Source organism: Salvelinus fontinalis, chromosome 5 (genome assembly GCF_029448725.1).
Source record: "Salvelinus fontinalis isolate EN_2023a chromosome 5, ASM2944872v1, whole genome shotgun sequence".
Classification (NCBI taxonomy): Eukaryota; Metazoa; Chordata; class Actinopteri; order Salmoniformes; family Salmonidae; genus Salvelinus; species Salvelinus fontinalis.
This window is the reverse complement of record NC_074669.1, coordinates 61,678,583-61,808,246: the sequence shown is the minus strand read 5'-3', so window position 1 is coordinate 61,808,246 and position 129,664 is coordinate 61,678,583. Positions and strand designations below refer to the sequence as shown.

The 129,664-nt window shown below is 45.8% G+C and overlaps 2 protein-coding genes and 1 long non-coding RNA gene across 3 annotated transcripts; all 3 read left to right on the top strand.

The window, feature by feature from the left end:
* The first annotated feature begins 18,647 nt into the window (after positions 1–18,647).
* Positions 18,648–34,961, top strand: LOC129855988 (C-type lectin domain family 4 member E-like). Its single transcript, XM_055924122.1, has 6 exons — positions 18,648–19,173; positions 27,403–27,504; positions 27,785–28,006; positions 28,192–28,328; positions 33,962–34,071; positions 34,829–34,961. The coding sequence occupies exons 1-6, from the start codon at positions 19,092–19,094 to the stop codon at positions 34,959–34,961; spliced, it is 786 nt and encodes a 261-aa protein (XP_055780097.1). The 5' UTR covers positions 18,648–19,091.
* Positions 34,962–48,670: 13,709 nt separating this feature from the next.
* LOC129855999 (uncharacterized) lies at positions 48,671–52,812 on the top strand. The gene is made up of 3 exons (XR_008759588.1): positions 48,671–48,795; positions 49,087–49,196; positions 52,204–52,812. It is a non-coding gene; the product is annotated as an uncharacterized LOC129855999 (long non-coding RNA).
* A 34,053-nt stretch (positions 52,813–86,865) lies between these two features.
* On the top strand, positions 86,866–91,190 carry LOC129856165 (CD209 antigen-like protein E). Its single transcript, XM_055924267.1, has 3 exons — positions 86,866–86,905; positions 90,182–90,271; positions 90,520–91,190. Exons 1-3 carry the CDS (start codon positions 86,866–86,868, stop codon positions 91,188–91,190), a joined length of 801 nt encoding a protein of 266 aa, XP_055780242.1.
* Positions 91,191–129,664: the final 38,474 nt, after the last annotated feature.

Below are 129,664 nucleotides of genomic sequence, written 5' to 3'. Positions count from 1 at the left end.
TTCTATGTGTTGTTTCTCCTACAGGTATTGGAACAGTGGACAGTCTGATTCTATGTGTTGTTTCTTCTACAGGTATTGGAACAGTGGACAGCCTGATTCTGTGTTGTTTCTTCTACAGGTATTGGAACAGTGGACAGTCTGATTCTATGTGTTGTTTCTCCTACAGGTATTAGAACAGTGGACAGCCTGATTCTATGTGTTGTTTCTTCTACAGGTATTGGAACAGTGGACAGTCTGATTCTATGTGTTGTTTCTCCTACAGGTATTGGAACAGTGGACAGTCTGATTCTATGTGTTGTTTCTTCTACAGGTATTGGAACAGTGGACAGCCTGATTATATGTGTTGTTTCTTCTACAGGTATTGGAACAGTGGACAGTCTGATTCTATGTGTTGTTTCTCCTACAGGTATTGGAACAGTGGACAGCCTGATTCTATGTGTTGTTTCTCCTACAGGTATTGGAACAGTGGACAGCCTGATTCTATGTGTTTCTCCTACAGGTATTGGAACAGTGGACAGCCTGATTCTATGTGTTGTTTCTTCTACAGGTATTGAAACAGTGGACAGTCTGATTCTATGTGTTGTTTCTTCTACAGGTATTGGAACAGTGGACAGCCTGATTCTATGTGTTGTTTCTCCTACAGGTATTGGAACAGTGGACAGTCTGATTCTATGTATTGTTTCTCCTACAGGTATTGGAACAGTGGACAGTCTGATTCTATGTGTTGTTTCTCCTACAGGTATTGGAACAGTGGACAGCCTGATTCTAGTGTTGTTTCTCCTACAGGTATTGGAACAGTGGACAGCCTGATTCTATGTGTTTTTCTTCTACAGGTATTGGAACAGTGGACAGTCTGATTCTGTGTTGTTTCTCCTACAGGTATTGGAACAGTGGACAGCCTGATTCTATGTGTTGTTTCTCCTACAGGTATTGGAACAGTGGACAGCCTGATTCTATGTGTTGTTTCTCCTACAGGTATTGGAACAGTGGACAGTCTGATTCTGTGTTGTTTCTTCTACAGGTATTGGAACAGTGGACAGCCTGATTCTATGTGTTGTTTCTTCTACAGGTATTGGAACAGTGGACAGTCTGATTCTGTGTTGTTTCTCCTACAGGTATTGGATCAGTGGACAGCCTGATTCTATGTGTTGTTTCTCCTACAGGTATTGGAACAGTGGACAGTCTGATTCTGTGTGTTGTTTCTCCTACAGGTATTGGAACAGTGGACAGTCTGATTCTGTGTTGTTTCTACTACAGGTATTGGAACAGTGGACAGCCTGATTCTATGTGTTGTTCATCCTACAGGTATTGGAACAGTGGACAGTCTGTGATTCTATGTGTTTCTCCTACAGGTATTGGAACAGTGGACAGCCTGATTCTATGTGTTGTTTCTCCTACAGGTATTGGAACAGTGGACAGCCTGATTCTGTGTTGTTTCTTCTACAGGTATTGGAACAGTGGACAGCCTGATTCTATGTGTTGTTTCTCCTACAGGTATTGGAACAGTGGACAGCCTGATTCTGTGTTGTTTCTCCTACAGGTATTGGAACAGTGGACAGCCTGATTCTATGTGTTGTTTCTTCTACAGGTATTGGAACAGTGGACAGCCTGATTCTGTGTTGTTTCTCCTACAGGTATTGGAACAGTGGACAGTCTGATTCTGTGTTGTTTCTCCTACAGGTATTGGAACAGTGGACAGCCTGATTCTGTGTTGTTTCTCCTACAGGTATTGGAACAGTGGACAGTCTGATTCTGTGTCTTGTTTCTCCTACAGGTATTATAACAGTGGACAGTCTGATTCTGTGTTGTTTCTTCTACAGGTATTGGAACAGTGGACAGCCTGATTCTATGTGTTGTTTCTCCTACAGGTATTGGTACAGTGGAGAGCCTAATGGTGGAAGAGCTGAGAACTGTGCGTATTTCTACTCCTGGTCATCAGACACAGGAGAATGGTGGGACTATGACTGTTCCTATAAATACAGATGGATCTGTGAGAAATAGGATTCATCCTCTGTACTCTCTGAACTACTAAATAAGATTATGCTAAGTACTATCAATGAGAAACTATTTTCTGCTTATTCAATATACCTTGTCAAGTACATACAATATATAACAATACAAATGTATAATACATTATAATAAAAATAACAGACCATATGCAATAGCAATACAATTAATTGATAACTCAGAAAGACTGTTCTCTCTGTTATCGTGGAAATTCAAATTCAAAGGAAATGAATCAATCTTTATTATCACAGTCGTAGAGGTTTATTGACTCAATACAAGCCTGATGTTAATTTTTATTATTATTACTTTTTAGTTTAGTCTACTTCCTAAATGTTTTTCTTAACTCTACTTGAACTGCACTGTTGGTTAAGGGCTTGTAATTAAGCATTTCACGGTAAAGTCTACACTTTTTGTATTCGGAGCATGTGACAAATAAAGTTTGATTTGATTTGAGACCCTTTATACTGCGACACAAACAAGTCATATCAGCACGGTTGGTTCCTGCATGAGACTGACTGATACCACACCAGGCTTTTTACCTTGAAACTGAGATACTCCTTTTAGTTCCCAGAACAATGTTCTGTGTGTACGGTGACAATGCCTATACAGTGAGAGTGTTGATTCCTCCCATGTACAGTCAATCAGTTACTCTCAAGAATTCAATCAAGTTGGATATTAGAAAAGCACCATTATTCTAAACATACAAGTGGATAAACAGAGAGAAAATGTCACACTATTATATAATAGTTGATCTAAAATGGAGTCTAGAAGGACTGTTCTCTACTGTATAATAGTTGATCTAAAATGGAGTCTAGAAGGACTGTTCTCTACTGTATAATAGTTGATCTAACATGGAGTCTAGAAGGACTGTTCTCTATTGTATAATATTTGATCTAACATGGAGTCTAGAAGGACTGTTCTCTACTGTTTAATAGTTGATCTAACATGGAGTCTAGAAGGACTGTTATCTCTGCTGTATCATATAATCTCTGACACTTTAACCTGTCTAGGATCAGCGTGGCGCTAGCGGCACACCCCCCCCCCCCCCACTGAAAAACCAGTGCCGCGAAATTCAAAAAAAATATTTTTTTAAAATATTTAACTTTCACACATTAAAGTCCAATACAGCTAATGAAAGACACAGATCTTGTGAATCCAGTCAACATTTCCGATTTTTAAAATGTTTTACAGGGAAGACACAATATGTAAAGATGTACATCTATTACCTAAAAACACATTAGCATAATCCACCATCTTTTATTTGTCCACCAACACCAGTAGCCATCACCAATTCGGCTAAACTAAGATATTTATAGCCCCTAACCAACAAAAAAACTCATTAGATGACAGTCTGATAACATATTTATGGTATGGGATAGGTTTTGTTAGAAAAAAGTGCATATTTCAGGTAGATGGCATAGTTTACAATTGCACCCACCGTCACAAATGGACTAGAATAATTACAATGAGCAACGTGTTTACCTAACTACTAATCATCAAACATTTCGTAAAAATACACAGCATACACGAATCGAAAGACACAGATCCTGTGAATACAGACAATATTTCAGATTTTCTAAGTGTCTTACAGCGAAAACACAATAAATCGTTATATTAGCTTAGCACATAGCAATTAGCAGCCCAGCATTGATTCTAGCCAAAGTGAGCGATAAAAGTCAACATCGCCAAAAGATATGAATTTTTTCACTAACCTTCTCAGAATTCTTCCGATGACACTCCTGTAACATCCCATTACAACATGCATATACAGTTTGATCGAAAATGTTTATATTTAGCCACCAAAATCATGGTTAGACAATGTGAAATGTAGACAAGCTGGTAAAGAAAAAGCCCTTGCGCCACTTAGACAGTGATCTACTCTTATACATAAATACTCATAAACGTGACTAAAAAATATAGGGTGGACAGGGATTGATAGACAATTTAATTCTTAATTCTTAATACAATTGCGTTATTACATTTTTTAATTTATCCTTACTTTTCAATACAGTTTGCGCCAAGCGAAGCTACGTCAAAAAACATGGCGTCCTAAGCCACTAAAATGTTTCGACAGAAACACGATTTATCATAATAAAAATGTCCTACCTTGAGCTGTTCTTCCATCAGTATCTTGGGCAAAGGATCCTTTCTTGGGAGAAATCGTCTTTTGGTGGAAAGCTGTCCTCTTGCCATGTGGAAATGTCAACTGCGTTCGGGATGAACTGAAAAGCGTGCCCAACTTTTCACATCGTTGCAAAAATAAATGTCCCAAAATCGCACTAAACGGATATAAATTGCTATAAAACGCTTTAAATTAACTACCTTATGATGTTTTTAACTCCTATAACGAGTGAAAAGATGACCGGAGAAATATAACAGGCTAAACTAACGCTTGGAACAGGAGCGGGTCGGTGTCCAGCACGCGCGTTACGCAGCAAGGAAAGACTTGCTAGCTACAGGGTTTTTTGATTTATAGGGCCTGTGAACGCGCAATCGACCCCATTGGAATCGTCATCACGTAAAGGCATCCAGGGGAAGACATAAGAAGTGTCTGTATAGTCATAGCAATGACAGTGCCCTTTTAACTGACTTTAGAAGAGTGTCCAACATTTCTCAAATCTGACTCCATGTCAGGGAAATTGCTGTAGAATGGGCTCTGTTCCACTTAGAGACAAAATTTCAACTCCTATAGAAACTATAGACTGTTTTCTATCCAATAATAATAATAATATGCATATTGTACGATCAAGGATTTGTGGGAAGCCGTTTCAAAAATTAGCCAAATTAGCATAAATAGTCTAAACAGCGCCCCCATCCCCAACAGGTTAAGACTTAAAATGTGAATGTACTATATATCAGGATATATCAGACCCTTGTGCAGACTGTGTAGAGGTAACAATGTTTATTGTAACAACAGGGGCAGGCAAACGACTGGTCAAGGCGGGAAGGGGTCGATAATCCAGAGTAGTGGGGCCAAGGTACAGCACTGTAGGCAGGCCCAGGGTCAGGTCAGGCAGAGGTCGGTAATCCAGAGTGGGGCCAAGGTACAGGACGGCAGGCAGGCCCAGGGTCAGGTCAGGCAGAGGTCGGTAATCCAGAGTGGGGGCAAAGGTACAGGACGGCAGGCAGGCCCAGGGTCAGGTCAGGCAGAGGTCGGTAATCCAGAGTGGGGGCAAAGGTACAGGACGGCAGGCAGGCCCAGGGTCAGGTCAGGCAGAGGTCTGTAATCCAGAGAAAGGCAAAGGTACAGGACGGCAGGCAGGCCCAGGGTCAGGTCAGGCAGAGGTCGGTAATCCAGAGTGGGGCCAAGGTACAGGACGGCAGGCAGGCCCAGGGTCAGGTCAGGCAGAGGTCGGTAATCCAGAGTGGGGCCAAGGTACAGGACGGCAGGCAGGCCCAGGGTCAGGTCAGGCAGAGGTCGGTAATCCAGAGTGGGGCCAAGGTACAGGACGGCAGGCAGGCCTAGGCTGACTGGTCAGGCAGGCGGGCACGGAGTCAGGACAAGCAGGGGTCAAAACCAGGAGGGCGAGAAAAGAGAGCCTGGAAGAAGCAGGCGCTGAGACACTAAACGCTGGTAGTCTTGAACGAACAAGATGAACTGGCACAGACAGAAAACAGGTATAAATACCCAGGGGATAATTGGGGAAGATGGGTGGCATCTGGAGGGGGGTGGAGACAAGCACAAGGACAAGGTGAAACAGATCAGGGCGTGACACTATATGTGTTTTACAAACACACACACACACACACACACACACACACACACACGGAGAAGTAACAACACGTGTAACCCTTCCACCTGAGAATCTGTGTTTTTCAGACATTTATTTCCTGTGTTTCAGGAAGCAAAATCTATGTCACTTGAATCTCTCTGGATTAATGGTGATTTAGCATGTACATCTTGGTGGGGCAAACTCAACAACTGCTACAATATCAACTGAACATTTTGTTGAAAACAAATATTTGAAGGGTAAGGGAAGAGCCTTACCAAAAATATATTGCCATTGGGCGAATCATATACACAATCGCAAATACCACTCAAATGGACGGCAGTTCATCCAAACCTCATGGCAAGTGGAACATGGCAAATGCGAAGTGTCATACACCAAAAATCCCAAAGATGGCGAGCATGCTCTACCGTAGATTTTCATTTGGCATATGACCATTTATCATCAAAAAAATGTCAATTATTCATATGTTATAACTGTATGAACATACATTTGTCTTATTTTATTTAGTTTATCCATAAGGCCTGTGTTTTGTCCATTTGCAATATATGATCATAGGAAGTCGGCTTCCGAACCCAAAAGTCAGTGAACCATGGCCAAATGGCATAAGAAATGTCCAAATGCCATACATACGTATTGAAAGTACCAAATCAGGATGTTATGTCCACTTGCAATATATGATCATAGGAAGTCGGCGCACGGCTGTCCATTTGCAATGTCTTACAATGGGCATTTACCATCACAAATTTGACATGCAGTAATATACTGCAGAAATGCCCAAATGATTGGCCCGTTGAACTCGGGATGGCCAGACATTGATAGTGGTTCCTCTCCATCGCTCGTTGGTGTTGATTTCAGCATGTCCATTTGGTGATTGTAAATCCCTCATTGAAAACATGGGAAATGTACTGTCCATTTGCAATGTCTTACAATGGGGATTTACCATCACGAATTTGACATGCTCTAATATACTGCAGAAATTCCCAAATGACTGGCCCGTTGAACTCGGGATGGCCGGGCAGTGATAGTAGTTCCTCTCCATCTTTCGTTGGTGTTGATTTCAGCATGTCAATTTGGTGATGGTTCGTCACTGTTTAAACTTATTGCAAATGGACAAAGTCAGCCCTCAAGTCAGCGTCCGTCAGTCAGTAAGATATCATGCTGACACCAAACTGATACAAACTGACACCACAACCACTTTGTCCAACTCGTTTAGAAGCCAACTATCACATATTTCAGAGCAGGCTCAAAATTCACAGCGCCTTCTGTTTAACCTGTTTGGGCTGCAAGCCCGACGTCGGTACAATTATGACAACATCCAGCTCAGCTGCAGGGCGCGAAATTCAAAATCTATTTTTTTTAAATATTTAACTTTCACACATTAACAAGTCCAATACAGCATTTGAAAGATAAACATCTTGTCAATCCAGCCAACATGTCCGATTTTTTTAATGTTTTACAGAGAAAACACCACATATATTTATGTTAGCTCACCACCAAATAAAAAAGAGGACAGACAAGTAGGACCAGCCCAAGTAGGATTCAAGTAGCATGCACAAGCAAACCTAACTAACCTAGAACCAACCTAAATAACCTAGAAAAAACTACCTCAGATGACAGTCCTATAACATGTTACACAATAAATCTATGTTTTGTTCAAAAAATGTGCATATTTTAGCTATAAATCAGTTTTACATTACTGCTCCCATCATAGCTACATCATAGCTACAGTCTGAAATCGACCGGGAGTAGCCAGAGAAAATACAGACACCAACGTCAACTACTAATTACACCTCATAAAACATTTCAGAAAAACATATGGTGGATAGCTAATGAAAGACAAAGATCGTGTGAATAGAGCCAATATTTCCGATTTTTGAAGTGTTTTACAGCGAAAACACAATATATCGTTATATTAGCTTACAACATTAGCTAGCATACGGCAGCATTGATTCTAGTCAAGCGCTAGCATAGCACAGTTCGACAGATATATGAAAAAGCATCCCAAATTGGGTCCTTATCTTTGTTGATATTCCATCAGAATGTTGTAACGGGGTCCATTGTCCAGTACAGTCTTTAGTTGGGTTCCAGAACGAACTATTTCCCTCTTTGGTTAGCAAGCACAATGGCCGTGCGGCGCTAATCTCTCTTTCTTCAAAAAATTCTTGCGTCGCATCACATCTAAAGTCCAGCATAAATTGCAATAATATAAGTAAAGTATATTGAAAAAACATACTTTAGGATGATTTTGTGACATGTATCAAATAATATCGTAGCCAGAGGTCATATTCACCTTTACCGAGCGTCTTCCATGAGCCGAGTCCATTTAATAAATTAATATATTCCAGGAGCCGAGTCCAGGTTCTTCCTCGCGCCCAGAAAAAAAAATTAAACTGCGCAGGTCTCACAAGAAGATGTTGTGTTCAGTCCCTAGAAGAGATATTCGACTGCTTTTTGCTCTCACTTCCGCATTTCACCCAGATGAAGGCGTGTGACGTGTTTCTACGGTCCTAAGTGACATGACCTTTTATAGACAAGGTCTTAACCTGTCTAGGATCAGCGTGGCGCTAGCGGCACCCCCCCCCCCCCCCACTGAAAAACCAGTGCCGCGAAATTCAAAAAAAATATTTTTTTAAAATATTTAACTTTCACACATTAAAGTCCAATACAGCTAATGAAAGACACAGATCTTGTGAATCCAGTCAACATTTCCGATTTTTAAAATGTTTTACAGGGAAGACACAATATGTAAAGATGTACATCTATTACCTAAAAACACATTAGCATAATCCACCATCTTTTATTTGTCCACCAACACCAGTAGCCATCACCAATTCGGCTAAACTAAGATATTTATAGCCCCTAACCAACAAAAAAACTCATTAGATGACAGTCTGATAACATATTTATGGTATGGGATAGGTTTTGTTAGAAAAAAGTGCATATTTCAGGTAGATGGCATAGTTTACAATTGCACCCACCATCACAAATGGACTAGAATAATTACAATGAGCAACGTGTTTACCTAACTACTAATCATCAAACATTTCGTAAAAATACACAGCATACACGAATCGAAAGACACAGATCCTGTGAATACAGACAATATTTCAGATTTTCTAAGTGTCTTACAGCGAAAACACAATAAATCGTTATATTAGCTTAGCACATAGCAATTAGCAGCCCAGCATTGATTCTAGCCAAAGTGAGCGATAAAAGTCAACATCGCCAAAAGATATTAATTTTTTCACTAACCTTCTCAGAATTCTTCCGATGACACTCCTGTAACATCACATTACAACATGCATATACAGTTTGATCGAAAATGTTTATATTTAGCCCCCAAAATCATGGTTAGACAATGTGAAATGTAGCTCAGTTGGTCAGAAAATGTCCTTGCGCCACTTAGACAGTGATCTACTCTTATACATAAATACTCATAAACGTGACTAAAAAATACAGGGTGGACAGGGATTGATAGACAATTTAATTCTTAATACAATTGCGTTATTACATTTTTTAATTTATCCTTACTTTTCAATACAGTTTGCGCCAAGCGAAGCTACGTCAAAAAACATGGCGTCCTAAGCCACTAAAATGTTTCGACAGAAACACGATTTATCATAATAAAAATGTCCTACCTTGAGCTGTTCTTCCATCAGTATCTTGGGCAAAGGATCCTTTCTTGGGAGAAATCGTCTTTTGGTGGAAAGCTGTCCTCTTGCCATGTGGAAATGTCAACTGCGTTCGGGATGAACTGAAAAGCGTGCCCAACTTTTCACATCGTTGCAAAAATAAATGTCCCAAAATCGCACTAAACGGATATAAATTGCTATAAAACGCTTTAAATTAACTACCTTATGATGTTTTTAACTCCTATAACGAGTGAAAAGATGACCGGAGAAATATAACAGGCTAAACTAACGCTTGGAACAGGTGCGCGCCGGTGTCTTCTTGGCTCATGACGCAGCTCCCAAAGAATGACTAGCTTCAGGGTTTTTTCATTTGTAGGGCCTGTGAACGCGCAATCGACCCCGTTGGAATCGTCATCACGTAAAGGCATCCAGGGGAAGACGTAAGAAGTGTCCGTATAGTCATAGCAACGACAGTGCCCTTTTAAATGACTTCAGAACAGTGGCCAACATTTCTCAAATCTGACTCCATGTCAGGGAAATTGCTGTAGAATGGGCTCTGTTCCACTTAGAGACAAAATTTCAACTCCTATAGAAACTATAGACTGTTTTCTATCCAATAATAATAATAATATGCATATTGTACGATCAAGGATTTTGTGGGAAGCCGTTTAAAAAATTAGCCAAATTAGCATAAGTAGTCTAAACAGCGCCCCCATCCCCAACAGGTTAAAGAGAGACATCGCATTTTGGAAATCTCAATTCTGGATAGGAAATGGGCTGTAAAAATAGTTCTGTTCAACTTAGAGAAATAATTCAAACGTTTTTAGAAACTATAGACTGTTTTCTATCCAATAGTAGTAAATATATGCATATTGGAAGATCAAAAATTTCTTAAGAGGCCGTTTGAAAATGTGCGCATATTTTCCAGTTTTTTCAATATTCACCCTGCAGCCATAAGATTAAACCATAATAAAAACTTAAAACACGTAGTTACATTCTAGCTGTGGGTCTAGTTCTGACATTATGTGTATGACCTTAATTAGTGCTGAAAATCCACTTTTTCCGGGCGTTGCTACGGGGTCCCTGAATGAGCTATTAGACAGAAACTTTAGGATCCGTCTCTATGGGTCGAAGTGGTTTCAATGCACCTAGTCTTGTGACTCTGGGACTTTTCTAAATGTTGCAATTTTCGCGATGGTCAAGATGAATTGAAGTTTTTGCAAATGTACGAGGCTGTTTCTCGGTCTGAGAACCTTCTAGAGCCACATAACTCACCACGCACTATAGACTTGAGCTCTAAAACAGGTTTCTAAAGTTTCAGAGCTCTAGGTCTGACGGTTCTTTGATATTTTGAACGAAGGTACCTATTGCAGGCTCTGTGTGTCTATAAGCCTCACACTGTGTCACTCCCCATTGACTGTGTATGTGTTTGAGTTCAGAAAATCACAGAAATTACGTAGAGCTCCGAAACCCGCCTTAACCTGATGAGGACAGAGGGCGCTGTTTTCACTTTGGGGGAAAAACGTGCCCAATTTAAACGGTCTCGTACTCAATTCTTGCTCGTACAATATGCATATTATTATCACTATTGGATAGAAAACACTCTCAAGTTTCTAAAACCGTTTGAATTTTGTCTGTGAGTAAAACAGAACTTATTTGGCAGCACACTTTCTGACCAGGAAGTGGAAAGTCTGAAAATTATGCTCTGTTCAAGGGCCTGCCTATAAATGGGCATGATACGTATGAGTATACATGCACGTCATACACCTTCCCCTAGATGTCAAGAGGAAGTGAGAGAAGAAATGAAGTGTTTATCTTGGTCTGAGGTGGAATATATCCTCTTGGCACGACGAGTCATCCATTTCCTGTTTTCTGGAGAGCGCGCAGATGGACCTGGAATTGCCTACTGAAAAGCCGTCGTTATAGGCGACTACTATCTCCGGCTTTGATTTTATTTGATACATGTCACAATATCATCGTAAAGTATGTTTTTTCAATATAGTTTTATTAGATTTTTTAAATTTATTCGGGACGTTAGGCGTGTTGCGTTGTGTGCCTTTGTTCAGAAAGGAGAGCTTCGCGCCACTTGGCCAGTGTGCTTGCTAATTCAAGAGGGAAAAACGATGTTCTAAATCCAAACAACGACTGTTCTGGACAAAGGACCCCTTGTCCAACATTCTGATGGAAGATCACCAAAAGTAAGAAAAATTTTATGATGCTATTTCATATATCTGTCGAACTGTATACTAGTAGTTTTGCGCCCAGGTTTTGGCCACTCTCTCGCTATAACATAAGCCTTATGTTGTAATGAAGATATTTTTTGAATTCTAACACTGCGATTGCATTAAGAACTGATGGATCTATCATTTCCTATACAACATGTATTTTTTTGTAATGTTTATGAATAGCTATTTGGTCAGAATAGGTGAGAGTCTAATAGAAATATCTGCACATTCTGGGAAAAGGAAGCTACGTTAGCATAATGGATAACCACTGATTTCAGCTCTAAATATGCACATTTTCGAACAAAACATAAGTGTATGTATAACCTGATGTTATAGGACTGTCATCTGAGGAAGGTTTGTGAAGGTTAGTGAAAATTAATATCTTTTGCTGGTTTATTCGCTAATGCTAATGTGCCTATTGCTATCGCTAACGTGCCTTGATGAATGAATGCGGTTGTGTGGTAGGCTATTGTAGTAAGCTAATATAATGCTATATTGTGTTTTCGCTGTAAAACACTTAAAAAATCTGAAATATTGGCTGGATTCACAAGATGCTTCTCTTTCATTTGCTGTACACGATGCATTTTTCAGAAATGTTTTATGATGAGTATTTAGGTATTCCACGTTGGTCTCTATAATTACTCTGGCTGCTTCGGTGTTATTTTTGACGGTAGCTGTGATGGTAGCTGCAATGTAAAACTGATTTATACATCACGTTTCACGTCACTTCCTGTTGAATCTGCAGACGTGTTGCTGTGCATTTTGTTGCTGTGCGTTTTGCTGCCAACTTTACTTTACTTTGCTAGCTGACAACTTTACGTTTTTTGTTTTGTTTTTGTTTTTAATTACCGTTTATATTTTTAGTTTTTCCATCGCAACTTTTTTCCCTCATTCAACTTTTTCACTCCGGACGCATTATCTGGACATGGTTCGTCAACACCTTCAACAGCCGAAGCTAAGTAGTAACATTAACATGATGTCTTCTAATTGCAGTCGCTGTACTCATAATATACAGGAGAACGATCGCCTTACGGCGAGAATAGCTGTGCTACAAGCCCAGCTTCAGACGCAATCGTTAGGCAAGGGTAATTTCAGTGTAGGAAAGGAAGAAACAGCGTCTGTGCCACCAGTAAGTACAGATAGTAACGTTAGTATAAATCCCCCCCGCACAGTCCCCGCAGCCGGACAACTTTCTCATGGCTTCTGGAGGGAAATGCTGTTGGAATGCTCAACCGGTGTCGCTCATTCAGCCGACAGAAACTTTCAACCGGTTTTCCCCATTATGTAGCGAGTCGGAGTCTGAGTCTGAGTCTTCTCTTGTCTCTACTCCTCCCGTTACGGGGTCTGAGACGCCGAAGGCTCCCACCATTAGCTCTGACAAATTGAAAACCCTAGTCATTGGCGACTCCATTACCCGCAGTATTAGACTTAAAACGAATCACCCAGCGATCATACACTGTTTACCAGGGGGCAGGGCTACCGACGTTAAGGCTAATCTAAAGATGGTGCTGGCTAAAGCTAAATCTGGCGAGTGTAGAGAGTATAGAGATATTGTTATCCACGTCGGCACCAACGATGTTAGGATGAAACAGTCAGAGGTCACCAAGTGCAACATAGCTTCAGCGTGTAAATCAGCTAGAAAGATGTGTCGGCATCGAGTAATTGTCTCAGACTCGGTCTCAACCTTTAAGTCTTTACTGAAGACTTATCTCTTCAGTAGGTCATATGATTGAGTGTAGTCTGGCCCAGGAGTGTGAAGGTGAACGGAAAGGCTCTGGAGCAACAAACCGCCCTTGCTGTCTCTGCCAGGCCGGTTCCCCTCTCTCCACTGGGATTCTCTGCCTCTAACCCTGTTACAGGGGCTGAGTCACTGGCTTGCTGGTGCTCTTTCATGCCGTCCCTAGGAGGGGTGCGTCACTTGAGTGGGTTGAGTTACTGATGTGACCAGCCAACATGTCCGATTTTTAAAATGTTATACAGCGAAAACAGCACGTATATTTATGTTAGCTCACCACCAAATACAAAAAAAGGACAGACATTTTTCACAGCACAGGTAGCATGCACAAAGCCAGCCTAACTAACCAAGAACCAACCAAACTAACCAACAAACAACTTCATCAGATGACAGTCTTATAACATGTTATACAATAAATCTATGTTTTGACGAAAAATGTGCATATTTCAGGTATAAATCATAGTTTACATTGCAGCTACAATCAGAAATTGCACCGAAAGCAGCCATAATAATTACAGACAACAACGTCAAATACCTAATTACTCATCATAAAACATTTCTGAAAAATACATAGTGTACAGCAAATGAAAGACAGGCATCTTGTGATTCCAGCCAATATTTCCGATTTATTAAGTGTTTTACAGCGAAAACACAATATAGCGTTATATTAGCTTACCACAATAGCCAGAAAGACAAGCCATTTCCCAGCAGTAAAAGTTAGCGATCGTAACAAACCAGTAAAAGATATATAATTTTTGACTAACCTTGATATTCTTCATCAGATGACAGTCCTATAACATCAGGTTATACATACACTTATGTTTTGTTCGAAAATGTGCATATTTAGAGCTGAAATCAGTGGTTATACATGTTGCTATCGTAGCTACTTTTTCCACAACGTCTAAACAGCAACGATATTTTTCTGACACTTTTTCTGACACACATATTCTGACCAAATAGCTATTCATAAACATAACTAAAAAATACATGTTGTATAGGAAATGATAGATCCATTAGTTCTTAATGAAATCGCAGTGTTAGAATTCTAAAAAATAACTTCATTACGACATCCAGCTTCGGTATAGCTAGAGTACCCCAAAGTTGGGCGTCGGCGACTAGTTCACATGTACGACAGATATATGAAATAGCATCATAAAATATTTCTTACTTTTGCTGATCTTCCATCAGAATGTTGGACAAGGTGTCCTTTGTCAAGAACAATCTTTGTTTGGATTTAGAACGTCCATTTTCCCTCTTGAATTAGCAAGCACACTAGCCAAGTGGCGCGAATCTCTCCATGTCAACAAACGGAAGAGAACGGAACACGGCAAAACTCCCGAAAAAATTTCAATAATCTGATGAAACTATATTGAAAAAACATACTTTACGATGATATGGTCACATGTATCAAATAAAATCAAAGCCGGAGATATTAGTCGCCTATAACGGCAGCTAAACAGAAGGCAAATCCAAGTCCCTCTTCGCGCTCTCCAGAAAACAAGAAATGGGGGACACGTCATACAAAGAGCTTGTATTCCACTTCAGACCAAGATAAACACTAAATTTCTTCTCTCATCGCCTCTTGACATCCAGGGGAAGGTCTATGAAGTGCACGTATACTAAAACGTATCATGCCCATTTATAGGCAGGAAGTAGAACAGAGCCTCGATTTCAGACTTTCCACTTCCTGGTCAGGAAGTTTGTGCCAAATGAGTTCTGTTTTACTCACAGATATAATTCAAACGGTTTTAGAAACTAGAGAGTGTTTTCTATCCAATAGTAATAATAATATGCATATTGTACGAGCAAGAATTGAGTACGAGGCCGTTTGAAATGGGCACCTTTTATCTGGCTACTCAATACTGCCCCTGCAGCCCAAACAGGTTAAGCTCTGGCCCAAACACTAGGCCCTGGAGCTGTTGTCAGAGGACAAACACTAGGCCCTGGAGCTGTTGTCAGAGGACAGACTAGGATCCCCCAGCCACATCATAATTCACACGGACACAAATGAACCTGAGGGCCAAGCAGGAAAGGGTGGCAACAGCATTCAAGTGCGTGATTAAAAAAGCTTCTTTCACTTTCCCCAACAAACAAGTGGTTATCTCCACCCTGCTACTACAACAATACTTTCACCCTGCCATCATACAGTGGGTGAATGCAAGCATTTCACGGGACGCTGCCTCAAAACCTAATGTCTACCTGGCCCACCACTCCACCCTGGACTAGAACAGCCTTTACAACCTGGTCCACCTCTACAAGGCAGAAACACCCACTTTTGCCAGGACCCTGAAGGACGTCAACCTCAACCATAGCCACATCATGTCACACAGGGGCAACAGAGCAACGGACACCCCGCCCAGACCTGCAAGACCCCCTCCTGAATGACATGTACCTAGAAAACTCAGGCAAAGAGGACCTAAACCCAGATCACAGCATCCCCATTCACACCCCAACAAGCTAAGACCACCCCAAGTAAACCCTGGCCACACTCTATATAGCCCCCCCCCCCCCCATATTAGACCTGTGCCCTTCCTGTCCACCCCATGCCCCCCCCCCCCCATGCCCCCCGCCTCTGCGACAAGGACCTCAACAGGCCTTTGGCCTAAAGAGCAGGAACCCAGACTTCATAAAATAAATTGGAAATACAGACATTGTATTCCTACAAGAAACATGGTATAAAGCAGATGGACCCACTGGTTACAGAGAGCTGGTAGTCCCATCCACCAAACTACCAGGTGTGAAACCTGCTATAGAGGAGGTGGAGCCACTGGTTGCCCTCTAGGTTACAGAGAGCTGGTAGTCCCATCCACCAATCCATAAATAAGCCAATCCATAAAATGAGTCAAAACAGGAACATTTTGCATCTGGCAAGAAATTAATAAGGAAATTATGTCAACCGAGACAAATGTCCTCCTGTGTGATACCTACATCCCCCCCCAATTGAATCTCCATACTTTAATGATGGCAGATTCTCCATCCTAAAGGGGGAGATCAACCATTTTCTAACCCAGGGACATGTTCTTAGAGGGAGCATACTTACATTCACACAGGTCACCGGATAGGACAGGAGAAGTACTCCAGATACAACAGACTGACCCTAGCCCCCCGACACATAAACTACTGCAGCATAAATACTGGAGGCTGAGACAGGAGGGGTCGGGATACACTGTGGCCCTGTCCGACAATACCCCCGGATACGGCCAACCAGGCAGGATATAACCCCACCCACTTTGCCAAAGCACAGCCCCCACACCACTAGAGGGATATCTTCAAAGCACCACCTTACTACACTGAGACAAGGCCGAGTATAGCACACGAAGATCTCAGCAACGGTACGAATCAGAGGGGGGCGCCAACCTGGAAAGGAAGATCACGCCAGTGACTCAACCCACTCAAGTGACACACCCCTCCTAGGGACGGCATGGAAGAACACCAGTAAGCCAGTGACTCAGCCCCTGTAATAGGGTTAGAGGCAGAGAATCCCAGTGGACAGAGGGGAACCGGCCAGGCAGAGACAGCAAGGGCGGTTCGTTGCTCCAGAGCCTTTACGCTCACCTTCACACCCCTGGGCCAGACTACACTCAATCATAGGACCTACTGAGGAGATGAGTCTTCAATAAAGACTTAAAGGTCGAGTCCGAGTCTCTCACATGGGTAGGCAGACCATTCCATTAAAAAATTGGAGCTCTTTAGGAGAAAGCCCTGCCTCCAGCTGTTTGTTTAGAAATTCTAGGGACAGTAAGGAGGCCTGCGTCTTGTGACCGTAGTGTACGTGTAAGTATGTATGGCAGGACCAAATCGGAAAGATAGGAAGGAGCAAGCCCATGTAATGCTTTGTAGGTTAACAGTAAAAGCATGAAATCAGCCCTTGCCTTAACAGGAAGCCGGTGTAGAGAGGCTAGAACTGGAGTAATATGATCAAATTACACACAGGACTCCCCAGACACACCCCTTAATACTGGTGAAGGAAGGGAGGAATTACAAACAGGACTCCCCAGACACACCCCTTAATACTGGTGAAGGAAGGGAGGAATTACACACAGGACTCCCCAGACACACCCCTTAATACTGATGAAGGAAGGGAAGAATTACAAACAGGACTCCCCAGACACACCCCTTAATACTGGTGAAGGAAGGGAAGAATTACAAACAGGACTCCTCAGACACACCCCTTGAGAAGAGTAATGCTCTAATCCGAGCCAGGTCTTATGCAAATGATCAACATGCAAGTTACAGTAAGTCATTTGCCTTTTTTCCAGTAAGAAGCATGTGACACGCAGACTCTCACACAGAGCTGTTGTCACACACTTTCACACTTCTGTACTTCGTGACACCATACAGTCTCTGATAAACAGGGAGATGTTAGAGTAGTGATGCAGTTAGTTTCTGTCCACTTGTTTTGATGTAGATAGAGAATGAGAAAGAGGAAAGGAGAAGAAGTGAGAGTAAATGTGAACCGTAGGCCCTCTCTGAAAAAAGATAGAGACATCTCTGAATAACTATTATCTCTGGTGTCCATGTCAAACAGGAGACAGCAGTTATTCTTTGTGACTGCACCGTCTTGCATTGAGTTCTCTACTGTTCATCCTGCTGCTGGTGTCAACATCACATCAGAGTCTCAGTTTAAACCACTGCTTAAAGTTTAACAGGAAGTGGACCCCCTGAGTTTCAAATGGTGTGAATGCCATCACCACTGAAAACCCTCTGAGACAGATGCAGACATACATTTTAACACATGTCTCTGAATAACTCTTCTCACAGAACAGCAGAGATGAAAATAACTATACATGGCCATCGATGGCGTGCAAGACGAAATGTGTTAAACTACTAAGAGTATGAAGCACAAAAACTAAACTAATATAAACGAATTATACAAACTAATCTACACTGGTAAAATAAACTAATATAAACTAAATATACAAACTAATATAGAGTGTCGTAAACTAAACTAATATAAACTAATCTACACTGTGGTAAACTAAACTAATATAAACTAAATATACAAACTAATCTACACTGTAGTAAACTAAACTAATATAAACTAAATATACAAACTAATCTACACTGTAGTAAACTAAACTAATATAAACTAAATATACAAACTAATCTACACTGTTTTAAACAAACATGGTTCTCAGAAAATAAGTCTGGAGTCACATGGTGGTGGTTAGTGTCGTCCTATTGGTTAGACAGTTTCCCCTTTATGACAGTTAAAACTGTCTCTGACATTAGACTGAGTCACACAGAGGCTCCAGCGGTGCAGCGAACAGACACAAACCTACAACTGAGATAACAGCAGACATTACAACAGTAGAAGTTACAACAGTAGAAGATACAACAGTAGAAGTTACAGCATTAGAAGATACAACAGTAGAAGTTACAACAGTAGAAGTTACAACAGTAGAAGATACAACAGTAGAAGATACAACAGTAGAAGTTACAACAGTAGAAGATACAACAGTAGAAGTTACAACAGTAGAAGTTACAACAGTAGAAGATACAACAGTAGAAGTTACAGCATTAGAAGATACAACAGTAGAAGTTACAACAGTAGAAGTTACAACAGTAGAAGATACAAGAGTAGAAGATACAACAGTAGAAGATACAACAGTAGAAGTTACAACAGTAGAAGATACAACAGTAGAAGATACAACAGTAGAAGTTACAACAGTAGAAGATACAACAGTAGAAGATACAACAGTAGAAGTTACAACAGTAGAAGTTACGATTTGAAGACGAAGAACCTAATTAAATAAATACCATGGATATTGATGATAGTATATATGCCAATCAAAGACCCGTCGTGCCCCGCAAGAAGGATGGAGCGGGTGATCAACATTCAGGTAACAGTTTATCCTGTTATAATGCTTGACGCTGACACACACTCACATCCTGACACACACACACACACACACACACACACACACACACACACACACACACACACACACACACACACACACACACACACACACACACACACACACTTACACCCCAACACACACACACACACACACACCCCAACAAGCAAAACTTTTATGCACTACTGTAACTTTCCTACACTAACTCTACAAACACGCTCAACAAATACAGACACTGACACCACACACACACACACACGACATGTGCCCACACACACATAAATACAGACATTTTTCATTTACATAAATATTCACACCCCTCAGTCAATACATGTTAGAATCACCTTTGGCAGCGATTACAGCTGTGAGTCTCTGGGTAAGTCTCTAAGAGTCATTACAGCGGTGAGTCTCTGGGTAAGTCTCTAAGAGTCATTACAGCTGTGAGTCTCTGGGTAAGTCTCTAAGAGTCATTACAGCTGTGAGTCTCTGGGTAAGTCTCTAAGAGTCATTACAGCTGTGAGTCTCTGGGTAAGTCTCTAAGAGTCATTACAGCTGTGAGTCTCTGGGTAAGTATCTAAGAGTCATTACAGCTGTGAGTCTCTGGGTAAGTCTCTAAGAGTCATTACAGCTGTGAGTCTCTGGGTAAGTCTCTAAGAGTCATTACAGCTGTGAGTCTCTGGGTAAGTCTCTAAGAGTCATTACAGCGGTGAGTCTCTGGGTAAGTCTCTAAGAGTCATTACAGCTGTGAGTCTCTGGGTAAGTCTCTAAGAGCGTTGTACACCTGGATTGTACAATATTTGCCCATTATTCTTTTCAAAATTCTTCAAGCTCTGTCAAGTTGGTTGTTGATCATTGCTTGGCAACCATTTTGAAGTCTTACCATAGACGTTCAAGCAGATTTAAATCACAACTGTAACTCTGCAAACCAGTGTAGATTTGGCCTTGTGTTGTAGGTTGTCTGGTGGAAAGCAGACTGAACCAGGTTTTCTTCTAGTATTTGTCCTGTGCTTATCTCCATTCTATGATTTTTTTTTATCCTGAAAAACTACCCAGTCCTTAACAATTACAAGCATAACGATAACATGATGCAGCCACCACTAGGATCTAACATATTGAGAAAAGTACTCAGTAATGTGTTGTGTTGGATTTGCCCCCATGTATTCAGTACATAAAGTGAATTGCATTGCCACATTTTTTTGCAGTATTACTTTAGCGCCTTGTTGCAAACCAGATTTATGTTTTGGAATATATTTTATTCTGCACAAGCTTCCTTTCTTTCACTCTGTCAAGTAGTTTAGTGCAGTAAATACAATGTTAAAAAAATACATGTTCCCTGATCTTTCTAATATCTCTCAGATAGAGGACAGACACTTCAGAACTTCCTTTTTGATATTTCTGGGGACTTTCTGTTATTCAATGTAGTGAATCTGTTATTCAATGTGTTTCTATTGGCTAATAGCAGTAATGACTATCTGTTGATCCATGTGTTTCTATTGGCTAATAGCAGTAATGACTATCTGTTGTTCCATGTCGTGAATCTGTTATTCAATGTGTTTCTATTGGCTAATATCAGTGATGACTATCTGTTGTTCAATGTGTTTCTATTGGTTAATAGCAGTAATGACTATCTGTTATTCAATGTGTTTCTATTGGCTAATAGCAGTAATGCCAAATTCAATGCTTCATGCAATCATTTTTTTCACATATTTTTTTATACTTTAATGGGTTTTAAAGTTCTAAATGAAATAGCTAAATAATCCTTGGTATCTTAAAACAATTCCATATGTTGTATGTTGACTCAGACCCTCCCCCAGTTTAGACAGGGCTTAGACTCTAGAGGGTTAAACACTATAATTGACTCAGACCCTCCCCCAGTTTAGACAGGGCTTAGACTCTAGAGGGTTAAACACTATAATTTACACAGAGTGATTCATTGCAACTTATTATGTGACTTGTTAAGCAAATAACTCCTGAGCTTATTTGGGGTGAAGTGGTTGAATACTTATTGAATCAAAACATTTCAGTTTTTCATTTTATATATTAATATATGATGATATATATATATATATATATATATATATATTTATATATATATATATATATATATATATATATATATATATATATATATATATATATGACATAATTCCTCTTTGACATTGTGGGGTATTGTGTGCAGGTCAGTGACAAAACATGATTTAAATTTCAGTCAGTAACAATAAAATGTAGAAAAATGCAGTTTTCTGAAGGCCCTGTACATAGCTACCTCTATTACCTCGTACCCCTACACGTCAGCTTGGTCCTGGTACTCCCTGTACATAGCTACCTCTATTACCTCGTACCCCTACACATCAGCTTGGTCCTGGTACTCCCTGTACATAGCTACCTCTATTACCCCGTACCCCTACACATCAGCTTGGTCCTGGTACTCCCTGTACATAGCTACCTCTATTACCTCGTACCCCTTCACATCAGCTTGGTCCTGGTACTCCCTGTACATAGCTACCTCTATTACCTCGTACCCCTACACATCAGCTTGGTCCTGGTACTCCCTGTACATAGCTACCTCTATTACCTCGTACCCCTACACATCAGCTTGGTCCTGGTACTCCCTGTACATAGCTACCTCTATTACCTCGTACCCCTACACATCAGCTTGGTCCTGGTACTCCCTGTACATAGCTACCTCTATTACCTCGTACCCCTTCACATCAGCTTGGTCCTGGTACTCCCTGTACATAGCTACCTCTATTACCTCGTACCCCTACACATCAGCTTGGTCCTGGTACTCCCTGTACATAGCTACCTCTATTACCTCGTACCCCTTCACATCAGCTTGGTCCTGGTACTCCCTGTACATAGCTACCTCTATTACCTCATACCCCTACACATCAGCTTGGTCCTGGTACTCCCTGTACATAGCTACCTCTATTACCTCGTACCCCTACACATCAGCTTGGTCCTCGTACTCCCTGTACATAGCTACCTCAATTACCTCGTACCCCTACACGTCAGCTTGGTCCTGGTACTCCCTGTACATAGCTACCTCTATTACCTCGTACCCCTACACATCAGCTTGGTCCTGGTACTCCCTGTACATAGCTACCTCTATTATCTCGTACCCCTACACATCAGCTTGGTCCTGGTACTCCCTGTACATAGCTACCTCTATTACCTCATACCCCTACACATCAGCTTGGTCCTGGTACTCCCTGTACATAGCTACCTCTATTACCTCGTACCCCTACACATCAGCTTGGTCCTGGTACTCCCTGTACATAGCTACCTCTATTACCTCGTACCCCTACACATCAGCTTGGTCCTGGTACTCCCTGTACATAGCTACCTAAATTACCTCGTACCCCTACACATCAGCTTGGTCCTGGTACTCCCTGTACATAGCTACCTCTATTACCTCGTACCCCTACACATCAGCTTGGTCCTGGTACTCCCTGTACATAGCTACCTCTATTACCTCGTACCCCTACACGTCAGCTTGGTCCTGGTACTCCCTGTACATAGCTACCTCTATTACCTCGTACCCCTACACGTCAGCTTGGTCCTGGTACTCCCTGTACATAGCTACCTCTATTACCTCGTACCCCTACACATCAGCTTGGTCCTGGTACTCCCTGTACATAGCTACCTCAATTACCTCGTACCCCTACACATCAGCTTGGTCCTGGTACTCCCTGTATATAGCTACCTCTATTACCTCGTACCCCTACACGTCAGCTTGGTCCTGGTACTCCCTGTACATAGCTACCTCTATTACCTCGTACCCCTACACGTCAGCTTGGTCCTGGTACTCCCTGTACATAGCTACCTCAATTACCTTGTACCCCTTCACATCAGCTTGGTCCTGGTACTCCCTGTACATAGCTACCTCTATTACCTCGTACCCCTACACGTCAGCTTGGTCCTGGTACTCCCTGTACATAGCTACCTCTATTACCTCGCACCCCTTCACATCAGCTTGGTCCTGGTACTACCTCAATTACATCGTACCCCTACACATCGGCTTGGTCCTGGTACTCCCTGTACGTACAGTGCATTCAGAAAGTATTCACACCCCTCGACTTTTTCCACATTTTGTTACGTTACAGCCTTATTCTAAAATGTATTTAATACACATTTTTCCTTATCAATCCACACACAAAACCCCATAATGACAAAGCAAAAACAGGTTTATAGACCTTTTTAGTCTACCTGTGGTAAAGTCAATTGATTCAACATAATTTAGAAAGGATCACACCTGTCTACATAAGGTCCCACAGTTGACAGTGCATATCAGAGCAAAAACCAAACCATGATGTCGAAGGAATTGTCCTTAGTGCCCCGAGACAGGACTGTGTTGAGGCACAGATCTGGGGAAGGGTACCAAAACATTTCTGCAGCATTGAAGGTCCTGAAGAACAAAGAGGCATCCATCATTCTGAAATGGAAGAAGTATGGAACCACCAATACTCTTCCTAGAGCTGGCCACTTGGCCAAACTGAGCAATCGGGGGAGAAGGGCCTTGGTCAGGGAGGTGCCCAAGAACCCAATGGTCACTCTGACAGAGCTCTAGATTTCCTCCATGGAGATGGGAGAACCTTCCAGAAGGACAACCATCTCTGCAGCATTCCACCAATCAGGCCTTTATGGTAGAGTGGCCAGACGGAAGCCACTCCTCAGTAAAAGGCACATGACAGCCCGCTTGGAGTTTGCAAAAAAGGCACCTAAAGACTCTCAGACCATGAGAAACAAGATTCTCTGGTCTGATGAAACCAAGATTGAGCTCAGTGACAAAGTCCAGAGCTATGTGTGACCAGGGGCGACTGGGTATGTGAAGAGGGTGAAGCAGACCGGGAGTGGGATTAGTGGAGGTTGTGTTCTGGGCACAGACCGAGCAGGCTGAGACAAACTCCCACACATCTCTCTCTATAGTGGGCCACCAACAGCACTGACGCAGAAAGGTGAGGGTCCGGTTCATACCAGGGTGACAGGTATTGCGGGTAGAATGGGCCCACTGAAGAACATCAGAGAGAACAGAATCGGGAACAAATAGAGCCGGGTCAAGATGGTTCTGCTGAGCCTGGCGGATACAGGACTCGATCTCCCAGCGGACGGCGGCAACAATGCAGGTGGATGGCACAATGGAATCTGCTTCGGAACCAGTGTTGGTGGCGGTGAACTGGCAGGAGGGCGTCAGGTATTCCTAGAACCGGGGCGCTAAAGTGTGAAATTGAATCTACCGAAGAACAAGGCCCATCTGGCTAGCTGGGAGCTCAGGCGTTTGGCGGTCTGGATGTAGGACAGGTTTTTGTGGTCTGTCCACATGATTAAGGGGAGTGCAGATCCCTCTAGCCAGTGACACCAAGCCTCAAGAGGCAGCTTAACTGCCAGGAGTTCCTGATTACCGATGTCAAAATTATTCTCTGCAGTTGGGAGCTGGAAAAGAATGCACATTTTTGGAGCTCTTCTGATCAGAGGGGGAACAGCACCTCCCCCAGTGTCGGAGGCGTCCACCTCCATGATGAACTATAGTTCTGGGTCTGGCTGAGTAAGGAGTGGAGGTGAAGCTTGTTTGAGTTCCAGGAACGCTGCCTCTGTCTCAGGGGTCCAGTGGAACGGAGTGGAGGGGGAGGGGAGGGTGATGAGAGGTGCTGCCAGACGGCTGTAGTTGCGGATGAAACGTCTGTAAAAATTGGCAAACCCCAGGAAATACTGTAGCTGCTTCAGGTTAGAGGGCGCAGGCAACTCTGTGACTGCCATGACTTGGTGGGGTCCAATAATAACCCAGGAAAGACACAGAGGAAGCATGGAACTCACATTTCTCAGCTTTGACAAAAAGCATATTCTCCCACAGCCGTTGGAAAACTTGGAGAAAGTGTTGCTGGTGAGCCTCAGGGTCCTTGGAAAAAATCAGAATGTCATCGAAATAGACAATAACGAAGTGACCAATCACATCCTCAGCACGTCATTGACCAGGTTCTGGAAAACAGCAGGGGCGTTAGTAAGAACAAAAGGCATGACCAAATACTCAAAGTGGCCAAGTGGTGTGTTAAACGTAGTTTTCCACTCGTCCCCCTCTCTGATGCGGACAAGGTGGTAGACATTCTGGAGGTCGATTTTGGTGAACACCGTGACACCATGGAGGGGGGCAAAAGCAGAACTGATGAGTGGCGAAGGAAACTCTTTCTTCACTGTGATGTTATTTAGCGCACGGAAGTCTATGCACGGCCTCAGAAAACACCAGCACCCACCTGAGAGGAAGAAGGCCTGATAAGTCCTGAAACCAGGGAATACTGGATGTACCTCTCCATGGCCTGCTGCTCGGGGCGAGAGAGGTTATACAACCGGCTACAGGGGAGAGGAGCGCTAGAATGGAGGTCGATGGTGCAGTCGTACGGCCGATGAGGCGGCAGCTACAGGGCGTGGTGCTCGCTGAACACAGGAGCTAGATCGTGACACTCTGGAGGAACTGATGACAGGTCCGGAGGTTCTGGAATGGACTGGGGCAAAGACAAGGCAGGGGCAGAATGTAGACAATTCTAGTGACAAAATTAACTCCAAGTGGTTACCCTTCCAGCGGTCCAGTCAATCTGAGGGTTGTGCAACTTTAACCATGGATGGCCAAGAACCAGGGGAGAGTGAGGACAGTTGATTATGTGGAAACTGATCCTTTCCTGGTGTTCTCCAGAGAGATGCAGGATGACAGGGACGGTCCTCTCCCAGACACGGGCGAGGAGCTGTCCGTTGAGACCGTTGGCATCGAGGGGTGAATCGAGTGGAACAGAGTCCAACTGGGTAACGACACCAGGGTCCAGGAAACTCTCGCCTGAGTCGATAAGAGCAGGCAGAGGAAAAGCCTGACTCTGCCACATGAGGGCGCCGTCAAGCAGAAGTCTGGGGGGGAGATGGGCAGGCAATTTGGCTCAACAGTATATCCCCCACTACTGCCGAGCCACCACTTTTACTGGACGCAGGGAACAAGTAGAGACAGTGACCAACCGGGCCACAGTATAGGTAGCTCCTAGTGCTGATTCACCGTTGCCTCTCCTCTGGAGAGAGACGGGCTCGGCCGAGCTGCACGGAGGCAGCCAGTCAGGAAGGAAATGTTGACCCGTTCGCTAGCATAAGAGTTGGGCTGTTGCTCGAATAGTGAACATTGTACTAAAAAGGTGTCACGTTCCTGACCTATTTCTGTTAGTTTGTTGTATGTGTTAGTTGGTCAGGACGTGAGTTTGGGTGGGCATTCTATGTTTTCTGTTTCTATGTTGGTTTAAGGGTTGCCTGGTATGGCTCTCAATTAGAGGCAGGTGTTTGGCATTTCCTCTGATTGAGAGTCATATTAAGGTAGGTTGTTCTCACTGTTTGTTTGTGGGTGATTGTCTCCTGTGTTTTCCATGTCTGTGCAACACACGGGACTGTTTTGGTTGTTCGGTTCGTTTATTGTAGTCGGTGCCTGTTCGTGAGTTCTGCGTGTTTTATGTAAGTTCCATGATCAGGTCTGTCTACGTTGTTTGTTTGTTATTTTGTATAAGTCAAGTATAGTTCGTGTCAGTCTTCGTCTTTTCAATAAATTCATTATGTCAACATACCTCGCTGCGTATTGGTCCACCGATCCTTCTCTCCTCTCCTCGTCCGAGGAAGAGGAAGACGACAGCCGTAACAAAAGGCTCTGTGTGTAGATTGATGAAGACAATTTTTATGGATGAGGGAAAAAAAAACTATTGAATCCATTTTAGAATATGGCGTAACAAAATGTAGAAAAAGTCAAGAGGTCTGAAAACTTCCCAAATGCACTGTGGCCATTTTATTTAGACTTGTTATTCTTCTTTGTTTTTTCACTGTGTATTTATTTCTTGTGTCACTATTTTAAACGTTGTATCTTTAACTCTGCATTGTTGGAAAAGGACCCGTAAATCAGCATTTCACTATTAGCATACATCTGTTGTTTACGAAGCAAATGACAAATGAAATTTTATTGTGATTGAAATAGGTGTCATTTTGGCTGCCTGAACTCTGCAATATGTTTAAGCCAATATTCTGGAAGAGGTTCTGGAAGTCAAGCAGTAGACAATGTGAGGTGCTGGAACTCAGTTCTGGTGTTCTGTCCCTTGTCAAGCTTGTCTATTTCCCTCAGTGATTCAAACAGCAAACATGTAGACACCAAATTAAATGCTGATAAAGAGTAAATTCTTATGGTAATAGTTTGTGCTTCAGTGTCTTGTCAGTGTTGGAAGAGATACTCTGGAGCTGCTACAGTGTGTCTGGGGCTGCTGTGTGTTCTCCTACTGGCTGGGATCACAGGCCTGTTACTCTACCGTGAGTTTGATTTGTTCTCACTCAAACATTCTTCATCATCAGTGGTGTTACGACCAGGGCTCAATTACATTTACATTCCAGTCAATTCAATTCAGAATGTACACCAAATTCCAATTCTACATTTTCCTCATTGAAAAGCATTGAAGAGATTTGGAATTAAATTAGAATTGCAGTTTATTTCCTGAATTGACTGGAATTGAAATGCAACTGACACCAACCCTGGTCATGTCTGATTAACTTTTCCACTGTTACCTTGTTCATTGATCGTATTATTTCACAGAGAGAAACCAGTTGACCTGTTCCAACACCCTGACCAAAGAGAGGGACCCGCTACAGATCAGCTGCAACAACCTGACTGCAGAGAGAGACCAGCTACAGACTAGCAACAACACCCTGACCAAAGATGAAGACCAGCTACAGACCAGATACAACACCCTGACCAAAGAGAGAGACCAGCTACAGAAAGAGATAAAACGTCTGAAACAATCTACAGTTGAGAAAGGTGAGTCAAATTGTCTAATGACTGTTCTGTTTGACAGTCTCTCTGTATCAGTTCACATGTCACTTACAAACAAGCAATTCAACTTACAGTAAAGGAACAATGTGATAACCATTCTCCAACTTCCAAACAGTCCATTAGTTAGTGCCCTGTCTTCCTTGAGTGTCTGATTAATGTTCAACTTACAGTGTGTCCTCAAGGATGGAAGAAGCTTGGTAGCAGTTGTTACTACGTCTCTACTGAGTTAAAATCCTGGAAGGAGAGCAGACAGGACTGCAGAGACAGAGGAGCAGACCTGGTGGTTATCAACAGCCAAGAGAAACAGGTGTTTCAGAGAGAGAGAGAGAGAGAGAGAGAGTGACAGAGAAAGAGAGAGAGAGAGTGACAGAGAAAGAGAGAGAGAGACAGAGTGAGACAGGGATGCAGCTTAAGCCCCACCCTCTTCGACATATATATAATTGAATTGGCGAGGGCATTAGCGCAGTCTGCAGCCCCTGTCCTCATCCTACTAGAATCTGAAGTCAAATGTCTACTGTTTGCTGATGATCTGGTGCTTCTGTCCCCAACCAAGGAGAGCCTACAGCGGCACCTAGATCTTCTGCACAGATACTGTCAGACCTGGGCCATGACAATAAATCTCAGTAAGACCATGAATACAAATTCCATCTAGACACCGTTGCCATAGAGCACACAAAAAACTATACATACCTTGGCCTAAACATCAGCGCCACAGGTAACTTCCACAAAGCTGTGAACGATCTGAGAGACAAGGCAAGAAGGGCCTACTATGCCATCAAAAGAAACATCACCTTGGCATTACAATTAGGATCTGGCCCAAAACAATGTAATCAGTTACAGAACCCATTGCCCATTATGGTTGTGAGGTCTGGTGTCCGCTCATCAACCAATCAATCAATTAAATGTATTTATAAAGCCCTTCTTACATCGGCTGATGTCACAAAGTGCTGTACAGAAACCCAGCCTAAAACCCCAAACATCAAGCAATGCAGGTGTAGAAGCACGGTGGCTAGGAAAAACTCCCTAGAAAGGCCAGAACCTAGGAAGAAACCTTGAGAGGAACCAGGCTATGAGGGGTGGCCAGTATTCTTCTGGCTGTGCCGGGTGGAGATTATGACAGAACATGGCCAAGATGTTCAAATGTTCATAAATGACCAGCATGGTCAAATAATAATTATCACAGTGGTTGTAGAGGGTGCAACAGGTCAGCACCTCAGGAGTAAATGTCAGTTGGCTTTTCATATCCGATCATTCAGAGTATCTCTACCACTCCTGCTGTCTCTAGAGAGTTGAAAAGGTTTAGAGGCCATGATTATTTTCATCAATGTGTCAAGAGATATACTACTAAAAAACTTGAGTCTCTCCCTTGATCTTAGGTCCTGGCAGAGTTGTGCAGACTCAGGACAACTGAGCTTTGGAGGAATATGCAGATTTATTAAAGAGTCCGTAATTTGCTTTCTAATGATCATGATCTTTTCCTCAAAGACGTTCATGAATTTATCACTGCTGAAGGGAAAGCCATCCTCACTTGGGGAATGCTGCTTTTTAGTTAGCTTTGCGACAGTATAAAAAATACATTTAGGATTGTTCTTATTTTCCTCAATTAAGTTGGAAAAATAGGATGATCGAGCAGCAGTGAGGGCTCTTCGATACTGCACGGTACTGTCTTTCCAAGCTAGTCGGAAGACTTCCAGTTTGGTGTGGCGCCATTTCCCTTCCAGTTTTCTGGAAGCTTGCTTCAGAGCTCTGGTATTTTCTGTATACCAGGGGGCTAGTTTCTTATGACAAATGTTTTTAGCTTTTAGGGGTGCGACTGCATCTAGGGTATTGCGCAAGGTTTAATTGAGTTCCTCAGTTAGGTGGTTAACTGATGTACTCTGACGTCCTTGGGTAGGCAGAAGGAGTCTGGAAGGCCATCAAGGAATCTTTGGGTTGTCCGAGAATTTATAGCACAGCTTTTGATGATCCTTGGTTGGGGTCTGAGGAGAATATTTGTTGCGATTGCAAACGTTTTAAAATGGTGGTCCGATAGTCCAGGATTATGAGGAAAAACATTAAGATACACAACATTTATTCCACGGGACAAAACTAGGTCCAGAGTATGACTGTGGCAGTGAGTTGGTCCGGAGACATGTTGGACAAAACCCACTGAGTCGATGATGGCTCCGAAAGCCTTTTTGGAGTGTGTCTGTGGACTTTTCCATGTGAATATTAAAGTCACCAAAAATCTTAAAATTATCTGCCATTAATACAAGGTCCGATAGGAATTCATGGAACTCAGTGAGGAACACTGTATATGGCCCAGGAGGCCTGTAAACAGTAGCTATAAAAAGTGATTGAGTAGGCTGCATCATTTCAAGCTCAAAAGACGAAAACGTCATTTTTTTTGGTAAATTTTAATTTGTTATCATAAATGTTAGCAACACCTCCGCCTTTGCGGGATGCGCGGGGGATATGGTCACTAGTGTAACCAGGAGGTGAGGCCTCATTTAACACAGTAAATTCATCGGGCTTAACTTCTACTTCCTTCCAATCCCGGGTCCGGGAGCACCCCCACCAGTAAAAAAGCTGACTAGCATAGCCTAGCATAGTGTCACACGTAAATAGTAGCATCTAAATATCATTAAATCACAAGTCCAAGACACCAGATGAAAGATACACATCTTGTGAATCCAGCCATCATTTCTGATTTTTAAAATGTTTTACAGGGAAGACACAATATGTAAATCTATTAGCTAACCACGATAGCAAAAGACACAACTTTTTTTGTCCACCATTTTTTTCCTGCATAGTTAGCTATCACAATTTCGACCAAATAAAGATATAAATAGCCACTAACCAAGAAACAACTTCCTCAAATGACAGTCTGATAACATATTTATTGTATAGCATATGTTTTGTTAGAAAAATTTGCATATTTCAGGTATAAATCATAGTTTACCATTGCAGCCACCATCACAACTCTCACCAAAGCAACTAGAATAACTACAGAGACCATCGTGTATTATCTAATTACTCATCATAAAACATTTCTTAAAAATACACAGCGTACAGCAAATGAAAGACACAGATCTTGTGAATCCAGCCAATATTTCAGATTTTCTAAGTGTTTTACAGCGAAAACACAATATAGCGTTATATTAGCTTACCACAATAGCAAACATCACAACAGCATTGATTCAAGACAAAAATAGCGATAACGTATAAACCACCAAAATATATTAATTCTTTCACTAACCTTCTCAGAATTCTTCAGATGACAGTCCTATAACATCATATTACACAATGCATATAGAGTTTGTTCGAAAATGTGCATATTTAGCGGCACAATTCGTGGTTATACAATGTGATTAGTGGCCAAAACTTCAAGCAATCTGTCCGGCGCCATCTTGGAGAGGCACCTATTCTAATCGAAAACTATTCATAAACTTGACTAAAAAATACAAGTTGGACAGCAAAAGAAAGACAAATTAGTTCTTAATGCAATCGCTGTGTTACATTTTTAAAATTAACGTTACTTCAGCATACAGCGTGCGCTAAAGCGAGACCGCACCGAAATTCATGGCGGATGTGATGTCCCCTTGCGCCAGATGCCAAGTTGAAAAGAATGGTACTTCCATTCCATGATCATTTATAGTGGCCAAGATTGCGCAATCCACTCCATTCAAATTCTCCCCACTTACTGACATCTAGAAGAAGACGTATGCAGTGCATGTAGCCCGATGGCTTACATGGGGACTTATAAACTGGCCTCAGAACAGGGACCTCGGTTTCTGAAATCTCACTCCCTGACAGGAAATGTACTGCAGAATGAGTTCTGTTTCACTCAGAGAAATAATTCAAACGGTTTTAGAAACTAGAGAGTGTTTTCTATCCAATAGTAATAATAATATGCATATTGTACGAGCAAGATTTGAGTACGAGGCAGTTTAAATTGGGAACGTAAATATTACAAAGTCCCAACAGCACCCCCTATTGAGAAAAGGTTTTAAGTTGGGTGGTCAATCGCATCAAGATTATGATCCGTGATTAGTTCATTGACTATAACTATGACTGCCTTTGAAGTGAGGGATCTAACATTAAGTAGCCCTATTTTGAGATGTTAGGTATCACAATCTCTTTCAATGATGGCAGGAATGGAGGAGGTCTTTATTCCAGTGAGATTGTTAAGGCGAACACCGCCATGTTAAGTTTTTTCCAACCTAGATCGAGGCACAGACACTGTCTCAATGGGGATAGCTGAGCTGACTACACTGACTATGCTAGTGGCAGACTCCACTAAGCTGGCAGGCTGGCTAACAGCCTGATGCCTGGCCTGCACCCTTTTTCATTGTGGAGCTAGAGGAGTTAGAGCCCTGTCTATGTTCGTAGATAAGATGAGAGCACCCCTCCAGCTAGGATGGAGTCCGTCACTCCTCAGCAGGCCAGGCTTGGTCCTGTTTGTGGGTGAGTCCCAGAAAGAGGGCCAATTATCTACAAATTCTATCTTTTGGGAGGGGCAGAAAACAGTTTTCAACCAGCGATTGAGTTGTGAGCTGTAGTGACTGGGAGGGGCTAGAGATAATTACTCAATGCCAACACATCTTTCTAGCTGATTTACACGCTGAAGCTATGTTGCGCTTGGTGACCTCTGACTGTTTCATCCTAACATCTTTGGTGCCGACGTGGATAACAATATCCCTATACTCTCTACACTCGCCAGTTTTAGCTTTAGCCAGCACCATCTTTAGATTAGCCTTAACGTCGGTAGCCCTGCCCCCTGGTAAACAGTGTATGATCGCTGGATGATTCGTTTTAAGTCTAATACTGCGGGTAATGGAGTTGCCAATGACTAGGGTTTTCAATTTGTCAGAGCTAATGGTGGGAGGCTTCAGCGTGTCAGACCCCGTAACGGGAGGAGTAGAGACAAGAAGACTTGGCCTCTGACTCCGACTCGCTGCTTAATGGGGAGAACCGGTTGAAAGTTTCTGTCGGCTGAATAAGCGACACCAGTTGAGCATTCCTACAGCATTTTCCTCCAGAAGCCATGAGAAAGTTGTCCGGCTGCGGGGACTGTGCGGGGGGATTTATACTACTATCTGTATTTACTGGTGGCACAGACGCTGTTTCATCCTTTCCTACACTTACATTACCCTTGCCTAACGATTGCTTCTGAAGCTGGTCTTGCAGCACAGCTATCCTCGCCGTAAGGCGATCGTTCTCCTGTATATGTTGAGTAGAGTGACTGCAATTAGAAGGCATCATGTTAATGTTACTACTTAGCTTCGGCTGGTGGAGGTCCTGACGAACCACGTCCAGATAAAACGTCCGGAGCGAAAACGTTGAATGAAAAATATTGAGCGAGGAACAACTAAAAATATAAACCGTAATTGTTCTGTTCACAAACACAAACACACCCCACAGAGCCCCAGGACAGCAACACAATAACACCTAACCAAATCATGAGAAAACAAAAGAGAAAACAAAATGATAACCACTTGACACATTGGAAAGTATGAGCAAAAAAACAGAGCAAACTAGAATGCTATTTGGCCCTAAACAGAGAGTACACAGCGGCAGAATACCTGACCACTGTGACTGACCAAAAATGAAGGAAAGCTTTGACTATGTACAGACTCAGTGAGCATAGCCTTGCTATTGAGAAAGGCCGCCGTAGGCAGACCTGGCTCTCAAGATAAGACAGGCTATGTGCAACACTGCCCATAAAATGAGGTGGAAATTGAGCTGCACTTCCTAACCTCCTGCCCAATGTGTGACCATATTAGAGACATATATTTCTCTTAGATTACACAGACCCACAAGATTTCGAAAACAAACCCAATTTTGATAAACTCCTGTATATATTGAGTGAAACACCACAGTGTGACATCACAGCAGCAAGATTTGTGACCTGTTTCCACGTCCATATTTAACAATGTTGTCTCTCTCCCACAACTACAGACATTAGTCAATTGGTTATGTGGACGAAGGAACTATGTCTGGATTGGTCTGACTGACTCTGTTACTGAGGGGACTTGGAAATGGGTGTACGACACACCGCTGACCACAAAGTAAGACATTAATGCATTATGTGTCACTATGACATCACTGTCTGGCGTAGTAGGTTCAGAGTGGACAGCCTGATTCTGTGTTGTTTCTTCTACAGGTATTGGAACAGTGGACAGCCTGATTCTGTGTTGTTTCATCTACAGGTATTGGAACAGTGGACAGCCTGATTCTATGTGTTGTTTCTCCTACAGGTATTGGAACAGTGGACAGCCTGATTCTATGTGTTGTTTCTCCTACAGGTATTGACTCAGTGGACAGTCTCATTCTATGTGTTGTTTCTCCTACAGGTATTGGAACAGTGGACAGCCTGATTCTATGTGTTGTTTCTCCTACAGGTATTGGAACAGTGGACAGCCTGATTCTATGTGTTGTTTCTCCTACAGGTATTGGAACAGTGGACAGTCTGATTCTGTGTTGTTTCTCCTACAGGTATTGGAACAGTGGACAGCCTGATTCTGTGTGTTGTTTCTTCTACAGGTATTGGAACAGTGGACAGCCTGATTCTGTGTTGTTTCTCCTACAGGTATTGGAACAGTGGACAGTCTGATTCTATGTGTTGTTTCTTCTACAGGAATTGGAACAGTGGACAGCCTGATTCTGTGTTGTTTCTCCTACAGGTATTGGAACAGTGGACAGTCTGATTATATGTGTTGTTTCTCTTACAGGTATTGGAACAGTGGACAGCCTGATTCTGTGTTGTTTCTCCTACAGGTATTGGTACAGTGGACAGCCTGATTCTATGTGTTGTTTCTCCTACAGGTATTGGAACAGTGGACAGCCTAATGGTGGAAGAGCTGAGAACTGTGTGTATTTCTACTCCTGGTCATCAGACACAGGAGAATGGTGGGACTATTACTGTTACTATAAATACAGATGGATCTGTGAGAAATAGGATTCTTCTGGGTCGTCTCTCTGTACTGCTAACTATGATTCTTCTAGACACGGATGCACGCGTGCACACATGTACACACACACACACACACACACACACACACACACACACACACACACACACACACACACACACACACACACACACACACACACACACACACACACACACACACACACACACACACACACACACTCACAGAAAAACACACAGGCCACACACATTTAATCACATGTAAAAACACACATATTTCTATCAGTGTACATCTTTTAATAGCAGCTTTCAAGCAGTCCCTGTCAGGCTAAGATTTTCTGTTATACATTAAATAGATATGATCCTGTAAGGTATATGGTATATACAGTATGTTACAGGGTAGATACAGTATGTTACATGGTAGATACAGTATGTTACAGGGTAGATACAGTATGTTACATGGTAGATACAGTATGTTACATGGTAGATACAGTATGTTACAGGGTAGTTACAGGATGTTACATGTTAGATACAGTATGTTACAGGGTAGATACAGTATGGTACATGGTAGATACAGTATGTTACATGGTAGATAAAGTATGTTACATGGTAGATACAGTATGTTACAGGGTAGATACCGTATGTTACATGATAGATACAGTTTGTTACAATATAGATACAGTTTGGTATATGGTAGATACAGTATGGTACATGGTAGGTACAGTATGTTATCTGGTAGATACAGTATGTTACAATACAGTATGTTACATGGTAGATACAGTATGTTACATGGTAGATACAGTATGTTACATGGTAGATACAGCATGTTACATGGTAGATACAGTATATTACATGGTAGATACAGTATGTTACATGGTAGATACAGTATGTTACATGGTAGATACAGTATGTTACATGGTAGATACAGTATGTTACATGGTAGTATCTTACATGGTAGATACAGTATGTTACAATACAGTATGTTACATGGTAGATACAGTATGCTACATGGTAGATACAGTGTGTTACATGGTAGATACAGTATGTTACATGGTAGATACAGCATGTTATATGGTAGATACAGTATGTTACATGGTGGATACAGTGTGTTACATGGTAGATACAGTGTGTTACATGGTAGATACAGTATGTTACATGGTAGATACAGTATGTTACATGGTAGATACAGTATGTTACATGGTAGATACAGTATGTTACATGGTAGATACAGTATGTTACATGGTAGATACAGTATGTTACAGGGTAGATACAGTATGTCACATTGTAGTGTGTTACATGGTAGATACAGTATGTTACAATACAGTATGTTACATGTTAGATACAGTATGTTACAGGGTAGATACAGTATGTTACAGGGTAGATACAGTATGTTACAATGCAGTATGTTGCATGGTAGATACAGTATGTTACATGGTAGATACAGTATGTTACAGGGTAGATACAGTATGTTACAATGCAGTATGTTGCATGGTAGATACAGTATGTTACATGGTAGATACAGTATGTTACGTGGTAGATACAGTATGTTACAATGCAGTATTGCAGTATGTTACATGGTAGATACAGTATGTTACATGGTAGATACAGTTTGTTACATGGTAGATACAGTATGTTACATGGCAGATACATTTTGTTACATGGTAGATACAGTATGTTACATGGTAGATACAGTATTTTACAGGGCAGATACAGTATGTTACATGGTAGCTTTCAATCCTGCTGCTGCTGCTGCTGCTGCTGCTGCTGCTGCTGCCGCTTACCACGCTGCTTGGTCCGAGTTTGGTGGGTGATTCTGTAACAGTTTTCTTCCTGGGATGAAGGAGAGGACCAAAACGCAGCGCGGCTAGTGTTCAACATGTTTAATAAAGAATAAGAACGAGAATGTGAACACTATACAAAATACAAAATAACAAACGTGAAAACCGAGACAGTCCTATCTGGTGCAGAACACAAAGACAGGAAACAATCACCCACAAACAAACAGTGAAAACAGGCTACCTTAATATGCTTCCCAATCAGAGACAATGACAAACACCTGCCTCTGATTGAGAACCATATTAGGCCAAACAACAAACCCAACATAGAAACACAAAACATAGAATGCCCACCCAGCTCACGTCCTGACCAACTAAACAAAGACTAAAGACTACCGTGAGACTAAACAAAGGAAATAAGGACTGGAACGTGACAAGTCCGGGATTTAAGAAACTAGTGTATCTATCATTTCCTATACAACGTGTATTTTTTTTGTTATGTATATGAATAGTTATTTGGTCAGAATAGGTGAGTGTCAGAAAAATATCCGGACGTTGTGGGAAAAAGAAGGGAGGAGCGCTGTTTCTCAAAACAAACAGTAATCTGCGCCCCTCGGTCATGTTGCAACGTAGTGCATCGTCAAGAAACATACATCTCTTTTCCATGAAATAAATGTTTAATTTTCAAACTAGATTTCATTGGGAAGGCAGTTAAAGTGTTCTTATCATAAGCATTTACTTAATTTGCATGTGAAAACACAGTGCTGAATCCTACTCAGTGCTAGCGCTTATTGACGTCACTTTTGTTTTGAGCCGATTCGCCGTCGGCCAGAGCGGAGCACCTGGTTCACGCCCAGGAGGCAGCCCGGCTCCAAAAACCAATGCACTTTTCAAAATCCTCCCACCCGGGTACCGGGGTACCCCCGCTGGATAAACGAACCCCTCACTGACACACTTGTTGAATTATGCAAGCGAACAAAGTAATTAATGAAAACAAAACAGGTGACTGTAATTAGGGTAGACAGAGCAAGTATTTGTAGTTGCAGCCAGGTTCCAACCTTTATGTTAATGTTTTCATACACCAGGTGTATTTAGAAGCACATATCATTGTCTTTCTAAAAAACTAAACTAAATACCAGATACAATAATAAAATGTATATATATATATATGAGTGCATTCTTACAATATGTATATTTTTTAATTGTACAGTAAATGTAAAACCTGAATTCACACCAAAATCTCTGAACTCCATTCATTATTTCTCCATGCCAGAAAACTATTTTATGTATTTATAGTTCAGTAAATATCTGATGGATTATAAAAAATGAGTAAAGTTTGGAGTATCTTCAGCCACTGTAAGGAGGCCTGCGTCTTGTGACCGTAGAATTACACACAGGTCTCAGACACACCCCTTCAGAAGGGACATTCTCTAATCCGAGCCAGTCAGACAGACAGACAGACAGACACACCCCTTCAGAAGGGACATTCTCTAATCCGAGCCAGTCAGACAGACAGACAGACAGACACACCCCTTCAGAAGGGACATTCTCTAATCCGAGCCAGTCAGACAGACAGACAGACAGACACACCCCTTCAGAAGGGACATTCTCTAATCCGAGCCAGTCAGACAGACAGACAGACAGACACACCCCTTCAGAAGGGACATTCTCTAATCCGAGCCAGTCAGACAGACAGACAGACAGACACACCCCTTCAGAAGGGACATTCTCTAATCCGAGCCAGTCAGACAGACAGACAGACAGACACACCCCTTCAGAAGGGACATTCTCTAATCCGAGCCAGTCAGACAGACAGACAGACAGACACACCCCTTCAGAAGGGACATTCTCTAATCCGAGCCAGTCAGACAGACAGACAGACAGACACACCCCTTCAGAAGGGACATTCTCTAATCCGAGCCAGTCAGACAGACAGACAGACAGACAGACACACCCCTTCAGAAGGGACATTCTCTAATCCGAGCCAGTCAGACAAACAGACAGACAGACAGAGAGACAGACAGAGGGGGAGAGAGAGGGACAGACAGACAGACAGACAGACAGACAGAGGGGGAGAGAGAGGGACAGACAGACAGACAGAGAGACAGACAGACAGAGAGACAGACAGACAGACAGACAGACAGACAGACAGACAGACAGACAGACAGACAGACAGACAGACAGACAGACAGACAGACAGACAGACAGACAGACAGACAGAGTGGGGGGAGAGAGAGAAAATATTTGTGAGAACCGTAGACATTTAGACATCCCTCCCTCCCCGAAAGAGGAAAGGAGAACTGTGAGTAAACATGTCTCAACAACTATTCTCTCTGAGAAGTGTAGTGCTCTAATCTGAGCCAGGTCTTATGCAAATGATCCACTTGCAATTTACAGTAAGTCATTTGCCTTTTTTCCAGTAAGAAACATGTGACAGAGAGCTGCTCTTATATCCATTAATACTTCTGTACTTCCTGACACCATACCGTCTCTGATAAACAGGGAGATGTTAGTGTGCAGTGCAGTTATTGTCCGACAGCTTCTTTTGATGTAGATAGAGAATGGAGGAGACAATACATGTGGACCTTAGGCCCTCTCTGAGAAAGATAGAGACATCTCTGAATGACTATTATCTCTGGTGTCAATGTTTCACAGGACAGATAGACAGAGTGTAGGGGAGAGAGAGGGAGATACAGTGAGACACAGTGAGACAGATATGGAAGGAGAGAGAGGGAGATACACAGTGAGGCAGATATGGGAAACAGTAATATAGACCACAGGCCTTCTCTGAGAAAGATAGAGACATCTCTGAATAACTATTATCTCTGGTGTTCATGTCACACAGGACTCAGTTTATAAAACTCTACATGGCCATTGATGGCCGACCACAGAGTGCAAGACGTAATGCAGCATTTTGGCATTTCAATGATTTTATCTACCCTGTGGTAAACTAAACTAATACAAACTATATACACAAACTAATCTACACTGTGGTAAACTAAACTAATATAAACTATATACACAAACTAATCTACACTGTGGTAAACTAAGACAGAGACATCTCTGAATAACTATTATCTCTGGTGTCAATGTCACACAGGAGACAGTAAATGTAGACCTCAGGCCCTCTCTGAGAAAGACAGAGACATCTCTGAATAACTATTATCTCTGGTGTCCATGTCACACAGGAGACAGTAAATGTAGACCTTAGGCCCTCTCTGAGAAAGACAGAGACATCTCTGAATAACTATTATCTCTGGTGTCCATGTCACACAGGAGACAGTAAATGTAGACCTCAGGCCCTCTCTGAGAAAGACAGAGACATCTCTGAATAACTATTATCTCTGGTGTCCATGTCACACAGGAGACAGTAAATGTAGACCTTAGGCCCTCTCTGAGAAAGACAGAGACATCTCTGAATAACTATTATCTCTGGTGTCCATGTCACACAGGAGACAGTAAATGTAGACCTCAGGCCCTCTCTGAGAAAGACAGAGACATCTCTGAATAACTATTATCTCTGGTGTCCATGTCACACAGCAGACAGTAAATGTAGACCTTAGGCCCTCTCTGAGAAAGACAGAGGCATCTCTGAATAACTATTATCTCTGGTGTCCATGTCACACAGCAGACAACAGTTATTCTTTGTGAGTGCACCATCTTGCATTGAGCTCTCTACTGTTCATCCTGCTGCTGGTGTCAACATCACATCAGAGTCTCAGTTTAAACCACTGCTTAAAGCTTAACAGGAAGTGGACCGCCTGAGTTTCAAATGGTGTGAATGACATCACCACTGAAAACCCTCTGAGATGCAGACATACATTCTAACACATGTCTCTGAATAGCTCTCCTCACTGAGAACAGCAGAGATGAAAATAACTATACATGGCCATCGATGGCGTGCAAGACGAAATGTGTTAAACTACTAAGAGTATGAAGCACAAAAAACTAAACTAATATAAACTAAATATACAAACTAATATACACTGTAGTAAACTAAACTAATGTAAACTAAATATACAAACTAATCTACACTGGTAAACTAAACCAATATAAACTAAATATACAAACTAATATAGAGTGTTGTAAACTAAACTAATATAAACTAAATATACAAACTAATCTACACTGTGGTAAACTAATATACACTAAATATACAAACTAATCTACACTGTGGTAAACTAAACTAATATAAACTAAATATACAAACTAATCTACACTGTGGTAAACTAAACTAATATAAACTAAATATACAAACTAATCTACACTGTGGTAAACTAAACTAATATAAACTAAATATACAAACTAATCTACACTGGTAAACTAAACCAATATAAACTAAATATACAAACTAATAGAGTGTTGTAAACTAAACTAATATAAACTAAATATACAAACTAATCTACACTGTGGTAAACTAATATACACTAAATATACAAACTAATCTACACTGTGGTAAACTAAACTAATATAAACTAAATATACAAACTAATCTACACTGTGGTAAACTAAACTAATATAAACTAAATATACAAACTAATCTACACTGTGGTAAACTAAACTAATATCAACTAAATATACAAACTAATCTACACTGTGGTAAACTAAACTAATATAAACTAAATATACAAACTAATCTACACTGTGGTAAACTAAACTAATATAAATTAAATATACAAACTAATCTACACTGTGGTAAACTAAACTAATATAAACTAAATATACAAACTAATCTACACTGTGGTAAACTAAACTAATATAAACTAAATATACAAACTAATCTACACTGTGGTAAACTAAACTAATATAAATTAAATATACAAACTAATCTACACTGTGGTAAACTAAACTAATATAAACTAAATATACAAACTAATCTACACTGTTTTAAACAAACATGGTTCTCAGAAAATAAGTCTGGAGTCACGTGGTGGTGGTTAGTGTCGTACTATTGGTTAGACAGTTTCCCCTTTAATGAGGTTGACAGTTAAAACTGTCTCTGACATTAGACTGAGTCACACAGAGGCTCCAGATGTGCAGCGAACAGACACAAACCTACAACTGAGATAACAGCAGACATTACAACAGTAGAAGATACAACAGTAGAAGATACAACAGTAGAAGATACAGCAGTAGAAGTTACAACAGTAGAAGTTACAACAGTAGAAGTTACAACAGTAGAAGATACAACAGTAGAAGATACAGCAGTGGAAGATACAACAGCAGACATTACAACAGTAGAAGTTACAACAGTAGAAGTTACAACAGTAGAAGTTACAACAGTAGAAGTTACAACAGTAGAAGTTACAACAGCAGACATTACAACAGTAGAAGTTACAACAGTAGAAGTTACAACAGTAGAAGATACAACAGTAGAAGTTACAACAGTAGAAGTTACAACAGTAGAAGATACAACAGTAGAAGTTACAACAGTAGAAGTTACAACAGTAGAAGTTACAACAGTAGAAGATACAACAGTAGAAGTTACAACAGTAGAAGTTACAACAGTAGAAGATACAACAGTAGAAGTTACAACAGCAGAAGTTACAAAAGTAGAAGTTACAACAGTAGAAGTTACAACAGTAGAAGTTACAACAGTAGAAGTTACAACAGTAGAAGTTACAACAGTAGAAGTTACAACAGTAGAAGATACAACAGTAGAAGTTACAGCATTAGAAGATACAACAGTAGAAGTTACAACAGTAGAAGTTACAACAGTAGAAGTTACAACAGTAGAAGTTACAACAGCAGAAGTTACAACAGTAGAAGTTACAACAGTAGAAGATACAACAGTAGAAGTTACAACAGTAGAAGTTACAACAGTAGAAGTTACAACAGTAGAAGTTACAACAGTAGAAGCTACAACAGTAGAAGTTACAACAGTAGAAGATACAAGAGTAGAAGTTACAGCATTAGAAGTTACTGCATTTCAACACACGTGTGTAAAGATGTCAGACGAAATCTATGAAAACAGCGATGGATTTAGAGGCAAAAAAATCTATAAAATAAATACAATAGAGAACATGGATATTAATGATGAAATATACAACAACGAAAGACCCAGCATGCCCCGCAAGAAGGATGATGTTGGTGATCAACATTCAGGTAACAGTTTAACCTGGTGTAGTGCTAGACACTGACACACACTTACACCCTGACACACACACATCCTGACACACACACACACACACACACACACACACACACACACACACACACACACACACACACACACACACACACACACACACACACACACACACACACACACACACACACACACAGACACACACAAACTGGATTCTACAACAGACACACACACACACACACACACACACACACACACACACACACACACACACACACACACACACACACACACACACACACACACACACACACACACACACACACACACACACACACACACACACACACACACACATAAACACAGACATTTCTTATTTACATAAATATTCACCCTCCTGAGTCAATACATGTTAGAATCACCTTTGGCAGCGATTACAGCTGTGAGTCTCTGGGTAAGTCTCTAAGAGTCATCACAGCTGTGAGTCTCTGGGTAAGTCTCTAAGAGTCATCACAGCTGTGAGTCTCTGGGTAAGTCTCTAAGAGCGTTGTACACCTGGATTGTACAATATTTGTCTATTATTATTTTCAAAATTCTTCAAGCTCTGTCAAATTGGTTGTTGATCATTGCTTGGCAACCATTTTGAAGTCTTACCATAGACGTTCAAGCAGATTAACATCAGAACTGTAACTCTGCAAACCAGTGTAGATTTGGCCTTGTGTTGTAGGTGGTCTGGTGGAAAGCAGACTGAACCAGGTTTTCTGCTAGGATTTTTCCTGTGCTGATCTCCATTCTATGATTTTTTTTATCCTGAAAAACTACCCAGTCCTTAACAATTACAAGCATAACGATAACATGATGCAGCCACCACTATGATCTAACATATTGAGAGAAGTACTCAGTAATGTGTTGTGTTGGATTTGCCCCCATGTATTCAGTACAAAAAGTGAATTGCATTGCCACATTTTTTTGCAGTATTACTTTAGTACCTTACACATTTAGGCCTCCCCCTCCTCCCATCCACAGAAGAGGAAAGGAGAAGTGTGAATAAACGTCTCTGTACTATTCTCTCTGGTGTCAATGTCACACAGGAGACAGTAAATATAGACCTTAGGCCCTCTCTGAGAAAGACAGAGACATCTCTTTAGAACTATTCTCTCTGGTGTCAATGTCACACAGGAGACAGTAAATATAGACCTTAGGCCCTCCCCGAGGAAGATAGAGACATCTCTGAATAACTATTCTCTCTGGTGTCCATGTCACACAGGAGACAGCACAAAATGATAAAACTCTACAAGGCCATTGATGGTCGACAACAGAGTGATGTAATGCAGAATTTCCTAAACTCGGTCCTGGGAACCCCAAGAGGTGCACCTTTTCGTTCTTGCCACAACAATACACTGATGATACAAATAATTATGAATCAGCTGTGTAGAGATACGTAACCTCTCAAAACTACAATCATGCTCTGTGATGTGATACGTAACCTCTTAAAACTACAGTCATCCACTGTGATGTGATACGTAACCTCTCAAAACTACAGTCATGCTCTGTGATGTGATACGTAACCTCTCAAAACTACAGTCATCCTCTGTGATGTGATACGTAACCTCTCAAAACTACAGTCATGCTCTGTGATGTGATACGTAACCTCTCAAAACTACAGTCATGCTCTGTGATGTGATACGTAACCTCTCAAAACTACAGTCATCCTCTGTGATGTGATACGTAACCTCTCAAAACTACAGTCATCCACTGTGATGTGATATGTAACCTTTCAAAACTACAGTCATCCTCTGTGATGTGATACGTAACCTCTCAAAACTACAGCCATCCTCTGTGATGTGATACGTAACCTCTCAAAACTACAGTCATCCTCTGTGATGTGATACGTAACCTCTCAAAACTACAGTCATCCTCTGTGATGTGATACGTAACCTCTCAAAACTACAGTCATCCACTGTGATGTGATACGTAACCTCTCAAAACTACAGTCATGCTCTGTGATGTGATACGTAACCTCTCAAAACTACAGTCATCCTCTGTGATGTGATACGTAACCTCTCAAAACTACAGTCATCCTCTGTGATGTGATACGTAACCTCTCAAAACTACAGTCATCCACTGTGATGTGATACGTAACCTCTCAAAACTACAGTCATGCTCTATGATGTGATACGTAACCTCTCAAAACTACAGTCATGCTCTGTGATGTGATACGTAACCTCTCAAAACTACAGTCATCCTCTGTGATGTGATACGTAACCTCTCAAAACTACAGTCATCCTCTGTGATGTGATACGTAACCTCTCAAAACTACAGTCATCCACTGTGATGTGATACGTAACCTCTCAAAACTACAGTCATCCTCTGTGATGTGATACGTAACCTCTCAAAACTACAGTCATCCACTGTGATGTGATACGTAACCTCTCAAAACTACAGTCATCCTCTGTGATGTGATACGTAACCTCTCAAAACTACAGTCATCCTCTGTGATGTGATACGTAACCTCTCAAAACTACAGTCATCCTCTGTGATGTGATACGTAACCTCTCAAAACTACAGTCATCCTCTGTGATGTGATACGTAACCTCTCAAAACTACAGTCATCCACTGTGATGTGATACGTAACCTCTCAAAACTACAGTCATCCTCTGTGATGTGATACGTAACCTCTCAAAACTACAGTCATCCTCTGTGATGTGATACGTAACCTCTCAAAACTACAGTCATCCTCTGTGATGTGATACGTAACCTCTCAAAACTACAGTCATCCTCTGTGATGTGATACGTAACCTCTCAAAACTACAGTCATGCTCTGTGATGTGATACATAACCTCTCAAAACTACAGTCATCCTCTGTGATGTGAAACGTAACCTCTCAAAACTACAGTCAGCTCTGTGATGTGATACGTAACCTCTCAAAACTACAGTCATGCTCTGTGATGTGATACGTAACCTCTCAAAACTACAGTCATCCTCTGTGATGTGATACGTAACCTCTCAAAACTACAGTCATCCTCTGTGATGTGATACGTAACCTCTCAAAACTACAGTCATCCACTGTGATGTGATACGTAACCTCTCAAAACTACAGTCATCCTCTGTGATGTGATACGTAACCTCTCAAAACTACAGTCATCCTCTGTGATGTGATACGTAACCTCTCAAAACTACAGTCATCCTCTGTGATGTGATACGTAACCTCTCAAAACTACAGTCATCCTCTGTGATGTGATACGTAACCTCTCAAAACTACAGTCATGCTCTGTGATGTGATACGTAACCTCTCAAAACTACAGTCATCCTCTGTGATGTGAAACGTAACCTCTCAAAACTACAGTCAGCTCTGTGATGTGATACGTAACCTCTCAAAACTACAGTCATGCTCTGTGATGTGATACGTAACCTCTCAAAACTACAGTCAGCTCTGTGATGTGATACGTAACCTCTCAAAACTACAGTCAGCTCTGTGATGTGATACGTAACCTCTCAAAACTACAGTCAGCTCTGTGATGTGATACGTAACCTCTCAAAACTACAGTCAGCTCTGTGATGTGATACGTAACCTCTCAAAACTACAGTCAGCTCTGTGATGTGATACGTAACCTCTCAAAACTACAGTCAGCTCTGTGATGTGATACGTAACCTCTCAAAACTACAGTCAGCTCTGTGATGTGATACGTAACCTCTCAAAACTACAGTCAGCTCTGTGATGTGATACGTAACCTCTCAAAACTACAGTCAGCTCTGTGATGTGATACGTAACCTCTCAAAACTACAGTCAGCTCTGTGATGTGATACGTAACCTCTCAAAACTACAGTCATGCTCTGTGATGTGTGTGAATTCACAGGGTCCCATTTTACTCCATGTGAATATATTGTCACTTCAATGCTTTAATCACATGTTAAAATGTATATACACTGTGGTAAACTAATATAAACTAAATATACAAACTAATCTACACTGTGGTAAACTAAACTAATATAAACTAAATATACAAACTAATCTACACTGTGGTAAACTAAACTAATATAAACTAAATATACAAACTAATCTACACTGTTTTAAACAAACATGGTTTTCAGAAAATAAGTCTGGAGTCACGTGGTGGTGGTTAGTGTCGTACTATTGGTTAGACAGTTTCCCCTTTAATGAGGTTGACAGTTAAAACTGTCTCTGACATTAGACTGAGTCACACAGAGACTCCAGCTGTGCAGCGAACAGACACAAACCTACAACTGAGATAACAGCAGACGTTACAACAGTAGAAGATACAGCTTTAGAAGATACAACAGTAGAAGTTACAACAGTAGAAGATACAACAGTAGAAGTTACAACAGTATAAGATACAACAGTAGAAGTTACAACAGTATAAGATACAACAGTAGAAGTTACAACAGTAGAAGTTACAGCATTTGAAGATACAATAGTAGAAGTTACAACAGTAGAAGATACAAGAGTAGAAGATACAAGAGGTCTGAAAACTTTCCAAATGCACTGTAGCCATTTTATTTAGACTTGTTTTTCTTCCTCGTTATTCACTGTGTATTTATTTCTTGTGTCACTATTTTAAACGTTGTATCTTTAACTCTGCATTGTTGGAAAAGGACCCGTAAATCAGCATTTCACTATTAGCATACACCTGTTGTTTACAAAGCAATTTGGATTGAAATAGGTGTCATTTTGGCTGCCTGAACTCTGCAATATGTTTAAGCCAATATTCTGTAAGTTCTGGAAGTCAAGCAGTAGAAAATGTGAGGTGCTGGAACTCAGTTCTGGTGTTCTGTCCCTTGTCAAGCTTGTCTATTTCCCTCAGTGATTCAAACAGCAAATGGACACACATGTAGACACCAAATTAAATGCTGATAAAGAGTAAATTCTTCTGGTAATAATTTGTGCTTCAGTGTCTTGTCAGTGGTGGAAGAGATACTCTGGAGCTGCTGCAGTGTGTCTGGGGCTGCTGTGTGTTCTCCTACTGGCTGGGATCACATGCCTGTTACTCTACCGTGAGTTTGATTTGTTCTCACTCAAACATTCTTCATCATCAGTGGTGTAACGTTCAATTACATTTACATTCCAGTCAATTCCATTCAGAAAGCAAGCCAAATTTCAATTCCAAAAATTGGAAATCAATTGGAATTCCAGTGTATTTCCTGATTTGACTGGAATTGAAATGCAACTGACCCCAACAATTGTAAAGACTGATTAACTTTTACACTGTTACTTTGTTCAATGATCTCATTATTTCAGAGAGAAACCAATTGACCAGTTATAACAGCCTGACCAAAGAGGGAGACCAGTTACAGACAAGCGACAACAACCTGACTGCAGAGAGAGACCAGCTACAGACTAGCAACAACACCCTGACCAAAGAGAGAGACCAGCTACAGACCAGATACAACACCCTGACCAAAGAGAGAGACCAGCTACAGACCAGATACAACACCCTGACCAAAGAGAGAGACCAACATACCAGCGACAACACCCTGACCAAACAGAGAGACCAGCTACAGACCAGATACAACACCCTGACCAAAGAGAGAGACCAGCTACAGACCAGATACAACAGCCTGACCAAAGAGAGAGACCAGCTACAGAAAGAGACAGAACGTCTGAAACAATCTTTAGTTGAGAAAGGTGAGTCAAATTGTCTAATGACTGTTCTGTTTGACAGTCTGTATCAGTTCACATGTCACTTACAAACAGGAAATGTAACTTATATTAAATGAACAATGTGATAAACATTCTCCAACTTCCAAACCATCCATTAGTTAGTTTCTTCCTTGAGTGTCTGATTGATACTTAATTCAATGTTGTATTAAAGTGACTAAAGCAAGAAATGTTCAACTTACAGTGTGTCCTCAAGGATGGAAGAAGCTTAGTAGCAGTTGTTACTACGTCTCTACTGAGTTAAAATCCTGGGAGGAGAGCAGACAGGACTGCAGAGACAGAGGAGCAGACCTGGTGGTCATCAAGAGCCAAGAACAACAGGTGTGTGAGAAAGAGAGAGGGTGACAGAGAGAGAGAAAGAGTGAGAGAGAGAGAGAGAGAGAGAGAGAGAGAGAGAGAGAGAGAGAGAGAGAGAGAGAGAGAGAGAGAGAGAGAGAGAGAGAGAGAGAGAGAGAGAGAGAGAGAGAGAGAGAGAGAGAGAGAGAGAGAGAGAGAGAGAGAGAGAGAGAGAGAGAGAGAGAGAGAGAGAGAGAGAGAGAGAGAGAGAGAGAGAGAGAGAGAGAGGTGTAATGGCTATGTTTTAACAATTTTGTCTCTCTCCCACAACTGCAGACTTTTGTCAATTGGTTATGTGGAGTAAAGAAATATGTCTGGATTGGTCTGACTGACTCTGTTACTGAGGGGACCTGGAAATGGGTGGACGTCACACGACTGACCACAAAGTAAGACATTCATGAATTCTGTGTCACTATGTCATCACTGTCTGGAGTAGAAGGTTCAGATTGGGCAGCCTGATTCTGTGTTGTTTCTTCTACAGGTATTGGATCAGTGGACAGCCTGATTCTATGTGTTGTTTCTCCTACAGGTATTGGAACAGTGGACAGCCTGATTCTGTGTTGTTTCTCCTACAGGTATTGGAACAGTGGACAGCCTGAATCTATGTGTTTCTCCTACAGGTATTGGATCAGTGGACAGCCTGATTCTATGTGTTGTTTCTCCTACATGTATTGGAACAGTGGACAGCCTGATTATATGTGTTGTTTCTCCTACAGGTATTGGAACAGTTGACAGCCTGATTCTGTGTTGTTTCTCCTACAGGTATTGGAACAGTGGACAGCCTGATTCTATGTGTTGTTTCTCCTACAGGTATTGGAAGAGTGGACAGTCTGATTCTATGTGTTGTTTCTTCTACAGGTATTGGAACAGTGGACAGCCTGATTCTGTGTTGTTTCTTCTACAGGTATTGGAACAGTGGACAGCCTGATTATAAGTGTTGTTTCTCCTACAGGTATTATAACAGTGGACAGCCTGATTCTATTTGTTTCTCCTACAGGTATTGGAACAGTGGACAGTCTGATTCTATGTGTTGTTTCTCCTACAGGTATTGGAACAGTGGACAGTCTGATTCTATGTGTTGTTTCTCCTACAGGTATTGGAACAGTGGACAGCCTGATTCTATGTGTTGTTTCTCCTACAGGTATTGGAACAGTGGACAGCCTGATTCTATGTGTTGTTTCTCCTACAGGTATTGGAACAGTGGACAGCCTGATTCTATGTGTTGTTTCTCCTACAGGTATTGGAACAGTGGACAGTCTGATTCTATGTGTTGTTTCTCCTACAGGTATTGGAACAGTGGACAGCCTGATTCTATGTGTTGTTTCTCCTACAGGTATTGGAACAGTGGACAGCCTGATTCTATGTGTTGTTTCTTCTACAGGTATTGGAACAGTGGACAGCCTGATTCTATGTGTTGTTTCTCCTACATGTATTGGAACAGTGGACAGCCTGATTATATGTGTTGTTTCTCCTACAGGTATTGGAACAGTTGACAGCCTGATTCTGTGTTGTTTCTCCTACAGGTATTGGAACAGTGGACAGCCTGATTCTATGTGTTGTTTCTCCTACAGGTATTGGAACAGTGGACAGTCTGATTCTATGTGTTGTTTCTTCTACAGGTATTGGAACAGTGGACAGCCTGATTCTGTGTTGTTTCTTCTACAGGTATTGGAACAGTGGACAGCCTGATTATAAGTGTTGTTTCTCCTACAGGTATTATAACAGTGGACAGCCTGATTCTATTTGTTTCTCCTACAGGTATTGGAACAGTGGACAGTCTGATTCTATGTGTTGTTTCTCCTACAGGTATTGGAACAGTGGACAGTCTGATTCTATGTGTTGTTTCTCCTACAGGTATTGGAACAGTGGACAGCCTGATTCTATGTGTTGTTTCTCCTACAGGTATTGGAACAGTGGACAGCCTGATTCTATGTGTTGTTTCTCCTACAGGTATTGGAACAGTGGACAGCCTGATTCTATGTGTTGTTTCTCCTACAGGTATTGGAACAGTGGACAGCCTGATTCTATGTGTTTCTCCTACAGGTATTGGAACAGTGGACAGCCTGATTCTATGTGTTTCTCCTACAGGTATTGGAACAGTGGACAGTCTGATTCTGTGTTGTTTCTTCTACAGGTATTGGAACAGTGGACAGCCTGATTCTATGTGTTTTTTCTCCTACAGGTATTGGAACAGTGGACAGCCTGATTCTATGTGTTTCTCCTACAGGTATTGGAACAGTGGATAGCCTGATTCTATGTGTTTCTCCTACAGGTATTGGAACAGTGGACAGCCTGATTCTATGTGTTTCTCCTACAGGTATTGGAACAGTGGACAGCCTGATTCGATGTGTTTCTCCTACAGGTATTGGAACAGTGGACAGTCTGATTCTGTGTTGTTTCTTCTACAGGTATTGGAACAGTGGACAGCCTGATTCTATGTGTTGTTTCTCCTACAGGTATTGGAACAGTGGACAGCCTGATTCTATTTGTTTCTCCTACAGGTATTGGAACAGTGGACAGTCTGATTATATGTGTTGATTCTTCTACAGGTATTGGAACAGTGGACAGCCTGATTATATGTGTTGTTTCTCCTACAGGTATTGGAGCAGTGGACAGTCTGATTCTGTGTTGTTTCTCCTTCAGGTATTGGAACAGTGGACAGTCTGATTCTATAGGTTGTTTCTCCTACAGGTATTGGAATAGTGGACAGTCTGATTCTGTGTGTTGTTTCTCCTACAGGTATTATAACAGTGGACAGTCTGATTCTGTGTTGTTTCAACTACAGGTATTGGAACAGTGGACAGCCTGATTCTATTTGTTCATCCTACAGGTATTGGAACAGTGGACAGTCTGTGATTCTATGTGTTTCTCCTACAGGTATTGGAACAGTGGACAGCCTGATTCTATGTGTTTCTCCTACAGGTATTGGAACAGTGGACAGCCTGATTCTGTGTTGTTTCTTCTACAGGTATTGGAACAGTGGACAGCCTGATTCTATGTGTTGTTTCTCCTACAGGTATTGGAACAGTGGACAGCCTGATTCTATTTGTTTCTCCTACAGGTATTGGAACAGTGGACAGTCTGATTATATGTGTTGATTCTTCTACAGGTATTGGAACAGTGGACAGCCTGATTCTATGTGTTGTTTCTCCTACAGGTATTGGAGCAGTGGACAGTCTGATTCTGTGTTGTTTCTCCTTCAGGTATTGGAACAGTGGACAGTCTGATTCTATGTGTTGTTTCTCCTACAGGCATTGGAATAGTGGACAGTCTGATTCTGTGTCTTGTTTCTCCTACAGGTATTATAACAGTGGACAGTCTGATTCTGTGTTGTTTCTTCTACAGGTATTGGAACAGTGGACAGCCTGATTCTATGTGTTGTTTCTCCTACAGGTATTGGAACAGTGGTGAGCCTAATGGTGGAAGAGCTGAGAACTGTGTGTATTTCTACTCCTGGTCATCAGACACAGGAGAATGGTGGGACTATGAATGTTCCTATAAATACAGATGGATCTGTGAGAAATAGGATTCATCCTCGGTACTCTCTCTGAACTACTAAATAAGATTATGCTAAGTACTATCAATGAGAAACTATTTTCTGCTTATTCAATATACCTTGTCAAGTACATACAATATATAACAATACAAATGTATAATACATTATAATAAAATAACAAAACATATGCAATAACAATACAATTAATTGATAACTCAGAAAGACTGTTCTCTCTGTTGTCGTGGAAATTCACCACTAAGGATTTAAATTCAAAGGAAATTAATCAATCTTTATTATCACAGTCGTAGAGGTTTATTGACTCAATACAAGCCTGATGTTAATTTTTATTATTATTACTTTTTAGTTTAGTCTACTTCCTAAATGTTTTTCTTAACTCTACTTGGACTGCACTGTTGGTTAAGCGCTTGTAATTAAGCATTTCACGGTAAAGTCTACACTTGTTGTATTCGGAGCATGTGACAAATAAAGTTTGATTTGATTTGAGACCCTTTATACTGCGACACAAACAAGTCATATCAGCACGGTTGGTTCCTGCATGAGACTGACTGATACCACACCAGGCTTTTTACCTTGAAACTGAGATACTCCTTTTAGTTCCCAGAGCAATGTTCTGGGTGTACGGTGACAATGCCTATACAGTGAGAGTGTTGATTCCTCCCATGTACAGTCAATCAGTTACTCTCATGAATTCAATCAAGTTGGATATTAGAAAAGCACCATTATTCTAAACATACAAGTGGATAAACAGAGAGAAAATGTCACACTATTATATAATAGTTGATCTAAAATGGAGTCTAGAAGGACTGTTCTCTACTGTATAATAGTTGATCTAAAATGGAGTCTAGAAGGACTGTTCTCTACTGTATAATAGTTGATCTAACATGGAGTCTAGAAGGACTGTTCTCTATTGTATAATATTTGATCTAACATGGAGTCTAGAAGGACTGTTCTCTACTGTATAATAGTTGATCTAACATGGAGTCTAGAAGGACTGTTATCTCTGCTGTATCATATAATCTCTGACACTTTAAGACTGAAAATGTGAATGTACTATATATCAGGATATATCAGACCCTTGTGCAGACTGTGTAGAGGTAACAATGTTTATTGTAACAACAGGGGCAGGCAAACGACTGGTCAAGGCGGGAAGGGGTCGATAATCCAGAGTAGTGGGGCCAAGGTACAGCACTGTAGGCAGGCCCAGGGTCAGGTCAGGCAGAGGTCGGTAATCCAGAGTGGGGCCAAGGTACAGGACGGCAGGCAGGCCCAGGGTCAGGTCAGGCAGAGGTCGGTAATCCAGAGTGGGGCCAAGGTACAGGACGGCAGGCAGGCCCAGGGTCAGGTCAGGCAGAGGTCGGTAATCCAGAGTGGGGCCAAGGTACAGGACGGCAGGCAGGCCCAGGGTCAGGTCAGGCAGAGGTCGGTAATCCAGAGTGGGGGCAAAGGTACAGGACGGCAGGCAGGCCCAGGGTCAGGTCAGGCAGAGGTCTGTAATCCAGAGTGGGGGCAAGGTACAGGACGGCAGGCAGGCCCAGGGTCAGGTCAGGCAGGCGGAATCGGAGTCAGGACAGGCAGGGGTCAAAACCAGGAGGGCGAGAAAAGAGAGACTGGAAGAAGCAGGCGCTGAGACACTAAACGCTGGTAGTCTTGAACAAACAAGATGACCTGGCACAGACAGAAAACAGGTATAAATACCCAGGGGATAATTGGGGAAGATGGGCGACACCTGGAGGGGGTGGAGACAAGCACAAGGACAAGGTGAAACAGATCAGGGCGTGACACTATATGTGTTTTACAAACACACACACACACACACACACACACACACACACACACACACACACACACACACACACACACACACACACACACACACACACACACACACACACACACACACACACACACACACACACACACACACACACACATGGAGAAGTAACAACACGTGTAACCCTCCCACCTGAGAATCTGTGTTTTTCAGCCATTTATTTCCTGTGTTTCAGGAAGCAAAATCTATGTCACTTGAATCTCTCTGGATTAATGGTGATTTAGCATGTACATCTTGGTGGGGCAAACTCAACAACTGCTACAATATCAACTGAACATTTTGTTGAAAACAAATATTTGAAGGGTAAGGGAAGAGCCTTACCAAAAATATATTGCCATTGGGCGAATCATATACACAATCGCAAATACCACTCAAATGGACGGCAGTTCATCCAAACCTCATGGCAAGTGGAACATGGCAAATGCGAAGTGTCATACACCAAAAATCCCAAAGATAGCGAGCGTGCTCTACCGTAGATTTTCATTTGGCATATGACCATTTATCATCAAAAAAATGTCAATTATTCATATGTTATAACTGTATGAACATACATTTGTCTTATTTTATTTAGTTTATCCATAAGGCCTGTGTTTTGTCCATTTGCAATATATGATCATAGGAAGTCGGCTTCCGAACCCAAAAGTCAGTGAACCATGGCCAAATGGCATAAGAAATGTCCAAATGCCATACATACGTATTGAAAGTACCAAATCAGGATGTTATGTCCACTTGCAATATATGATCATAGGAAGTCGGCGCACGGCTGTCCATTTGCAATGTCTTACAATGGGCATTTACCATCACAAATTTGACATGCAGTAATATACTGCAGAAATGCCCAAATGATTGGCCCGTTGAACTCGGGATGGCCAGACATTGATAGTGGTTCCTCTCCATCGCTCGTTGGTGTTGATTTCAGCATGTCCATTTGGTGATTGTAAATCCCTCATTGAAAACATGGGAAATGTACTGTCCATTTGCAATGTCTTACAATGGGGATTTACCATCACGAATTTGACATGCTCTAATATACTGCAGAAATTCCCAAATGACTGGCCCGTTGAACTCGGGATGGCCGGGCAGTGATAGTAGTTCCTCTCCATCTTTCGTTGGTGTTGATTTCAGCATGTCAATTTGGTGATGGTTCGTCACTGTTTAAACTTATTGCAAATGGACAAAGTCAGCCCTCAAGTCAGCGTCCGTCAGTCAGTAAGATATCATGCTGACACCAAACTGATACAAACTGACACCACAACCACTTTGTCCAACTCGTTTAGAAGCCAACTATCACATATTTCAGAGCAGGCTCAAAATTCACAGCGCCTTCTGTTTAACCTGTTTGGGCTGCAAGCCCGACGTCGGTACAATTATGACAACATCCAGCTCAGCTGCAGGGCGCGAAATTCAAAATCTATTTTTTTTAAATATTTAACTTTCACACATTAACAAGTCCAATACAGCATTTGAAAGATAAACATCTTGTCAATCCAGCCAACATGTCCGATTTTTTTAATGTTTTACAGAGAAAACACCACATATATTTATGTTAGCTCACCACCAAATAAAAAAGAGGACAGACAAGTAGGACCAGCCCAAGTAGGATTCAAGTAGCATGCACAAGCAAACCTAACTAACCTAGAACCAACCTAAATAACCTAGAAAAAACTACCTCAGATGACAGTCCTATAACATGTTACACAATAAATCTATGTTTTGTTCAAAAAATGTGCATATTTTAGCTATAAATCAGTTTTACATTACTGCTCCCATCATAGCTACATCATAGCTACAGTCTGAAATCGACCGGGAGTAGCCAGAGAAAATACAGACACCAACGTCAACTACTAATTACACCTCATAAAACATTTCAGAAAAACATATGGTGGATAGCTAATGAAAGACAAAGATCGTGTGAATAGAGCCAATATTTCCGATTTTTGAAGTGTTTTACAGCGAAAACACAATATATCGTTATATTAGCTTACAACATTAGCTAGCATACGGCAGCATTGATTCTAGTCAAGCGCTAGCATAGCACAGTTCGACAGATATATGAAAAAGCATCCCAAATTGGGTCCTTATCTTTGTTGATATTCCATCAGAATGTTGTAACGGGGTCCATTGTCCAGTACAGTCTTTAGTTGGGTTCCAGAACGAACTATTTCCCTCTTTGGTTAGCAAGCACAATGGCCGTGCGGCGCTAATCTCTCTTTCTTCAAAAAATTCTTGCGTCGCATCACATCTAAAGTCCAGCATAAATTGCAATAATATAAGTAAAGTATATTGAAAAAACATACTTTAGGATGATTTTGTGACATGTATCAAATAATATCGTAGCCAGAGGTCATATTCACCTTTACCGAGCGTCTTCCATGAGCCGAGTCCATTTAATAAATTAATATATTCCAGGAGCCGAGTCCAGGTTCTTCCTCGCGCCCAGAAAAAAAAATTAAACTGCGCAGGTCTCACAAGAAGATGTTGTGTTCAGTCCCTAGAAGAGATATTCGACTGCTTTTTGCTCTCACTTCCGCATTTCACCCAGATGAAGGCGTGTGACGTGTTTCTACGGTCCTAAGTGACATGACCTTTTATAGACAAGGTCTTAAAGAGAGACATCGCATTTTGGAAATCTCAATTCTGGATAGGAAATGGGCTGTAAAAATAGTTCTGTTCAACTTAGAGAAATAATTCAAACGTTTTTAGAAACTATAGACTGTTTTCTATCCAATAGTAGTAAATATATGCATATTGGAAGATCAAAAATTTCTTAAGAGGCCGTTTGAAAATGTGCGCATATTTTCCAGTTTTTTCAATATTCACCCTGCAGCCATAAGATTAAACCATAATAAAAACTTAAAACACGTAGTTACATTCTAGCTGTGGGTCTAGTTCTGACATTATGTGTATGACCTTAATTAGTGCTGAAAATCCACTTTTTCCGGGCGTTGCTACGGGGTCCCTGAATGAGCTATTAGACAGAAACTTTAGGATCCGTCTCTATGGGTCGAAGTGGTTTCAATGCACCTAGTCTTGTGACTCTGGGACTTTTCTAAATGTTGCAATTTTCGCGATGGTCAAGATGAATTGAAGTTTTTGCAAATGTACGAGGCTGTTTCTCGGTCTGAGAACCTTCTAGAGCCACATAACTCACCACGCACTATAGACTTGAGCTCTAAAACAGGTTTCTAAAGTTTCAGAGCTCTAGGTCTGACGGTTCTTTGATATTTTGAACGAAGGTACCTATTGCAGGCTCTGTGTGTCTATAAGCCTCACACTGTGTCACTCCCCATTGACTGTGTATGTGTTTGAGTTCAGAAAATCACAGAAATTACGTAGAGCTCCGAAACCCGCCTTAACCTGATGAGGACAGAGGGCGCTGTTTTCACTTTGGGGGAAAAACGTGCCCAATTTAAACGGTCTCGTACTCAATTCTTGCTCGTACAATATGCATATTATTATCACTATTGGATAGAAAACACTCTCAAGTTTCTAAAACCGTTTGAATTTTGTCTGTGAGTAAAACAGAACTTATTTGGCAGCACACTTTCTGACCAGGAAGTGGAAAGTCTGAAAATTATGCTCTGTTCAAGGGCCTGCCTATAAATGGGCATGATACGTATGAGTATACATGCACGTCATACACCTTCCCCTAGATGTCAAGAGGAAGTGAGAGAAGAAATGAAGTGTTTATCTTGGTCTGAGGTGGAATATATCCTCTTGGCACGACGAGTCATCCATTTCCTGTTTTCTGGAGAGCGCGCAGATGGACCTGGAATTGCCTACTGAAAAGCCGTCGTTATAGGCGACTACTATCTCCGGCTTTGATTTTATTTGATACATGTCACAATATCATCGTAAAGTATGTTTTTTCAATATAGTTTTATTAGATTTTTTAAATTTATTCGGGACGTTAGGCGTGTTGCGTTGTGTGCCTTTGTTCAGAAAGGAGAGCTTCGCGCCACTTGGCCAGTGTGCTTGCTAATTCAAGAGGGAAAAACGATGTTCTAAATCCAAACAACGACTGTTCTGGACAAAGGACCCCTTGTCCAACATTCTGATGGAAGATCACCAAAAGTAAGAAAAATTTTATGATGCTATTTCATATATCTGTCGAACTGTATACTAGTAGTTTTGCGCCCAGGTTTTGGCCACTCTCTCGCTATAACATAAGCCTTATGTTGTAATGAAGATATTTTTTGAATTCTAACACTGCGATTGCATTAAGAACTAATGGATCTATCATTTCCTATACAACATGTATTTTTTTGTAATGTTTATGAATAGCTATTTGGTCAGAATAGGTGAGAGTCTAATAGAAATATCTGCACATTCTGGGAAAAGGAAGCTACGTTAGCATAATGGATAACCACTGATTTCAGCTCTAAATATGCACATTTTCGAACAAAACATAAGTGTATGTATAACCTGATGTTATAGGACTGTCATCTGAGGAAGGTTTGTGAAGGTTAGTGAAAATTCATATCTTTTGCTGGTTTATTCGCTAATGCTAATGTGCCTATTGCTATCGCTAACGTGCCTTGATGAATGAATGCGGTTGTGTGGTAGGCTATTGTAGTAAGCTAATATAATGCTATATTGTGTTTTCGCTGTAAAACACTTAAAAAATCTGAAATATTGGCTGGATTCACAAGATGCTTCTCTTTCATTTGCTGTACACGATGCATTTTTCAGAAATGTTTTATGATGAGTATTTAGGTATTCCACGTTGGTCTCTATAATTACTCTGGCTGCTTCGGTGTTATTTTTGACGGTAGCTGTGATGGTAGCTGCAATGTAAAACTGATTTATACATCACGTTTCACGTCACTTCCTGTTGAATCTGCAGACGTGTTGCTGTGCATTTTGTTGCTGTGCGTTTTGCTGCCAACTTTACTTTACTTTGCTAGCTGACAACTTTACGTTTTTTGTTTTGTTTTTGTTTTTAACCTGTCTAGGATCAGCGTGGCGCTAGCGGCACACCCCCCCCCCCCCCACTGAAAAACCAGTGCCGCGAAATTCAAAAAAAATATTTTTTTTAAATATTTAACTTTCACACATTAAAGTCCAATACAGCTAATGAAAGACACAGATCTTATGAATCCAGTCAACATTTCCGATTTTTAAAATGTTTTACAGGGAAGACACAATATGTAAAGATGTACATCTATTACCTAAAAACACATTAGCATATTCCACCATCTTTTATTTGTCCACCAACACCAGTAGCCATCACCAATTCGGCTAAACTAAGATATTTATAGCCCCTAACCAACAAAAAAACTCATTAGATGACAGTCTGATAACATATTTATGGTATGGGATAGGTTTTGTTAGAAAAAAGTGCATATTTCAGGTATATGGCATAGTTTACAATTGCACCCACCATCACAAATGGACTAGAATAATTACAATGAGCAACGTGTTTACCTAACTACTAATCATCAAACATTTCGTAAAAATACACAGCATACACGAATCGAAAGACACAGATCCTGTGAATACAGACAATATTTCAGATTTTCTAAGTGTCTTACAGCGAAAACACAATAAATCGTTATATTAGCTTAGCACATAGCAATTAGCAGCCCAGCATTGATTCTAGCCAAAGTGAGCGATAAAAGTCAACATCGCCAAAAGATATTAATTTTTTCACTAACCTTCTCAGAATTCTTCCGATGACACTCCTGTAACATCACATTACAACATGCATATACAGTTTGATCGAAAATGTTTATATTTAGCCACCAAAATCATGGTTAGACAATGTGAAATGTAACTCGGCTGGTCAGAATTTGTCCTTGCGCCACTTAGACAGTGATCTACTCTTATACATAAATACTCATAAACGTGACTAAAAAATATAGGGTGGACAGGGATTGATAGACAATTTAATTCTTAATACAATTGCGTTATTACATTTTTTAATTTATCCTTACTTTTCAATACAGTTTGCGCCAAGCGAAGCTACGTCAAAAAACATGGCGTCCTAAGCCACTAAAATGTTTCGACAGAAACACGATTTATCATAATAAAAATGTCCTACCTTGAGCTGTTCTTCCATCAGTATCTTGGGCAAAGGATCCTTTCTTGGGAGAAATCGTCTTTTGGTGGAAAGCTGTCCTCTTGCCATGTGGAAATGTCAACTACGTTCGGGATGAACTGAAAAGCGTGTCCAACTTTTCACATCGTTGCAAAAATAAATGTCACAAAATCGCACTAAACGGATATAAATTGCTATAAAACGCTTTAAATTAACTACTTTGTGATGTTTGTAACTCCTATAACGAGTGAAAAGATGACCGGAGAAATATAACAGGCTAAACTAATGCTTGGAACAGGAGAGGGTCGGTGTCTTCCACGCGCGTTACGCAGCAAGAAAAGACTTGCTAGCTAAAGGTTTTTTTCATTTGTAGGGCCTGTGAACGAGCAATCGAGCCCGTTGGAATCGTCATCACGTAAAGGCATCCAGGGGAAGACGTAAGAAGTGTCCGTATAGTCATAGCAACGACAGTGCCCGTTTAAATGACTTCAGAAAAGTGGCCAACGTTTCTCAAATCTGACTCCATGTCAGGGAAATTGCTGTAGAATGGGCTCTGTTCCACTTAGAGACAAAATTTCAACTCCTATAGAAACTATAGACTGTTTTCTATCCAATAATAATAATAATATGCATATTGTACGATCAAGGATTTTGTGGGAAGCCGTTTAAAAAATTAGCCACATTAGCATAAATAGTCTAAACAGCGCCCCCATCCCCAACAGGTTAATTACCGTTTATATTTTTAGTTTTTCCATCGCAACTTTTTTCCCTCATTCAACTTTTTCACTCCGGACGCATTATCTGGACATGGTTCGTCAACACCTTCAACAGCCGAAGCTAAGTAGTAACATTAACATGATGTCTTCTAATTGCAGTCGCTGTACTCATAATATACAGGAGAACGATCGCCTTACGGCGAGAATAGCTGTGCTACAAGCCCAGCTTCAGACGCAATCGTTAGGCAAGGGTAATTTCAGTGTAGGAAAGGAAGAAACAGCGTCTGTGCCACCAGTAAGTACAGATAGTAACGTTAGTATAAATCCCCCCCGCACAGTCCCCGCAGCCGGACAACTTTCTCATGGCTTCTGGAGGGAAATGCTGTTGGAATGCTCAACCGGTGTCGCTCATTCAGCCGACAGAAACTTTCAACCGGTTTTCCCCATTATGTAGCGAGTCGGAGTCTGAGTCTGAGTCTTCTCTTGTCTCTACTCCTCCCGTTACGGGGTCTGAGACGCCGAAGGCTCCCACCATTAGCTCTGACAAATTGAAAACCCTAGTCATTGGCGACTCCATTACCCGCAGTATTAGACTTAAAACGAATCACCCAGCGATCATACACTGTTTACCAGGGGGCAGGGCTACCGACGTTAAGGCTAATCTAAAGATGGTGCTGGCTAAAGCTAAATCTGGCGAGTGTAGAGAGTATAGAGATATTGTTATCCACGTCGGCACCAACGATGTTAGGATGAAACAGTCAGAGGTCACCAAGTGCAACATAGCTTCAGCGTGTAAATCAGCTAGAAAGATGTGTCGGCATCGAGTAATTGTCTCAGACTCGGTCTCAACCTTTAAGTCTTTACTGAAGACTTATCTCTTCAGTAGGTCATATGATTGAGTGTAGTCTGGCCCAGGAGTGTGAAGGTGAACGGAAAGGCTCTGGAGCAACAAACCGCCCTTGCTGTCTCTGCCAGGCCGGTTCCCCTCTCTCCACTGGGATTCTCTGCCTCTAACCCTGTTACAGGGGCTGAGTCACTGGCTTGCTGGTGCTCTTTCATGCCGTCCCTAGGAGGGGTGCGTCACTTGAGTGGGTTGAGTTACTGATGTGACCAGCCAACATGTCCGATTTTTAAAATGTTATACAGCGAAAACAGCACGTATATTTATGTTAGCTCACCACCAAATACAAAAAAAGGACAGACATTTTTCACAGCACAGGTAGCATGCACAAAGCCAGCCTAACTAACCAAGAACCAACCAAACTAACCAACAAACAACTTCATCAGATGACAGTCTTATAACATGTTATACAATAAATCTATGTTTTGACGAAAAATGTGCATATTTCAGGTATAAATCATAGTTTACATTGCAGCTACAATCAGAAATTGCACCGAAAGCAGCCATAATAATTACAGACAACAACGTCAAATACCTAATTACTCATCATAAAACATTTCTGAAAAATACATAGTGTACAGCAAATGAAAGACAGGCATCTTGTGATTCCAGCCAATATTTCCGATTTATTAAGTGTTTTACAGCGAAAACACAATATAGCGTTATATTAGCTTACCACAATAGCCAGAAAGACAAGCCATTTCCCAGCAGTAAAAGTTAGCGATCGTAACAAACCAGTAAAAGATATATAATTTTTGACTAACCTTGATATTCTTCATCAGATGACAGTCCTATAACATCAGGTTATACATACACTTATGTTTTGTTCGAAAATGTGCATATTTAGAGCTGAAATCAGTGGTTATACATGTTGCTATCGTAGCTACTTTTTCCACAACGTCTAAACAGCAACGATATTTTTCTGACACTTTTTCTGACACACATATTCTGACCAAATAGCTATTCATAAACATAACTAAAAAATACATGTTGTATAGGAAATGATAGATCCATTAGTTCTTAATGAAATCGCAGTGTTAGAATTCTAAAAAATAACTTCATTACGACATCCAGCTTCGGTATAGCTAGAGTACCCCAAAGTTGGGCGTCGGCGACTAGTTCACATGTACGACAGATATATGAAATAGCATCATAAAATGTTTCTTACTTTTGCTGATCTTCCATCAGAATGTTGGACAAGGTGTCCTTTGTCAAGAACAATCTTCGTTTGGATTTAGAACGTCCATTTTCCCTCTTGAATTAGCAAGCACACTAGCCAAGTGGCGCGAATCTCTCCATGTCAACAAACGGAAGAGAACGGAACACGGCAAAACTCCCGAAAAAATTTCAATAATCTGATGAAACTATATTGAAAAAACATACTTTACGATGATATGGTCACATGTATCAAATAAAATCAAAGCCGGAGATATTAGTCGCCTATAACGGCAGCTAAACAGAAGGCAAATCCAAGTCCCTCTTCGCGCTCTCCAGAAAACAAGAAATGGGGGACACGTCATACAAAGAGCTTGTATTCCACTTCAGACCAAGATAAACACTAAATTTCTTCTCTCATCGCCTCTTGACATCCAGGGGAAGGTCTATGAAGTGCACGTATACTAAAACGTATCATGCCCATTTATAGGCAGGAAGTAGAACAGAGCCTCGATTTCAGACTTTCCACTTCCTGGTCAGGAAGTTTGTGCCAAATGAGTTCTGTTTTACTCACAGATATAATTCAAACGGTTTTAGAAACTAGAGAGTGTTTTCTATCCAATAGTAATAATAATATGCATATTGTACGAGCAAGAATTGAGTACGAGGCCGTTTGAAATGGGCACCTTTTATCTGGCTACTCAATACTGCCCCTGCAGCCCAAACAGGTTAAGCTCTGGCCCAAACACTAGGCCCTGGAGCTGTTGTCAGAGGACAAACACTAGGCCCTGGAGCTGTTGTCAGAGGACAGACTAGGATCCCCCAGCCACATCATAATTCACACGGACACAAATGAACCTGAGGGCCAAGCAGGAAAGGGTGGCAACAGCATTCAAGTGCGTGATTAAAAAAGCTTCTTTCACTTTCCCCAACAAACAAGTGGTTATCTCCACCCTGCTACTACAACAATACTTTCACCCTGCCATCATACAGTGGGTGAATGCAAGCATTTCACGGGACGCTGCCTCAAAACCTAATGTCTACCTGGCCCACCACTCCACCCTGGACTAGAACAGCCTTTACAACCTGGTCCACCTCTACAAGGCAGAAACACCCACTTTTGCCAGGACCCTGAAGGACGTCAACCTCAACCATAGCCACATCATGTCACACAGGGGCAACAGAGCAACGGACACCCCGCCCAGACCTGCAAGACCCCCTCCTGAATGACATGTACCTAGAAAACTCAGGCAAAGAGGACCTAAACCCAGATCACAGCATCCCCATTCACACCCCAACAAGCTAAGACCACCCCAAGTAAACCCTGGCCACACTCTATATAGCCTCCCCCCCCCCCATATTAGACCTGTGCCCTTCCTGTCCACCCCATGCCCCCCCCCCCCCCATGCCCCCCGCCTCTGCGACAAGGACCTCAACAGGCCTTTGGCCTAAAGAGCAGGAACCCAGACTTCATAAAATAAATTGGAAATACAGACATTGTATTCCTACAAGAAACATGGTATAAAGCAGATGGACCCACTGGTTACAGAGAGCTCGTAGTCCCATCCACCAAACTACCAGGTGTGAAACCTGCTATAGAGGAGGTGGAGCCACTGGTTGCCCTCTAGGTTACAGAGAGCTGGTAGTCCCATCCACCAATCCATAAATAAGCCAATCCATAAAATGAGTCAAAACAGGAACATTTTGCATCTGGCAAGAAATTAATAAGGAAATTATGTCAACCGAGACAAATGTCCTCCTGTGTGATACCTACATCCCCCCCCAATTGAATCTCCATACTTTAATGATGGCAGATTCTCCATCCTAAAGGGGGAGATCAACCATTTTCTAACCCAGGGACATGTTCTTAGAGGGAGCATACTTACATTCACACAGGTCACCGGATAGGACAGGAGAAGTACTCCAGATACAACAGACTGACCCTAGCCCCCCGACACATAAACTACTGCAGCATAAATACTGGAGGCTGAGACAGGAGGGGTCGGGATACACTGTGGCCCTGTCCGACAATACCCCCGGATACGGCCAACCAGGCAGGATATAACCCCACCCACTTTGCCAAAGCACAGCCCCCACACCACTAGAGGGATATCTTCAAAGCACCACCTTACTACACTGAGACAAGGCCGAGTATAGCACACGAAGATCTCAGCAACGGTACGAATCAGAGGGGGGCGCCAACCTGGACAGGAAGATCACGCCAGTGACTCAACCCACTCAAGTGACACACCCCTCCTAGGGACGGCATGGAAGAACACCAGTAAGCCAGTGACTCAGCCCCTGTAATAGGGTTAGAGGCAGAGAATCCCAGTGGACAGAGGGGAACCGGCCAGGCAGAGACAGCAAGGGCGGTTCGTTGCTCCAGAGCCTTTACGCTCACCTTCACACCCCTGGGCCAGACTACACTCAATCATAGGACCTACTGAGGAGATGAGTCTTCAATAAAGACTTAAAGGTCGAGTCCGAGTCTCTCACATGGGTAGGCAGACCATTCCATAAAAAAATTGGAGCTCTTTAGGAGAAAGCCCTGCCTCCAGCTGTTTGTTTAGAAATTCTAGGAACAGTAAGGAGGCCTGCGTCTTGTGACCGTAGTGTACGTGTAAGTATGTACGGCAGGACCAAATCGGAAAGATAGGAAGGAGCAAGCCCATGTAATGCTTTGTAGGTTAGCAGTAAAACCTTGAAATCAACCCTTGCCTTAACAGGAAGCCGGTGTAGAGAGGCTAGAACTGGAGTAATATGATCAAATTACACACAGGACTCCCCAGACACACCCCTTATTACTGGTGAAGGAAGGGAGGAATTACACACAGGAATCCTCAGACACACCCCTTAATACTGGTGAAGGAAGGGAGGAATTACACACAGGACTCCCCAGACACACCCCTTAATACTGATGAAGGAAGGGAAGAATTACAAACAGGACTCCCCAGACACACCCCTTAATACTGGTGAAGGAAGGGAAGAATTACAAACAGGACTCCTCAGACACACCCCTTGAGAAGAGTAATGCTCTAATCCGAGCCAGGTCTTATGCAAATGATCAACATGCAAGTTACAGTAAGTCATTTGCCTTTTTTCCAGTAAGAAGCATGTGACACGCAGACTCTCACACAGAGCTGTTGTCACACACTTTCACACTTCTGTACTTCGTGACACCATACAGTCTCTGATAAACAGGGAGATGTTAGAGTAGTGATGCAGTTAGTTTCTGTCCACTTGTTTTGATGTAGATAGAGAATGAGAAAGAGGAAAGGAGAAGAAGTGAGAGTAAATGTGAACCGTAGGCCCTCTCTGAAAAAAGATAGAGACATCTCTGAATAACTATTATCTCTGGTGTCCATGTCAAACAGGAGACAGCAGTTATTCTTTGTGACTGCACCGTCTTGCATTGAGTTCTCTACTGTTCATCCTGCTGCTGGTGTCAACATCACATCAGAGTCTCAGTTTAAACCACTGCTTAAAGTTTAACAGGAAGTGGACCCCCTGAGTTTCAAATGGTGTGAATGCCATCACCACTGAAAACCCTCTGAGACAGATGCAGACATACATTTTAACACATGTCTCTGAATAACTCTTCTCACAGAACAGCAGAGATGAAAATAACTATACATGGCCATCGATGGCGTGCAAGACGAAATGTGTTAAACTACTAAGAGTATGAAGCACAAAAACTAAACTAATATAAACGAATTATACAAACTAATCTACACTGGTAAAATAAACTAATATAAACTAAATATACAAACTAATATAGAGTGTCGTAAACTAAACTAATATAAACTAATCTACACTGTGGTAAACTAAACTAATATAAACTAAATATACAAACTAATCTACACTGTAGTAAACTAAACTAATATAAACTAAATATACAAACTAATCTACACTGTAGTAAACTAAACTAATATAAACTAAATATACAAACTAATCTACACTGTTTTAAACAAACATGGTTCTCAGAAAATAAGTCTGGAGTCACATGGTGGTGGTTAGTGTCGTCCTATTGGTTAGACAGTTTCCCCTTTATGACAGTTAAAACTGTCTCTGACATTAGACTGAGTCACACAGAGGCTCCAGCGGTGCAGCGAACAGACACAAACCTACAACTGAGATAACAGCAGACATTACAACAGTAGAAGTTACAACAGTAGAAGATACAACAGTAGAAGTTACAGCATTAGAAGATACAACAGTAGAAGTTACAACAGTAGAAGTTACAACAGTAGAAGATACAAGAGTAGAAGATACAACAGTAGAAGATACAACAGTAGAAGTTACAACAGTAGAAGATACAACAGTAGAAGTTACAACAGTAGAAGTTACAACAGTAGAAGATACAACAGTAGAAGTTACAGCATTAGAAGATACAACAGTAGAAGTTACAACAGTAGAAGTTACAACAGTAGAAGATACAAGAGTAGAAGATACAACAGTAGAAGATACAACAGTAGAAGTTACAACAGTAGAAGATACAACAGTAGAAGTTACAACAGTAGAAGTTACAACAGTAGAAGTTACAACAGTAGAAGATACAAGAGTAGAAGATACAACAGTAGAAGATACAACAGTAGAAGTTACAACAGTAGAAGATACAACAGTAGAAGATACAACAGTAGAAGTTACAACAGTAGAAGTTACGATTTGAAGACGAAGAACCTAATTAAATAAATACCATGGATATTGATGATAGTATATATGCCAATCAAAGACCCGTCGTGCCCCGCAGGAAGGATGGAGCGGGTGATCAACATTCAGGTAACAGTTTATCCTGTTATAATGCTTGACGCTGACACACACTCACATCCTGACACACACACACACACACACACACACACACACACACACACACACACACACACACACACACACACACACACACACACACACACACACACACACACACACACACACACACTTACACCCCAACACACACACACACACACACACACACACACACACACACACCCCAACAAGCAAAACTTTTATGCACTACTGTAACTTTCCTACACTAACTCTACAAACACGCTCTACAAATACAGACACTGACACCACACACACACACACACGACATGTGCCCACACACACATAAATACAGACATTTTTCATTTACATAAATATTCACACCCCTCAGTCAATACATGTTAGAATCACCTTTGGCAGCGATTACAGCTGTGAGTCTCTGGGTAAGTCTCTAAGAGTCATTACAGCGGTGAGTCTCTGGGTAAGTCTCTAAGAGTCATTACAGCTGTGAGTCTCTGGGTAAGTCTCTAAGAGTCATTACAGCGGTGAGTCTCTGGGTAAGTCTCTAAGAGTCATTACAGCTGTGAGTCTCTGGGTAAGTCTCTAAGAGTCATTACAGCTGTGAGTCTCTGGGTAAGTCTCTAAGAGTCATTACAGCTGTGAGTCTCTGGGTAAGTCTCTAAGAGTCATTACAGCTGTGAGTCTCTGGGTAAGTATCTAAGAGTCATTACAGCTGTGAGTCTCTGGGTAAGTCTCTAAGAGTCATTACAGCTGTGAGTCTCTGGGTAAGTCTCTAAGAGTCATTACAGCTGTGAGTCTCTGGGTAAGTCTCTAAGAGTCATTACAGCGGTGAGTCTCTGGGTAAGTCTCTAAGAGTCATTACAGCTGTGAGTCTCTGGGTAAGTCTCTAAGAGCGTTGTACACCTGGATTGTACAATATTTGCCCATTATTCTTTTCAAAATTCTTCAAGCTCTGTCAAGTTGGTTGTTGATCATTGCTTGGCAACCATTTTGAAGTCTTACCATAGACGTTCAAGCAGATTTAAATCACAACTGTAACTCTGCAAACTCCAGTGTAGATTTGGCCTTGTGTTGTAGGTTGTCTGGTGGAAAGCAGACTGAACCAGGTTTTCTTCTAGGATTTTTCTTGTGCTTATCTCCATTCTATGATTTTTTTTATCCTGAAAAACTCCCCAGTCCTTAACAATTACAAGCATAACGATAACATGATGCAGCCACCACTATGATCTAACATATTGAGAGAAGTACTCAGTAATGTGTTGTGTTGGATTTGCCCCCATGTATTCAGTACAAAAAGTGAATTGCATTGCCACATTTTTTTGCAGTATTACTTTAGCGCCTTGTTGCAAACCAGATTTATGTTTTGGAATATATTTTATTCTGCACAAGCTTCCTTTCTTTCACTCTGTCAAGTAGTTTAGTGCAGTAAATACAATGTTAAAAAAATACATGTTCCCTGATCTTTCTAATATCTCTCAGATAGAGGACAGACACTTCAGAACTTCCTTTTTGATATTTCTGGGGACTTTCTGTTATTCAATGTAGTGAATCTGTTATTCAATGTGTTTCTATTGGCTAATAGCAGTAATGACTATCTGTTGATCCATGTGTTTCTATTGGCTAATAGCAGTAATGACTATCTGTTGTTCCATGTCGTGAATCTGTTATTCAATGTGTTTCTATTGGCTAATATCAGTGATGACTATCTGTTGATCCATGTGTTTCTATTGGCTAATAGCAGTAATGACTATCTGTTGATCCATGTAGTGAATCTGTTATTCAATGTGTTTCTATTGGCTAATAGCACTAATGACTATCTGTTGTTCAATGTGTTTCTATTGGTTAATAGCAGTAATGACTATCTGTTATTCAATGTGTTTCTATTGGCTAATAGCAGTAATGCCAAATTCAATGCTTCATGCAATCATTTTTTTCACATATTTTTTTATACTTTAATGGGTTTTAAAGTTCTAAATGAAATAGCTAAATAATCCTTGGTATCTTAAAACAATTCCATATGTTGTATGTTGACTCAGACCCTCCCCCAGTTTAGACAGGGCTTAGACTCTAGAGGGTTAAACACTATAATTGACTCAGACCCTCCCCCAGTTTAGACAGGGCTTAGACTCTAGAGGGTTAAACACTATAATTTACACAGAGTGATTCATTGCAACTTATTATGTGACTTGTTAAGCAAATAACTCCTGAGCTTATTTGGGGTGAAGTGGTTGAATACTTATTGAATCAAAACATTTCAGTTTTTCATTTTATATATTAACATATGATGATATATATATATATATATATATATATATATATATATATATATATATATATATATATATATATATATATATATATGACATAATTCCTCTTTGACATTGTGGGGTATTGTGTGCAGGTCAGTGACAAAACATGATTTAAATTTCAGTCAGTAACAATAAAATGTAGAAAAATGCAGTTTTCTGAAGGCCCTGTACATAGCTACCTCTATTACCTCGTACCCCTACACGTCAGCTTGGTCCTGGTACTCCCTGTACATAGCTACCTCTATTACCTCGTACCCCTACACATCAGCTTGGTCCTGGTACTCCCTGTACATAGCTACCTCTATTACCCCGTACCCCTACACATCAGCTTGGTCCTGGTACTCCCTGTACATAGCTACCTCTATTACCTCGTACCCCTTCACATCAGCTTGGTCCTGGTACTCCCTGTACATAGCTACCTCTATTACCTCGTACCCCTACACATCAGCTTGGTCCTGGTACTCCCTGTACATAGCTACCTCTATTACCTCGTACCCCTACACGTCAGCTTGGTCCTGGTACTCCCTGTACATAGCTACCTCTATTACCTCGTACCCCTACACATCAGCTTGGTCCTGGTACTCCCTGTACATAGCTACCTCTATTACCTCGTACCCCTTCACATCAGCTTGGTCCTGGTACTCCCTGTACATAGCTACCTCTATTACCTCGTACCCCTACACATCAGCTTGGTCCTGGTACTCCCTGTACATAGCTACCTCTATTACCTCGTACCCCTTCACATCAGCTTGGTCCTGGTACTCCCTGTACATAGCTACCTCTATTACCTCATACCCCTACACATCAGCTTGGTCCTGGTACTCCCTGTACATAGCTACCTCTATTACCTCGTACCCCTACACATCAGCTTGGTCCTCGTACTCCCTGTACATAGCTACCTCAATTACCTCGTACCCCTACACGTCAGCTTGGTCCTGGTACTCCCTGTACATAGCTACCTCTATTACCTCGTACCCCTACACATCAGCTTGGTCCTGGTACTCCCTGTACATAGCTACCTCTATTACCTCGTACCCCTACACATCAGCTTGGTCCTGGTACTCCCTGTACATAGCTACCTCTATTACCTCATACCCCTACACATCAGCTTGGTCCTGGTACTCCCTGTACATAGCTACCTCTATTACCTCGTACCCCTACACATCAGCTTGGTCCTGGTACTCCCTGTACATAGCTACCTCTATTACCTCGTACCCCTACACATCAGCTTGGTCCTGGTACTCCCTGTACATAGCTACCTCAATTACCTCATACCCCTACACATCAGCTTGGTCCTGGTACTCCCTGTACATAGCTACCTCTATTACCTCGTACCCCTACACATCAGCTTGGTCCTGGTACTCCCTGTACATAGCTACCTCTATTACCTCGTACCCCTACACGTCAGCTTGGTCCTGGTACTCCCTGTACATAGCTACCTCTATTACCTCGTACCCCTACACGTCAGCTTGGTCCTGGTACTCCCTGTACATAGCTACCTCTATTACCTCGTACCCCTACACATCAGCTTGGTCCTGGTACTCCCTGTACATAGCTACCTCAATTACCTCGTACCCCTACACATCAGCTTGGTCCTGGTACTCCCTGTACATAGCTACCTCTATTACCTCGTACCCCTACACGTCAGCTTGGTCCTGGTACTCCCTGTACATAGCTACCTCTATTACCTCGTACCCCTACACGTCAGCTTGGTCCTGGTACTCCCTGTACATAGCTACCTCAATTACCTTGTACCCCTTCACATCAGCTTGGTCCTGGTACTCCCTGTACATAGCTACCTCTATTACCTCGTACCCCTACACGTCAGCTTGGTCCTGGTACTCCCTGTACATAGCTACCTCTATTACCTCGCACCCCTTCACATCAGCTTGGTCCTGGTACTACCTCAATTACATCGTACCCCTACACATCGGCTTGGTCCTGGTACTCCCTGTACGTACAGTGCATTCAGAAAGTATTCACACCCCTCGACTTTTTCCACATTTTGTTACGTTACAGCCTTATTCTAAAATGTATTTAATACACATTTTTCCTTATCAATCCACACACAAAACCCCATAATGACAAAGCAAAAACAGGTTTATAGACCTTTTTAGTCTACCTGTGGTAAAGTCAATTGATTCAACATAATTTAGAAAGGATCACACCTGTCTACATAAGGTCCCACAGTTGACAGTGCATATCAGAGCAAAAACCAAACCATGATGTCGAAGGAATTGTCCTTAGTGCCCCGAGACAGGACTGTGTTGAGGCACAGATCTGGGGAAGGGTACCAAACATTTCTGCAGCATTGAAGGTCCTGAAGAACAAAGAGGCATCCATCATTCTGAAATGGAAGAAGTATGGAACCACCAATACTCTTCCTAGAGCTGGCCACTTGGCCAAACTGAGCAATCGGGGGAGAAGGGCCTTGGTCAGGGAGGTGCCCAAGAACCCAATGGTCACTCTGACAGAGCTCTAGATTTCCTCCATGGAGATGGGAGAACCTTCCAGAAGGACAACCATCTCTGCAGCATTCCACCAATCAGGCCTTTATGGTAGAGTGGCCAGACGGAAGCCACTCCTCAGTAAAAGGCACATGTCAGCCCGCTTGGAGTTTGCAAAAAAGGCACCTAAAGACTCTCAGACCATGAGAAACAAGATTCTCTGGTCTGATGAAACCAAGATTGAGCTCAGTGACAAAGTCCAGAGCTATGTGTGACCAGGGGCGACTGGGTATGTGAAGAGGGTGAAGCAGACCGGGAGTGGGATTAGTGGAGGTTGTGTTCTGGGCACAGACCGAGCAGGCTGAGACAAACTCCCACACATCTCTCTCTATAGTGGGCCACCAACAGCACTGACGCAGAAAGGTGAGGGTCCGGTTCATACCAGGGTGACAGGTATTGCGGGTAGAATGGGCCCACTGAAGAACATCAGAGAGAACAGAATCGGGAACAAATAGAGCCGGGTCAAGATGGTTCTGCTGAGCCTGGCGGATACAGGACTCGATCTCCCAGCGGACGGCGGCAACAATGCAGGTGGATGGCACAATGGAATCTGCTTCGGAACCAGTGTTGGTGGCGGTGAACTGGCAGGAGGGCGTCAGGTATTCCTAGAACCGGGGCGCTAAAGTGTGAAATTGAATCTACCGAAGAACAAGGCCCATCTGGCTAGCTGGGAGCTCAGGCGTTTGGCGGTCTGGATGTAGGACAGGTTTTTGTGGTCTGTCCACATGATTAAGGGGAGTGCAGATCCCTCTAGCCAGTGACACCAATCCTCAAGAGGCAGCTTAACTGCCAGGAGTTCCTGATTACCGATGTCAAAATTATTCTCTGCAGTTGGGAGCTGGAAAAGAATGCACATTTTTGGAGATTCTGATCAGACGGGGAACAGCACCTCCCCCAGTGTCGGAGGCGTCCACCTCCATGATGAACTATAGTTCTGGGTCTGGCTGAGTAAGGAGTGGAGGTGAAGCTTGTTTGAGTTCCAGGAACGCTGCCTCTGTCTCAGGGGTCCAGTGGAACGGAGTGGAGGGGGAGGTGAGGGTGATGAGAGGTGCTGCCAGACGGCTGTAGTTGCGGATGAAACGTCTGTAAAAATTGGCAAACCCCAGGAAATACTGTAGCTGCTTCAGGTTAGAGGGCGCAGGCAACTCTGTGACTGCCATGACTTGGTGGGGTCCAATAATAACCCAGGAAAGACACAGAGGAAGCATGGAACTCACATTTCTCAGCTTTGACAAAAAGCATATTCTCCCACAGCCGTTGGAAAACTTGGAGAAAGTGTTGCTGGTGAGCCTCAGGGTCCTTGGAAAAAATCTGAATGTCATCGAAATAGACAATAACGAAGCGACCAATCACATCCCTCAGCACGTCATTGACCAGGTTCTGGAAAACAGCAGGGGCGTTAGTAAGAACAAAAGGCATGAACAAATACTCAAAGTGGCCAAGTGGTGTGTTAAACGCAGTTTTCCACTTGTCCCCCTCTCTGATACGGGCAAGGTGGTAGGCATTCTGGAGGTCGAGTTTGGTGAACACCGTGACACCATGGAGGGGGGCAAAAGCAGAACTGATGAGTGGCAAAGGAAACTCTTTCTTCACTGTGATGTTATTTAGCCCACGGAAGTCTATGCACGGCCTCAGAAAACACCAGCACCCACCTGAGAGGAAGAAGGCCTGATAAGTCCTGAAACCAGGGAATACTGGATGTACCTCTCCATGGCCTGCTGCTCGGGGCGAGAGAGGTTATACAACCGGCTACAGGGAAGAGGAGCGCTAGAATGGAGGTCGATGGTGCAGTCGTACGGCCGATGAGGCGGCAGCTACAGGGCGTGGTTCTTGCTGAACACAGGAGCTAGATCGTGACACTCTGGAGGAACTGATGACAGGTCCGGAGGTTCTGGAATGGACTGGGGCAAAGACAAGGCAGGGGCAGAATGTAGACAATTCTAGTGACAAAATTAACTCCAAGTGGTTACCCTTCCAGCGGTCCAGTCGATCTGAGGGTTGTGCAACTTTAACCATGGATGGCCAAGAACCGGGGGAGAGTGAGGACAGTTGATTATGTGGAAACTGATCCTTTCCTGGTGTTCTCCAGAGAGATGCAGGTCCTCTCCCAGACACGGGCAAGGAGCTGTCCTTTCCTGGTGTTCTCCAGAGAGATGCAGGATGACAGGGACGGTCCTCTCCCAGACACGGGCGAGGAGCTGTCCGTTGAGAGCGTTGGCATCGAGGGGTGAATCGAGTGGAACAGAGTCCAACTGGGTAACGACACCAGGGTCCAGGAAACTCTCGCCTGAGTCGATAAGAGCAGGCAGAGGAAAAGCCTGATTCTGCCACACGAGGGCGCCGTCAAGCAGGGGTCTGGGGGGGAGATGGGCAGGCGATTTGGCTCAACAGTATATCCCCCACTACTGCCGATCCACCACTTTTACTGGACGCAGGGAACAAGTGGAGACAAAGTGACCAACCGGGCCACAGTATAGGTAGCTCCTAGTGCTGATTCACCGTTGCCTCTCCTCTGGAGAGAGACGGGCTCGGCCGAGCTGCACGGAGGCAGCCAGTCAGGAAGGAAATCTTGACCCGTTCGCTAGCATAAGAGTTGGGCTGTTGCTCAAATAGTGAACATTGTACTAAAAAGGCTCTGTGTGTAGATTGATGAAGACAATTTTTATGGATGAGGGAAAAAAAACTATTGAATCCATTTTAGAATATGGCGTAACAAAATGGAGAAAAAGTCAAGAGGTCTGAAAACTTCCCAAATGCACTGTGGCCATTTTATTTAGACTTGTTAATCTTCTTTGTTTTTTCACTGTGCATTTATTTCTTGTGTCACTATTTTAAACGTTGTATCTTTAACTCTGCATTGTTGGAAAAGGACCCGTAAATCAGCATTTCACTATTAGCATACATCTGTTGTTTACGAAGCAAATGACAAATGAAATTTGATTTGGATTGAAATAGGTGTCATTTTGGCTGCCTGAACTCTGCAATATGTTTAAGCCAATATTCTGTAAGTTCTGGAAGTCAAGCAGTAGAATATGTGAGGTGCTGGAACTCAGTTCTGGTGTTCTGTACCTTGTCAAGATTGTCTATTTCCCTCAGTGATTCAAACAGCAAACATGTAGACACCAAATTAAATGCTGATAAAGAGTAAATTCTTATGGTAATAGTTTGTGCTTCAGTGTCTTGTCAGTGGTGGAAGAGATTCTCTGGAGCTGCTGCAGTGTGTCTGGGGCTGCTGTGTGTTCTCCTACTGGCTGGGATCATAGGCCTGTTACTATACCGTGAGTTAGATTTGTTCTCACTCAAACATTCCTCATCATCAGTGGTGTTACGACCAGGGTTCAATTACATTTACATTCCAGTCAATTCCATTCAGAAAGCAAGCCAAATTTCAATTCTAAAAATTGGAAATCAATTGGAATTCCAGTGTATTTCCTGATTTGACTGGAATTGAAATGCAACTGACCCCAACAATGATAAAGACTGATTAACTTTTACACTGTTACCTTGTTCAATGATCTCATTATTTCAGAGAGAAACCAATTGACCAGTTATAACAGCCTGACCAAAGAGGGAGACCAGTTACAGACAAGCGACAACAACCTGACTGCAGAGAGAGACCAGCTACAGACTAGCAACAACACCCTGACCAAAGAGAGCTACCAGCTACAGACCAGAATCAACACCCTGACCAAAGAGAGAGACCAGCTACAGAAAGAGATAGAACGTCTGAAACAATCTTTAGTTGAGAAAGGTGAGTCAAATTGTCTAATGATTGTTCTGTTTGACAGTCTCTGTATCAGTTCACATGTCACTTACAAACAGGAAATGTAACTTACATTAAAGGAAATATGTGATAAACATTCTCCAACTTCCAAACCATCCACTAGTTAGTTTCTTCCTTGAGTGTCTGATTGATACTTAATTCAATGTTGTATTAAAGTGACTAAAGCAAGAAATGTTCAACTTACAGTGTGTCCTCAAGGATGGAAGAAGCTTGGTAGCAGTTGTTACTACGTCTCTACTGAGTACAAATCCTGGAAGGAGAGCAGACAGGACTGCAGAGACAGAGGAGCAGACCTGGTGGTCATCAAGAGCCAAGAGAAACAGGTATGTCAGAGAGAGAGAGGGTGACAGAGAGAGAGAGTGAGAGAGTGAGAGAGTGAGAGAGTGAGAGAGTGAGAGAGTGAGAGAGTGAGAGAGTGAGTGAGAGAGAGACAGAGAGGACTATGTTTTAACAATGTTGTCTCTCTCCCACAACTGCAGATATTTGTCAATTGGTTATGCGGAGTAAAGAAATATGTCTGGATTGGTCTGACTGACTCTGTTACTGAGAGGACCTGGAAATGGGTGGACGACACACGACTGACCACAACGTAAGACATTCATGAATTATATGTCACTATGATGTCACTGTCTGGAGTAGAAGGTTCAGAGTGGACAGCCTGATTCTGTGTTGTTTCATCTACAGGTATTGGAACAGTGGACAGCCTGATTCTGTGTTGTTTCATCTACAGGTATTGGAACAGTGGACAGCCTGATTCTGTGTTGTTTCTCCTACAGGTATTGGAACAGTGGACAGCCTGATTCTATGTGCTGTTTCTACTACAGGTATTGGAACAGTAGACAGCCTGATTCTGTGTTGTTTCTTCTACTGGTATTGGAACAGTGGACAGCCTGATTCTATGTGTTGTTTCTTCTACAGGTATTGGAACAGTGGACAGCCTAATTATATGTGTTGTTTCTCCTACAGGTATTATAACAGTGGACAGCCTGATTCTATGTGTTGTTTCTACTACAGGTATTGGAACAGTAGACAGCCTGATTCTATGTGCTGTTTCTACTACAGGTATTGGAACAGTAGACAGCCTGATTCTGTGTTGTTTCTTCTACTGGTATTGGAACAGTGGACAGTCTGATTCTATGTGTTGTTTCTTCTACTGGTATTGGAACAGTGGACAGCCTGATTCTATGTGTTGTTTCATCTACAGGTATTGGAACAGTGGACAGCCTGATTCTATGTGTTGTTTCTCCTACAGGTATTATAACAGTGGACAGCCTGATTCTATGTGTTGTTTCTTCTACAGGTATTGGAACAGTGGACAGCCTGATTCTATGTGTTGTTTCTTCTACAGGTATTGGAACAGTGGACAGCCTGATTCTATGTGTTGTTTTTCCTACAGGTATTGGAACAGTGGACAGCCTGATTCTGTGTTGTTTCTCCTACAGGTATTGGAACAGTGGAGAGCCTAATGGTGGAAGAGCTGAGAACTGTGTGTATTTCTACTCCTGGTCATCAGACACAGGAGAATGGTGGGACTATTACTGTTACTATAAATACAGATGGATCTGTGAGAAATAGGATTCTTCTGGGTCGTCTCTCTGTACTGCTTACTATGATTCTTCTAGACACGGATGCACGCACGCACGCACACATGTACACACACACACACGCACAGAAAAATACACAGGCCACACACATTTAATCACATGTAAAAACACACGTATTTTTATCAGTGTACATATTTTAATAGCAGCTTTCAAGCATTCCCTGTCAGGCTAAGATTTTCTGTTATACATTCAATCGATATGATCCTGTAAGGTATATGCTATATACAGTATGTTACATTTTAGATACAGTATGTTACATGGTAGGTACAGTATGTTACATGGTAGATACAGTATGTTACATGGTAGGTACAGTATGTTACATGGTAGATACAGTATGTTACATGGTAGATACAGTATGTTACATGGTAGATACAGTATGTTACATTGTAGATACATTATGTTACATGGTAGATACAGTATGTTACATGGTAGATACAGTATGTTACATGGTAGGTACAGTATGTTACATGGTAGATACAGTATGATACATGGTAGGTACAGTATGTTACATGGTAGATACAGTATGTTACATTTTAGATACAGTATGTTACATGGTAGATACAGTATGTTACATGGCAGATACAGTATGTTACAATACAGTATGTTACATGGTAGATACAGTATGTTACATGGTAGATACAGTATGTTACATGGTAGGTACAGTATGCTACATGGTAGATACAGTATGTTACATGGTAGATACAGTATGTTACATTTTAGATACAGTATGTTACATGGTAGATACAGTATGTTACATGGCAGATACAGTATGTTACAATACAGTATGTTACATGGTAGATACAGTATGTTACATGGTAGATACAGTATGTTACATGGCAGATACAGTATGTTACAATACAGTATGTTACATGGTAGATACAGTGTGTTACATGGTAGATACAGTATGTTACATGGTAGATACAGTATGTTACATGGTAGATACAGTATGTTACATGGTAGATACAGTATGTTACAATATAGATACAGTTTGGTATATGGTAGATACAGTATGGTACATGGTAGGTACAGTATGTTATCTGGTAGATACAGTATGTTACATGGTAGATACAGTATGTTACATGGTAGTTACAGTATGTTACATGGTAGATACAGTATGTTACATGGTAGATACAGTATGTTACATGGTAGATACAGTATGTTACAATACATTATGTTACATTGTAGATACAGTATGTTACAGGGTAGATACAGTATGTTACATGGTAGATACAGTATGTTACATGGTAGATACAGTATGTTACATTGTAGATACAGTATGTTACATGGTAGATACAGTATGTTACATGGTAGATACAGTATGTTACATGGTAGATACAGTATGTTACATGGTAGATACAGTATGTTACATGGTAGATACAGTATGTTACATGGTAGATACAGTATTGTACATGGCAGATGCAGCATGTTACATGGTAGATACAGTATGTTACATGGTAGATACAGTATGTTACATGGTAGATACAGTATTGTACATGGCAGATACAGTATGTTACATGGTAGATACAGTATGTTACATTGTAGATACAGTATGTTACATGGTAGATACAGTGTGTTACATGGTAGATACAATATGTTACAGGGTAGATACAGCATGTTACATGGTAGATACAATATGTTACATGGTAGATACAGTATGTTACATGGTAGATACAGTATGTTACAGGGTAGATACAGTATGTCACATTGTAGTGTGTTACATGGTAGATACAGTATGTTACAATACAGTATGTTACATGTTAGATACAGTATGTTACAGGGTAGATACAGTATGTTACAGGGTAGATACAGTATGTTACAATGCAGTATGTTGCATGGTAGATACAGTATGTTACATGGTAGATACAGTATGTTACAGGGTAGATACAGTATGTTACAATGCAGTATGTTGCATGGTAGATACAGTATGTTACATGGTAGATACAGTATGTTACGTGGTAGATACAGTATGTTACAATGCAGTATTGCAGTATGTTACATGGTAGATACAGTATGTTACATGGTAGATACAGTTTGTTACATGGTAGATACAGTATGTTACATGGCAGATACATTTTGTTACATGGTAGATACAGTATGTTACATGGTAGATACAGTATTTTACAGGGCAGATACAGTATGTTACATGGTAGATACAGTATGTTACATGGCAGATGCATTTTGTTACATGTTAGATACAGTATGTTACATGGTAGATACAGTATGTTACATGGTAGATACAGTATGTTACATGGCAGATACATTTTGTTACATGGTAGGTACAGTATATTATCTGGTAGATACAGTATGTTACAATGCAGTATGTTACATGTTAGATACAGTATGTTACATGGTAGATACAGTATGTTACATGGTAGATACAGTATGTTACATGGTAGATACAGTATGCTACATGGTAGATACAGTATGTTACATGGTAGATACAGTATGTTACATGGTAGGTACAGTATGTAACAATACAGTATGTTACATGGAGACCATGTTTGTATGTGGATTTATTAACTCAATCTATTTTTTTACGTTGTTTGCAAACTATGTGACATGGATTAATGCAAAAATAACATTTGAAAAAGGCAACCTTTTTTAAAATAAATGACAGGGAGGGATATTTGTTATAGCTAAATTGTTGAGTCCATGAATGACAGGTTGTCACATGGTAGATATAACTGATTATTGTATATGTGTTATAGCTAAATTGTTGAGGCCCTTAATGACAGGGCCTCACGTTTTACTGCAGCACGGCTAGTGTTCAACATGTTTAATAACAAAAAGACGATAACATGAACACTGTACAAAATACAAAATAACAAACGTGAAAACCGAGACAGTCCTATCTGGTGCAGAACACAAAGACAGGAAACAATCACCCACAAACAAACAGTGAGAACAGGCAACCTTAATATGGTTCCCAATCAGAGACAATGACAAACACCTGCCTCTGATTAAGAACCATATTAGGCCAAACAACAAACCCAACATAGAAACACAAAACATTTAATGTCCACCCAGCTCACATCCTGACCAACTAAACAAAGACTAAACAAAGGAAATAAGGTGAGGAACGTGACTTTATCCCCCCCCCCCCCCCCCCCCCCCAAGGTGCGGACTCCGGCCGCAAAACCTGAACGTATAGGGGAGGGTCTGGGTGGGCATCTGTCCACGGTGGCAGCTCTTATGCTGGACGTGGCCCCCACCCCACCATAGTTAATCCCGCTTCCGTGGCCTCAGAATGGCGACCCTCCAAAATAACCCCACTGTACTGAGGGGCAGCTCCGGACTGAGGGGCAGTTCCGGACTGAGTAGCAATTTCGGCATCGCTGGCGTGACAGGCAGCTCTGGCAGCTCCTGGCTGACTGACGACCCTGGCAGGTCCTGGCTGACTGACGGCTCTGGCAGGTCCATGCTGGCGGCTCTGGCAGCTCCTGGCTGGCTGGCGGCTCTGGCAGATCCTGACTGACGGGCGGCTCTGGCAGCTCCTGTCTGGCGGGCGGCTCTGACTCTCAGGCTTCCAGCCTCGCTTCCGTGCTGCCTCCACATACCAAGGCCTCTCGGCTTTAGCTGCCTCCAGCTCTTCACGAGGGCGGCGATACTGTCCAGCTTGAACCCAGGGACCCTTACCGTCCAGTTCGTCTTCCCAAGTCCATTCCTCCTGACATCGCTGATCCTGCTGCTGCTGCTGCTGCTGCTGCTGCTGCTGCTGCTGCTGCTGCTGCTGCTGCCGCTTACCACGCTGCTTGGTCCGAGTTTGGTGGGTGATTCTGTAACAGTTTTCTTCCTGGGATGAAGGAGAGGACCAAAACGCAGCGCGGCTAGTGTTCAACATGTTTAATAAAGAATAAGAACGAGAATGTGAACACTATACAAAATACAAAATAACAAACGTGAAAACCGAGACAGTCCTATCTGGTGCAGAACACAAAGACAGGAAACAATCACCCACAAACAAACAGTGAAAACAGGCTACCTTAATATGCTTCCCAATCAGAGACAATGACAAACACCTGCCTCTGATTGAGAACCATATTAGGCCAAACAACAAACCCAACATAGAAACACAAAACATAGAATGCCCACCCAGCTCACGTCCTGACCAACTAAACAAAGACTAAAGACTACCGTGAGACTAAACAAAGGAAATAAGGACTGGAACGTGACAAGTCCGGGATTTAAGAAACTAGTGTATCTATCATTTCCTATACAACGTGTATTTTTTTTGTTATGTATATGAATAGTTATTTGGTCAGAATAGGTGAGTGTCAGAAAAATATCCGGACGTTGTGGGAAAAAGAAGGGAGGAGCGCTGTTTCTCAAAACAAACAGTAATCTGCGCCCATCGGTCATGTTGCAACGTAGTGCATCGTCAAGAAACATACATCTCTTTTCCATGAAATAAATGTTTAATTTTCAAACTAGATTTCATTGGGAAGGCAGTTAAAGTGTTCTTATCATAAGCATTTACTTAATTTGCATGTGAAAACACAGTGCTGAATCCTACTCAGTGCTAGCGCTTATTGACGTCACTTTTGTTTTGAGCCGATTCGCCGTCGGCCAGAGCGGAGCACCTGGTTCACGCCCAGGAGGCAGCCCGGCTCCAAAAACCAATGCACTTTTCAAAATCCTCCCACCCGGGTACCGGGGTACCCCCGCTGGATAAACGAACCCCTCACTGACACACTTGTTGAATTATGCAAGCGAACAAAGTAATTAATGAAAACAAAACAGGTGACTGTAATTAGGGTAGACAGAGCAAGTATTTGTAGTTGCAGCCAGGTTCCAACCTTTATGTTAATGTTTTCATACACCAGGTGTATTTAGAAGCACATATCATTGTCTTTCTAAAAAACTAAACTAAATACCAGATACAATAATAAAATGTATATATATATATATGAGTGCATTCTTACAATATGTATATTTTTTAATTGTACAGTAAATGTAAAACCTGAATTCACACCAAAATCTCTGAACTCCATTCATTATTTCTCCATGCCAGAAAACTATTTTATGTATTTATAGTTCAGTAAATATCTGATGGATTATAAAAAATGAGTAAAGTTTGGAGTATCTTCAGCCACTGTAAGGAGGCCTGCGTCTTGTGACCGTAGAATTACACACAGGTCTCAGACACACCCCTTCAGAAGGGACATTCTCTAATCCGAGCCAGTCAGACAGACAGACAGACAGACACACCCCTTCAGAAGGGACATTCTCTAATCCGAGCCAGTCAGACAGACAGACAGACAGACACACCCCTTCAGAAGGGACATTCTCTAATCCGAGCCAGTCAGACAGACAGACAGACAGACACACCCCTTCAGAAGGGACATTCTCTAATCCGAGCCAGTCAGACAGACAGACAGACAGACACACCCCTTCAGAAGGGACATTCTCTAATCCGAGCCAGTCAGACAGACAGACAGACAGACACACCCCTTCAGAAGGGACATTCTCTAATCCGAGCCAGTCAGACAGACAGACAGACAGACAGACAGACAGACAGACACACCCCTTCAGAAGGGACATTCTCTAATCCGAGCCAGTCAGACAGACAGACAGACAGACACACCCCTTCAGAAGGGACATTCTCTAATCCGAGCCAGTCAGACAGACAGACAGACAGACACACCCCTTCAGAAGGGACATTCTCTAATCCGAGCCAGTCAGACAGACAGACAGACAGACACACCCCTTCAGAAGGGACATTCTCTAATCCGAGCCAGTCAGACAGACAGACAGACAGACACACCCCTTCAGAAGGGACATTCTCTAATCCGAGCCAGTCAGACAGACAGACAGACAGACAGAGAGACAGACAGAGGGGGAGAGAGAGGGACAGACAGACAGACAGACAGACAGACAGAGACAGACAGACAGACAGACAGACAGACAGACAGACAGACAGAGACAGACAGAGACAGACAGACAGACAGACAGACAGACAGACAGACAGACAGACAGACAGACACAGACAGACAGACAGACAGACAGACAGACAGAGTGGGGGGAGAGAGAGAAAATATTTGTGAGAAACGTAGACATTTAGACATCCCTCCCTCCCCGAAAGAGGAAAGGAGAGCTGTGAGTAAACATGTCTCAACAACTATTCTCTCTGAGAAGTGTAGTGCTCTAATCTGAGCCAGGTCTTATGCAAATGATCCACTTGCAATTTACAGTAAGTCATTTGCCTTTTTTCCAGTAAGAAACATGTGACAGAGAGCTGCTCTTATATCCATTAATACTTCTGTACTTCCTGACACCATACCGTCTCTGATTAACAGGGAGATGTTAGTGTGCAGTGCAGTTATTGTCCGACAGCTTCTTTTGATGTAGATAGAGAATGGAGGAGACAGTACATGTGGACCTTAGGCCCTCTCTGAGAAAGATAGAGACATCTCTGAATGACTATTATCTCTGGTGTCAATGTTTCACAGGACAGATAGACAGAGTGTAGGGGAGAGAGAGGGAGATACAGTGAGACACAGTGAGACAGATATGGAAGGAGAGAGAGGGAGAGACACAGTGAGGCAGATATGGAAGGAGAGAGTGGGAGATACACAGTGAGGCAGATATGGGAAACAGTAATATAGACCACAGGCCTTCTCTGAGAAAGATAGAGACATCTCTGAATAACTATTATCTCTGGTGTCCATGTCACACAGGACTCAGTTTATAAAACTCTACATGGCCATTGATGGCCGACCACAGAGTGCAAGACGTAATGCAGCATTTTGGCATTTCAATGATTTTATCTACCCTGTGGTAAACTAAACTAATACAAACTATATACACAAACTAATCTACACTGTGGTAAACTAAACTAATATAAACTATATACACAAACTAATCTACACTGTGGTAAACTAAGACAGAGACATCTCTGAATAACTATTATCTCTGGTGTCAATGTCACACAGGAGACAGTAAATGTAGACCTCAGGCCCTCTCTGAGAAAGACAGAGACATCTCTGAATAACTATTATCTCTGGTGTCCATGTCACACAGGAGACAGTAAATGTAGACCTTAGGCCCTCTCTGAGAAAGACAGAGACATCTCTGAATAACTATTATCTCTGGTGTCCATGTCACACAGGAGACAGTAAATGTAGACCTTAGGCCCTCTCTGAGAAAGACAGAGACATCTCTGAATAACTATTATCTCTGGTGTCCATGTCACACAGCAGACAACAGTTATTCTTTGTGAGTGCACCATCTTGCATTGAGCTCTCTACTGTTCATCCTGCTGCTGGTGTCAACATCACATCAGAGTCTCAGTTTAAACCACTGCTTAAAGTTTAACAGGAAGTGGACCCCCTGAGTTTCAAATGGTGTGAATGACATCACCACTGAAAACCCTCTGAGACAGATGCAGACATACATTCTAACACATGTCTCTGAATAACTCTCCTCACTGAGAACAGCATAGATGAAAATAACTATACATGGCCATCGATGGCGTGCAAGACGAAATGTGTTAAACTACTAAGAGTATGAAGCATTAGAATTCTCTGCTGTTCAGGTCCTACAGCTATCACGTTGTAGCAGTATGAAGAGTTAAACCTGACTTCTCTGCTGTCTAGGTCCTACAGCTATCACGTTGTAGCAGTATGAAGAGTTAAACCTGACTTCTCTGCTGTTCAGGTCCTGCAGCTATCACGTTGTAGCAGTATGAAGAGTTAAACCTGACTTCTCTGCTGTTTAGGTCCTACAGCTATCACGTTGTAGCAGTATGAAGAGTTAGACCTGACTTCTCTGCTGTTCAGGTCCTACAGCTATCACGTTGTAGCAGTATGAAGAGTTAGACCTGACTTCTCTGCTGTTCAGGTCCTGCAGCTATCACGTTGTAGCAGTATGAGGAGTTAGACCTGACTTCTCTGCTGTTCAGGTCCTGCAGCTATCACGTTGTAGCAGTATGAAGAGTTAAACCTGACTTCTCTGCTGTTTAGGTCCTACAGCTATCACGTTGTAGCAGTATGAAGAGTTAAACCTGACTTCTCTGCTGTTCAGGTCCTACAGCTATCACGTTGTAGCAGTGAAGCGCACTTGTGCACATGCTCTGTTGTTTTTTGCAAAACACGGTCTTGCATCTACAGTTCATAACAGACAGACAAACAGACATACAGGCAGAGAGACAGACAGAGTGGGGGAACAGAGAGGGAGATACAGAAAGAGACAGCCAGACAGATATGGAAAGGAAGAGATGGAGAGAGAGAAAATATTTGTAACCTTAGACATTTAGACCCCCCCCCCCCCCCTCCCTCCCCGAAAGAGGAAAGGAGAGGTGTGAGTAAACATCTCTGAATAACTATTATCTCTGGTGTCCATGTCACACAGGAGACAGTAAATGTAGACCTTAGGCCCTCTCTGAGAAAGACAGAGACATCTCTGAATAACTATTATCTCTGGTGTCCATGTCACACAGGAGACAGTAAATGTAGACCTTAGGCCGTCTCTGAGGAAGACAGAGGCATCTCTGAATAACTATTATCTCTGGTGTCCATATCACACAGGACTCAGCATAGTTTATAAAACTCTACGACCACAGAGTGCAAGATGTAATGTACCATATAAGTCTGGAGTCACATGGTGGTGGTTAGTGTCGTCCTATTGGTTAGACAGTTTCCCCTTTAATGAGGTTGACAGTTAAAACTGTCTCTGACATTAGACTGAGTCACACAGAGGCTCCAGCGGTGCAGCGAACAGACACAAATCTACAACTGAGATAACAGCAGACATTACAACAGTAGAAGTTACAACAGTAGAAGTTACAACAGTAGAAGTTACGAGAGTAGAAGATACAACAGTAGAATTTACGATTTGAAGACGAAGAACCTAATTAAATAAATACCATGGATATTGATGATTGTATATATGCCAACCAAATATCCATCATGTCCTGGAAGAAGGATGGAGTTGGGGATCAACATTCAGGTAACAGCCATTTTTTATTTTAGTACCTTTATTTAACAAGGCAAGTCAGTTAAGAACAAATTCTTATTTTCAATGACGGCTTAGGAACAGTGGGGTAGACTGCCTTGTTCAGGGGCAGAACAACAGATTTTTACCTTGTCACCTCGGGGATCTGAACTTGCAACCTTTCGGTTACTGGTCCAACTTTCTAACCACTAGGCTACCTGCCACCCCAAGGCACCTGCCTTGAACTCCACCATATGCTGAAAAAAAACAGCATAGACCAGCAACAATTTCAAGATGATCCATGTTGGTCAGGGCTGGTCCGATACTGGTCTAGAGGGTTACGTTGGTCAGTGCTGGTCCGATACTGGTCTAGAGGGTTATGTTGGTCAGGGCTGGTCCGATACTGGTCTAGAGGGTTATGTTGGTCAGGGCTGGTCCGATACTGGTCTAGAGGGTTATGCTGGCCAATGCTGGTCCGATACCGGTCTAGAGGGTTATGCTGGTCAGGGCTGGTCCGATACTGGTCTAGAGGGTTATGTTGGTCAGGGCTGGTCCGAGACCGGTCTAGAGGGTTATGGTGGTCAGGGTTGGTCCGATACCGGTCTAGTGTGTTATGTTGGTCAGTGCTGGTCCGATACTGGTCTAGAAGGTTATGTTGGCCAGTGTTGGTCCGATACTGGTCTAGAGGGTTATGCTGGTCAGTGCTGGTCCGATACTGGTCTAGAGGGTTATGCTGGCCAGTGCTGGTCCGATACTGGTCTAGAGGGTTATGTTGGTCAGTGCTGGTCTGATACTGGTCTAGAGGGTTATGCTGGCCAGTGCTGGTCCGATACTGGTCTAGAGGGTTATGTTGGTCAGTGCTGGTCCGATACTGGTCTAGAGGGTTATGCTGGTCAGTGCTGGTCCGATACTGGTCTAGAGGGTTATGCTGGTCAGTGCTGGTCCGATACTGGTCCAGAGGGTTATGCTGGTCAGTGCTGGTCCGATACTGGTCTAGAGGGTTATGTTGGTCAGGGCTGGTCCGATACTGGTCTAGAGGGTTATGCTGGCCAATGCTGGTCCGATACCGGTCTAGAGGGTTATGCTGGCCAGTGCTGGTCCGATACTGGTCTAGAGGGTTATGCTGGTCAGTGTTGGTCCGATACTGGTCTAGAGGGTTATGCTGGTCAGTGCTGGTCCGATACTGGTCTAGAGGGTTATGCTGGTCAGTGCTGGTCCGATACTGGTCCAGAGGGTTATGCTGGTCAGTGCTGGTCCGATACCGGTCTAGAGGGTTATGTTGGCCAGTGCTGGTCCGATACTGGTCTAGAGGGTTATGTTGGTCAGTGCTAGTCCGATACTGGTCTAGAGGGTTATGCTGGTCAGTGCTGGTCCGATACTGGTCTAGAGGGTTATGTTGGTCAGTGCTGGTCCGATACTGGTCCAGAGGGTTATGCTGGTCAGTGCTGGTCCGATACTGGTCTAGAGGGTTATGTTGGTCAGTGCTGGTCCGATACTGGTCTAGAGGGTTATGTTGGTCAGTGCTGGTCCGATACTGGTCTAGAGGGTTATGTTGGTCAGTGCTGGTCCGATGCTGGTCTAGAGGGTTATGTTGGTCAGTGCTGGTCTGATACTGGTCTAGAGGGTTATGCTGGTCAGTGCTGGTCCGATACTGGTCTAGAGGGTTATGCTGGTCAGTGTTGGTCCGATACTGGTCTAGAGGGTTATGCTGGTCAGTGTTGGTCCGATACTGGTCTAGAGGGTTATGCTGGTCAGTGCTGGTCTGATACTGGTCTAGAGGGTTATGCTGGTCAGTGTTGGTCCGATACTGGTCTAGAGGGTTATGCTGGTCAGTGCTGGTCTGATACTGGTCTAGAGGGTTATGCTGGTCAGTGTTGGTCCGATACTGGTCTAGAGGGTTATGTTGGTCAGTGCTGGTCCGATACTGGTCTAGAGGGTTATGTTGGTCAGTGCTGGTCCGATACTGGTCTAGAGGGTTATGCTGGCCAGTGCTGGTCCGATACTGGTCTAGAGGGTTATGTTGGCCAGTGCTGGTCCGATACTGGTCTAGAGGGTTATGTTGGTCAGTGCTGGTCCGATACTGGTCTAGAGGGTTATGCTGGCCAGTGCTGGTCCGATACCGGTCTAGTGTGTTATGTTGGTCAGTGCTAGTCCGATACTGGTCTAGAGGGTTATGCTGGTCAGTGCTGGTCCGATACTGGTCTAGAGGGTTATGTTGGTCAGTGCTGGTCCGATACTGGTCTAGAGGGTTATGTTGGTCAGGGCTAGTCCGATACTGGTCTAGAGGGTTATGCTGGCCAGTGCTGGTCCGATACTGGTCTAGAGGGTTATGCTGGTCAGTGCTGGTCCGATACTGGTCTAGCATGTTATTCTGGCCCGACCAGGCTTCGTAGTGTTTTTGTTGTTGACCAGTCTTTGCTGTATTTTGGACACCGGTGACCAGTTTCAAGTCACAATATGCTGGCTAGCATGTGAAATGTGAAAGGAATGTAGGAGAATATAACACATTAGATCTGACTAAAGATAATACAAAGAACAAAACAACCGCTCTTTTGTATTTTTTTGTGCCATCATCTTTAAAATGCAAGAGAAAGGCCATAATGTATTATTCCAGCCCAAGTGTAATTTAGATTTTGCCCACTAGATGGCATCAGTGTATGTGCAAAGTTTTAGACTGATCCAATGGAACATTGCATTTCTGTTCAAAATGTTGTATCAAGACTGCCCAAATGTGCCTAATATGTTTATTGATACATTTTCAAGTTCAAAACTGTGCACTCTCCTCAAACAATAGCATGGTATTCTTACACTGTAATAGCTACTGTAAATTGGAAAGTGCAGTTAGATTAACAGGAATTTAAGCTTTCTGCCCATATCAGATATGTCTATGTCCTGGGAAATGTTCTTGTTACTTACAACCTCGTGATAATCGTATTAGCCTACATTAGCTCAACCATCCCGTAAAAAGGGACACCGTTTCCGTTAACATCACACAACGAAGGCTGGTCACCTGCAAAAACACAATCAACGCTGGTCACCAGCAAAAACACAACGAAGGCTGCTCACCTGAATAAACACAATGAAGGTTGGTCACCTGCCTATGCTGGTCTATGTTGTTTTTTCAGCAGGGGCTGCAACTCAAGCAGCAGAACATTTGAGGTGCCGGATCGCAGTTGTTGTGTTGTGGCCCAAGTCAAGCTTGTCTATTTTACTGAGTGCCTGAAAGAGCAACTCTACACAAATAAACACAAATACCTTATAAAGTTCTTATGATAATAATTTGTGCTTCAGTGTGGAAGAGACGTTTCCTAGCTACTGCAGTGTGTCTGGGACTGCTGTGTGTTCTCCTACTGGCTGGGATCATAGGCCTGTTACTCTACCGTGAGTTTGATATGTTCTCACTCAAATATTCTTAATAATCTGTGGTGTAATGACCAGGGTTCTATTACATTTACATTCCAGTCAAATCAGAAAGTAAACCAAATTCCAAATGTTCCTCGTTGAAAGCATTGAAGATAATTGGAATTGGAATTCCGGTGTACTTCCTGAATTGACTGGAAATTAAATGGAATTGACCCCAACCCTGGTAATGTCTGATTAACTTGGTTGTTGATTGTATTATTTCACAGAGAGAAACCTTTTGAACAACCTGACTGCAGAGAGAGACCAGCTACAGACCAGTTATAACACCCTGACTGCAAAGCAAGACCAGCTACAGACCAATTATAGTTCCCTGACTAAAGAGAGAGACCAGCTACAGACCAGCTACAACACCCTGACTGCAGAGAGAGATCAGCTACAGACCAGTTATAACACCCTGACTGCAAAGCAAGACCAGCTACAGACCAATTATAGTTCCCTGACTAAAGAGAGAGACCAGCTACTGAAGATTGATAAATATGTCAAATGTCCCCAAGACTGGATAAGGTCTAGCTGCAGTTGTTACTACATCTCCCCTGATGAGAAAACGTGGGACGACAGCAGAAAGGACTGTCAGGCGAGAGGAGCAAACCTGGTGATCATCGACAGCAGAGAGGAACAGGCTTTAATCAAAGCATTCAACAAAAAAGCCTGGTTAGGTCTGACTGACAGAGAAGTTGAGGGAACCTGGAGATGGGTGGACGGCACACCACTGACCACAAGTTACTGGAAGAAAGGGGAGCCAAATGATTTGCAAGGAGAAGACTGCGCTTTGGTTGACAACACTCAAAAGGACCCAGTAGTGGCTTGGAATGATGTGCCATGTAACCACAAAAATGGTTTGATCTGTGAAAGGCAGGTGTGTTTAGTCTATCAATGACAGGTTGAGGTTGGGAAGAGCTTGGGGGAGCTGGGGTTGGGGAGGGCTGGGGAGGGTTGGGGTTGGGAAGAGATTGGGGAGGGTTGGGGTTGGGAAGACCTTGGGGAGGGTTGGGAAGAGCTTGGATGAGCTGGGGTTGGGGAGGGTTGGGGAGGGGAGGGCTGGGGAGGGTTGGGGTTGGGAAGACCTTGGGGAGGGTTGGGAAGAGCTTGGGGGAGCTGGGGTTGGGGAGGGTTGGGGTTGGGGAGGGTTGGGGTTGGGAAGACCTTGGGGAGGGTTGGGGTTGGGAAGAGATTGGGGAGGGTTGGGGTTGGGAAGACCTTGGGGAGGGTTGGGGTTGGGAAGACCTTGGGGAGGGTTGGGGTTGGGAAGACCTTGTGGAGGTTTGGGGTTGGGAAGACCTTGGGGAGGGTTGGGAAGAGCTTGGAGGAGCTGGGGCTGGGGAGGGTTGGGGTTGGGGAGGGCTGGGGAGGGTTGGGGTTGGGAAGACCTTGGGGAGGGTTGGGGTTGGGAAGACCTTGGGGAGGGTTGGGGTTGGGAAGAATTTGGGGAGGGTTGGGGTTGGGAAGAGATTGGGGAGGGTTGGGGTTGGGAAGACCTTGGGGAGGGTTGGGGTTGGGAAGACCTTTGGGAGGGTTGGGGTTGGGAAGACCTTGGTGAGGGTTGGGGTCGGGAAGAGATTGGGGAGGGTTGGGAAGAGCTTGGGGGAGCTGGGGTTGGGGAGGGTTGGGGTTGGGGAGGGCTGGGGAGGGTTGGGGTTGGGAAGACCTTGGGGAGGGTTGGGGTTGGGAAGACCTTGGGGAGGGTTGGGGTTGGGAAGAGATTGGGGAGGGTTGGGGTTGGGAAGAGATTGGGGAGGGTTGGGGTTGGGGAGGGCTGGGGAGGGTTGGGGTTGGGAAGTCCTTGGGGAGGGTTGGGGTTGGGAAGACCTTGGTGAGGGTTGGGGTCGGGAAGAGATTGGGGAGGGTTGGGAAGACCTTGGGGGAGCTGGGGTTGGGGAGGGTTGGGGTTGGGGAGGGCTGGGGAGGGTTGGGGTTGGGAAGACCTTGGGGAGGGTTGGGGTTGGGAAGACCTTGGGGAGGGTTGGGGTTGGGAAGAGATTGGGGAGGGTTGGGGTTGGGAAGAGATTGGGGAGGGTTGGGGTTGGGAAGAGATTGGGGAGGGTAGGGGTTGGGGAGGGCTGGGGATGGTTGGGGTTGGGAAGACCTTGGGGAGGGTTGGGGTTGGGAAGAGATTGGGGAGGGTTGGGGTTGGGAAGAGATTGGGGAGGGTTGGGGTTGGGAAGACCTTGGGCAGGGTTGGGGTTGGGAAGAGATTGGGGAGGGTTGGGGTTGGGAAGACCTTGGGGAGGGTTGGGGTTGGGAAGACCTTGGGAAGTTTGGGGTTGGGAAGACCTTGGGGAGGGTTGGGGTTGGGAAGACCTTGGTGAGGGTTGGGGTTGGGAAGACCTTGGGGAGGGTTGGGGTTGGGAAGAGACTGGGGAGGGTTGGGGTTGGGAAGACCTTGGGGAGGGTTGGGGTTGGGAAGACCTTGGGGAGGGTTGGGGTTGGGAAGACCTTGGTGAGGGTTGGAATCGGGAAGAGATTGGGGAGGGTTGGGAAGAGCTTGGGGGAGCTGGTGTTGGGGAGGGTTGGGGTTGGGGAGGGTTGGGGAGGGTTGGGGTTGGGAAGACCTTGGGGAGGGTTGGGGTTGGGAAGACCTTGGGGAGGGTTGGGGTTGGGAAGACCTTGGGGAGGGTTGGGGTTGGGAAGAGATTGGGGAGGGTTGGGGTTCGGAAGACCTTGGGGAGGGTTGGGGTTGGGAAGACCTTGGGGAGGGTTAGGGTTGGGAAGACCTTGGTGAGGGTTGGGGTCGGGAAGAGATTGGGGAGGGTTGGGAAGAGCTTGGGGGAGCTGGGGTTGGGGAGGGTTGGGGTTGGGGAGGGCTGGGGAGGGTTGGGGTTGGGAAGACCTTGGGGAGGGTTGGGGTTGGGAAGACCTTGTGGAGGTTTGGGGTTGGGAAGACCTTGGGGAGGGTTGGGAAGAGCTTGGAGGAGCTGGGGTTGGGGAGGGTTGGGGTTGGGAAGACCTTGGGGAGGGTTGGGGTTGGGAAGACCTTGGTGAGGGTTGGGGTCGGGAAGAGATTGGGGAGGGTTGGGAAGAGCTTGGGGGAGCTGGGGTTGGGGAGGGTTGGGGTTGGGGAGGGTTGGGGAGGGTTGGGGTTGGGAAGACCTTGGGGAGGGTTGGGTTTGGGAAGACCTTGTGGAGGTTTGGGGTTGGGAAGACCTTGGGGAGGGTTGGGAAGAGCTTGGAGGAGCTGGGGTTGGGGAGGGTTGGGGTTGGGAAGACCTTGGGGAGGGTTGGGGTTGGGAAGACCTTGGTGAGGGTTGGGGTCGGGAAGAGATTGGGGAGGGTTGGGAAGAGCTTGGGGGAGCTGGGGTTGGGGAGGGTTGGGGTTGGGGAGGGTTGGGGAGGGTTGGGGTTGGGAAGACCTTGGGGAGGGTTGGGGTTGGGAAGACCTTGGGGAGGGTTGGGGTTGGGAAGAGATTGGGGAGGGTTGGGGTTGGGAAGACCTTGGGGAGGGTTGGGGTTGGGAAGACCTTGGGGAGGGTTGGGGTTGGGAAGACCTTGGTGAGGGTTGGGGTCGGGAAGAGATTGGGGAGGGTTGGGAAGAGCTTGGGGGAGCTGGGGTTGGGGAGGGTTGGGGTTGGGGAGGGCTGGGGAGGGTTGGGGTTGGGAAGACCTTGGGGAGGGTTGGGGTTGGGAAGACCTTGTGGAGGTTTGGGGTTGGGAAGACCTTGGGGAGGGTTGGGAAGAGCTTGGAGGAGCTGGGGTTGGGGAGGGTTGGGGTTGGGAAGACCTTGGGGAGGGTTGGGGTTGGGAAGACCTTGGTGAGGGTTGAGGTCGGGAAGAGATTGGGGAGGGTTGGGAAGAGCTTGGGGGAGCTGGGGTTGGGGAGGGTTGGGGTTGGGGAGGGCTGGGGAGGGTTGGGGTTGGGAAGACCTTGGGGAGGGTTGGGGTTGGGAAGACCTTGGGGAGGGTTGGGGTTGGGAAGGGATTGGGGAGGGTTGGGGTTGGGAAGAGATTGGGGAGGGTTGGGGTTCGGAAGACCTTGGGGAGGGTTGGGGTTGGGAAGACCTTGGGGAGGGTTAGGGTTGGGAAGACCTTGGTGAGGGTTGGGGTCGGGAAGAGATTGGGGAGGGTTGGGAAGAGCTTGGGGGAGCTGGGGTTGGGGAGGGTTGGGGTTGGGGAGGGCTGGGGAGGGTTGGGGTTGGGAAGACCTTGGGGAGGGTTGGGGTTGGGAAGACCTTGTGGAGGTTTGGGGTTGGGAAGACCTTGGGGAGGGTTGGGAAGAGCTTGGAGGAGCTGGGGTTGGGGAGGGTTGGGGTTGGGAAGACCTTGGGGAGGGTTGGGGTTGGGAAGACCTTGGTGAGGGTTGGGGTCGGGAAGAGATTGGGGAGGGTTGGGAAGAGCTTGGGGGAGCTGGGGTTGGGGAGGGTTGGGGTTGGGGAGGGTTGGGGAGGGTTGGGGTTGGGAAGACCTTGGGGAGGGTTGGGGTTGGGAAGACCTTGGGGAGGGTTGGGGTTGGGAAGACCTTGGGGAGGGTTGGGGTTGGGAAGAGATTGGGGAGGGTTGGGGTTGGGAAGACCTTGGGGAGGGTTGGGGTTGGGAAGACCTTGGGGAGGGTTGGGGTTGGGAAGACCTTGGTGAGGGTTGGGGTCGGGAAGAGATTGGGGAGGGTTGGGAAGAGCTTGGGGGAGCTGGGGTTGGGGAGGGTTGGGGTTGGGAAGACCTTGGGGAGGGTTGGGGTTGGGAAGACCTTGTGGAGGTTTGGGGTTGGGAAGACCTTGGGGAGGGTTGGGAAGAGCTTGGAGGAGCTGGGGTTGGGGAGGGTTGGGGTTGGGAAGACCTTGGGGAGGGTTGGGGTTGGGAAGACCTTGGTGAGGGTTGAGGTCGGGAAGAGATTGGGGAGGGTTGGGAAGAGCTTGGGGGAGCTGGGGTTGGGGAGGGTTGGGGTTGGGGAGGGCTGGGGAGGGTTGGGGTTGGGAAGACCTTGGGGAGGGTTGGGGTTGGGAAGACCTTGGGGAGGGTTGGGGTTGGGAAGGGATTGGGGAGGGTTTGGGTTGGGAAGAGATTGGGGAGGGTTGGGGTTGGGGAGGGCTGGGGAGGGTTTGGGGTTGGGAAGACCTTGGGGAGGGTTGGGGTTGGGAAGAGATTAGGGTGGGTTGGGGTTTGGAAGAGATTGGGGAGGGTTGGGGTTGGGAAGACCTTGGGGAGGGTTGGGGTTGGGAAGAGATTGGGGAGGGTTGGGGTTGGGAAGACCTTGGGGAGGGTTGGGGTTGGGAAGACCTTGGGAAGGTTGGGGTTGGGAAGACCTTGGGGAGGGTTGGGGTTGGGAAGACCTTGGTGAGGGTTGGGGTTGGGAAGACCTTGGGGAGGGTTGGGGTTGGGAAGACCTTGGGGAGGGTTGGGGTTGGGAAGAGATTGGGGAGGGTTGGGGTTGGGAAGACCTTGGGGAGGGTTGGGGTTTGGAAGACCTTGGGGAGGGTTGGGGTTGGGAAGACCTTGGTGAGGGTTGGGGTCGGGAAGAGATTGGGGAGGGTTGGGAAGAGCTTGGGGGAGCTGGGGTTGGGGAGGGTTGGGGTTGTGGAGGGCTGGGGAGGGTTGGTGTTGGGAAGACCTTGGGGAGGGTGGGGGTTGGGAAGACCTTGGGGAGGGTTGGGGTTGGGAAGACCTTGGGGAGGGTTGGGGTTGGGAAGACCTTGGGGACGGTTGGGGTTGGGAAGATCTTGGGGAGGGTTGGGGTTGGGAAGAGATTGGGGAGGGTTGGGGTTGGGAAGACCTTGGGGAGGGTTGGAAGACCTTAGGGAGGGTTGGGGAGGGTTGGGGTTGGGAAGTCCTTGGGGGGGGTTGGGGTCGGGAAGAGATTGGGGAGGGTTGGGGTTGGGAAGACCTTGGGGAGGGTTGGAAGACCTTGGGGAGGGTTGGGGAGGGTTGGGGTTGGGAAGACCTTGGGGAGAGTTGGGGAGGGTTGGGGTTGGGAAGAGATTGGGGAGGGTTGGGGTTGGGAAGACCTTGTGGAGGGTTGGGGTTGGGAAGAGATTGGGGAGGGTTGGGGTTGGGAAGACCTTGGGAAGGGTTGGGGGTGGGAAGACCTTGGGGAGGGTTTGGGTCGGGAAGAGATTGGGGAGGGTTGGGGTTGGGAAGACCTTGGGGAGGGTTGGGGTTGGGAAGACCTTGGGGAGGGTTGGGGTTGGGAAGACCTTGGTGAGGGTTGGAATCGGGAAGAGATTGGGGAGGGTTGGGAAGAGCTTGGGGGAGCTGGTGTTGGGGAGGGTTGGGGTTGGGGAGGGTTGGGGAGGGTTGGGGTTGGGAAGACCTTGGGGAGGGTTGGGGTTGGGAAGACCTTGGGGAGGGTTGGGGTTGGGAAGACCTTGGGGAGGGTTGGGGTTGGGAAGAGATTGGGGAGGGTTGGGGTTCGGAAGACCTTGGGGAGGGTTGGGGTTGGGAAGACCTTGGGGAGGGTTAGGGTTGGGAAGACCTTGGTGAGGGTTGGGGTCGGGAAGAGATTGGGGAGGGTTGGGAAGAGCTTGGGGGAGCTGGGGTTGGGGAGGGTTGGGGTTGGGGAGGGCTGGGGAGGGTTGGGGTTGGGAAGACCTTGGGGAGGGTTGGGGTTGGGAAGACCTTGTGGAGGTTTGGGGTTGGGAAGACCTTGGGGAGGGTTGGGAAGAGCTTGGAGGAGCTGGGGTTGGGGAGGGTTGGGGTTGGGAAGACCTTGGGGAGGGTTGGGGTTGGGAAGACCTTGGTGAGGGTTGGGGTCGGGAAGAGATTGGGGAGGGTTGGGAAGAGCTTGGGGGAGCTGGGGTTGGGGAGGGTTGGGGTTGGGGAGGGTTGGGGAGGGTTGGGGTTGGGAAGACCTTGGGGAGGGTTGGGTTTGGGAAGACCTTGTGGAGGTTTGGGGTTGGGAAGACCTTGGGGAGGGTTGGGAAGAGCTTGGAGGAGCTGGGGTTGGGGAGGGTTGGGGTTGGGAAGACCTTGGGGAGGGTTAGGGTTGGGAAGACCTTGGTGAGGGTTGGGGTCGGGAAGAGATTGGGGAGGGTTGGGAAGAGCTTGGGGGAGCTGGGGTTGGGGAGGGTTGGGGTTGGGGAGGGCTGGGGAGGGTTGGGGTTGGGAAGACCTTGGGGAGGGTTGGGGTTGGGAAGACCTTGTGGAGGTTTGGGGTTGGGAAGACCTTGGGGAGGGTTGGGAAGAGCTTGGAGGAGCTGGGGTTGGGGAGGGTTGGGGTTGGGAAGACCTTGGGGAGGGTTGGGGTTGGGAAGACCTTGGTGAGGGTTGGGGTCGGGAAGAGATTGGGGAGGGTTGGGAAGAGCTTGGGGGAGCTGGGGTTGGGGAGGGTTGGGGTTGGGGAGGGTTGGGGAGGGTTGGGGTTGGGAAGACCTTGGGGAGGGTTGGGTTTGGGAAGACCTTGTGGAGGTTTGGGGTTGGGAAGACCTTGGGGAGGGTTGGGAAGAGCTTGGAGGAGCTGGGGTTGGGGAGGGTTGGGGTTGGGAAGACCTTGGGGAGGGTTGGGGTTGGGAAGACCTTGGTGAGGGTTGGGGTCGGGAAGAGATTGGGGAGGGTTGGGAAGAGCTTGGGGGAGCTGGGGTTGGGGAGGGTTGGGGTTGGGGAGGGTTGGGGAGGGTTGGGGTTGGGAAGACCTTGGGGAGGGTTGGGGTTGGGAAGACCTTGGGGAGGGTTGGGGTTGGGAAGACCTTGGGGAGGGTTGGGGTTGGGAAGAGATTGGGGAGGGTTGGGGTTGGGAAGACCTTGGGGAGGGTTGGGGTTGGGAAGACCTTGGGGAGGGTTGGGGTTGGGAAGACCTTGGTGAGGGTTGGGGTCGGGAAGAGATTGGGGAGGGTTGGGAAGAGCTTGGGGGAGCTGGGGTTGGGGAGGGTTGGGGTTGGGGAGGGCTGGGGAGGGTTGGGGTTGGGAAGACCTTGGGGAGGGTTGGGGTTGGGAAGACCTTGTGGAGGTTTGGGGTTGGGAAGACCTTGGGGAGGGTTGGGAAGAGCTTGGAGGAGCTGGGGTTGGGGAGGGTTGGGGTTGGGAAGACCTTGGGGAGGGTTGGGGTTGGGAAGACCTTGGTGAGGGTTGAGGTCGGGAAGAGATTGGGGAGGGTTGGGAAGAGCTTGGGGGAGCTGGGGTTGGGGAGGGTTGGGGTTGGGGAGGGCTGGGGAGGGTTGGGGTTGGGAAGACCTTGGGGAGGGTTGGGGTTGGGAAGACCTTGGGGAGGGTTGGGGTTGGGAAGGGATTGGGGAGGGTTGGGGTTGGGAAGAGATTGGGGAGGGTTGGGGTTCGGAAGACCTTGGGGAGGGTTGGGGTTGGGAAGACCTTGGGGAGGGTTAGGGTTGGGAAGACCTTGGTGAGGGTTGGGGTCGGGAAGAGATTGGGGAGGGTTGGGAAGAGCTTGGGGGAGCTGGGGTTGGGGAGGGTTGGGGTTGGGGAGGGCTGGGGAGGGTTGGGGTTGGGAAGACCTTGGGGAGGGTTGGGGTTGGGAAGACCTTGTGGAGGTTTGGGGTTGGGAAGACCTTGGGGAGGGTTGGGAAGAGCTTGGAGGAGCTGGGGTTGGGGAGGGTTGGGGTTGGGAAGACCTTGGGGAGGGTTGGGGTTGGGAAGACCTTGGTGAGGGTTGGGGTCGGGAAGAGATTGGGGAGGGTTGGGAAGAGCTTGGGGGAGCTGGGGTTGGGGAGGGTTGGGGTTGGGGAGGGTTGGGGAGGGTTGGGGTTGGGAAGACCTTGGGGAGGGTTGGGGTTGGGAAGACCTTGGGGAGGGTTGGGGTTGGGAAGACCTTGGGGAGGGTTGGGGTTGGGAAGAGATTGGGGAGGGTTGGGGTTGGGAAGACCTTGGGGAGGGTTGGGGTTGGGAAGACCTTGGGGAGGGTTGGGGTTGGGAAGACCTTGGTGAGGGTTGGGGTCGGGAAGAGATTGGGGAGGGTTGGGAAGAGCTTGGGGGAGCTGGGGTTGGGGAGGGTTGGGGTTGGGAAGACCTTGGGGAGGGTTGGGGTTGGGAAGACCTTGTGGAGGTTTGGGGTTGGGAAGACCTTGGGGAGGGTTGGGAAGAGCTTGGAGGAGCTGGGGTTGGGGAGGGTTGGGGTTGGGAAGACCTTGGGGAGGGTTGGGGTTGGGAAGACCTTGGTGAGGGTTGAGGTCGGGAAGAGATTGGGGAGGGTTGGGAAGAGCTTGGGGGAGCTGGGGTTGGGGAGGGTTGGGGTTGGGGAGGGCTGGGGAGGGTTGGGGTTGGGAAGACCTTAGGGAGGGTTGGGGTTGGGAAGACCTTGGGGAGGGTTGGGGTTTGGAAGAGATTGGGGAGGGTTGGGGTTGGGAAGACCTTGGGGAGGGTTGGGGTTGGGAAGAGATTGGGGAGGGTTGGGGTTGGGAAGACCTTGGGGAGGGTTGGGTTTGGGAAGACCTTGGGAAGGTTGGGGTTGGGAAGACCTTGGGGAGGGTTGGGGTTGGGAAGACCTTGGTGAGGGTTGGGGTTGGGAAGACCTTGGGGAGGGTTGGGGTTGGGAAGACCTTGGGGAGGGTTGGGGTTGGGAAGAGATTGGGGAGGGTTGGGGTTGGGAAGACCTTGGGGAGGGTTGGGGTTGGGAAGACCTTGGGGAGGGTTGGGGTTGGGAAGACCTTGGTGAGGGTTGGGGTCGGGAAGAGATTGGGGAGGGTTGGGAAGAGCTTGGGGGAGCTGGGGTTGGGGAGGGTTGGGGTTGTGGAGGGCTGGGGAGGGTTGGTGTTGGGAAGACCTTGGGGAGGGTTGGGGTTGGGAAGACCTTGGGGAGGGTTGGGGTTGGGAAGACCTTGGGGAGGGTTGGGGTTGGGAAGACCTTGGGGACGGTTGGGGTTGGGAAGATCTTGGGGAGGGTTGGGGTTGGGAAGAGATTGGGGAGGGTTGGGGTTGGGAAGACCTTGGGGAGGGTTGGAAGACCTTAGGGAGGGTTGGGGAGGGTTGGGGTTGGGAAGACCTTGGGGGGGGTTGGGGTCGGGAAGAGATTGGGGAGGGTTGGGGTTGGGAAGACCTTGGGGAGGGTTGGAAGACCTTGGGGAGGGTTGGGGAGGGTTGGGGTTGGGAAGACCTTGGGGAGAGTTGGGGAGGGTTGGGGTTGGGAAGAGATTGGGGAGGGTTGGGGTTGGGAAGACCTTGTGGAGGGTTGGGGTTGGGAAGAGATTGGGGAGGGTTGGGGTTGGGAAGACCTTGGGAAGGGTTGGGGGTGGCAAGACCTTGGGGAGGGTTTGGGTCGGGAAGAGATTGGGGAGGGTTGGGGTTGGGAAGACCTTGGGGAGGGTTGGGGTTGGGAAGACCTTGGGGAGGGTTGGGGTTGGGAAGACCTTGGTGAGGGTTGGAATCGGGAAGAGATTGGGGAGGGTTGGGAAGAGCTTGGGGGAGCTGGTGTTGGGGAGGGTTGGGGTTGGGGAGGGTTGGGGAGGGTTGGGGTTGGGAAGACCTTGGGGAGGGTTGGGGTTGGGAAGACCTTGGGGAGGGTTGGGGTTGGGAAGACCTTGGGGAGGGTTGGGGTTGGGAAGAGATTGGGGAGGGTTGGGGTTCGGAAGACCTTGGGGAGGGTTGGGGTTGGGAAGACCTTGTGGAGGGTTAGGGTTGGGAAGACCTTGGTGAGGGTTGGGGTCGGGAAGAGATTGGGGAGGGTTGGGAAGAGCTTGGGGGAGCTGGGGTTGGGGAGGGTTGGGGTTGGGGAGGGCTGGGGAGGGTTGGGGTTGGGAAGACCTTGGGGAGGGTTGGGGTTGGGAAGACCTTGTGGAGGTTTGGGGTTGGGAAGACCTTGGGGAGGGTTGGGAAGAGCTTGGAGGAGCTGGGGTTGGGGAGGGTTGGGGTTGGGAAGACCTTGGGGAGGGTTGGGGTTGGGAAGACCTTGGTGAGGGTTGGGGTCGGGAAGAGATTGGGGAGGGTTGGGAAGAGCTTGGGGGAGCTGGGGTTGGGGAGGGTTGGGGTTGGGGAGGGTTGGGGAGGGTTGGGGTTGGGAAGACCTTGGGGAGGGTTGGGTTTGGGAAGACCTTGTGGAGGTTTGGGGTTGGGAAGACCTTGGGGAGGGTTGGGAAGAGCTTGGAGGAGCTGGGGTTGGGGAGGGTTGGGGTTGGGAAGACCTTGGGGAGGGTTAGGGTTGGGAAGACCTTGGTGAGGGTTGGGGTCGGGAAGAGATTGGGGAGGGTTGGGAAGAGCTTGGGGGAGCTGGGGTTGGGGAGGGTTGGGGTTGGGGAGGGCTGGGGAGGGTTGGGGTTGGGAAGACCTTGGGGAGGGTTGGGGTTGGGAAGACCTTGTGGAGGTTTGGGGTTGGGAAGACCTTGGGGAGGGTTGGGAAGAGCTTGGAGGAGCTGGGGTTGGGGAGGGTTGGGGTTGGGAAGACCTTGGGGAGGGTTGGGGTTGGGAAGACCTTGGTGAGGGTTGGGGTCGGGAAGAGATTGGGGAGGGTTGGGAAGAGCTTGGGGGAGCTGGGGTTGGGGAGGGTTGGGGTTGGGGAGGGTTGGGGAGGGTTGGGGTTGGGAAGACCTTGGGGAGGGTTGGGTTTGGGAAGACCTTGTGGAGGTTTGGGGTTGGGAAGACCTTGGGGAGGGTTGGGAAGAGCTTGGAGGAGCTGGGGTTGGGGAGGGTTGGGGTTGGGAAGACCTTGGGGAGGGTTGGGGTTGGGAAGACCTTGGTGAGGGTTGGGGTCGGGAAGAGATTGGGGAGGGTTGGGAAGAGCTTGGGGGAGCTGGGGTTGGGGAGGGTTGGGGTTGGGGAGGGTTGGGGAGGGTTGGGGTTGGGAAGACCTTGGGGAGGGTTGGGGTTGGGAAGACCTTGGGGAGGGTTGGGGTTGGGAAGACCTTGGGGAGGGTTGGGGTTGGGAAGAGATTGGGGAGGGTTGGGGTTGGGAAGACCTTGGGGAGGGTTGGGGTTGGGAAGACCTTGGGGAGGGTTGGGGTTGGGAAGACCTTGGTGAGGGTTGGGGTCGGGAAGAGATTGGGGAGGGTTGGGAAGAGCTTGGGGGAGCTGGGGTTGGGGAGGGTTGGGGTTGGGGAGGGCTGGGGAGGGTTGGGGTTGGGAAGACCTTGGGGAGGGTTGGGGTTGGGAAGACCTTGTGGAGGTTTGGGGTTGGGAAGACCTTGGGGAGGGTTGGGAAGAGCTTGGAGGAGCTGGGGTTGGGGAGGGTTGGGGTTGGGAAGACCTTGGGGAGGGTTGGGGTTGGGAAGACCTTGGTGAGGGTTGAGGTCGGGAAGAGATTGGGGAGGGTTGGGAAGAGCTTGGGGGAGCTGGGGTTGGGGAGGGTTGGGGTTGGGGAGGGCTGGGGAGGGTTGGGGTTGGGAAGACCTTGGGGAGGGTTGGGGTTGGGAAGACCTTGGGGAGGGTTGGGGTTGGGAAGGGATTGGGGAGGGTTGGGGTTGGGAAGAGATTGGGGAGGGTTGGGGTTCGGAAGACCTTGGGGAGGGTTGGGGTTGGGAAGACCTTGGGGAGGGTTAGGGTTGGGAAGACCTTGGTGAGGGTTGGGGTCGGGAAGAGATTGGGGAGGGTTGGGAAGAGCTTGGGGGAGCTGGGGTTGGGGAGGGTTGGGGTTGGGGAGGGCTGGGGAGGGTTGGGGTTGGGAAGACCTTGGGGAGGGTTGGGGTTGGGAAGACCTTGTGGAGGTTTGGGGTTGGGAAGACCTTGGGGAGGGTTGGGAAGAGCTTGGAGGAGCTGGGGTTGGGGAGGGTTGGGGTTGGGAAGACCTTGGGGAGGGTTGGGGTTGGGAAGACCTTGGTGAGGGTTGGGGTCGGGAAGAGATTGGGGAGGGTTGGGAAGAGCTTGGGGGAGCTGGGGTTGGGGAGGGTTGGGGTTGGGGAGGGTTGGGGAGGGTTGGGGTTGGGAAGACCTTGGGGAGGGTTGGGGTTGGGAAGACCTTGGGGAGGGTTGGGGTTGGGAAGACCTTGGGGAGGGTTGGGGTTGGGAAGAGATTGGGGAGGGTTGGGGTTGGGAAGACCTTGGGGAGGGTTGGGGTTGGGAAGACCTTGGGGAGGGTTGGGGTTGGGAAGACCTTGGTGAGGGTTGGGGTCGGGAAGAGATTGGGGAGGGTTGGGAAGAGCTTGGGGGAGCTGGGGTTGGGGAGGGTTGGGGTTGGGAAGACCTTGGGGAGGGTTGGGGTTGGGAAGACCTTGTGGAGGTTTGGGGTTGGGAAGACCTTGGGGAGGGTTGGGAAGAGCTTGGAGGAGCTGGGGTTGGGGAGGGTTGGGGTTGGGAAGACCTTGGGGAGGGTTGGGGTTGGGAAGACCTTGGTGAGGGTTGAGGTCGGGAAGAGATTGGGGAGGGTTGGGAAGAGCTTGGGGGAGCTGGGGTTGGGGAGGGTTGGGGTTGGGGAGGGCTGGGGAGGGTTGGGGTTGGGAAGACCTTGGGGAGGGTTGGGGTTGGGAAGACCTTGGGGAGGGTTGGGGTTGGGAAGGGATTGGGGAGGGTTTGGGTTGGGAAGAGATTGGGGAGGGTTGGGGTTGGGGAGGGCTGGGGAGGGTTTGGGGTTGGGAAGACCTTGGGGAGGGTTGGGGTTGGGAAGAGATTGGGGTGGGTTGGGGTTTGGAAGAGATTGGGGAGGGTTGGGGTTGGGAAGACCTTGGGGAGGGTTGGGGTTGGGAAGAGATTGGGGAGGGTTGGGGTTGGGAAGACCTTGGGGAGGGTTGGGGTTGGGAAGACCTTGGGAAGGTTGGGGTTGGGAAGACCTTGGGGAGGGTTGGGGTTGGGAAGACCTTGGTGAGGGTTGGGGTTGGGAAGACCTTGGGGAGGGTTGGGGTTGGGAAGACCTTGGGGAGGGTTGGGGTTGGGAAGAGATTGGGGAGGGTTGGGGTTGGGAAGACCTTGGGGAGGGTTGGGGTTGGGAAGACCTTGGGGAGGGTTGGGGTTGGGAAGACCTTGGTGAGGGTTGGGGTCGGGAAGAGATTGGGGAGGGTTGGGAAGAGCTTGGGGGAGCTGGGGTTGGGGAGGGTTGGGGTTGTGGAGGGCATGGGAGGGTTGGTGTTGGGAAGACCTTGGGGAGGGTTGGGGTTGGGAAGACCTTGGGGAGGGTTGGGGTTGGGAAGACCTTGGGGAGGGTTGGGGTTGGGAAGACCTTGGGGACGGTTGGGGTTGGGAAGATCTTGGGGAGGGTTGGGGTTGGGAAGAGATTGGGGAGGGTTGGGGTTGGGAAGACCTTGGGGAGGGTTGGAAGACCTTAGGGAGGGTTGGGGAGGGTTGGGGTTGGGAAGACCTTGGGGGGGGTTGGGGTCGGGAAGAGATTGGGGAGGGTTGGGGTTGGGAAGACCTTGGGGAGGGTTGGAAGACCTTGGGGAGGGTTGGGGAGGGTTGGGGTTGGGAAGACCTTGGGGAGAGTTGGGGAGGGTTGGGGTTGGGAAGAGATTGGGGAGGGTTGGGGTTGGGAAGACCTTGTGGAGGGTTGGGGTTGGGAAGAGATTGGGGAGGGTTGGGGTTGGGAAGACCTTGGGAAGGGTTGGGGGTGGGAAGACCTTGGGGAGGGTTTGGGTCGGGAAGAGATTGGGAAGACCTTGAGGAGGGTTGGGGTTGGGAAGACCTTGGGGAGGGTTGGGGTTGGGAAGACCTTGGGAAGACCTTGGGGAAGGCTGGGGAGGGTTGGGGTTGGGAAGACCTTGGGGAGGGCTGGGGCGGGTTGGGGTTGGAAAGACCTTGGGGAGGGTTGGGGTCGGGAAGACCTTGGGGAGGTTTGGGGTTGGGAAGATCTTGGGGAGGGTTGGTGGTGGGAAGACCTTGGGGAGGGTTTTGGTTGGGAAGACCTTGGGGAGGGTTGGTGTTGGGAAGAGATTGGGGAGGGTTGGGGTTGGGAAGAGCTTGGGGAAGGCTTGGGGTTGGGAAGACCTTGGGGAGGGTTGTGGTTGGGAAGAGATTGGGGAGGGTTGTGGTTGGGAAGAGATTGGGGAGGGTTGGGGTTGGGAAGACCTTGGGGAGGGTTGGAAGACCTTAGGGAGGGTTGGGGAGGGTTGGCGTTGGGAAGACCTTGGGGGGGGTTGGGGTCGGGAAGAGATTGGGGAGGGTTGGGGTTGGGAAGACCTTGGGGAGGGTTGGAAGACCTTGGGGAGGGTTGGGGAGGGTTGGGGTTGGGAAGACCTTGGGGAGAGTTGGGGTTGGGAAGAGATTGGGGAGGGCTGGGGTTGGGAAGACCTTGTGGAGGGTTGGGGTTGGGAAGAGATTGGGGAGGGTTGGGGTTGGGAAGACCTTGGGAAGGGTTGGGGGTGGGAAGACCTTGGGGAGGGTTTGGGTCGGGAAGAGATTGGGAAGACCTTGGGGAGGGTTGGGGTTGGGAAGACCTTGGGGAGGGTTGGGGTTGGGAAGACCTTGGGAAGACCTTGGGGAAGGCTGGGGAGGGTTGGGGTTGGGAAGACCTTGGGGAGGGCTGGGGAGGGTTGGGGTTGGAAAGACCTTGGGGAGGGTTGGGGTCGGGAAGACCTTGGGGAGGGTTGGGGTTGGGAAGATCTTGGGGAGGGTTGGGGGTGGGAAGACCTTGGGGAGGGTTTGGGTTGGGAAGACCTTGGGGAGGGTTGGGGTTGGGAAGAGATTGGGGAGGGTTGGGGTTGGGAAGAGCTTGGGGAAGGCTTGGGGTTGGGAAGACCTTGGGGAGGGTTGGGGTTGGGAAGAGATTGGGGAAGGCTTGGGGTTGGGAAGACCTTGGGGAGGGTTGGGGTTGGGAAGAGCTTGGGGAAGGCTTGGGGTTGGGAAGACCTTGGGGAGGGTTGGGGTTGGGAAGAGCTTGGGGAAGGCTTGGGGTTGGGAAGACCTTGGGGAGGGTTGGGGTTGGGAAGAGATTGGGGAAGGCTTGGGTTGGGAAGAGCTTGGGGAGGGTTGGGGTTGGGGTTGGGAAGAGCTTGGGGAGGGTTGGGGTTGGGAAGAGATTGGGGAGGGTTGGGGTTGGGAAGACCTTGGGGAGGGTTGGGGTTGGAAAGACCTTGGGGAGGGTTGGGGTCGGGAAGACCTTGGGGAGGGTTGGGGTTGGGAAGATCTTGGGGAGGGTTGGGGGTGGGAAGACCTTGGGGAGGGTTTGGGTTGGGAAGACCTTGGGGAGGGTTGGGGTTGGGAAGAGATTGGGGAGGGTTGGGGTTGGGAAGAGCTTGGGGAAGGCTTGGGGTTGGGAAGACCTTGGGGAGGGTTGGGGTTGGGAAGAGATTGGGGAGGGTTGGGGTTGGGAAGAGATTGGGGAGGGTTGGGGTTGGGAAGAGCTTGGGGAAGGCTTGGGTTGGGAAGAGCTTGGGGAGGTTTGGGGTTGGGGTTGGGAAGAGCTTGGGGAGGGTTGGGGTTGGGAAGAGATTGGGGAGGGTTGGGGCTGGGAAGACCTTGGGGAGGGTTGGGGGTGGGAAGACCTTGGGGATGGGGAGGGTTGGGGTCGGGAAGACCTTGGGGAGGGTTGGGGTTGGGAAGACCTTGGGGAGGGCTGGGGTTGGGAAGACCTTGGGGATGGGGAGGGTTGGGAAGAGCTTGGGGAGGGTTGGGGTTGGGAAGAGATTGGGGAGGGTTGGGGTTGGGAAGAGCTTGGGGAAGGCTTGGGGTTGGGAAGACCTTGGGGAGGGTTGGGGTTGGGAAGAGATTGGGGAGGGTTGGGGTTGGGAAGAGATTGGGGAGGGTTGGGGTTGGGAAGACCTTGGGGAGGGTTGGGGTTGGAAAGACCTTGGGGAGGGTTGGGGTTGGGAAGATCTTGGGGAGGGTTGGGGGTGGGAAGACCTTGGGGAGGGTTTGGGTTGGGAAGACCTTGGGGAGGGTTGGGGTTGGGAAGAGATTGGGGAGGGTTGGGGTTGGGAAGAGCTTGGGGAAGGCTTGGGGTTGGGAAGACCTTGGGGAGGGTTGGGGTTGGGAAGAGATTGGGGAGGGTTGGGGTTGGGAAGAGATTGGGGAGGGTTGGGGTTGGGAAGAGATTGGGGAGGGTTGGGGTTGGGAAGAGCTTGGGGAAGGCTTGGGTTGGGAAGAGCTTGGGGAGGGTTGTGGTTGGGAAGAGATTGGGGAGGGTTGGGGTTGGGAAGACCTTGGGGAGGGTTGGGGTTGGAAAGACCTTGGGGAGGGTTGGGGTCGGGAAGACCTTGGGGAGGGTTGGGGTTGGGAAGATCTTGGGGAGGGTTGGGGGTGGGAAGACCTTAGGGAGGGTTTGGGTTGGGAAGACCTTGGGGAGGGTTGGGGTTGGGAAGAGATTGGGGAGGGTTGGGGTTGGGAAGAGCTTGGGGGGGGTTGGGGTTGGGAAGAGATTGGGGAGGGTTGGGGTTGGGAAGACCTTGGGGAGGGTTGGGGTTGGGAAGAGATTGGGGAGGGTTGGGGTTGGGAAGAGCTTGGGGAAGGCTTGGGGTTGGGAAGACCTTGGGGAGGGTTGGGGTTGGGAAGAGATTGGGGAGGGTTGGGGTTGGGAAGAGATTGGGGAGGGTTGGGGTTGGGAAGAGCTTGGGGAAGGCTTGGGTTGGGAAGAGCTTGGGGAGGGTTGTGGTTGGGAAGAGATTGGGGAGGGTTGGGGTTGGGAAGACCTTGGGGAGGGTTGGGGTTGGAAAGACCTTGGGGAGGGTTGGGGTCGGGAAGACCTTGGGGAGGGTTGGGGTTGGGAAGATCTTGGGGAGGGTTGGGGGTGGGAAGACCTTAGGGAGGGTTTGGGTTGGGAAGACCTTGGGGAGGGTTGGGGTTGGGAAGAGATTGGGGAGGGTTGGGGTTGGGAAGAGCTTGGGGGGGGGCTGGGGAAGGCTTGGGGTTGGGAAGACCTTGGGGAGGGTTGGGGTTGGGAAGAGATTGGGGAGGGTTGGGGTTGGGAAGAGATTGGGGAGGGTTGGGGTTGGGAAGAGCTTGGGGAAGGCTTGGGTTGGGAAGAGCTTGGGGAGGGTTGGGGGTGGGAAGACCTTGGGGATGGGGAGGGTTGGGGTTGGGAAGAGCTTGGGGAGGGTTGGGGTTGGGAAGAGATTGGGGAGGGTTGGGGTTGGGAAGACCTTGGGGAGGGTTGGGGGTGGGAAGACCTTGGGGATGGGGAGGGTTGGGGTCGGGAAGACCTTGGGGAGGGTTGGGGTTGGGAAGACCTTGGGGAGGGCTGGGGTTGGGAAGACCTTGGGGATGGGGAGGGTTGGGAAGAGCTTGGGGAGGGTTGGGGTTGGGAAGACCTTGGGGATGGGGAGGGGTGGGAAGAGCTTGGGGAGGGCTTGGGTTGGGGCAGGCTGGGTCGGTGGATAAGGGCTATAAAGGGCAAGTGCAGCAAACCTGACCAACTGATCTAATTGATCAGTTCATTGTTTGCTGGCAATCAAAAAACATGAAATGCCTGCGGCACTCCAGGACCAGGGATACCTACCCCTGGGGTGTAGGCTGGGTTGAGATCCAGGGGGTTGAGTGGTGATGATGGCTGGGTTGAAGGCTGGGTTGAGATCCAGGGGGTTGAGTGGTGATGATGGCTAGGGTGAAGGCTGGTTTGAGATCCAGGGGGTTGAGTGGTGATGATGGCTGGGGGAAGGCTGGGTTGAGATCCAGGGGGTTGAGTGGTGATGATGGCTGGGGGAAGGCTGGGTTGAGATCCAGGGGGTTGAGTGGTGATGATGGCTGGGGTGAAGGCTGGGTTGAGGCCAAGGGTTATGTGAAGGTTGGAGGGAAGGAGGGATCAATACCAGGGGTGCTGGTGGGGTGCTGGTGGGGTGGATGGGTGGAGGCTGGGGTTGTTGGGTTGGGTGGAGGCTGGGGAAGGATTGAGGGATTGAGGGAGTAGGGGAGGACGGTAAGGGTGTTGGGTGGGGTGGAGGATGGGAAAGGCTTGAGGGAGTAGGGGTGGACGGTAAGGGTGTTGGGTGGGGTGGAGGATGAGAAAGGCTTGAGGCAGTAGGGGTAGATGCTGAGTTCAGCTACATGCTACTGCAGGTTATTCTCCCATATGGCTGAGTTGACTGTTCAGCTACTGTAGGTTATTCTCCCATATGGCTGAGTTGACTGTTCAGCTACTGTAGGTTATTCTCCCATATGGCTGAGTTGACTGTTCAGCTACTGTAGGTTACTCTCCCATATGGCTGAGTTGACTGTTCAGCTACTGTAGGTTACTCTCCCATATGGCTGAGTTGACTGTTCAGCTACTGTAGGTTACTCTCCCATATGGCTGAGTTGACTGTTCAGCTACTGTAGGTTACTCTCCCATATGGCTGAGTTGACTGTTCAGCTACTATAGGTTACTCTCCCATATGGCTGAGATGACTGTTCAGCTACTGTAGGTTATTCTCCCATATGGCTGAGTTGACTGTTCAGCAACTGTAGGTTACTCTCCCATGCTACTGTAGGTTACTCTCCCATGCTACCGTAGGTTACTCTCCCATGCTACTGTAGGTTACTCTCCCATTCTACTGTAGGTTACTCTCCATGCTACTGTAGGTTACTCTCCATGCTACTGTAGGTTACTCTCCATGCTACTGTAGGTTACTCTCCATGCTACTGTAGGTTACTCTCCCATGATACTTTAGGTTACTCTCCCATGTTACTGTAGGTTACACTCCAATGATACTGTAGGTTACTCTCCCGTGCTACTGTAGGTTACACTCCCATGCCACTGTAGGTTACTCTCCCATGCTACTGTAGGTTACTCTCCCAAGCTACTGTAGGTTAACCTCCCAAGCTACTATAGGTTACTCTCCCATGCCACTGCAGGTTAACCTCCCATGCTACTGTAGTTTACACTCCCATGCCACTGTATGTTACTCTCCCATGCTACTGTAGGTTACTCTCCCATGCTACTGTACGTTACTCTCCCATGCTACTGCAGGTTACACTCCCACGCCACTGTAGGTTAATCTCCCATGCTACTGTAGGTTACTCTTCCATGATACTGTATGTCACTCTCCCATGCAACAGTAGGTTACTTTCCCATGCTACTGTAGGTTACTCTTCCATGATACTGTATGTCACTCTCTCATGCTACTGTAGGTTACTCTCCCATGCTACTGTAGGTTACTCTCCCACGCTACAGTAGGTTACTCTCCCATGCTAATGTAGGTTACTCTCACATGCTACAGTAGGGTACTCTCCCATGATACTGTAGGTTACTCTCCCATGCTTCTATAGGTTACTCTCCCATGCTACTGTAGGTTACTCTCCCATGCTACAGTAGGTTACTATCCCATGCTACTGTAGGTTACTCTCCAATGCTACAGTAGGGTACTCTCCCATGATACTGTAGGTTACTCTCCCATGCTACTATAGGTTACTCTCCCATGCTACTGTAGGTTACTCTCCCATGCTACCGTAGGTTACTCTCCCATGCTACTGTAGGTTACTCTCCCATTCTACTGTAGGTTACTCTCCCATGCTACTGTAGGTTACTCTCCCATGCTACAGTAGGTTACTCTCCCAAGCAACTGTAGGTTACTCTCCCATGATACTGTAGGTTACTCTCCCATGCTACTGTAGGTTACTCTCCCAAGCCACTGTAGGTTACTCTCCCATGCTACTATAGGTTACTCTCCCAAACTACTGTAGATTACTCTCCCATGCTACTGTAGGTTACTTGCCCATGCTACTGTAGGTTAATCTCCCAAGCTACTGTAGGTTACTCTCCCATGTTACTGTAGGTTACTCTCCCATGCTACTGTAGGTTACTTTCCCAATTTACTGTAGGTTACTCTCCCATGCTACTGTAGGTTACTCTCCCAAGCTACTGTGGGTTACTCTCCCATGCTACTGTTGGTTACTCTCCAATGCTACTGTAGGTTGCTCTCCAATGCTACAGTAGGTTACTCTCCCATGCTACTGTAGTTTACACTCCCATGCCACTGTAGGTTACTCTCCCAAGCTACAATAGGTTACTCTCCCAAGCCACTGTAGGTTACTCTCCATTGCTACTGTACGTTACTCTCCCATGCTACTGTAGTTTACACTCCCATGCCACTGTATGTTACTCTCCCATGCTACTGTACGTTACTCTCCCATGCTACTGAATGTTACTCTCCCAACTTACTGTAGGTTACTCTCCCAAGCTACTATAGGTTACTCTCCCATGCCACTGTAGGTTACTCTCCATGCTACTGTACGTTACTCTCCCATGCTACTGTAGTTTACACTCCCATGCCACTGTATGTTACTCTCCCATGCTACTGTAGGTTACTCTCCCATGCTACTGTAGGTTACTCTCCCATGATACTGCAGGTTCACTCCCATGCCACTGTAGGTTAATCTCCGATGCTACTTTAGGTTACTCTCCCATGCTACTGTACGTTACTCTCCCATGCTACTGTACATTACTCTCCCATGCTACTGTAGGTTACTCTCCCATACTACTGTAGGTTACTCTCCCATGCTACTGTGGGTTACTCTCCCATGCTACTGTATGTTACTTTCCCATGCTACTGTAGGTTACTCTCCATGCTACTGTAGGTTACTCTCCCATGCTACAGTAGGTTACTCTCCCATGCTATAGTAGGTTACTCTCCCATGCTATAGTAGGTTACTCTCCCATGATACTGTAGGTTACTCTCCCATGCTACTGTTGGTTACTCTCCCACGCTAAAGTAGGTTACACTCCCTTGCTACTGTAGGTTACTCTCCCATGCTACTGTAGGTTACTCTCCATGCTACTGTAGGTTAATCTCCCATGCCACTGTAGGTTACTCTCCAATGGCACTGTATGTTACTCTCCCATGCTACTGTAGTTTACACTCCCATGCCACTGTATGTTACTCTCCCATGCTACTGTACGTTACTCTCCCATGCTACTGTAGGTTACTCTCCCATGCTACTGTAGGTTACTCTCCCGTGCTACTGTAGGTTACACTCCCATGCCACTGTAGGTTACTCTCCCATGCTACTGTTGGTTACTCTCCCAACTTACTGTAGGTTACTCTCCCAAGCTACTATAGTTTACTCTCCCATGCCACTGTAGGTTACTCTCCAATGCTACTGTACGTTACTCTCCCATGCTACTGTATGTTACTCTCCCAACTTACTGTAGGTTACTCTCCCAAGCTACTATAGGTTACTCTCCCATGCCACTGTAGGTTACTCTCCAATGCCACTGTATGTTACTCTCCCATGCTACTGTACGTTACTCTTCCATGCTACTGCAGGTTACACTCCCATGCTACTGTAGGTTACTCTTCCATGATACTGTATGTCACTCTCCATGCTACAGTAGGTTACTCTCCCATGCTACTCTAGGTTACTCTTCCATGATACTGTATGTCACTCTCCCATGCTACTGTAGGTTACTCTCCCATGCTACTGTAGGTTACTCTCCCACGCTACAGTAGGTTTCTCTCCCACGCTACTGTAGATTACTCTCCCATGCTACTGTAGGTTACTCTCTCATGTTACTGTATGTTACTCTCCCATGCTACTGTAGGTTACTCTCCCATTCTACTGCAGGTTACTCTCCCATGCTACTGTAGGTTACACTACCATTCTACTGTAGGTTACTCTCCCTTGCTACTGTAGGTTACTCTCCCATGCTTCTGTAGGTTACTCTCCCATGCTACTGTAGGTTACTCTCCCATGCTACTGTAGGTTACTCTCCCATGCTACTGTAGGTTACTCTCCCATTCTACTCTAGGTTACCCTCCCATGCTACTGTAAGTTACTCTCCCATGATACTGTAGGTTACTCTCCCATGCTACTGTAGGTTACTCTCCCACGCTACAGTAGGTTACTCTCAAATTCTACTGTAGGTTACTCTCCCATGCTACTGTAGGTTACTCTCCCATGCTACTGTAGGTTACTCTCCCATTCTACTGTAGGTTACTCTCCCATGCTACTGTAGGTTACTCTCCCATTCTACTGTAGGTTACTCTCCCATGCTACTGTAGGTTACTCTCCCATGCTACTGTAAGTTACTCTCCCAGGCTACTGTAGGTTACTCTCCCATGCTACTCTAGGTCACCCTCCCATGCTACTGAAGGTTACTCTTCCATGATACTGTAGGTTACTCTCCCATGCTACTGTAGGTTACCCTCCCATGCTATTGTAGGTTACTCTCCCACGCTACAGTAGGTTACTCTCCCATGCTACTGTACGTTACTCTCCCATGCTACTGTAGGTTACTCTCCCATGCTACTGTAGGTTACACTCCCATGTCACTGTAGGTTACTCTCCCATGCTACTGTAGGTTACTCTCCCTTGCCACTGTAGGTTACTCTCCCATGCTACTGTTCCCATGCTACTGTAGGTTACTCTCCCATGCCACTGTAAGTTACTCTCCCATGCCACTGTAGGTTACTCGCCCATGCCACTGTAGGGTACTCGCCCATGCTACTGTAGGGTACTGTCCCATGCTACAGTAGGTTACTCTCCCATGCTACTGTAGGTTACTCTCCCATGCTACTGTAGAGTACTCGCCCATGCTACTGTAGGGTACTCTCCCATGCTACAGTAGGTTACTCTCCCATGCTACTGTAGGTTACTCTCCCATGCTACTGTAGGTTACACTCCCATGTCACTGTAGGTTACTCTCCCATGCTACTGTAGGTTACTCTCCCTTGCCACTGTAGGTTACTCTCCCATGCTACTGTTCCCAAGCTACTGTAGGTTACTCTCCCATGCCACTGTAGGTTACTCTCCCATGCCACTGTAGGTTACTCGCCCATGCTACTGTAGGGTACTCTCCCATGCTACTGTAGGTTACTCTCCCATGCTACAGTAGGTTACTCTCCCATGCCACTGTAGGTTACTCTCCCATGCTACTGTAGGTTACTCTCCCATGCTACAGTAGGTTACTCTCCCATGCTACAGTAGGTTACTCTCCCATGCTACAGTAGGTTACTCTCCCATGCTACTGTAGGTTACTCTCCCATGCTGCAGTAAGTTACTCTCCCATGCTACAGTAGGTTACTCTCCCATGCTACTGTACATTACTCTCCCATGCTACTGCAGGTTACACTCCCATGCCACTGTAGGTTACTCTTCCATGATACTGTATGTCACTCTCCCATGCTACTGTAGGTTACTCTCCCATGCTACTGTAGGTTACTCTCCAATGATACTGTAGGTTACTCTCCCGTGCTACTGTAGGTTACACTCCCATGCCACTGTAGGTTACTCTCCCATGCTACTGTAGGTTACTCTCCCAAGCTACTGTAGGTTAACCTCCCAAGCTACTATAGGTTACTCTCCCATGCCACTGCAGGTTAACCTCCCAAGCTACTGTAGGTTACTCTCCCATGATACTGTATGTTACTCTCCCATGCTACTGTAGGGTACTTTCCCATGCTACTGTACGTTACTCTCCCATGCTACTGTAGTTTACACTCCCATGCCACTGTATGTTACTCTCCCATGCTACTGTAGGTTACTCTCCCATGCTACTGTACGTTACTCTCCCATGCTACTGCAGGTTACACTCCCATGCCACTGTAGGTTAATCTCCCATGCTACTGTAGGTTACTCTTCCATGATACTGTATGTCACTCTCCCATGCAACTGTAGGTTACTTTCCCATGCTACTGTAGGTTACTCTTCCATGATACTGTATGTCACTCTCCCATGCTACTGTAGGTTACTCTCCCATGCTACTGTAGGTTACTCTCCCACGCTACAGTAGGTTACTCTCCCATGCTAATGTAGGTTACTCTCACATGCTACAGTAGGGTACTCTCCCATGATACTGTAGGTTACTCTCCCATGCTACAATAGGTTACTCTCCCATGCTACTGTAGGTTACTCTCCCATGCTACAGTAGGTTACTCTCCCATGCTACTGTAGGTTACTCTCCAATGCTACAGTAGGGTACTCTCCCATGATACTGTAGGTTACTCTCCCATGCTACTATAGGTTACTCTCCCATGCTACTGTAGGTTACTCTCCCATGCTACCGTAGGTTACTCTCCCATGCTACTGTAGGTTACTCTCCCATTCTACTGTAGGTTACTCTCCCATGCTACTGTAGGTTACTCTTCCATGATACTGTATGTCACTCTCCCATGCAACTGTAGGTTACTTTCCCATGCTACTGTAGGTTACTCTTCCATGATACTGTATGTCACTCTCCCATGCTACTGTAGGTTACTCTCCCATGCTACTGTAGGTTACTCTCCCACGCTACAGTAGGTTACTCTCCCATGCTAATGTAGGTTACTCTCACATGCTACAGTAGGGTACTCTCCCATGATACTGTAGGTTACTCTCCCATGCTACAATAGGTTACTCTCCCATGCTACTGTAGGTTACTCTCCCTTGCTACAGTAGGTTACTCTCCCATGCTACTGTAGGTTACTCTCCAATGCTACAGTAGGGTACTCTCCCATGATACTGTAGGTTACTCTCCCATGCTACTATAGGTTACTCTCCCATGCTACTGTAGGTTACTCTCCCATGCTACCGTAGGTTACTCTCCCATGCTACTGTAGGTTACTCTCCCATTCTACTGTAGGTTACTCTCCCATGCTACTGTAGGTTACTCTCCCATGCTACAGTAGGTTACTCTCCCAAGCAACTGTAGGTTACTCTCCCATGATACTGTAGGTTACTCTCCCATGCTACTGTAGGTTACTCTCCCAAGCCACTGTAGGTTACTCTCCCATGCTACTATAGGTTACTCTCCCAAACTACTGTAGATTACTCTCCCATGCTACTGTAGGTTACTTGCCCATGCTACTGTAGGTTACTCTCCCATGCTACTGTAGGTTACTCTCCCATGCTACTGTATGTTACTCTCCCATGCTACTGTAGGTTAATCTCCCAAGCTACTGTAGGTTACTCTCCCATGTTACTGTAGGTTACTCTCCCATGCTACTGTAGGTTACTTTCCCAATTTACTGTAGGTTACTCTCCCATGCTACTGTAGGTTACTCTCCCAAGCTACTGTGGGTTACTCTCCCATGCTACTGTTGGTTACTCTCCAATGCTACTGTAGGTTGCTCTCCAATGCTACAGTAGGTTACTCTCCCATGCTACTGTAGTTTACACTCCCATGCCACTGTAGGTTACTCTCCCAAGCTACAATAGGTTACTCTCCCAAGCCACTGTAGTTTACACTCCCATGCCACTGTATGTAACTCTCCCATGCTACTGTACGTTACTCTCCCATGCTACTGAATGTTACTCTCCCAACTTACTGTAGGTTACTCTCCCAAGCTACTATAGGTTACTCTCCCATGCCACTGTAGGTTACTCTCCATGCTACTGTACGTTACTCTCCCATGCTACTGTAGTTTACACTCCCATGCCACTGTATGTTACTCTCCCATGCTACTGTAGGTTACTCTCCCATGCTACTGTAGGTTACTCTCCCATGATACTGCAGGTTCACTCCCATGCCACTGTAGGTTAATCTCCGATGCTACTTTAGGTTACTCTCCCATGCTACTGTACGTTACTCTCCCATGCTACTGTACATTACTCTCCCATGCTACTGTAGGTTACTCTCCCATACTACTGTAGGTTACTCTCCCATGCTACTGTGGGTTACTCTCCCATGCTACTGTATGTTACTTTCCCATGCTACTGTAGGTTACTCTCCATGCTACTGTAGGTTACTCTCCCATGCTACAGTAGGTTACTCTCCCATGCTATAGTAGGTTACTCTCCCATGCTATAGTAGGTTACTCTCCCATGATACTGTAGGTTACTCTCCCATGCTACTGTTGGTTACTCTCCCACACTAAAGTAGGTTACACTCCCTTGCTACTGTAGGTTACTCTCCCATGCTACTGTAGGTTACTCTCCATGCTACTGTAGGTTAATCTCCCAGGCTACTGTAGGTTACTCTCCCATGTTACTGTAGGTTACTCTCCCACGATACTGTAGGTTACTCTCCCATGCTACTGTAGGTTACTCTCCCGTGCTACTGTAGGTTACACTCCCATGCCACTGTAGGTTACTCTCCCATGCTACTGTTGGTTACTCTCCCAACTTACTGTAGGTTACTCTCCCAAGCTACTATAGTTTACTCTCCCATGCCACTGTAGGTTACTCTCCAATGCTACTGTACGTTACTCTCCCATGCTACTGTAGTTTACACTCCCATGCCACTGTATGTTACTCTCCCATGCTACTGTACGTTACTCTCCCATGCTACTGTATGTTACTCTCCCAACTTACTGTAGGTTACTCTCCCAAGCTACTATAGGTTACTCTCCCATGCCACTGTAGGTGACTCTCCAATGCCACTGTATGTTACTCTCCCATGCTACTGTACGTTACTCTCCCATGCTACTGCAGGTTACACTCCCATGCTACTGTAGGTTACTCTTCCATGATACTGTATGTCACTCTCCATGCTACAGTAGGTTACTCTCCCATGCTACTCTAGGTTACTCTTCCATGATACTGTATGTCACTCTCCCATGCTACTGTAGGTTACTCTCCCATGCTACTGTAGGTTACTCTCCCACGCTACAGTAGGTTTCTCTCCCACGCTACTGTAGATTACTCTCCCATGCTACTGTAGGTTACTCTCTCATGTTACTGTATGTTACTCTCCCATGCTACTGTAGGTTACTCTCCCATTCTACTGCAGGTTACTCTCCCATGCTACTGTAGGTTACACTACCATTCTACTGTAGGTTACTCTCCCTTGCTACTGTAGGTTACTCTCCCATGCTTCTGTAGGTTACTCTCCCATGCTACTGTAGGTTATTCTCCCATGCTACTGTAGGTTACTCTCCCATGCTACTGTAGGTTACTCTCCCATTCTACTCTAGGTTACCCTCCCATGCTACTGTAAGTTACTCTCCCATGATACTGTAGGTTACTCTCCCATGCTACTGTAGGTTACTCTCCCACGCTACAGTAGGTTACTCTCAAATGCTACTGTAGGTTACTCTCCCATGCTACTGTAGGTTACTCTCCCATGCTACTGTAGGTTACTCTCCCATTCTACTGTAGGTTACTCTCCCATGCTACTGTAGGTTACTCTCCCATTCTACTGTAGGTTACTCTCCCATGCTACTGTAGGTTACTCTCCCATGCTACTGTAAGTTACTCTCCCAGGCTACTGTAGGTTACTCTCCCATGCTACTCTAGGTTACCCTCCCATGCTACTGAAGGTTACTCTTCCATGATACTGTAGGTTACTCTCCCATGCTACTGTAGGTTACCCTCCCATGCTATTGTAGGTTACTCTCCCACGCTACAGTAGGTTACTCTCCCATGCTACTGTACGTTACTCTCCCATGCTACTGTAGGTTACTCTCCCATGCTACTGTAGGTTACACTCCCATGTCACTGTAGGTTACTCTCCCATGCTACTGTAGGTTACTCTCCCTTGCCGCTGTAAGTTACTCTCCCATGCCACTGTAGGTTACTCGCCCATGCCACTGTAGGGTACTCGCCCATGCTACTGTAGGGTACTGTCCCATGCTACAGTAGGTTACTCTCCCATGCTACTGTAGGTTACTCTCCCATGCTACTGTAGAGTACTCGCCCATGCTACTGTAGGGTACTCTCCCATGCTACAGTAGGTTACTCTCCCATGCTACTGTAGGTTACTCTCCCATGCTACTGTAGGTTACACTCCCATGTCACTGTAGGTTACTCTCCCATGCTACTGTAGGTTACTCTCCCTTGCCACTGTAGGTTACTCTCCCATGCTACTGTTCCCATGCTACTGTAGGTTACTCTCCCATGCCACTGTAGGTTACTCTCCCATGCCACTGTAGGTTACTCGCCCATGCTACTGTAGGGTACTCTCCCATGCTACTGTAGGTTACTCTCCCATGCTACAGTAGGTTACTCTCCCATGCCACTGTAGGTTACTCTCCCATGCTACTGTAGGTTACTCTCCCATGCTACAGTAGGTTACTCTCCCATGCTACAGTAGGTTACTCTCCCATGCTACAGTAGGTTACTCTCCCATGCTACTGTAGGTTACTCTCCCATGCTGCAGTAAGTTACTCTCCCATGCTACAGTAGGTTACTCTCCCATGCTACTGTACATTACTCTCCCATGCTACTGCAGGTTACACTCCCATGCCACTGTAGGTTACTCTTCCATGATACTGTATGTCACTCTCCCATGCTACTGTAGGTTACTCTCCCATGCTACTGTAGGTTACTCTTCCATGATACTGTTTGTCACTCTCCCATGCTACTGTAGGTTACTTTCCCTTGCCACTGTAGGTTACTCTCCCATGCTACTGTTCCCATGCTACTGTAGGTTACTCTCCCATGCCACTGTAAGTTACTCTCCCATGCCACTGTAGGTTACTCGCCCATGCTACTGTAGGGTACTCTCGCATGCTACTGTAGGTTACTCTCCCATGCTACAGTAGGTTACTCTCCCATGCTACTGTAGGTTACTCTCCCATGCTACTGTAGGTTACTCTCCCACGCTACAGTAGGTCACTCTCCCATGCCACTGTAAGTTACTCTCCCATGCTACTGTAGGTTACTCTCCCATGCTACTGTAGGTTACACTCCCATGTCACTGTAGGTTACTCTCCCATGCTACTGTAGGTTACTCGCCCATGCCACTGTAGGTTACTCTCCCATGCCACTGTAGGTTACTCGCCCTTGCCACTGTAGGTTACTCTCCCATGCCACTGTAGGTTACTCGCCCATGCTACTGTAGGGTACTCTCCCACGCTACTGTAGGTTACTCTCCCATGCTACAGTAGGTTACTCTCCCATGCCACTGTAGGTTACTCTCCCATGCTACTGTAGGTTACTCTCCCATGCTACTGTTCCCATGCTACTGTAGGTTACTCTCCCATGCCACTGTAAGTTACTCTCCCATGCCACTGTAGGTTACTCGCCCATGCTACTGTAGGGTACTCGCCCATGCTACTGTAGGTTACTCTCCCATGCTACTGTAGGTTACACTCCCATGTCACTGTAGGTTACTCTCCCATGCTACTTTAGGTTACTCTCCCTTGCCACTGTAGAAAACTCTCCCATGCTACTGTAGGGTACTCTCCCATGCTACTATAGGTTACTCTCCCATGCTACAGTAGGTTACTCTCCCATGCCACTGTAGGTTACTCTCCCATGCTACTGTAGGTTACTCTCCCATGCTACTGTTCCCATGCTACTGTAGGTTACTCTCCCATGCCACTGTAAGTTACTCTCCCATGCCACTGTAGGTTACTCGCCCATGCTACTGTAGGGTACTCACCCTTGCTATTGTAGGGTACTCTCCCATGCTACAGTAGGTTACTCTCCCATGCTACTGTAGGTTACTCTCCATGCTACTGTAGGTTACACTCCCATGTCACTGTAGGTTACTCTCCCATGCTACTGTAGGTTACTCTCCCTTGCCACTGTAGGTTACTCTCCCATGCTACTGTTCCCATGCTACTGTAGGTTACTCTCCCATGCTACAGTAGGTTACTCTCCCATGCTACTGTAGGTTACTCTCCCATGCTGCAGTAAGTTACTCTCCCATGCTACAGTAGGTTACTCTCCCATGCTACTGTACATTACTCTCCCATGATAATGCAGGTTACACTCCCATGCGACTGTAGGTTAATCTCCCATGCTACTGTAGGTTACTCGCCCATGCTACTGTAGGTTACTCTCCCATGCTACTGTACATTACTCTCCCATGCTAATGCAGGTTACACTCCCATGCGACTGTAGGTTAATCTCCCATGATGCTGTATGTCACTCTCCCATGCTACTGTAGGTTACTCTCCCATGCTACAGTAGGTTACTCTCCCATGCTACTGTAGGTTACTCTCCCATGCTACTGTAGATTACTCTCCCACGCTACAGTAGGTTACTCTCCCATGCTACTGTACGTTACTCTCCCATGCTACTGTAGGTTACTCTCCCATGCTACTGTAGGTTACACTCCCATGTCACTGTAGGTTACTCTCCCATGCTACTGTAGGTTACTCTCCCTTGCCACTGTAGGTTACTCTCCCATTCTACTGTTCCCATGCTACTGTAGGTTACTCTCCCATGCCACTGTAGGTTACTCTCCCATGCCACTGTAGGTTACTCGCCCATGCTACTGTAGGGTACTCTCCCATGCTACTGTAGGTTACTCTCCCATGCTACAGTAGGTTACTCTCAAATGCCACTGTAGGTTACTCTCCCATGCTACTCAATCAATCAATCAATTTTATTTTATATAGCCCTTCGTACATCAGATAATATCTCGAAGTGCTGTACAGAAACCCAGCCTAAAACCCCAAACAGCTAGAATGCAGGTGTAGAAGCACGGTGGCTAGGAAAAACTCCCTAGAAATGCCAAAACCTAGGAAGAAACCTAGAGAGGAACCAGGCTATGAGGGGTGGCCAGTCCTCTTCTGGCTGTGCCGGGTGGAGATTATAACAGAACTATGCCAAGATGTTCAAAAATGTTCATAAGTGACAAGCATGGTCAAATAATAATCATGAATAATTTTCAGTTGGCTTTTCATAGCTGATCATTAAGAGTTGAAAAACAACAGGTCTGGGACAGGTGGCGGTTCCATAACCGCAGGCAGAACAGCTGAAACTGGAATAGCAGCAAGGCCAGGCGGACTGGGGACAGCAAGGAGTCACCACGGGCGGCAGTCCCGACGCATGGTCCTAGGGCCCAGGTCCTCCGAGAGAAAGAAAGAGAGAAGGAGAAAATTAGAGAGAGCCAAGATTTTCAAAATGTTCATAAATGACAAGCATGGTCAAATAATAATCAGGAATAAATCTCAGTTGGCTTTTCATAGCCGATCATTAAGAGTTGAAAACAGCAGGTCTGGGACAGGTAGGGGTTCCATAACCGCAGGCAGAAGAGTTGAAACTGGAATAGCAGCAAGGCCAGGCGGACTGAGGGCAGCAAGGAGTCACCACGGCCGGTAGTCCCGACGTATGGTCCTAGGGCTCAGGTCCTCCGAGAGAAAGAAAGAGAGAAGGAGAAAATTAGAGAGAGCCAAGATTTTCAAAATGTTCATAAATGACAAGCATGGTCAAATAATAATCAGGAATAAATCTCAGTTGGCTTTTCATAGCCGATCATTAAGAGTTGAAAACAGCAGGTCTGGGACAGGTGGGGGTTTCGTAACCGCAGGCAGAAACAGTTGAAACTGGAATAGCAGCAAGGCCGGGCGGACTGGGGACAGCAAGGTGTCAGCATGCCCGGTAGTCCTGACGTATGGTCCTAGGGCTCAGGTTCTCAGAGAGAAAGAGAGAACGAGAGAATTAGAGAGAGCATACTTAAATTCACACAGGACACTGGATAAGACAGGAGAAGTACTCCAGGTATAACCAACTGACCCTACTGTAGGTTACTCTCCCATGCTACAGTAGGTTACTCTCCCATGCTACAGTAGGTTACTCTCCCATGCTACAGTAGGTTACTCTCCCATGCTACAGTAGGTTACTCTCCCATGCTACTGTAGGTTACTCTCCCATGCTGCAGTAAGTTACTCTCCCATGCTACAGTAGGTTACTCTCCCATGCTACTGTACAATACTCTCCCATGCTACTGCAGGTTACACTCCCATGCCACTGTAGCTTAATCTCCCATGCTACTGTAGGTTACTCTTCCATGATACTGTATGTCACTCTCCCATGCTACTGTAGGTTACTCTCCCATGCTACTGTAGGTTACTCTTCCATGATACTGTTTGTCACTCTCCCATGCTACTGTAGGTTACTCTCCCTTGCCACTGTAGGTTACTCTCCCATGCTACTGTTCCCATGCTACTGTAGGTTACTCTCCCATGCCACTGTAAGTTACTCTCCCATGCCACTGTAGGTTACTCGCCCATGCTACTGTAGGGTACTCTCCCATGCTACTGTAGGTTACTCTCCCATGCTACTGTAGGTTACTCTCCCACGCTACAGTAGGTCACTCTCCCATGCTACTGTACGTTACTCTCCCATGCTACTGTAGGTTACTCTCCCATGCTACTGTAGGTTACACTCCCATGTCACTGTAGGTTACTCTCCCATGCTACTGTAGGTTACTCTCCCTTGCCACTGTAGGTTACTCTCCCATGCTACTGTAGGTTACTCTCCCATGCTACTGTAGGTTACACTCCCATGTCACTGTAGGTTACTCTCCCATGCTACTTTAGGTTACTCTCCCTTGCCACTGTAGGAAACTCTCCCATGCTACTGTAGGGTACTCTCCCATGCTACTGTAGGTTACTCTCCCATGCTACAGTAGGTTACTCTCCCATGCCACTGTAGGTTACTCTCCCATGCTACTGTAGGTTACTCTCCCATGCTACTGTTCCCATGCTACTGTAGGTTACTCTCCCATGCCACTGTAAGTTACTCTCCCATGCCACTGTAGGTTACTCGCCCATGCTACTGTAGGGTACTCGCCCATGCTACTGTAGGGTACTCTCCCATGCTACAGTAGGTTACTCTCCCATGCTACTGTAGGTTACTCTCCCATGCTACTGTAGGTTACACTCCCATGTCACTGTAGGTTACTCTTCCATGATACTGTAGGTTACTCTCCCTTGCCACTGTAGGTTACTCTCCCATGCTACTGTTCCCATGCTACTGTAGGTTACTCTCCCATGCCACTGTAGGTTACTCTCCCATGCCACTGTAGGTTACTCGCCCATGCTACTGTAGGGTACTCTCCCATGCTACTGTAGATTACTCTCCCATGCTACAGTAGGTTATTCTCCCATGCCACTGTAGGTTACTCTCCCATGCTACTGTAGGTTACTCTCCCATGCTACAGTAGGTTACTCTCCCATGCTACAGTAGGTTACTCTCCCATTCTACAGTAGGTTACTCTCCCATGCTACAGTAGGTTACTCTCCCATGCTACTGTAGGTTACTCTCCCATGCTGCAGTAAGTTACTCTCCCATGCTACAGTAGGTTACTCTCCCATGCTACTGTACATTACTCTCCCATGCTAATGCAGGTTACACTCCCATGTGACTGTAGGTTACTATCCCATGCTACTGTAGGTTACTCTCCCATGCTACTGTAGGTTAAACTCCAAGTCAATATAGGTTACTCTCCCATGCTACTGTAGGTTACTCTCCCTTGCCACTGTAGGTTACTCTCCCATGCTACTGTTCCCATGCTACTGTAGGTTACTCTCCCATGCCACTGTAGGTTACTCTCCCATGCCACTGTAGGTTACTCGCCCATGCTACTGTAGGGTACTCTCCCATGCTACTGTAGGTTACTCTCCCATGCTACAGTAGGTTACTCTCAATTGCCACTGTAGGTTACTCTCCCATGCTACTGTAGGTTACTCTCCCTTGCTACAGTAGGTTACTCTCCCATGCTACAGTAGGTTACTCTCCCATGCTACAGTAGGTTACTCTCCCATGCTACTGTAGGTTACTCTCCCATGCTGCAGTAAGTTACTCTCCCATGCTACAGTAGGTTACTCTCCCATGATACTGTACATTACTCTCCCATGCTACTGCAGGTTACACTGCCATGCCACTGTAGGTTAATCTCCCATGCTACTGTAGGTTACTCTTCCATGATACTGTATGTCACTCTCCCATGCTACTGTAGGTTACTCTCCCATGCTACTGTAGGTTACTCTTCCATGATACTGTTTGTCACTCTCCCATGCTACTGTAGGTTACTCTCCCTTGCCACTGTAGGTTACTCTCCCATGCTACTGTTCCCATGCTACTGTAGGTTACTCTCCCATGCTACTGTAGGTTACTCTCCCATGCTACTGTAGGTTACTCTCCCATGCTACTGTAGGTTACACTCCCATGTCACTATAGGTTACTCTCCCATGCTACTGTAGGTTACTCTCCCTTGCCACTGTAGGTTACTCTCCCATGCTACTGTTCCCATGCTACTGTAGGTTACTCTCCCATGCCACTGTAGGTTACTCTCCCATGCCACTGTAGGTTACTCGCCCATGCTACTGTAGGGTACTCTCCCATGCTACTGTAGGTTACTCTCCCATGCTACAGTAGGTTACTCTCAATTGCCACTGTAGGTTACTCTCTCATCCTACTGTAGGTTACTCTCCCTTGCTACAGTAGGTTACTCTCCCATGCTACAGTAGGTTACACTCCCATGCTACAGTAGGTTACTCTCAATTGCCACTGTAGGTTACTCTCCCATGCTACTGTAGGTTACTCTCCCTTGCTACAGTAGGTTACTCTCCCATGCTACAGTAGGTTACTCTCCCATGCTACAGTAGGTTACTCTCCCATGCTACAGTAGGTTACTCTCCCATGCTACTGTAGGTTACTCGCCCATGCTACTGTAGGGTACTCTCCCATGCTACTGTAGATTACTCTCCCATGCTACAGTATGGTATTCTCCCATGCCACTGTAGGTTACTCTCCCATGCTACTGTAGGTTACTCTCCCATGCTACAGTAGGTTACTCTCCCATGCTACAGTAGGTTACTCTCCCATGCTACAGTAGGTTACTCTCCCATGCTACAGTAGGTTACTCTCCCATGCTACAGTAGGTTACTCTCCCATGCTACTGTAGGTTACTCTCCCATGCTGCAGTAAGTTACTCTCCCATGCTACAGTAGGTTACTCTCCCATGCTACTGTACATTACTCTCCCATGCTAATGCAGGTTACACTCCCATGTGACTGTAGGTTAATCTCCCATGCTACTGTAGGTTACTCTCCCACGCTACAGTAGGTTACTCTCCCATGCTACTGTACGTTACTCTCCCATGCTACTGTAGGTTACTCTCCCATGCTACTGTAGGTTACACTCCCATGTCACTGTAGGTTACTCTCCCATGCTACTGTAGGTTACTCTCCCTTGCCACTGTAGGTTACTCTCCCATGCTACTGTTCCCATGTCACTGTAGGTTACTCTCCCATGCCACTGTAGGTTACTCTCCCATGCCACTGTAGGTTACTCGCCCATGCTACTGTAGGGTACTCTCCCATGCTACTGTAGGTTACTCTCCCATGCTACAGTAGGTTACTCTCCCATGCCACTGTAGGTTACTCTCCCATGCTACTGTAGGTTACTCTCCCATGCTACAGTAGGTTACTCTCCCATGCTACAGTAGGTTACTCTCCCATGCTACAGTAGGTTACTCTCCCATGCTACAGTAGGTTACTCTCCCATGCTACTGTAGGTTACTCTCCCATGCTGCAGTAAGTTACTCTCCCATGCTACAGTAGGTTACTCTCCCATGATACTGTACATTACTCTCCCATGCTACTGCAGGTTACACTGCCATGCCACTGTAGGTTAATCTCCCATGCAACTGTAGGTTACTCTTCCATGATACTGTATGTCACTCTCCCATGCTACTGTAGGTTACTCTCCCATGCTACTGTAGGTTACTCTTCCATGATACTGTTTGTCACTCTCCCATGCTACTGTAGGTTACTCTCCCTTGCCACTGTAGGTTACTCTCCCATGCTACTGTTCCCATGCTACTGTAGGTTACTCTCCCATGCTACTGTAGGTTACTCTCCCATGCTACTGTAGGTTACTCTCCCATGCTACTGTAGGTTACTCTCCCATGCTACTGTAGGTTACACTCCCATGTCACTATAGGTTACTCTCCCATGCTACTGTAGGTTACTCTCCCTTGCCACTGTAGGTTACTCTCCCATGCTACTGTTCCCATGCTACTGTAGGTTACTCTCCCATGCCACTGTAGGTTACTCTCCCATGCCACTGTAGGTTACTCGCCCATGCTACTGTAGGGTACTCTCCCATGCTACTGTAGGTTACTCTCCCATGCTACAGTAGGTTACTCTCAATTGCCACTGTAGGTTACTCTCCCATGCTACTGTAGGTTACTCTCCCTTGCTACAGTAGGTTACTCTCCCATGCTACAGTAGGTTACTCTCCCATGCTACAGTAGGTTACTCTCAATTGCCACTGTAGGTTACTCTCCCATGCTACTGTAGGTTACTCTCCCTTGCTACAGTAGGTTACTCTCCCATGCTACAGTAGGTTACTCTCCCATGCTACAGTAGGTTACTCTCCCATGCTACAGTAGGTTACTCTCCCATGCTACTGTAGGTTACTCGCCCATGCTACTGTAGGGTACTCTCCCATGCTACTGTAGATTACTCTCCCATGCTACAGTATGGTATTCTCCCATGCCACTGTAGGTTACTCTCCCATGCTACTGTAGGTTACTCTCCCATGCTACAGTAGGTTACTCTCCCATGCTACAGTAGGTTACTCTCCCATGCTACAGTAGGTTACTCTCCCATGCTACAGTAGGTTACTCTCCCATGCTACTGTAGGTTACTCTCCCATGCTACTGTAGGTTACTCTCCCATGCTGCAGTAAGTTACTCTCCCATGCTACAGTAGGTTACTCTCCCATGCTACTGTACATTACTCTCCCATGCTAATGCAGGTTACACTCCCATGTGACTGTAGGTTAATCTCCCATGCTACTGTAGGTTACTCTTCCATGATACTGTATGTCACTCTCCCATGCTACTGTAGGATTCTCTCCCATGCTACTGTAGGTTACTCTTCCATGATACTGTTTGTCACTCTCCCATGCTACTGTAGGTTACTCTCCCTTGCCACTGTAGGTTACTCTCCCATGCTACTGTTCCCATGCTACTGTAGGTTACTCTCCCATGCCACTGTAAGTTACTCTCCCATGCCACTGTAGGTTACTCGCCCATGCTACTGTAGGGTACTCTCCCATGCTACTGTAGGTTACTCTCCCATGCTACAGTATGTTACTCTCCCATGCTACTGTAGGTTACTCTCCCATGCTACAGTAGGTTACTCTCCCACGCTACAGTAGGTTACTCTCCCATGCTACTGTACGTTACTCTCCCATGCTACTGTAGGTTACTCTCCCATGCTACTGTAGGTTACACTCCCATGTCACTGTAGGTTACTCTCCCATGCTACTGTAGGTTACTCTCCCATGCTACTGTTCCCATGTCACTGTAGGTTACTCTCCCATGCCACTGTAGGTTACTCTCCCATGCCACTGTAGGTTACTCGCCCATGCTACTGTAGGGTACTCTCCCATGCTACTGTAGGTTACTCTCCCATGCTACAGTAGGTTACTCTCCCATGCCACTGTAGGTTACTCTCCCATGCTACTGTAGGTTACTCTCCCATGCTACAGTAGGTTACTCTCCCATGCTACAGTAGGTTACTCTCCCATGCTACAGTAGGTTACTCTCCCATGCTACTGTAGGTTACTCTCCCATGCTGCAGTAAGTTACTCTCCCATGCTACAGTAGGTTACTCTCCCATGATACTGTACATTACTCTCCCATGCTACTGCAGGTTACACTGCCATGCCACTGTAGGTTAATCTCCCATGCTACTGTAGGTTACTCTTCCATGATACTGTATGTCACTCTCCCATGCTACTGTAGGTTACTCTCCCATGCTACTGTAGGTTACTCTTCCATGATACTGTTTGTCACTCTCCCATGCTACTGTAGGTTACTCTCCCTTGCCACTGTAGGTTACTCTCCCATGCTACTGTTCCCATGCTACTGTAGGTTACTCTCCCATGCTACTATAGGTTACTCTCCCATGCTACTGTAGGTTACTCTCCCATGCTACTGTAGGTTACTCTCCCATTCTACTGTAGGTTACACTCCCATGTCACTATAGGTTACTCTCCCATGCTACTGTAGGTTACTCTCCCTTGCCACTGTAGGTTACTCTCCCATGCTACTGTTCCCATGCTACTGTAGGTTACTCTCCCATGCCACTGTAGGTTACTCTCCCATGCCACTGTAGGTTACTCGCCCATGCTACTGTAGGGTACTCTCCCATGCTACTGTAGGTTACTCTCCCATGCTACAGTAGGTTACTCTCAATTGCCACTGTAGGTTACTCTCCCATGCTACTGTAGGTTACTCTCCCTTGCTACAGTAGGTTACTCTCCCATGCTACAGTAGGTTACTCTCCCATGCTACAGTAGGTTACTCTCCCATGCTACAGTAGGTTACTCTCCCATGCTACAGTAGGTTACTCTCCCATGCTGCAGTAAGTTACTCTCCCATGCTACAGTAGGTTACTCTCCCATGCTACTGTACATTACTCTCCCATGCTACTGCAGGTTACACTCCCATGCCACTGTAGGTTAATCTCCCATGCTACTGTAGGTTACTCTTCCATGATACTGTATGTCACTCTCCCATGCTACTGTAGGTTACTCTCCCATGCTACTGTAGGTTACTCTTCCATGATACTGTATGTCACTCTCCCATGCTACTGTAGGTTACTCTCCCTTGCCACTGTAGGTTACTCTCCCATGCTACTGTTCCCATGCTACTGTAGGTTACTCTCCCATGCCACTGTAAGTTACTCTCCCATGCCACTGTAGGTTACTCACCCATGCTACTGTAGGGTACTCTCCCATGCTACTGTAGGTTACTCTCCCATGCTACAGTAGGTTACTCTCCCCTGCAACTGTAGGTTACTCTCCCATGCTACTGTAGGTTACTCTCCCACGCTACAGTAGGTTACTCTCCCATGCTACTGTACGTTACTCTCCCATGCTACTGTAGGTTACTCTCCCATGCTACTGTAGGTTACACTCCCATGTCACTGTAGGTTACTCTCCCATGCTACTGTAGGTTACTCTCCCTTGCCACTGTAGGTTACTCTCCCATGCTACTGTTCCCATGCTACTGTAGGTTACTCTCCCATGCCACTGTAGGTTACTCTCCCATGCCACTGTAGGTTTCTCGCCCATGCTACTGTAGGGTACTCTCCCATGCTACAGTAG

Excerpts from the sequence above, each read along its gene's own strand:
- LOC129856165 (XM_055924267.1), top strand. The coding sequence starts at position 86,866 with ATGTCCTGGAAGAAGGATGGAGTTGGGGATCAACATTCAG. Across the intron at positions 86,906-90,181 it reads AGTTGGGGATCAACATTCAG|TGTGGAAGAGACGTTTCCTA; the intron begins GTAACAGCCATT and ends TTTGTGCTTCAG. Across the intron at positions 90,272-90,519 it reads CATAGGCCTGTTACTCTACC|AGAGAAACCTTTTGAACAAC; the intron begins GTGAGTTTGATA and ends ATTATTTCACAG.
- LOC129855988 (XM_055924122.1), top strand. The coding sequence starts at position 19,092 with ATGGATATTGATGATAGTATATATGCCAATCAAAGACCCGTCGTGCCC. Across the intron at positions 19,174-27,402 it reads AGCGGGTGATCAACATTCAG|TGTCTTGTCAGTGTTGGAAG; the intron begins GTAACAGTTTAT and ends TTTGTGCTTCAG. Across the intron at positions 34,072-34,828 it reads GACACACCGCTGACCACAAA|GTATTGGAACAGTGGACAGC; the intron begins GTAAGACATTAA and ends TTTCTCCTACAG.